The 144,179-nt window shown below is 47.5% G+C and overlaps 1 protein-coding gene across 3 annotated transcripts; it reads right to left on the reverse strand.

Annotated features, from left to right (window-relative positions):
* Positions 1-13,241: 13,241 nt before the first annotated feature.
* LOC139266004 (cysteinyl leukotriene receptor 1-like) lies at positions 13,242-54,860 on the reverse strand. 3 transcript variants are annotated; one of them, XR_011593670.1, is made up of 3 exons: positions 54,708-54,858; positions 42,407-42,578; positions 13,242-14,356 (listed from the first exon to the last, which is right to left on the reverse strand). XR_011593670.1 is itself a non-coding variant. In XM_070883731.1 (3 exons), the coding sequence occupies exon 3, from the start codon at positions 35,356-35,358 to the stop codon at positions 34,192-34,194; it is 1,167 nt and encodes a 388-aa protein (XP_070739832.1). In that variant the 5' UTR covers positions 42,407-42,578; positions 54,708-54,860; the 3' UTR covers positions 31,555-34,191. The 3 variants fall into 3 exon arrangements, 2 of the variants coding, with proteins under 2 accessions (XP_070739832.1, XP_070739831.1); XM_070883731.1 differs by lacking the exon at positions 13,242-14,356 and adding an exon at positions 31,555-35,358 and having other exon boundaries at positions 54,708-54,860; XM_070883730.1 differs by lacking the exon at positions 13,242-14,356 and adding an exon at positions 31,555-35,362 and having other exon boundaries at positions 54,708-54,857.
* Positions 54,861-144,179: the final 89,319 nt, after the last annotated feature.

Raw genomic sequence — 144,179 nt, forward strand, 5'->3', positions numbered from 1 at the left:
CCTCCCCTGTAAGTCCTTAGACATCCAGGGGGCTCTAGAATTGCTTTTACCACCCTTTTTCTTTAAGGGCACATGATTAGCCTGAGTCCTCCGGATATCCTCTTTGAATATCTCCCACTGTTCCGACACTGATTTATCTCCAAGTAGCTGCTTCCAGTCCACTGTGGCCAAATCACTCCTCAACTTAGCAAAGTTAGCTTTTCCCCAATTTGGGACTTTTATTCCTGGTCTATCCTTGTCCTTATCCACTGAATTGTGGTCACTGGCACCCAAATGCTCTCCCACTGATACCCCTTCCACCTGCCCAACTTCATTCCACAAAACAAAATCCAGAACTGCCCCCTCCCATGTTGGGTTAGGGTTAGGGTTAGGCTTGTTACATACTGACTAAAAAAAGTTGTCTTGAATGCATTTTAGGAATTCCGCACCTGCTACACCCTTCAAACTATATTTGTCCCAATCAATATTACGATAGTTGAAATCCCCTACTATTACTACCCTATGGTTTTTGGACTTCACAGAAATTTGCCGACATATTTGCTCTTCTATCTCCTTCCCACTGTTTGAGGGTCTATAATACATGCCCAGCAATGTGATCGCCCCTTTTTTATTTTCATTTCGACCCATATGGCCTCATTTGATGATTCATCTAACATATCATCCCTCCTCACCGCTGTAATAGTTTCTTTAATCAATACCGTGACCCCCCTCCCCCCCTTAGCCCTCTCTCTGTCCTATCTAAAAATCCTGTGACCAGGAATATTGAGCTGCCAAACCTGCCCCTCTTTCAGCCATGTCTCTGTAATGGCTATAATGTCACACTCCCAAGTGTCTACCTGTGCTCTCAGCTCATCCGCCTTATTCACTATACTCCTTGCATTGAAGTATATACCATTTCGCACAGGAAGACCTCCTTGATTGCTACTGTCTTACAGATTCACTTTCTACATTATTGCTTTCCAATTTCAGCTTTACTTCCTTCCCTATTGAATTTGTTCTCAGGTTCCCATCCCTCTGCCAAGCTAGTTTAAACTCTCCCCAACAGCACTAGCAAAGCTCCCCGCGAGGATGTTGGTCCCAGAGCTGTTGAGGTGCAACCTGTCCAGTTTTTGCAGATCCCATCTCCCCAGAAGTGGCCCCAATGCCCTCCCTCCTGCACCAACTCTCCAGCCACGCGTTCATCCTATTCTTGTACTCATTAGCACGTGGCACCGGTAGTAACCCGGAGATTACTACCTTTGCGGTCTACCCTTAAATTTGTCTCCTAGCTCCCTAAATTCTGCCTGTAGGACCTCATCCCTCTTTCTAGCCATGTCATTGGTCCTACTATGGACCACGACCTCTAGCTGTTCACCCTCTTCCCCCAGAATGCCCTGCGTCCGCTCTGTGACATCCTTGACCCTGGCACCAGGGAGGCACCATACCATCCTGAAGTCACATCTACGGCCGCAGAAACTCCTCTCGATTCCCCTAACTATTGAATCCCCTACCATGACAGCTCTTTTACTCTTTGTCCCTTCCCCCCTGTGCAGCTGAGCCACCCGTGGTACCTTGGACTTGGCTCTGGCTGCACTCCCCAGAGGTACCATCGCTCTCACCGGTGTTCAGAAGAGAATATTGGTTAGAAAGCAAGATGCACTCAGGGGGGACTCCTACATTATCTACTTAGTGTTCTTCCTCCATCTGGTGGTACCCACTGCCCTTTTGCCTGCACATTTTTAAGCTGCGGGGTGACCACCTCCTGAAATATGCTATCCACGTAGCTCTCAGCCTCGCGAATGCACCGTATTGACTCCAGCCGCCGCTCAAGCTCCGAAACGCGGCGCTCGAGTAGTTGAAGCTGGAGACACCTCCTGCACACATGGTTATCTCGGCTGCTCGAAGCGTCCAGCACTTCCCACAGGACTGAGCTGCCCTGCCATCCCTATAATTAGACTTACCTGTTATAAAGGAGAAAGAGAGATACTTATCAATCCGGCGGGGTTTATCCTCATGCTCCTTGCCGACCTCCGGGCCTCCCGCTCATCTGAAAACATGGAGTCAGTTTCCACATGTTTGGTGATGACACCCGGCTCTACCTCTCCACCACTTCTCTCAACCCCTGCATGGTATCGAAATTGTCAAATTGCTTGTCTGACATCCAACACTGGATGAGCAGAAATTTTCTCCAATTAAATATTGGACCATTATCTTTGGTCCCCGCCACAAACTGCGTTCCCTAACCACTGGCTCCATCCCTCTCCTTAGCATCATTCTGAGGGTAAACAAGACTGTTGACAACCAAGGTGTCATATTTCACCCTGAAATGAGTTTCCAGCCACACATCCGCGGCATAACTAAAACCATCTTTTTCCACCTCCGTAACATTGCCCGCCTCTGCCCCTGCCTCAGCTCTTCTGCTGCTGAAACCCTCATTCATGCCTTTGTTACCTCTAGACTGGACTACTCCAACTCACTCCTGGCTGGCCTCCCACATTCCACACTACGTAAATTTGAGGTCATCCAAAACTCGGCAGCCCGTGTCCTAACCCGCACCAAGTCCCGATCATCCATCACCCCTGTGTTTTCTGACCTACATTGGCTCCCGGTTAAACAATGCCTCGATTTCAAAATTCTCATCCTTGTTTAGAAATCACTCCATGGCCTCGTCCCTCCCTATCTCTGTAATCTTTTTCAGCCTCACAACCCCACAAGATGTCTGCGCTCCTCAAATTCTGCCCTCTTGAACATCCCTCATTATAACTGTTCAACCATCGGTGGCCATGCCTTCTGTTGCCTGGGCCCCAAAGCTCTGGAACTCCCTCCCTAAACCTCTCTGCCTCTCTTTCCTCCTTTAAGATGCTCCTTAAAACTTACCTCTTTAAACAAGCTTTTGGTCATCTGCCATAATTTCTTCTTTTGTGGCTCAGTGTCAAATTTATCTGTTTTGTCTGTAACCCTGTTGTGAAGCGCCTTGGGATGTTTTACTATGTTAAAGGCACTATATAAATAAAAGTTCTTATTATTGTTATGGGCGCAGCAGTCAGGGCAGTGGCAGCCAGCGAGGCAGAGACCCCGCTCGACAGTGACGATTTGTGAATGAGATGGAGATTTTCTGTGAGACCCCTGACCCTTGAGCCCACATGCCTTACAACATGTAGCTCCAAAATAACGATGCCCCTTCTTCTTGCCTCCTTCCCTCTCCCCAACTGCTACCTGTGATATATTCTTACTAACATCACTAACAAACACGCTCTGCAAAATGGCTTCAACTGTCATCATGTGACTTTTCCACATGACCCTTTTATTGTATGTAAATCAGTAGTTGCATTACGTTAGTTGTCCACAAGGTGGAGCAGTAGTCCACTAGGGGGAGCTATATTACGCGACCCACACTTCTGTTGCTTTGTGCTTACAGATGATGAGCCGCAGCCTGCCTGTCAGCCGTCGCCCTCACACAAAGGGGAAGATGAGTACGACGTGGAGACAAACGTGGCCACAGAGAGGGACCCATCCTCAGTGCCAGCGAGCGGAGAGACCAGCTCGTTGGAGGAGACCACGTTCCTGGGGGTTCCAGATCTGGACGCTCCTGGCACCAGTGGCCTTCAGCAACGCGCAGCACGAGGGGAAGCTCAGGGGCCAGCTCTCCGGAGGTTAAGTCAGCCCAGGTGTCCTGCTCAGAGACAGGCAGATGAGGACCTGGATTTGGAGGCTCTGTCCAGGATGTCCATGCAGATGCGCCATGAGATGATGGGTGCATTGGGGAGGGTGCCGCAGAGCGTGGATGCACTGGCGGAGGTTGCCTCAAGCCATGCCCAGACCTCTCAGCAGTCCACTGAGCCCATCCTTGTCCGGCTAAACCAGAAAGTGGGCTCAACGAGGGACAGTGGGTTCCCAGAGGTGATGGTGCATGCTGCGATTGATGTGGCAGCAGCCATAACATCACAGGCTGAAGTCACAAGGTCTTCGTGATGTCACGCAGTCTCTGGTTGCTGGCATGCACTTTCAGACTGCAGCGTTTCAAGCGCAGGCTGCGCTTATGCAGTGTCAGAGTGCTGCCATGCAAGCTGAACAGGGAACAAACAGTACCGTAGCAGGTCAGCTATCTGCGGGGGCCCAGATTGCTCCTGATGCCCTGGCTCTGCCCTGGAGGAGCGGCAGTGTGCCACTGGAAGGTACTGTCCATCCTTACAATGACAGCATTCTAGCTCCCGCCACTGCCAGTCTGCCTCTGCACCCGCCACGGCCTGCACCCGGCCATCCAACACTGCTGTCGCCCATCGTGAGGGGTGCAGTCACCAGTCGGGCCCTCCATGACCAGAGTTGGTCCAGGGCGTCATCATAGGCCGTCTGTCCTGTCTCCCTCAAACACAGATCAGCCCTCAAGCAGCCTTGCTGCAGGCACTGAGGCCACATTGAGGTGGAGCAGTAGGCGTGGGAGGGAGAGGGGAGGTGAGGCACAGGGGCAGGAAATGCCAGCGCAAGATGTACTGATGAAATGTGTCCCCATGGGGCCTTTGTACATAAGTTCTGGATAATAATGATGTTTTGTGGCCTTTGAAGGGACAGTAGCTCAATTTTTATGATTTGTGAGTGTGGGGTTTTTGGGGTTTGAGAGATGTTAATAAATAAAATGTTACTTGGACCGTCTCCTTCAGCCTCTGGTGTATGTCTGTGGACTTGTGACGGAGATGTGGCATTGTTGTGGCACAATGCGCGATCACTTCAAAAGTATTTCATTGGCTGTAAAGCGCTTTGGAACATCCAATAATCGTGACAGGCGATATATAAATGCAAGTCTGCCAAAAATCTACAGATTAAAATGTCTTTCATTCCAGTTCAAATATGGGACAGGCTGGAAGGTTTACAACATTTGATGCAATCTGCCGGTTTGACGTGCAAATACTGACCAAAGCTCATCAGATAATTGGTCACAAGATTGCTTTACCGGAGATGATTTATTGTTCAGGAAATTAACATGTAGTGTTTCCCCTTTTATTGAGCTACCACTCACTCGTGCTCAATTAGCTGGGTCCTACTGTTGCTGCTTCTCACAGCTCCCAATATTTTATTATAAAATGGCTTCACTGCGCATGTAAATAAATAAAATGCTACTTTGACCGTCTGCTTCAGCCTCTGGCGCATGACTGTGGACTTGTGATGGAGAGATGATGTGATCGTGGCACAATGCGCATTCATTATTAGCTGCATCCCTCAGCTCCCTCCATTTAAGCAAACCGATGCCTTATGAGCTGCTGCCGAATGATCCTGGTGCTGCCAGCATTGGCAGGCTGCCTCCTCCGTGGCTGCTGCTGGTCCTCGTCGTCTTGCTGATCATTCGAGGCATCTCCAGGCTCCTGTTCCTCTTCCTCCTCCCCCTCCTCCTCCTCCTCCTCCTGAGGTGGGTCTGCAATCCCCACTGGCAAGGCCTGGGCCCTCATGATGGCCAAGTTGTGCAGCATGCAGCACACCACAATGAATAGTGGGACCTGGTGAGGGGAGTATTGAAGGCTGCCTCCAGAGCAGGTGATAACTGAAGCAGTCGTGGCACAGTGCTTTCCCGCAGGGTAAAGGGATTATGTGCGCTTTCAGGATAGCGAGCATTGACTGCGAGGATGCACTGCGTGTGGTCGCACACCAGCTGTACATTTAGGGAGTGGTATCCCTTTCTGTTTCTGAAGACCTCTGCTTTCTGGAATGATGATCGCAAGGCCCTGTGCGTACAGTCAATTGCTCCTTGCACCCTCAGGAAGCCCACTATCCTGGAAAACCCACATGCGTGCTCATTCTGTTTCTACCTGGTCATTGGGAAGGTAATGAAGTCCATTCTGCATTTGTAGAGAGCCTGTGTGATGTCACAGATGGAACGATGTGCTGTGAATTGAGAGATGCTGCATATGTCCCCTGATGCAGCCTGGGAGGAGCCGGAGGCATAGAAGGTCAGCGCCACCATGACCTTCACTGCAACGGGCAGCGTAGTCCTGGTGCCGATGTGAGGCTGCAGGTCTGCATGCAGAAGATGGCATATCTCTGTAACTACCTCCTTTCGGAAGCGCAGCCTTCTGACACACTGATCTTCGGACAGGTCCAGGTATGAGCGTTGCCGCTCGTAAAGTCGTGGGGGGGTATGGCCTCCTGCCCTGACGTCTAGGGGCTCTCCTCCTTCGGCTGCTGACATGGCCAACAGCCCTTCTCTCTTGACACCGCCTACTAGAGCATGTAGAATGCAACCCTGGCAGCATAGTAATGCACCCAATAAAGTTTTCAGAAATACTTTTTTTCAAGCTGTACAGTTATGTCTATCTGCCGCGGCAATTCGGAGGCTCACGCATCGTGCTGTGTGTAAACGTTGCACTGACTGTGACCTCCGAGGCAAGCGCTTCCTCATCCCTTTAAGTAGTCGCCAGTTAACGACTGTGGAAGGCTGTACCGACTGTTTCTTGAGACGTGATTAGTGGCGGTCGCTCAATGAGGCGGCTGTACCTAATTTAGCGAGCGGGGTGTAAGCGTGGGTGTTGCACCAGGACTGATGTCAGGATCGGACTGATCGTCAGCAGACAGGCGCTAGCGTTTTGCACCGCCGGTAAACCTCAACTAAATTTCCCGGCGGGGCGCTACAAGCTGTGCGCCCGGTCGGTGAGCTATCACGCCCCTTCTGGCCACTAACTGAGATGCTAGACAAATGAATTTCCACATCATTGAATCACAGCATGATACAACACAGAGGGAGGGAGCCTGTGCCGGCTCTTTGGTAGAGTGATCCAATTAAAGCCACTCCCCTGCTCTTTCTCCATAGCCCTGTCATTTTTTTTTCCCTTCGAGTATTTATCCAATTCTCTTTTGAATATTACTGTTCAATCTGCTTCCACCAGCCTTTCAGGCAGCGCATTCCAGATCACAACAACTCGCTGCGTATAAATAGTTTCCTCGTGTCACCTCGGGCTCTTTTGCCAATCACCTTAAATCTGTGTCCTCTGGTTACCGACCCTCCTTACTTACTCTATCAAAACTGTCCATGATTTTGAACACCTCGATCAAATCTCCTCCCAACTTTCTCTGGTCCAAGGAGACAAACCCAACTTCTCTAGTAGTTAAACAGAAATAAACCCCAGTGTACAATAAAGACACTTCCATAAATCTGTGAATTAAAGTATCTTTACGGACAAGTAAATAGGACAATGGGCCCCCGATTTGAATTTGCCCTCCTCTGCCCTGCAGATACCGGGTAAAGGGGTGTTGTTACAATGAGGATAGCGTCTTACCCCCTCTGATCTCGCTGCCTTCCCGCCCTGTCCCGATGTTAACCTGCTCTTTTCAGCAAATGAGTGGGATACCCGCAGAAGGTCAGCATGGTCATGGAATCACACAGCACAGGAGGAGGCCATTCGGCCCATCTTTGGTAGAGCTGTCCAATTAGTGTCACTCCCTTGCCCTTTCCCCACAGCCCTGCAAACATTTTCGCCTTTCAACTATTTATCCAATTCTTCTGTAAATATTAGACATCAGGTCACAATTATGTCACTGGGACCCGATCTGCCATTTTAATTGGAGGCCTGAGCAGGGGAGCAGCAATAGGCCTCCCCCATCAGCCCAGACCAGCCAGGATGTGTACAGTGGGTCGGACGAGGTCCAGGCGGGTAAGTAGTTAAATTTAATTGCCTTGTGAAATGTATTTGTTCCATGGGTTCTTTGCTTAAGAATTCATAGCAACACATTGCTATTAAGAACCAGTTGTTTTATGAACAAAGGTTTAACAATCACACTACACGTTTAAGGTTCATCCACCAAGCTCACAACTACATACCTCATTGAGGATGACCGAGACCCAACTGACTGGGGTTTTATTGAGTCTTGTTAACATCATGTGACTGGTTAAGCCACTCACAATGCAACAGCTTTACAAACCTGTGAGCAGGGCCGGTGCAACCATTAGGCGAACTAGGCAGTCGCCTAGGGCACCAGAATTTGGGGGGGGCCTTCAAAAAATTGGCCGAGAAATCCCGGTCGGCTGCTTCCCGCAGGCGATCGAGTGAAAAAGTTAAAAAAGATGCGCACTTACCTGTTCCTGCTACGCCCACGAGGGATCCCGATCCCGAGGCCTCCACTGACTGCGCATCGCAGCATGTGCACATCAGGACGGCCGTAAGTTGGAGCTGCAGTCACATGGCTCTGGGCAGCCAATCCAGGTAAAGTATTTTCTCATTCATAATAATGGGAACTCTGTAAATTGGAGCTCCCATTATTATGATTGAGAACCCCCCCCCAAACACCCAAAACATTAATAAAAATATAGAAAAAATACACCACATATTTATCATTAATTTAAATTTAAGTTATTTATGTCTTATAAAAAACATATATATTTTTCAGATATTTTAAAAAGTTTTTTCAATTATGGTTTAAAATAAACTTACCGTAGTGAGGAGGGTTTTTAACAATAAAATGTGTTTTTAAAATTTTATTTTATGTTTTAAAACTCTTATGCCTGTAAAAGTAGACGACTCGCCTGCTTTTATCAGATGCAAGAGTTTTCAGGACATTTGCTGGGCAGTACATGGGTAAATCCCGCAATCTTGCCCGTGCAAATGCCCTTGCTCCCGAGATACGGAGGATCTGTCGAGCTCCAGCTCCAGCTTGGCAGATCGGAAAAGCCGTTTTTTAGCGCATTCACATTGTGCGTTGAAAACCGGCTTTTGCGATGCCTTCCCATGTCCGTACACACTCCGTACCGACCCGGGGAAGTCTGAATTTCCAGGCCCTTGAATTAAACGAATGTCTCCAAGGGACACGCTGGGAAATGGGTTTGAATCCAGCAGGAACTCTCCTAACTAGAGCCTTAATAATAAACCTGCCTTGAGTATTTTGTAACTAGGGCGCTATAGAAACATAGAAACATAGAAAATAGGTGCCGGAGTAGGCCATTTGGCCCTTCTAGCCTGCACCGCCATTCAATGAGTTCATGGCTGAACATGCAACTTCAGTACCCCATTCCTGCTTTCTCGCCATACCCCTTGATCCCCCTAGTAGTAAGGACTTCATCGAACTCCTTTTTGAATATATTTAGTGAATTGGCCTCAACAACTTTCTGTGGTAGAGAATTCCACAGGTTCACCACTCTCTGGGTGAAGAAGTTTCTCCTCATCTCGGTCCTAAATGGCTTACCCCTTATCCTTAGACTGTGACCCCTGGTTCTGGGCTTCCCCAACATTGGTAACATTCTTCCTGCATCTAACCTGTCTAAACCCATCAGAATTTTAAACGTTTCTATGAGGTCTCCTCTCATTCTTCTGAACTCCAGTGCATACAAGCCCAGTTGATCCAGTCTTTCTTGATAGGTCAGTCCCGCCGTCCCGGGAATCAGCCTGGTGAACCTTCGCTGCACTCCCTCAATAGCAAGAATGTCCTTCCTCAGGTTAGGAGACCAAAACTGTACACAATACTCCAGGTGTGGCCTCACCAAGGCCCTGTACAACTATAGCAACACCTCCCTGCCCCTGTACTCAAATCCCCTCGCTATGAAGGCCAACATGCCATTTGCTTTCTTAACCGCCTCTGTACCTGCATGCCAACCTTCAATGACTGATGTACCATGACACCCAGGTCTCGTTGCACCTCTCCTTTTCCTAATCTGTCACCATTCAGATAATAGCCAGTCTCTCTGTTTTTACCACAAAAGTGGATAACCTCACATTTATCCACATTATACTTCATCTGCCATGCATTTTCCCACTCACCTAACCTAACAAGTCACTCTGCAGCCTAATAGCATCCTCCTCGCAGCTCACACTGCCACCCAACTTAGTGTCTTCTGCAAATTTGGAGATACTACATTTAATCCCCTCGTCTAAATCATTAATGTACAGTGTAAACAGCTGGGGCCCCAGCACAGAACCTTGCGGTACCCCACTAGTCACTGCCTGCCATTCTGAAAAGTACCCAATTACTCCTACTCTTTGCTTCCTGTCTGCCAACCAGTTCTCAATCCATGTCAGCACACTACCCCCAATCCCATGTGCTTTAACTTTGCACATTAATCTCTTGTGTGGGACCTTGTCGAAAGCCTTCTGAAAGTCCAAATATACCACATCAACTGGTTCTCCCTTGTCCACTCTACTGGAAACATCCTCAAAAAATTCCAGAAGATTTGTCAAGCATGATTTCCCTTTCACAAATCCATGCTGACTTGGACCTATCATGTCACCTCTTTCCAAATGCGCTGCTATGACATCCTTAATAATTGATTCCATCATTTTACCCACTACCGATGTCAGGCTGACCGGTCTATAATTCCCTGTTTTCTCTCTCCCTCCTTTTTTAAAAAGTGGGGTTACATTGGCTACCCTCCACTCCATAGGAACTGATCCAGAGTCAATGGAATGTTGGAAAATGACTGTCAACGCATCCGCTATTTCCAAGGCCACCTCCTTAAGTACTCTGGGATGCAGTCCATCAGGCCCTGGGGATTTCTCGGCCTTCAATCCCATCAATTTCCCCAACACAATTTCCCCACTAATAAGGATTTCCCTCAGTTCCTCCTCCTTACTAGACCCTCTGACCCCTTTTATATTCGGAAGGTTGTTTGTGTCCTCCTTAGTGAATACCGAACCAAAGTACTTGTTCAATTGGTCTGCCATTTCTTTGTTCCCCGTTATGACTTCCAATGATTCTGACTGCAGGGGACCTACGTTTGTCTTTACTAACCTTTTTCTCTTTGCATATCTATAGAAACTTTTGCAATCCGTCTTAATGTTCCCTGCAAGCTTCTTCTCGTACTCCATTTTCCCTGCCCTAATCAAACCCTTTGTCCTCCTCTGCTGAGTTCTAAATTTCTCCCAGTCCCCGGGTTCGCTGCTATTTCTGGCCAATTTGTATGCCACTTCCTTGGCTTGAATACTATCCCTGATTTCCCTTGATAGCCATAGTTGAACCACCTTCCCTTTTTTATTTTTACGCCAGAAAGGAATGTAGAATTGTTGTAGTTCAACCATGCGGTAACATTTAGTGTTATATAGAACACTGAGATCCCGCAGAACTAAAAGGGAGTGGGTTGGAGGGCGGGGGAGGGGGTGGAAATAAAGGTCCCCAAGTGATATCGCCTTCTTTTTCCCTGGCTCGTTAATCTGACGCTGCCCTGGGCTGTTCTTTCATTTAAACACCTTGACATGTTTGAAGATCGGGGCAAAGTGGGAAGATTTGGAAAAAGAATGTAGCCAGGTGCTGCTGGTTGCTGAGCAGAGGGAGAGCATCAAAGTTAGCAGTGGGTTCCCAGCTTTCCTTTATATTTAATTTTCATTTGATTTTCTTCGCTTGTGGAGAGTTTTACTGTTCACACGGCGCACCATGTGAGCTGCCGAATTGTCTGTTTGCCCCACCCCCTCCCTGGTGTAGCCCCCCCTTCCTGGTGTAGCCCCCCCTCCTTGGTCTAGCCCCCCTCCCTGGTGTAGCCCCCTCCCTGGTGTAGCCCAGCCAACCTCCCAGAGATGGGGAGTGAAATGGTTGCGGTGAAACTGACAGTGGGAGGCAGCAGACACACTCCCGCCATCCCTTGCAGATCAGCGCAGCTCAGCTCAGATCAGATGAAACAACCTTCCAGCCCCACGCATTAAAATACAACAGTATTGTCTTCTGCAGAGTGAAACATATCTGGGTCATGATACATGAATGGTCACAGGATACTCGTCCATACAGATTGTGCTGTATATACAGGTTGAGCGTCCGAAATCCGGAGTTCCAAATGTCGGAGTTCCGGAATGTCCTGGAATCCGGACACCGTGCCGATCGGTGGCGGGGTCGTCTGGAAACCGGAACATGTTCCGAAATCCGGGACTCGCCCCGTTTCCGTGGCCCGACCTCGCCCCGGCTCGACCTCACTTCGGCCCTATCTCGCCCCACCCTCGGCGGCCAGGCAAAGACGTTCCAAAATCTGGAAATACCCAGAATCCGGAACGGCCTCAGCGCTGATTTTGGACGCTCTGGTGTATAGTACTACTGGTATATGGTACAATAGGTGTGAAGTTAACATACATAGATGTATACTTATAAAACTTATAATATTCAAAATGTATATTATATGTGCGCTGTAAGTATTATTGGACAATTGGAAATCCGGCCTCCCGGGTCGGTACGGAGTATGTACGGAGTGTGTACGGACCCGGGAAGGCATCACAAATGCTGGTATTCAACGCACAATGCGCATGCGCTGAAAACCAACTTTTCTGATCTGTCAAGCTGGAGCTGGAGCTCGACAGATCCTCCGTATCTTGGGAGCGAGGACATTTGCACGGGCAAGATTGCGGGATTTACCCATATCTTGCTCGTCAAATGTCCTGAAAACTCTTGGGCCTGATAAATGCAGGTGCGTAGCCTACTGTTACAGGCGTAAGTTTTAAAAAACGCATAAACATAATAAAACTAAATTTAAAAAACACTTTTATTGTTTAAAAACCCTCCCCACTACATTAAGTTTATTTTAAATAATAATTTAAAAAACTTTTTTAAAAATCGGGAAAATATATATTTTTTATAAAACATAACTAACTTTAATTTAAATTAGTCTTAAATATGTAATGTATTTTTTCTACTTTTTTTCGTGTTTTGGGTGTGTGGGGGCCGTTAATCATAATAATGGGAACTCCAACTTACGGAGTTCCCATTATTATGAATGAGAAAATACTATACCTTGATTGGCTGCCCAGAGCCATGTGACTCCAGCTCCAACTTACAGACATCCCGCCGTGCACGCGCTGCGACGCGCAGTCAGTGGAGGCCTCAGGACCAGGATCTCTCGCAGGCGCAGCAGGAATAGGTCGGTGCGCATCTTTTTTTAACTTTTTCAGTCGATCGCCCACGGGAAGCAACTGACCGGGATTTCTAGGCTTGGCAGGGCGCCAGGTGAACAGTTTGCCTCGGGCTCCAATTACCCTTGCCTGTGAACAAAGATCACCTCTCATTCTTCTGAATTGCAATGAGTAGAGGCCCAACCTCCTCAACCTTTCCTCATAAGTCAACCCCCTCATCTTCGGAATCAACCAAGTGAACCTTCTCTGAACAGCCTCCAATGTAAGTATATCCTTCATTAAATATGGAGACCAAAACTGTACGCAGTACCCCAGGTGTGGCCTTACCAATACTCCATACAGTTGTAGCAGGACTTCTCTGCTTTTATACTTTATCCTCTATAAGATTTCTAAATCTCTGGCATTGAATTAACAGCAAAAAACAATTCTTTTAAAACAATTTGGAATAGTTTATTAAACACCCACACATGCACATCCATCAGCAGTCATCAGCTATCCTATGGTTCTACTTAGCTGCAACAGCTACAACTTCCCTAAAGCACAAGCACATGGTGTTCGTCCTTGCTTCTGCTGTGGAGGGAGGTTCCTGCTTTTGTCGTGTGTTAAGGAGAAGAGAGAGCCAGCAATCTTTGCTTGGATTATTATACCCCTTATGGCCATTGTTTCTCAGAAAGCCTCAGGATTGGGTATTATTTCCAGGGCCATTTCTGATTGGCTTCTCCTTATACATGTGTCTGTCTGGAGGACCGGTACCATTCCTTGATTACGTTAATGGCTTTCCAATTAATATCTTTTCCAGTTTGGTGAGTTTCAAAGCCACGCTGACATGAACTTGGAGACGTCATCCATTTTGTTTCTTTCAACACTGCAGCCTTTCCATATAATCTACACTTTTAACATTTATATATATATTTATATATATGTTGCATCGCCAAGAGCATGCAAAAACTAAGCGCAGGCAGCGGAAAGAGCGTGTGGCAAACCAATCCCACACACCCTTTCCCTCAAAGACTATCTGTCTCACCTGTGACAGGGACTGTGGTTCTCATATTGGACTGTTCAGCCACCTAAGGACTCATTTTTAGAGTGGAAGCAAGTCTTCCTCGATTCCGAGGGACTGCCTTTGATGATGATATACAGAATCAATTTTATCATTACTAAACACTTTTATTCTTACAGATTCCCCACCTTGAGGGGGAAATATCCGTATTGACTCCACATATGGTTGATCTCCTTAGGGTTCACATATCATAAACATTGAGCGGGTTCTGATCGTTCTGCTGCTTATGTTTCTGTGAGATGGATGACCGCTGTACAATAGATTTCAAACTTAGAGAAAGAGAGAAAAAGTGGATGGCCTGTCGCACTTCCCACCTCGTAAGGTATATGCCATACATAGGGGATTTACTATAACATCTCCAGTGGAGACTCTCCCCTTCCCATATCTTTGGCGTGGCGTCGCTTCTCGAAGCACATTAATGATGTTCGTGAGTCGTGCTGCAGCTCCCGCTTCTCCATCTTCCCTTGGCTTTGGTCGTGGCCAGTGTCGTCCCAACAATTAAAAGGATACGTATCATTGTCTGTGGAAACAAGATCAGTGTAGTATTTACCCTTTGGCAGTTTTTAACTGATTAATGTGAAACCATTTCTTGTACTTAACATTCTTTTTCCCCGGTAACCGAATCAAATAAACCGCGTGGTTCAATCGGTCTATAATCGTATGCGGTCCCCATCACCTGGGCTCAAAGTCATGCTTCTTTTTCCCATAATTTGGAATCATTACTGAGGCTCCCACCTGATATTCAAAGGGACGTTCTTTCTTGTCAAAGTACCTTTTAATTTAGTCTTTTTGACTTCCCTAATTTGGTGGCTACAAATCGATTGATCTGATTGGTGCGATCTACCACTTGTTCCAAGCACTTGGAACTACATGATTTCAATGTCAGGGGACTCATCCCTGTTATTGTTAGCTGGTGTTCTCATGAGCCTCCCCGTCATGGCCTGATATGGGGAGACCCCTGTTGTTCAATGAGGTGTGGACCTCATTGCCATTAAGCACATTGGCAGCATGTTAGCCCATTGAGTGGGGTGGTCCATGCACAATTTTTTAACATTAACTTGAGGGTCCTGTTCCCCCTTTCGACCCCGCTGGATGACTCGGGGTGGTGAGCAATATATAATTTGTGTTTTATCTCCAACATTTCCTGCAGGTGGGTAAAATTTTGAGCGGTAAAGTGTGAACCTTGATCGCTGTCCACTTGTACTGGTACTCCCCACCTACAAAACACATGATTTAATAGTGTTTTGGCTGCTGTGATTGCGGTGTTGGGCAGGGGAATGCTTTGATCCATTTAGTGAATTGATCCACCACCACTAGGGCATGCTGAAAATTGCCTTACACCTGTGGTAGTGGCCCAATGAAGTCTATCTGGGGGTGAGTCCATGTCCCTTGAGTTGGGGGCGCGCTTTGAAGCAAGGCTCAGTTAGTGCATGCGGGAAGATTGTGTTGCAGGCACGGTAGGCATCGTGCCACATATTGCTTGATTGTTTCCCTCATGGAAGGCCACCAAACTGTGGATGCTACCTTGTAGAAGGTTACCAGGGCCGAATAGTGCCCTGCTGTGCGGTGGGAGTGAAAGAGGGAGAGCAGTTCCTGACCCATCTCTGGTTGAACACACACCACCGAGCAGGTGTTTGGCTTTCTTTTGAACATCAGCAACTGCTCATCTGAGTCAGGGGCAGTGGCTAGTATGGTATTGCGAGCCCAGGCTGTTGGTTGATGAAGGCTCTGCCTTCCTTGTGCCAGGCACTTACAACAGCATATGACCAGTATTGCTGCTGCAAGGATTTTAAGTCTAGGTCTCTGTTGGGAAGGCCTTGCTAACAGCACTGCAGGGCTCAACAACTATATCCTCTGTCTCCCCATTACTCGCTGCTCTGTTTGCTCTGGAATTTCCCTCACTATGTGAACCCCCTTTTGTATGGGCTGCTACCTTTCTTATGAAGCAGGGTTGGGATCGCTGTTTAAGGTATGACCAGAGCAGGCGTAACCAGGGCCCATGGACCAGGGCCTTACTGTCTATCATACAATAGTCATTTGTGTGGTATAGGGGTAAGGAGAGCATGGTGTTTATAGCATAGGCACTATCAGACCAAATATTCACGGGTCTATCTGAGGTTTCCTTCACAGCAGTTAGAAGTGTGGCAATTTCTGCATAATGTGAAGACTGTCGGTTGCATCTTCGCTGGATGGTTCTTTCTGACAATACCACAGCATACCCGGTGTGGGTGATCCCTCAATGTGATATGAGGAACCATCGATATAGACATCTGGGGCACCCTGTATGGGTTCTTTCTGCACAGGATGGGTCTCAAAGTTAATCAGGGATAACGGACAATAATGCGGGTCCCCCTCATAGATCAGAAATTGTGGCAGCAATGTGGTGGGTTTAGAAATGGTATCAATGTCTCTCTCCATAAATTCCAATGTCCATTTGCTGAGGCACTGCGAGGAAACAACGAATCTCCAGGTTTCATCAGTGGTTTCAGAGGTGTGTGTCTGCTGTGCAGGATTGTAGCCTGTAACCCAGTAAGAAAGGTAAAGTGATGTACCGCTCAAAAGACGGCTAGTAGGTGGCGCGTGCATGCGGTATATTTATTTTCTGCCCCTTGCAGGATTCGTGACGCATATGCAATGGGTTGTAGTCGATCAGCTCGCATTTGGCACAGAACTGCAGTGAGGCTTTGTTCTGTGGCCCCGACCCCCAAATGGAAGGGCTGCGTGGGATCAGGAGGGATCAGACATGCGGCCTGTATCACTGCAGTTTTTAATTTAGCCATGGACTGGGTGTGAGCATCAGTCCATGCCAGGTGTGTTTCATCACCCTGCAGTTTTATTAAAACATACAGGGGCTTTGCACACTCTGCAAAGCCTGGGATAAAGTTCCTTTGGTACCCCACCAGACCCAAGAATGATCGTAGGGCTGTTTTGGAAGTGGGTAATGGCAGTGGCTGTATTATCTCCACCTTGTGAGAGTCTGGGGTTGGTCCCTCCGGAGAAATGGACACTTCTGGAAAGGTGACCCGTTCTTTTACAGGGATTTACCTTAATTCCCGCCTGAGTCAACAAAGTCAAAAGTTTGTGCAAAAGGGACAGATGCTCCTCCATGCAGTCTGTTGCCAGCAGTAGGTCGTCTCCATACTGCAGCAAGCAGGTAGGGAGGGAAAAGTCTTTTAAAATTGCAGCCATTCTGTTGTGAAAAATCGTCTGGGCATTGTGTAATCCCTGAGGCAGGCATGTCCAGGTGAGCTCTGGTCCTCAAATGTGAATGTGAATTTGTATTGGTCTTGTACAGAGATACTCCAAAATTCATTGACAATGTCGAGGGCCGAGAAGTACTTGGAACCAGCAGGAATTTGAGATAATATGGTGGGAGCTTCTCTTGCTACTGGTGAGCAGGCTGATGTTACAGAATTTAACTTTCTGTAATCAATAGTCAGTCACCAGCTGCTATCAGATTTTTTAACCATCCATGTGGGTGAATTGGTCGTGAAAGTGCCTGTCCTAACAACACCCTGCTCAACGAGGGATTTTATGGTGTCTCAGATGGAAGGGTGACTCTCCCTTGGGATAGGGTACTGTTTAGTGAATGAGTGGGGGGAGGGGTCCCTCAATACATTCTTTGCCTACAATTTTTCCACAGTCATGCTTGCATATGCTGAACACCGCTAGGTGTTCCTGAATTAGTTTTGCCACAGCTTCATCTTCACTCCCCGGAGGGTCATACTCAGATGGCTTTTTAATAGCAAAAACCGAATGAGCATCTGAAATTTCTATCACTTTCGCATTATCTCTCAATCCCATCCAAACACAGTCCTGATTGTAATCCATTACTGCACCATACTGATCCAACACATCAGTCCCTACAATTCCCCTTTTGTCGGGGGTGGTCATCAGCATCGGTGCTGGGGCCTTACAGGTGAGGCCTGCCAACTGAAGTTCAGTGGCCTTCCCTGTATCTATGGTTGTATCACCTTTAAACTCTTTAAGGGTCATACAACCCTTGCCCGCCTTTGCATGGCATTCAGAATATGGGGTGTGGATGATGGTAACAGCTGAGCCAGTATCGATAAGCATAATCTGCTGCCGGCCCCATTTTGTGTCAACAAGGACTACTGGTCTCCCGCTATCATCACGTCGGAACCCCACCAATCTTTGGCGGCCGGACCCTGTCATACGGTAGACCCTTGAAGGGATCTCTCTAATGAGTGTGTATCGGCAATTGCATGCACCGTAAATGATTTTGCATCCCTCCCCATGGCAATTTGAGTTTGTATAAGGGTTATCAATTAGTTCAATCCTTCATAGAAACATAGAAAATAAGTGCAGGAGTAGGCCATTCGGCCCTTCGAGCATGCACCACCATTCAATAAGATCATGGCTGACCATTCCCTCAGTACCCCTTTCCTGCTTTCTCTCCATACCCCTTGATCCACTTAGCTGTAAAGGCCATTTCTAACTCCCTCTTGAATATAACTAATGAACTGGCATCAACAGCTCTCTGCGGCAGGGAATTCCACAGGTTAACAACTCTCTGAGTGAAGAAGTTTCTCCTCATCTCAGTCCCAAACGGCCTACCCCTTATCCTAAGACTGTGTCCCCTGGTTCTGGACTTCCCCAACATCGGGAACATTCTACCCGCATCTAACCTGTCCCGTCCCGTCAGAATCTTATATGTTTCGATGAGATCCCCTCTCAGCCTTCTAAACTCCAATGTACAAAGGCCCAGTTGATCCAGTCTCTCCTCATATGTCAGTCCAGCCATCCCAGGAATCAGGCTGCACTCCCTCAATAGCAAGAACATCCTTCCTCAGATTAGGAGACCAAAACTGAACACAATATTCCAGGTGAGGCCTCACCAAGGCCCTGTACAACTGCAGTAAGACCTCCCTGCTCCTATACTAAAATCCCCTAGCTTTGAAGGCCAACATACCATTTGTCTTCTTCACCACCTGCTGTACCTGTATGCCAACTTTCAATGACTGATGAACCATGACACCAGGTCTCATTGCACCTCCACTTTTCCTAATCTGCCGCCATTCAGATAACATTCTGTCTTTGCGTTTTTTACCCCCAATGTGGATAACCTCACATTTATCCACATTATACTGCATCTGCCATGCATTTGCCCACTCACCTAACCTGTCCAAGTCACCCTGCAGCCTCTTAGCGTCCCCCTCACAGTTCACATCGCCACCCTGCAAACTTGGAGATATTACACTCAATTCCTTCATCTAAATCATTGATGTATATTGTAAAGAGCTGGTGTCCCAGCACTGAGCCCTATGGCACCCCACTAGTCACTGCCTGCCATTCTGAAAAGGACCCGTTTATCCCGACTCTCTGCTTCCTGTCTGCCAACCAATTCTCTATCCATGTCAGTATATTACCTCCAATACTATTTGCTTTGATTTTGCACACCAATCTGTTGTGTGGGACCTTGTCAAAAGCCTTTTGAAAGTCCAAATACACCACATTCACTGGTTCTCCCTTCTCCACTCTACTAGTTACATCCTCAAAAAATTCCAGAAGATTTGTCAAGCATGATTTCCCTTTCATAAATCCATGCTGACTTAGATCGATCCTGTCACTGCTTTCTAAGTGCGCTGCTATTTCATCCTTAATAATTGATTCCAACATTTTCCCCACTACTGATGTCAGGCTAACCGGTCTACAATTACCTCCTTTCTCTTTCCCTCCCTTTTTAAAAAGTGGTGTTACATTAGCTACCCTCCAGTCCATAGGAACTGATCCAGAGTCGATAGACTGTTGGAAAATGACCACCAATGCATCCACTATTTCTAGGGCCACTTCCTTAAGTACTCTGGCATGCAGACTATCTGGCCCTGGGGATTTATCGGCCTTCAATCCCATCAATTTCCCTAACACAATTTCCCGCCTAATAAAGATATCCTCGGTCCACTAGTACTTCCCGAGGGTTAGTGTTGTCTTCCTTCGTGAAGACAGAACCAAAGTATTTGTTCAATTGGTCTGCCATTTCTTTGTTCCCCATTATAAGTTCACCTGAATCCAACTGCAAGGGACCTACGTTTGTCTTCACTAATCTTTTTCTCTTCATATATCTATAGAAGCCTTTACAGTCAGTTTTTATGTTTCCGGCAAGCTTCTTCTCGTACTCTATTTTCCCCCTCTTAATTAAACCCTTTGTCCTCCTCTGCTGAATTCTAAATTTCTCCCAGTCCTCAGGTTTTCTGCATTTTCTGTCCAATTTATATGCCTCTTCCTTGGATTTAACACTATCCTATATTTCCCTTGTTAGCCATGTTTGAGCCACCTTCCCCATTTTATTTTTACTCCAGTCAGGGATGTACTGCTGAAGTTCATCCATGTGATCTTTAAATGTTTGCCATTGCCTATCCACTGTCAACCCTTGAAGTATCATTTGCCAGTCTATTCTAGCCAATTCACGCCTCAACCCATCGAAGTTACCTTTCCTTAAGTTCAGGACCCTAGTTTCTGAATGAACTGTGTCACTCTCCATCTTAATAAAGAATTCTACCATATTATGGTCACTCTTCCCCAAGGGGCCTCGCACAACAAGATTGCTAATTAGTCCTTTCTCATTACACATCACCCAGTCTAGGATGGCCAGCTCCCTAGTTGGTTCCTCGACATATTGGTCTAGAAAAACCATCCTTAATACACTCCAGGAAATCCTCCTCCACCGCATTGCTACCAGTTTGGTTAGCCCAATCAATATGTAAATCAAAGTCACCCATGATAACTGCTGTACCTTTATGCATCCCTAATTTCTTGTTTGATGCTGTCCCCAACCTTACTACTAGTATTTGGTGATCTGTACACAACTCCCACTAGCATTTTCTGCCCTTTGGTATTCCGTAGCTCCACCCATACCGATTCCACATCATCCAAGCTAATGTCCTTCCTTACGATTGCATTAATTTCCTCTTTAACCAGCAATGCCATCCCGCCTCCTTTTCCTTTATGTCTATCCTTCCTAAATGTTGAATACCCCTGGATGTTGAGTTCCCAGCCTTGGTCACCCTGGAGCCATGTCATCATGATGCTAATTATATCATACCCGTTAACTGCTATCTGCGCAGTTAATTCATCTACCTTATTCCGAATACTCCTCGCATTGAGGCACAGAGCCTTCAGGCTTTCTAACACACTTTGCCCCTTTCGAATTTTGCTGTAATGTGACCCTTTTTGCTTTTTGCCTTAGGTTTCTCTGCTCTCCACTTTTACCATTCTTCTTTCTATCTTTTGCTTCTGCCCCCATTCTACTTCCCTCTGTCTCCCTGCATAGGTTCCCATCACCCTGCCATATTAGTTTAACTCCTCCCCAACAGCACTAGCAAACACTCCCCCTAGGACATTGGTTCCGGTCCTGCCCAGGTGCAGACTGTCTGGTTTGTACTGGTCCCACCTGGCCCAGAACCGGTTCCAATGACCCAGGAATTTGAATCCCTCCCTTCTGCACCACCCTCAAGCCACGTATTCATCTGAGCTATCGTGCGATTCCTACTCTGACTAGCACATGGCACTGGTAGCAATCCTGAGATTACTACTTTTGAGGTCCTACTTTTTAATTTAGCTCCTAGCTCCCTAAATTCGTGTTGTAGGACCTCATCCCATTTTTTACCTATATTGTTGGTACCTATATGCACCACGGCAATTGACTGTTCACCCTCCCTTTTCAGAATGTCCTGCACCTGCTCCAAGACATCCTTGATTCTTGCACCAGGGAGGCAACATACCATCCTGGAGTCTCGGTTGCGGCCGCAGAAACGCCTATCTATTCCCCTTACAATTGAATTCCCTATCACTATCGCTCTCCCACTCTTTTTCCTGCCCTCCTTTGCAGCAGACCCACCCACGGTGCCATGAACTTGGCTGCTGCTGCCCTCCCCTGATGAGTCATCCCCCCAATAGCACCCAAAACTGTGTATCTGTTTTGCAGGGGAATGACCGCAGGGGACCCCTGCACTACCTTCCTTGCACTGCTCTTCCTTTTGGTCACCCATTCCCTATCTGGCTGTGTACCCTTTACCTGCGGTAAGACCAACTCACTAAACGTGCTATTCACATCATTCTCAGCATCGTGGGTGCTCCAGAGTGAATCACCCTCAGCTCCAGTGCCACAATGCGGTCCGTCAGGAGCTGCAGGTGGATGCACTTCCCGCACACGTAATCGTCAGGGACACCGGAAGCGTCCCTGACTTCCCACATAGTACAGGAGGAGCATAACACGTGTCCGAGCTCTCCTGCCATGACTTAACCCCTTAGATAAACTTAATTTGGCAACAGCAATGCTAAAGGTTACTTACTGATAAAGAAAAGAAAAAGAAAAACTACTTACCAATCACCAGCCAATCACTTACCCCCTTGGCTGTGATGTCACGTTTCGATTTCTTTCCACTGCTTTTTTGCCTCCTTGCTGCAGCTGCACCAGCTGGCCTCTCCGATGACGCTTGAACTCCCGACGCTGCTACCCGACTGATGGGCCTCTTGTAGGCCTCCTTGCTTTCCCCGCTCCGCCTCTCCGACGATGCTCGAACTCCCGACGCTGCTCCCCATCCCAGAGGGCTTGGATTCATCCCTCGGGAGGTATCTATGCGTTGCATCATGGTCCTATGCCTGTCTGGGTCTGCTGCAGTCTTTTGCTAGGTGGTCTACCTACTTACAATTAAAGCACTGTTCCTTAAAGGGGTAACACCTAGATCCCTCCACCGCTAACACTGGTTTATTTGCGGTGGGTGGTGACTGCAGCTTTAACTCGTCTTTTATCACCTCCCAGGCTATTTGAGCAGGGAGGTCCCAACCTGCATGAGAAAACCAGCGGCAGGTTGGGGCCATAAAAGGAGCGGCATGGAGGCATGCCACTGCAAGGTACAGCGCGAGCTGGTGCAGGAGGGTGACGGCAGCGAAGAGTGACATCATCAAGGTCCAGGTCGGTGATTGGAGCGTGGGCAGATACAACAGGAGCGGCGAGAGACTGTAGAGGGATGTGATCGGGGCCCAGGGGGCGGGGGGGGGGGCATGAGTTCGGGGCTAGGGGCCCAGGGGCAGCACGGACCTTCCCACACTGCGATATGTGTGCGCACTAGGCCCGTGCAGTAGAGCTGGTCTCCAGTTGTCTCGGTTAACCCTTGCCACTGGACCAAGACCTAGCTCTGTTAAGCCTGTGTGGTGGCTGGTGTGCAACGGCCACCACACGTTAAAAAAATCCACGCCCAGGCATCTTCCACCATTCATGTATTTGGGTCCTTCATTGAAACACCTGTGAACTCATCATTTCTTGGTGGAAGCAAGTCATCCTCATTTCGAGGGACCGCCTATGATGATGATATGATCTATATCTATCCACTGATTGGTGGGCCCCATGGCTATGCCCAGGGTGGTTTTAACTAAAGGGTGGAGTTGGGTCAGGAACATTGATTTAAATTGTTCCTGATTCTTTCCTACTGTAGCATTTGTGGGTGCCTAGTTCTGGGCACATTGATAGATATCGTACAAGTGAGCACTGAAGGCTAGGGTTCTCTTCTGGGTGCTGCCTGGTCTGATTAAACAGAGCCACTAAGTTTAAGTTTTGGATCCCTAAATGGTTTAGGATCTCAGTCATGACTGCATTGGCTGCTGTGCCAGGCTGGAGGACTATGTCTGGCAGATTATCTTTTAGGGAAGTGCAACAGGCCAAGAGGAGGACTCGTGTTAAGTCTCTCTCTACTAACTCTGGGTTACTTCTCCTGAAATTTGCTCACCCCCCGTTAGCTCCCAGTGCATCGTCCTCATCATTAATGGACCCCAACTCGTGGCTAACTGCTGTGGTATCAGCACCAGATATGGGCCATGAGTCGGTATGGTTACTGGTGATGTGCATTGCGTCGTAAAGAAGTGGTTACTACTGCTACAGTTGGCCCTCGTGTCTCCAAGGTATCCCATCCTACACCACCCTTCTGGGGGTTATACTGACTGCCATCCTCTTCCCAATCTCTCTCCCCCTTGTCCCCACTCTATTGTCTCTGTTATGGTTCCCCATGTTACAGTGGATACCAGGGCTTGCTGCCCCCCTAACTTACTTTCTAGCCTTGCTATTTCTAATTGGCACTGGGAGTGGTCTGCCTCCCTATGTGGCTTCTTAATTACTTCCCTTAATGCTCCCCTAGCATGTTATACCTATTGCCGGAGTCCCAAGTTTTCCAATTTGAATTTTTTTTAATTCTAATTTGTTTTCATTCGCTTCAACGACGGCTGCTGTGGCATTTAAATTTGGAAAGCTTTGTTGCTCTAGCCCTTGTTCGGCCCCTCTTTCTAATTGCCTAATATTGTGGTTTAATCGATCAATTCTTGTCTCAAATGCAGTATTTCTCCCTCCTTTAACTGCCGAATACGTTGAAGGCTTTCTTCCTTTTGCTCTTTAATATTTTGAATCTCTTTTTCGTTTAGTCAAACCTCTTTTACTTGTGATTCTTTTAAATCTTGTATCTCTTTTGCCCTTTTGTCTTTTAAACTTTGTGTCTCTTTCCTTAAATGTTCATACTCTTTTGCCTCCTGCCCCATTAATTCCTCATCTCTCTGAGCGCAGTAATGTGCGCAGAATGCCAAGAGACCGATTACCCGTTTTGGCCTTAGCTCTCCTTGATTTTCTTTCTCCCAGATAAATGCCACGAGCTCCCCAAAGGACGCATGTTGGCCCTTACGGAAGTACAGTGCCTGTGCCTTTAACTCTTGTATGTCCTTTATAGATATCTTTTTGTATACTTTCTCTTCATAGAATGCCTGCATGTCTTTTGCTGGCTTTCTGTACATGACCAATTTCTTCATCTTTTGAATTTAACTACTGGTGAGTCCCCGCTTAAACAGTTCCAACTATCGAGTCAACTGCTCCTTAAGACGCAACTTCTCCCGATCCGTTTAAAAGTTTATAGTTTACATTTCGCAGTACAGTTTAGAATCGCAGCTCCCGAGATTTCCAATTGTTCAAAAGAATGATCAAAAGTTGTCTCGCAGATCCGGGACAAGCCCCCAATTTTGTAAGATTTCTAAATCTCTGGCATTAAATTGACAGCAAGACCAATTCTTTTAAAACAATTTGAATAGTTTATTAAACCCCCACACATGCACATCTATCAGCAGCCGTCAGCTATTCTATGGTTCTACTTAGTTACAACAGATACAATGATGTTACAATAATGATTTATAAAACAGTATACTTTACTTCCACCTGGCAAAGCACAAGCACATGGTGTTTGTCCTTGCTTCTGCTGTGGAGGGAGGTTCCTGCTTTTGCCATGTTCTAAGGAGAAGAGAGAGCCAGCAATCTTTGCTTGGATTATTATACCCCTTATGGCCATTGTTTCTCAGAAAGCCTCAGGGTTGGGTATTATTTCCAGGGCCGTTCCTGATTGGCTTCTCCTTATACATGTGTCTGTCTGGAGGGCCGGTGCCATTCCTTGATTAGGTTAATGGCTTTTCAATTAACATATTTTCTAGTTTGGTGAATTTCAAAGCCACGCTGACATGAACTTGGGGACATCATCTATTTTGTTTCTTTTAACACTGCAGCCTTTCCATATAATCTACACTTTTAACAGTTATATATATATATACAGAATCAATTTTATCATTACTAAACACTTTTATTCTTATACCTCCTTGCAATAAAGGCCAACATTCCATTCGCCTTCCTGATTACTTGCTGCACCTGCATACTAACGTTTTGTGTTTCATGCACAAGGAGACTCAAAAGAGTTTCATGCACAAGGACCCCCAGGTCCCTCTGTACTGCAGCACTTTGCAATTTTCCTCCATTTAAATTATAATTTGCTTTTCTATTTTTTCTGCCAAAGTGGATAACCTCACCTTTTCCCACATTATACTCCATCTGCCAAATTTTTCTCCTCTCACTTAGCCTGTCTATATCCCTTTACAGATTTTTTGTGTCCTCCTCACAATTTGCTTTCCCATCCATTTTTCTATCATCAGCAAACTTGGCTACATTATACTCGGTCCCTTCATCCAAGTCATTAATACAGACTGTAAATAGCTGAGGCCCCAGCACCGATCCCTGCGGCACCCCACCAGTTACTGTTTCGCAACCGGAAAATGACCCATTTATCTTGACTCTCTGTTTTCTGTTAGTTAGCCAATCCTCTATCCATGCTAATATATCACCCCCAACCCCGTGAACTTTTATCTTGTGCAGTAACCTTTTATCTGGCACCTTATCGAATGCTTTTTGGAAATCCAAATACACCACATCCACTGGTTCCCCTTATCCACCCTGCTCATTACATCCTCAAAAAACTGCAGCAAATTTGTCAAACATGATTTCCCTTTCATAAAACCATGCTGACTCTGCTTGATTGAATTATGCTTTTCCAAATGTCCTGCTACTGCTTCCTTAATAATGGACTCCAGCATTTTTGCAACGACCGATGTTAGGCTAACTGGTCTATAGGTTTCTGCTTTCTGTTTGCCTCCTTTTTTAAATAGGGGCTTTACATTTGCGGTTTTCCAATCTTCTGGGCCCTCCCCAGCATCCAGGGAATTTTGGTAGATAACAACCAATGCATCCGCTATCTCTGCAGCTACTTCTTTTAAGCCCCTAGGATTCAAGCCATCAGGTCCAGGGGACTTGTCCGCCTTTAGTCCCATTATTTTACCGAGTACTACTTCTTTAGTGATAGTGATTGTATTAAGTTCCTCCCTCCCTATAGCCCCTTGATTATCCACTGTTGGGATGTTTTTAGTGTATTCTGCGTTGAAGACCGATACAAAATATTTGTTCAACATCTCTGCCATTTCTCTGTTCCCCATTATTAATTCCCCAGTCTCATCCTCTAGGGGACCAACCTTTACTGTAACCACACTTTTCCTTTTTATGTACCTATAGAAACTCTTGCTGTCTGTTTTTATATTTCATACTAGTTTACATTCATAATCTACCTTCCCTCTATTATTTTTTTAGTCGTCTTTTGCTGGCTGTTAAAAGTTTCCCAAACCTCTGGCCTCTCACTGATCTTGGCCACATTGTATGCCCTTATTTCATTAGTTAGCCACGGCTGGTTATCCCTTCTTTTACAGTCTTTCCTTCTCATTGGGATATATATTTGTTGTGAGTTATAAAATATCTCCTTAAATGTCTGCTACTGTTCATCAATCGTCCCATACTTTAGTCTATTTTCCCAGTCCACTTTAGCCAACTATGCCTTCATACCTTTATGGTCTCCTTTATTTAACTTTCTCACCCTCCAACTGAATTTGAAATTCAATCATGTTATGGTCACTCATTCTTAGAGGATTAGGAGAATGTTTGTTAATCCTGTCTCATTATAAAGTACCAGATCTAAGATAGCCTGCTCCCTGGTTGGTTCCACAAGGTATTGTTCCAGGAAACTATCCTGGATACACTCTATGAACTGCATGCATTGACCCCATTATTGCCGGCCAGAATGGAGCTGATTGGGCAATTTCCCCATCAATCATGCCTGGAGACCTGGGCATCAGTGACTGGGATTGATTTTACATACATAGTGGAGGGACGAACGCCTCCGACCCGAAATAAATTTACGACAAAACTCAGTGGTCATGGCGACACCTTTGATTCCAGTTGGAGACCTTCGGTCGATACGCAGCGTACGGAGAGATAACTTCCCCATATGTACGGAAATGCTGGAGTCACATGGGCCTGGACCACCAATCACGATGCAGTAGTCTTATTGATAAAAATGGGATCTCCGTTTGTGCGAGCTCCCATTACTATCAATGAGAAAACCCCCTAAAACACTCAAACACAGCACAATAAATAAAAAACACCCCACATATTTAAAATGAAATCTAATTAAATGATTTAGAAAAAATATATATTTTTGGGAATTTTTTTTAATGTGTTTTAATGGGGTTAAAAATAAACTTACCTTAATGGACAGGGTTTTTTTAACATAAAAATGATTGATTAAAGTTAATTTTTATATGTTTTAAAACTCTTATGTTGGCAAAAGTAAGCTATGCGCCTGCTTTTGCCAAGTGTAAGAGTTTGAAGGACATTTGCTGGGCTTGAGTTGGGCAAATAGCCCAATCTCTCCCGCGCGAATGTCCTTCTCTTGGGGATAAAGAGGATCTGTTGAGAGAAATCCTGACAGATCGGAAAAGCCGGTTTTCGGCGCATGCGAATCGCACCCTGAAAACTGGCTTTTGCGAGGCCTTGCTGGGTCCATGCGAACTTCATACAGACTCAGCGTGGCTGGAATTTTCGGCCCAATATTACGTGACTATCCTGCACTCACTGCATTGTGCTGGGGAAAGCTTTTTGCTTTGATCAGAAGTTGTTGCAGTTTTGATCATGAGTTCACTTTGCTGCCGTTTGTCGAGCCTCTTATTAAATAGACTCTGTAGACTATGTGCTGTGCTGCGCTGTTTAAACAGACTCTGTTTTCTGAGCAAATAGACTTTGCTGTAATTAGACTGCTGAAAATTCCACCCTGCACAAAGAATTGGAACATGGGGTGGATTTTCCACACAGGGGTCGAATCTGCTCTGTGCATTATAGTTAACACATACACTAATTATCCATTATAAGGCAGAAGTTTGCCGTGTTGGCATTAAAGCATTAAAGCAATTTTGTTGATGTTTCTAAACTTACTGAAAAGAGCAAATGTTCCGAATGCAAGTGAACAGGCAGTTTTGCATTACTTTTGCACATCACAGCTCTAAGAATGCACTGTGATTAATCTGTACGTCCGTGCAGAATACTATCTGAATGGTGACAGATTAGGAAAAGGGGAGGTGCAACGAGACCTGGGTGTCATGGTACATCAGTCATTGAAAGTTGGCATGCAGGTACAGCAGGCGGTGAAGAAGGCAAATGGCATCTCAGCCTTCATAGCAAGAGGATTTGAGTACAGGAGCAGGGATGCCTTACTGCAGTTGTACAGGGCCTTGAATATTGTGTTCAGTTTTGGTCTCCTAATCTGAGGAAGGACATTCTTGTTATTGAGGGAGTGCAGTGAAGGTTCACCAGACTGATTCCCGGGATGGCAGGACTGACATATGAAAAAAGACTGGATCGACTACGCTTATATTCATTGGAATTTAGAAGAATGAGAGGGGATCACATCGAAACATATAAAATTCTTATGGGATTGGACAGGTTAGATGCAGGAAGAATGTTCCCAATGTTGGGGAAGTCCAGAACCAGGGGTCACAGTCTAAGGATAAGGGGTAAGCCATTTAGGACCGAGATGAGGAGAAACTTCTTCACTCAGAGAATTCTGAACCTGTGGAATTCTCTATCACAGAAAGTTGTTGAGGCCAGTTCATTAGATATATTCAACAGGGAGTTAGATGTGGCCCTTATGGCTAAAGGGATCAAGGGGTATGGGGTACCCCTTGAAAGCAGGAATGGGGTACTGAAGTTGCATGATCAGCCATGATCATATTGAATGGTGGTGCAGGCTTGAAGGGCCGAATGGCCTACTCCTGCAACTATTTTCTATGTTTCTATGTAAATGCACTAAAAGGGAGGAAAAAAATGACACTCATTTAATGCATAATCAAGAACAAGCTGCAAAGCTGAGATGGAGTGAATGGAATGCGAGGAGACCCGTATGGAGTATAAACACCAGCATAGACCAGTTGGGCTGAATGGAATGTTTGTGTGCTTTGTATTCTATGTATATAAATGAGCCAAAGGTGGGCAGCGGAACCGTAACAAGGACACCCTCAAAGGCCTCCCTGATAAAGTGCAACATCTCCACTGACACCTGGGAGTCCCTGGCCAAAGACTGCCCTAAGTGGAGAAAGTGCATCCGGGATGGCGTTGAGCACCTCGAGTCTCAACGCCGAGAGCATGCAGAAATCAAGTGCAGGCAGCGGAAAGAGTGTGCAGCAAACCTGTCCCACCCACCCCTTCCCTCAACGACTATCTGTCCCACCTGTGACAGAGTCTGTGGCTCTCATATTGGATTGTTCAGCCACCAAAGAACTCACTTCTGGAGTGGAAGCAAGTCTTCCTCGATTCCGAGGGACTGCCTATGATGATGATGTAAAAAGGGCCCAATCTGACCCTTTGTGCCCCTGCTCTCTGTAACTGCCTCAAACTATCCACCGCGCCATCTTCGTCCCATCCTTTGAGAAGCCTCCTAAAACTCTTACCCTTTAATCAGGCCTTTAGCGGTCCCTCATTCTTTCTAATTAGGCTCCCTTTCTCTCTTTGTTCACATGGTGTTTGTTATTAAGCTCAGCTATTGCAAATTAGGAAAAGAGTGCAGAGCAACAGAAAATGTGTGTGTATGGGGGGTGTGGGGAGGGGGCAGCCATGAAATTCGACTACAGCGGCTGCACAAAACAGACAATAGTAAATTGTCAGCCCGTTTCACATCCCTCCTGTGTGGCGCTACCATCTCAATCGAATTTCACTCTTGTGGTCTTTGTCCAGCAGCCATTTATGGTACCCAGCTTTCAAGCTGTCAATCAAACATTCACAGGCCAACAGAAAACAGTCACGGAGCTTCCAGTAATTAACGCTGGACATAGAGTTACACCATCTACACTATTTTTTTTTACTCCACTCTTCCAGTGCTGTGCTGTCTGTATGTGAGATATACGATGAGTAAGCAAGTATTTTCAATATGCTTGTAGCTGATATGAAGGCAGAATTCTCTCTATGTATTTATCAAGACTGAGCAGCAATTGAAACTATTGAAGAAATTATTGATAATTATATTACTGGTAAACATATAAGAAAGACTTAAATTTTTATTGCGCCTGTCACAACCTTGGGATATCCCAATGCGCTCTACAGCCAATGACGTACTTTTGACGTGTAGTCACTGTTGGAGTTTAGAAGAATGAGAGGTGATCTTATTGAAGCATTTATGTTTCTGAGGGGTTTGAAAGGGTAAATGCTGAGAGATTGTTTCCCCAGGCTGGAGCGTCTAGAGCTAAGGGACATAAACTCAAGATAAGGGGTCGGCCATTTAAGACTGAGATAAGGAAGAATTTCTTCATTCAGAAGGTTGTGAATCTTTGGAATTCTCCACCTCAAAGGGCTATGGAAGCTCAGTCGATGAGTATATTCAAGGCTGAGAATGATAGAATTTTGGGCACGAAGGGAATCAAGGCATATGAAAGGGCGGGAAAGTGCAGTTAAGGTAGAAGATCAGCCACTATCTTATTGGATGTCAGAGCAGACTTGAGGCACTTTAACCTATTCCTGCTCCTAATTCATATGTTCTTATGTAAATTAGGAAAATGCAGCAGGCAATTTGCGCACAGCAAGCTCTCACAAACAGCAATGTGATAATAGCCAGATAATCTGTTTTAGTGATGCTGGTTAAGGAATAAATATTGACCAAGATGGGGGAAGAACTTTCCTAATTTGAATTCTGGCATGGGATCTTTTACGTCCACCTGAGAGGGCAGACAGAGCCTTGGATTAACATCTCTTCCAAAAGACGGCACCTCTGACAGGGCAGCACTCCCTTAGTATTACACTGGAGTGTCGGCCGAGCTGATCTGCTCAAGTCTTTGGAGTGGGACAATGAACCCATGACCTTCTGATTTAGAGGTGAGAAATACTACCCGCTGAGCCATGGCTGATAAAGAAAGCCGAATACCTTAATAATGTACTATATGAATACAAGCTGTTGTTGTTATATAAAACACATGTATATAGGGAGTTATACAAGGGAGAAATAATTTTTGAAACGTGATAAAACAAACAAATAACACTTTTATGTTACAAGAACAATTTAATTAGAGAAAAGTGCAACAAGCTTTTTAAATTAACAAAATATTAAGATCACCGAGTAATGATCTGTGTCTCAATTATACAAAATAATACTATTTTTAATTATATTTGAAGCATTTCAGAAAAAAAGGTCCTGATAGGTCGTCAAACATCATTAATTGGTGCACATAGCTGCTTACAGGGGGGCTGGTTAATTCTGCTACAGACGGACATGCTTTCCTTTTGTTGGTTGTTAGATAGCCTGTGCTGGATAAGGTTTATCGGTGGCCTGGTCTCCTTTCACCCACCATGTAGTCTCTCCTCACTTATTGGTGCCTCGCATAATTTAGGCCACTCCCCAGCTTTCATTTGTGACCTGTTCACCACCCCCCCCCCCCCAATGAATGGAGATGACTTGTGGGAGGTAGCACTTCTTTTGCATAGCAATACATAGGGTTACATGGATATTACAGCCCAGAAACAGGCCATTATGCTCCACACGAACCTTTCCCACCCTATTTCGTCTAACCCTATCAGCATTACCTTCTTTTCCTTTCCCCCTTAAGCACTCAACTAGCTTCCTCTTCGTTTTTCTCTGATTAAGCTCTGTGGCGTGCCTTGGGAAGTCTTTCTACATTAAGGGCAAGTGTTTAATGATGCCTAGAGAGAACTTTGGAGCTGCAACTTAACAAGGAGTCAACAACTTCATGAGAGAAGGGAATGGAAGAAATTGGTTGAGTATTTTTGAGACAGTTATTAGTTCTAGTAAGTAGTATGGGGACCTCATAGTGCAGATTAGTTCAATGAATCTCACTGGGGCAACATTCAGTGTTGTAGACATTCTCACATCAAATTTAGCTTGGACCCCTTCCTTTCTCCCAACCTTTTTGGACTTGTTATAGTCCTTTGAGACCATAGGTGTTCTTCTCACACTCTTTCTCCTCATTTTGTTTTTAAGGTCCATTTTTCTTGAACAGCACAGTGGGTGCATGGCCTGCTAATCAACGAGCAGATGAAAAGCCAAGGTCGCTCCACCTCTTCCAGTTAAAGTCACATCAAGCCAGTAACACATTCCTTCATGGCAACACATTTCCTTATTTTGAACAAAGTCCAGTCAAAGCACAGCTGGCTCAAAGAGGAAGTATTGTCATGGCAACGGGTCTTCTGAAACAATTGATTTTTAAGCAGGAAGTGGTGCAATTATATGGCCAATGTCAGATTAATGTTGCATTGCTGCATTCTTTGGACATTATACACATTATTACTCAACTTTTGTTAAGTTCTTCAAGCCTGGTTGCTTCAGGCCACGAGCCTGCTCAGAGACTCCTTAGGGGCTAGTCTTAGCTCAGTGGTAGCACTCTCACCTCTGGTGTCAGACGGTTGTGGGTTCAGGGGAGAGCCTTGGCTGACTTTTCCCCCCGCTCTCTCGTCCAAGGTCTCTAAGGCCAACTGCTGTCCCCAGTGGCGATCAGCTGCATCACCATAGACTGAGGACTATACAAGACCTACTGGCCTTGTACAGCATATAACAAAAGCACAGAGTGAGTTTACCCAATGAAACCTCTGAAGAAGTTATTTAACAAGTCAATAACGTCTTTTTTAAATTTCATTCACAGGATGTGAGCTTCACTGGCATTTATTGCCCATCCCTAATTGCCCATGAGCCACCTTCTACAACTGAGTGGCTTGCTGGGCCATTTCAGAGGGCAGTTAAGAGTTAGCCATGTTGCTGTGGGTCTGGAGCCACATATAGACCAGACAAGGTAAGGACGGCAGGTTTCCATCCCTGAAGGACATGAGTGAACCAGATGGGTTTTCACCATTACTGATGCTAGCTTGGTTTTATTTAATTCCAGATTTACTTAATTAACTGAATTTAAATTCCCCAGCTGCCATAGTGGGATTTGGACTCATGTCTCATGGATTACTAGTCCAGAAACATAAGCACTATGCTACCGCACGTCCTATTATTTGAGCAAATATCTTTGGAGAGCTGAAATATGAGAACGTCCAGATAGGTGGGAGAAAATTAGGTGTGTGATTTTTTTTAAGATTTAAAAACCTTTCAATGTATCTATTTCAGGAGTTACCTTGTCCCATCATTTGAAAGTATGTGGCTGGATGAGCGACTGCAGGGAAATACATGAGAAAGGACAAGGATGGCAGTCCATCCACTTCCTCCTAACCCCCTACCCCCTCTCCTTTTCTTGACACCTCCGCTTGACTGCTCAGGCGAGATTGATCGCTTGACACGTGGGGAATTGTCACCATCGTGACACTCCGCTGTTTTCTGCTTAAAACACATTTTTAGAAAATCTTGCAAATATTCAGTGGATCAGGCAGCATCTGTGGAGAGAAGCAGAGTTAACGTTTCAGGTCGATGACCCTTTATCGGATCTCAGATTATTTCAGATTCCAGCATCCGCAGTATTTTGCTTTTGCTTTTGGAAAAGCTTTGTCAGTCAACCAACTGACTCACTTCCCTCGACGACTGTCTGTTCCACCTGTGACAGGGACTGTGGCTCTCGTATTGGACTGTTCAGCCACCTAAGGACTCATTCTAAGAGTGGAAGCAAGTCTTCCTCGATTCCGAAGGACTGCCTATGATGATGCTGACCGACAACAACGTTCTCTCTTAATCACTGTGGACTGCTTTGCTCAGCGTTAAACAGGTTTTCCGATTCGTCGGACTCACGATGTTCTTCCTTAGCTCCGCCATCGAGCAGAGTCTGGGATGTCCTTATTGTTGGGATGGAGGACATCTCCAGTTCCCTGCCCTGCTGGACAAATGCTATGCTGACGACGAGCTTGCTGCTGGACGAGCTATACATGGATTCAGCTTCTTTTTTCTTCAGCCATGTTTTCACAAATTTCCTAAAGCCTTGCCCCACGAAAATATAAAGCAAGGGGTCGAAGCAGCTGTTGGCGACAGCCAGGCACAATGTCGCCACGACGGACTTACGCAGGGTATTTTCCAGGTCGCAGTGTGTGAGGGGCTGCATCAGGAAATGCAAGTGCACTGTCCTTTGCACATGGTAGGGGAGGAAGCAGATCAGAAACACCCCCAAAACCAACACGGTAGTTGCCACATCTCTTTTGGCTCGCTTTGTCCCCCAACTGACTCCCATCAAACGCTTTATCAACAGAGAGTAGCAGATAAGAACAATTGCGAAAGGGATCAGGAACCCAATGGTGAGTGCAAAGTAGTTCATCCGTGCGATGCGACCCCAGGAATCTACGTTCATGGGCTCAAAGCACTTGATTTTGCCGTTGAAGGCCTGGGTTCCTGTTAAGAGGAAGGGGGCAGTGGACGAGCAGACAAATATCCAGACACTGACGCACGCTATTATGCACCGCCGGAAAGTGAACAACCTTTGGTGCCTCGCATGATGCGCCACTGACAAGTAGCGAGATATGCTCAAACAGGTGAGAAAGAAAATACTGCAGTACATGCTGACGTAGAAAATGTAGGTGGAGATCTTGCACAGAAAATCTCTGAAGGGCCAGTCGCCTTCCCTTCGGTAGTAGACAATCCGCAAGGGCAGGCTGAGGACAAAGAGGAGGTCAGCAATAGCCAGGTTCATTAGGTAGACGGTGCTGGCGTTCTTCCTCTTAGCAATACGATAGAACACAAAGAGAGCCAATAAGTTTGACACCAGGCCAACTACAAACACCAGGCTATATACACAGGAGTAGACCATGTACTTGTACTCGTCATTTGCTGTGCAGGGAGATGCATTTGTGGTGACCGTGTACAATGTCTTGATGATTGTAGAGTTCTCGTGAGGCATTGCGTTGGTCGGCATCTTCCTGTGAAAATAGCAATAGTTATTACAGCAGTCACCAATAGTATATGTGCTAGCCGCGGACCATTTCCCATACCACAGCAGCCTCTTATCAACAAGGGCAGACACTGACGTTGAGATTCAACACCGCCTCCAGTGCATCAGTGCAGCTTTCGGCCGCCTGAGGAAAAGAGTGTTTGAAGACCAGGCCCTCAAATCTGTCGCCAGGTTCATGGTCTACGGGGCTGTAGTAATACCACCCTCCTGAATGGCTCAGAGACATGGACCATGTACAGTAGACACCTTAAGTCGCTGGAGAAATACCACCAACGATGTCTCCGCAAGATCCTGCAAATCCCCTGGGAGGACAGATGCACCAATGTTAGCGTCCTCGACCAGGCCAACATCTCCAGCATTGAAATACTGACCACACTCAATCAACTCTGCTAGGCAGGCCACATTGTTCGCATGCCTGACATGAGACTCCGAAAGCAAGCGCTCTACTCGGAACTCCTTCATAGCAAACGAGCCAAAGGTGGGCAGAGGAAACATTTCAAGGACACCCTCAAAGCCTCCTTGATACAGTGCAACATCCCCACTGACACCTGGGAGTCCCTGGCCAAAGACCGCCCTAAGTGAAGGAAGTGCATCCGGGAGGACGCTGAGCACCTCGAGTCTCATCGCATAGAGCGTGCAGAAATCAAGCGTAGGCAGGGGAAAGAGTGTGCGACAAACCTGTCCCACCCACCCTTTCCCTCAACGACTGCCTGTCTCACCTGTGACAGGGACTGTGGTTCTCGTATTGGACTGTTCAGTCACCTAAGAACTCATTTTTAGAGTGCAAGCAAGTCTTCCTCGATTCCGAGGGTCTGCCTATGACTGATGATTACTGTTAGCCGTGGCTCAGTCTCAGAGTCAGAAGGTCATGGTTCAAGCCACAATCCAGAGACACCAGCACCTAATCTAGGCTGACGCTTCAGTGCAGTACTGCAGGACGGAGTGCTGCACTGTCGAAGGTGACTTCTTTCGGAGGGGACGTTAACCCGAGGCCCCGTCTGCTCTCAGGTGGACGTAAAAGGTTCTGTGGCATTATTTCGAAAAAGAGTTATCCCTGCTGTCCTGTCCAATATTTATCCCTCAATCAACATCACTAAAACAGATTATCTGGTCATTATCACAGTTGTTTGTGGGACCTTCCTGTATGAAAATTGGCTGCTGCATTTCCTACTTTATTACACTTCAAAGTACTTCATTGGCTGTAACGTGCTTTGGGATGTCCTGAATGAAGCTATCTAAATGAAATTATTACTTGCTTTTCTTTTTGATAAATGAGTTGTATAGGTGTATGAGGTTGTGTTTGGGGAAGTGAAGGTACGGGGAGGTGATTCAGAACAATCCATTGATTATTTGGCTGACCATATTAGAAGACAGTGTTTTTATAGTGTCTGCTCACATCTCTCAGACATATCAATGAATTACATTTATTTAAAGAAAGAAATTGCACACAAGGTGAGGAAGATTAATGCTGGGAATGGAATTCATCCTGTTTCAGACACCCAGCCTTGCAAGTGCGAGTTTGGAGGCAGGCCCGCTGTCAAAATGGCTGCGATTGACAGCAGGGCGGAAGCCCGCTCGAACCCGCTTCCTTGTGAATTTCCCAAGTGCCGGCTCTGCCTGCGGATTACAGACCCGGCACTAAGCGGTGTGTCAGGCAATTGAGATAGTTAAACTGCTTTTCGGCATTTTTCCAGGTCCTAACCATTTTACCAAGCTTTTTACGAGGTTCCTGTCCCTCGGGGATCATGTCAGGTAAGTGTGTCGGGTTCTCCGTGACTCTCTATTGCTTTGACTAGTTGACAGCTGCAGAAGTGGTATAAAAGCTGTTTCACAGCTGTCCAATTTTAGAAGCTGTAGCCTTTAGGATTTGAAATACGCTTTTCAGCTTTATGGAGATTTGAAGTGTTTGCAGTGAACTCTCTATCCAGTGTCACCTCCTTGGAGCAATCTATCTCACCAGTGACAGATCGCTTCTGCCATCTCAACTTCTGCTGCCATCTATTCCATTTCCTTGTAAAAATCTCACCTTGGTCCTCAGAATCTCACAACGGCCAGCCCCAACACCGTCACCAGGCACACCAGTAACACAAAGAACAACACCAACCTTCTCCGTAACCACCTGATGCTGCACAGGACCCAGGACATCAGCACCCGACCACATTGCTGCCCAGGACACCAGGGATGGCCTCACCATGGCCACATTTACTTCACTTGACGCTTTATACCCTGGCTGCCACATGATGCGCCAGGTTGGTACCACCCCACACTAGCGCCATAAAGCATCCCTACAATGCCCAAGCCATTCCTTTCACACTCATCACCATTGTAGGGGGTACCTTTATGTCTCACCATTCACTGCAACTCACTAAGCCACTTCCAAAGGTACCCACAAATCTGTCCAACAACGCAAAGTGTTGAAAATAAAGATTTCAATTTTGACACCACACCAACATAAACTATACATGAACATTGGCTAAAGGGCCCCAGTGCCTATCCTTGTGTGTTGTTAGTGGGTATGATTGGACGAGGATGAAGGTGAGTGTGAGGGGTGGCTGGTGAGGTGCAGATGTGAACATTTAGATAGAGACAGAGGGATGGATGGAGGTGCAAGGCAAGTTGGTGTGAGTAAGGATGTGCAGGAGTAGGGTAGGGAAGGCAGAGTGATGGGGATGTGATGAGTGACACAGCAGGATGAGGTTGGGTGTGGCTTTGCAGTAACGTTTCATGGTCCTTTCTGCGACATCCCTGCTTGTGCCCCCCTGTACAATGTGCTGTGTTGGTGTCCTGGGGAGGTCTCTTCCACCCATGGGAAGGGTAGAGAACCTATGCTGCTATGACTACCTCCATAAGCAGGGAGAGCCTAAATGCAGCCTGCACCCCTGTGCAGTGCTTGTCAGTGTTTGCAGCTCCTCAATGCTGCAGAACACTGAGAGCGCAACTGTCAAAATGTATATTCTAAAATTTTTTGAGGATGTAACTAGTAGAGTGGACAAGGGAGAACCAGTGGATGTGGTGTATTTGGACTTTCAAAAAGATTTTGACAAGGTCCCAAACAAGAGATTAGTGTGCAAAATTAAAGCACATGGTATTGGGGGTAATGTTTTGATGTGGATAGAGAACTGGTTGGCAGACAGGAAGCAAAGAGTAGAAATAAACGGGACCTTTTCAGAATGGCAGGCAGTGACTAATCGGGCACCGCAGGGCTCAGTGCTGGGACCCCAGCTATTTACAATATACATTAATGATTTAGATGAAGGAATTGAGTGTAATATCTTCAAGTTTGCAGATGACACTAAGCTGGGTGGCGGTGTGAGCTGTGAGGAGGATGCTTAAAGGCTGCAGGGTGACTTGGACAGGTTAGGTGAGTGGGCAAAATGCATGGCAGATGCAGTATAATGTGGATAACTGTGAGGTTATCCACTTTGGTGACAAAAACACTGAGGCTGAATATTATCTGAATGGTGACAGATTAGGAAAAGGAGAGGTGCAATGAGACCTGGGTGTCATGGTTCATCAGTCATTGAAAGTTGGCATGCAGGTACAGCAGGCGGTGAAGAAGGCAAATAGCATGTTGGCCTTCATAGCGAGAGGATTTGAATATAGGAGCAGGGAGGTCTTACTGCAGTTGTACAGGGCCTTGGTGAGGCCACACTTTGAATATTGTGTACAGTTTTGGTCTCCTAATCTGAGGAAGGATATTCTTGCTGTTGAGGAAGTGCAGCGAAGGTTACCAGACTGATTCCCGGGATGGCAGGACTGACATATGAAGAAAGACTGGATCGACGAGGCTTATATTCACTGGAATTTAGAAGAATGAGAGGGGATCTCATAGAAACATTTAAAATTCTGACGGGTTTAGACAGGTTAGATGCAGGAAGAATGTTCCCGATGTTGGGGAAGTCCAGAACCAGGGGTCACAGTCTAAGGATAAGGGGTAAGCCATTTAGGACCGAGATGAGGAGAAATTTCTTCACTCAGAGAGTTGTTAACCTGTGGAAATCTCTACCACAGAAAGTTGTTGAGGCCAGTTCATTAGATATATTCAAAAGAGAGTTAGATGTGGCCCTTATGGCTAAAGGGATCAAGGGGTATAGGGAGAAAGCAGGAATGGGGTACTGAAGTTGCACGATCAGCCATGATCATATTGAATGGTGGTGCAGGCTCGAAGGGCCAAATGGCCTACTCCTGCACCTATTTTCTATGTTTCTAGGTTTCTATGTCCCTTAAAGGCAACTGGCTGATGACACGTCATCAGATGACGTCATCAGACCCTCTTCCTTTTAATTGGCCGGAAACCTCACATGGCGGGTTTAACAAGCTCTATCAGGGGAAAGTCGTGGGGGAATCTGGCATGGAGCCAGGAGTGGGGTCGCCGTCCACCTCGGACATCGCCCGCCTCTCTCCCCCTCGATAGGAAACATCGAGCCCCCAGTATCAGCATCAAACACACCTGGGTCAAGTAAATCAAAACCAGATACAGCGTAAAGACCCTCGACTCTGTAGTAACAACGTGCTTTAGCCCTAACCCAAGAACACCCCAACCCCTCTCGCACACTGTGGCATTATACTCAAATTCTCTTGTAATAAAAGCCAACACACCAGTTGCTTTCCTAATTGCTTGCTGTACCTGCATGTTAACTTTCAGTGATTCATGTACAAGGACACCCAGGTCCCTCTGAACACCAACACTTCCCAATCTCTCACCATTTAAAATATACTCTGCTTCTCTATTTTACCTACCAAAGTGGGTAACTTCACATTTCTCCACATTATATTCCATTTGCCGTGTTAGTCTAATAGTAGTAGTGACTGACGCAATCAGCACGCAATCAGGTTCCCTCTGCTTGCTATCACTTTAATTCAAACTCTAATGTTAAATGGTGCCGGTGAGTTGAACACATCAATGTTTCCAGTAATTTCCTTCACTCCCTGGCAGAGCGAAGAGAAGTAGAGCAACGGCACTGTTAAACACGCTGCTGATTAGATTATAGTACCGACAGGGGAGAATCTAACAGAGAAAGGGGGAACCACAAATCACTTGCCCCAATTATCACTGTGATGTATTATCACATGGTTTGTCACATGGTTTGGTATGAGCATGCTCGGTTCGCTTCTGGCCTAATAAAGCAAGTACATGTACGAGCAACTCATGATGTCTCTATCCTACCCACATATGTTACATCTTGGCGACGAGGATGAGCTCCCAAAGCCATTTCTGGGGATCATGGAAGAACGCAGTGTTCAACCTTCGAGGGACGTTTAAGTTGAATTTGGGACACATAACCTGAATTTTTGCGGCGCTTTACCGTTAATGCTCACGCAGAATCGCCTGTGCCTCGCCTTCGCATCTATGTTTACACAGCAACAGCGGCGTTGATTCCCACATGTACACAGGTAGCTTACACTGTTTGACGGGATCGGGACAAACATTGTCGTCCCGACGGGATTCATCGGAAGGCTCGGCACATATGACGTGAACCATTCAGTTCTGACATTGAGCAGATGGTGATGTTTTTTCGGGCCAATTACAATCACCTTCCCCTTGGACTGTGCTGATACATTGCAAGCGATTCAGCATTCAAGGTGAGCATGGAAAGCCAGGATTTAATTAGATACATGGCCCTCAACAACCATCGGCAGTTATTGCAACTCAGATAACCAGTGCCGAGCGTGCTGCAGACTGCTTTACATCATGTGAGCCGCCCATCTCCAGATGCAAGTGGAAGCCATTTTGAAAATCATTCCACTGGGACGATTATTGAATGGGCAAAGAACACATGGAACAGACTGCCGGGGGCGGGGGGGAGAGGGTAACGGAAGGAAAAACAACCTTGTAATCCTTTAACATAGAAACATAGAAACATAGAAAATAGGTGCAGGAGTAGGCCATCTGGCCCTTCGAGCCTGCACCACCATTCAATAAGATCATGGCTGATCATTCCTTCAGTACCCCGTTCCTGCTTTCTCTCCATACTCCTTGATCTCTTTAGCCATAAGGGCCATATCTAACTCCCTCTTGAATATATCCAATTACCTGGCATCAACAACTCTCTGCGGTAGGGAATTCCACAGGTTAACAACTCTCTGAGTGAAGAAGTTTCTCCTCATCTCAGTCCTAAATGCCTTACCCCTTATCCTAAGATGATGTCCCCTGGTTCTGGACTTCCCCAACATCGGGAACATTCTTCTTGCATCTAACCTGTCCAGTCCCGTCAGAATTTTATATGTTTCTATGAGATCCCCTCTCATCCTTCTAAACTCCAGTGAATACAGGCCCAATCGATCCAGTCTCAACATAAGAACATAAGAACATAAGAATTCAGAACAGGAGTAGGCCATCTAGCCCCTCAAGCCTGCTCCGCCATTCAACAAGATCATGGCTGATCTGACCGTGGACTCAGCTCCACTTACCCGCCCGCTCCCCGTAACCCTTAATTCCCTTATTGGTTAAAAATCTATCTATCCGTGACTTGAATACATTCAATGAGCTAGCCTCAACTGCTTCCTTGGGCAGAGAATTCCACAGATTCACAACCCTCTGGGAGAAGAAATTCCTTCTCATCTCGGTTTTAAATTAGCTCCTCCGTATTTTGAGGCTGTGCCCCCTAGTTCTAGTCTCCCCTACCAGTGGAAACAACCTCTCTGCCTCTATCTTGTCTATCCCTTTCATTATTTTAAATGTTTCTTTAAGATCACCCCTCATCCTTCTGAACTCTCTCCTCATATGTCAGTCCTGCCATCCCAGGAATCAGTCTGGTGAACCTTCGCTGCACTCCCTCAATAACAAGAATGTCCTTCCTCAGATTAGGAGACCAAAACTAAGAATCGGCTAGGGGAGGGAAGGATGGAGGAAGAGGAGGGCTGCAGGATTTTTCTCCATGAGCAAGGAAGAGTCATATGGCCTTCCTCATCAATATTGGTCTTGTGATCTGAGAGTGCCGCTGAGGTATTTCATCTTCAGCCTCATATCTTGAATATCTTACTATCAATGACTTCAGTTGAAATCACCCACCTCGTAATTCTTAGGACTTCAGGTCCAGGTCACACTGATGTCCTCTGCTGTTCGGTGATGTTAACGTTTCTTCTGTTCGCTTTCAGCTCTCGGACGTGCTGGTCAACATGGATGGTCCCCTCGCGAGATGCTGACCAAGGAGCAGATTGTACTAAGTGAAGGATAGCGTTTGCTGGAAAAGAGGCAGCAGGAAATAATTTAGATATTTCAAATAAGATCATACCGCTGACTTCTGCTTCTCGGCTCCGTGGTTAGCAGGGGCACGTGTGGTGAAGGCCTAAAATGACATTCTATTACAATAACAGTGTGATGAAGTCATGGCTTAGTGGTAACAGTCTTGCCTCTGAGTCAGAAGGTTGTGGATTTAAGCCCCACTCAGGGACTTAAGCAGAAAATCTATGGCTGACACGCTAATGCAGTACCGAGGGAGTGCTGCACTGTCGGGCATGCTATGCTGCCTTTTGGACGAAATGTTAAACCGAGGAACCGCCTGCCCTCTTAGGTGGACATAAAAATTCCCATTGCACTATTTCAAAAAAAGAGCAGGGGAATTCTCACCAGTGTCCTGGCCAATATTTGGCCCCGATTTTCCACCTTCACGATTTTTGCCGCCACGTACGATAACGTATGTTTCCCCCCCCGCCGTTTGCGCTAAAAAACAACGGTACTTTCCACAAAGCAGACGTTATTTTTAGTGCCGCGCTCCCTGAAGACAATTTTGGAGGCGGAGCTTGTAGTGTGCGTTGAAAAATCACTGCACATGTGCTGGGAAAAAAACATCACATATATGTCAGAGAAAGGGAATCATGTTGCAAAAAAGCAGACATGAACAAAATAGAATAACTCCTTATGCCGCCTAACTTGATGCATCCTGCACAAGGTCAGGTTAGAGATTATGTTGAACGGTTCAGTAAACTATCAATTTCCCCCCACCGCCACTAATTCTAGCAGGAACAGCTTGATGTGGTGATGTGTTGATCACGTTTCATGGAAAAGTTTGAGAACATTAAATTGATCTACCCATTGTTTAACAAGCATATTAATGGCATCCAGCTTTGCTGTGGTGTGCAGAAAGTCATTTAAAGTTTAAAAAGCCCCTTTCATGAATGGAATCAATGGCAGGCTTTTGGGAGTGGTGGAGGCCGTCATATAAGAACTTTAATAAGGGCATTTAAAGATATAAAAGTTAATCTAGTGAATACATGTGTTATAAAATATGTAGTTAAAAAAAATAAGTTTAAATCTTGCAGAGACAAGTTTTTTTTAATTGTATGCCTCTTCAGCTGCTCTGCTGTTACAAGGGTCCAAGGATTGCATTTTCCTATCATCCATCCCCACCTCGCCCCGGATCAAGCTGCCATAAGTATTTCAATTAGCACAGCCCCAGAAAATGTAATGAAATCCGCAGCGGGGAGACCATTGGGCCTGGGATTGGCCGGGAGCAGGGGAGGCCATTCTTCCCGGGATTGGCCGGGAGCAAAGGAGGCCATTGGCCCTGGGATTGGTCGGGAGCGGGGGAGGCCATTGGGCCTGGGATTGGCCGGGAGCAGGGGAGGCCATTCTTCCCGGGATTGGCCGGGAGCGGGGGAGGCCATTGGGCCCAGGATTGACCAGGAACGGGGGAGGCCATTGGGCCCCGGATTGGTCGGGAGCGGAGGAAGCCATTGGGCCCGGGATTGGTTGGGAGCGGAGGAGGCCATTGTGCCCGGGATTAGTTGAGAGCGGGGGAGGCCATTGGGCCCGGGATTGGCCGGGAAAGGGTTAGGCCATTGGACCCGGGATTGGCCGGGAGTGAGGGAGCTCATTGGACCTGGGATTGGTCGGGAGCGGGGGAGGCCATTGGGCCCGGGATTAGCCGGGAGTGGGGGAGGTCATTGGACCCGGGATTGGCCGGGAGCGGGGGAGGCCATTGGGCCCGGGATTAGCCGGGAGCGGGGGAGGTCATTGGACCCGGGATTGGCTGGGAGTGGGGGAGGTCATTGGGCCTGGGATTGGCTGGGAGTGGGGGAGGCCATTGGGCCCGGGATTGGTTGGGAGTGGGACAGGCCATTGGGCCCGGGATTGGCTGGGAGCGGGGGAGGTCATTGGACCTGGGATTGGCTGGGAGTGGAGGAGGTCATTGGGCCTGGGATTGGCCGGGAGCGAGGGAGGCCATTGGGCCCGGGATTGGCTGGGAGTGGGGAAGGCCATTGGGCCCGGGATTGGCTGGGAGCGGGGGAGGCCTTGGGCCCGGGATTGGCTGGGAGCGGGGAAGGCCATTGGGCCCGGGATTGGTCGGGAGTGGGGGAGGTCATTGGGCCCGGCATTGGTCGGGAGTGGGGGAAGTCATTGGGCCCGGGATTGGCATGGAGTGGGGTGGGGGGAGGGAATTCGGCCTGGGATTTCAGCAGGCCAGCACCGATTTCCTTAACTTAAGGTAGGCTTTTTTACAACGGTACCTAAGGTCTCTCTGCACCGTTTTGAAAAATATCTTTGTTGGGGAAACTGGCATAAATGGCCAGAAATGGTGCGGAATCCCTGTTCAACGCGGACTAGCGCCAAAATAACTGGTGTCAAAAAATCTGGTGCTGACAGTCAATACTATGTGGAAAATTGCAAATTACCGATTACGGCAACAAAACAAATCGGCAGCCACCAAAAAAAGGGCACCCAATGACAGCGAAGATAGCCCCCAATTATCCCTCAACCAACATCACTACAAAATAACAGGTTATCTGGTCATAATCACATTGCTGTTTGTGGGACCTTGGTGTGCACAAATTGGCTGCTGTGTGCCTTACATTGCAACAGTGACAAATATTGGCCAAGACCTTGGGAGAAATCACTAGCTCTTTTTCAAAATAGTGCCATGGGATCTAGATTTTTGTGTTAATTTTTAAAAATTCATTCACAGGATGTGGGCATCACTGGCAAGGCCAGCATTTATACCCATCCCTAATTGCCCATGAGTAGGTGGTGGTGAGCTGCCTTCTTTGTAGCATTTTGGTACAACTGGGGACAGTTGAGAGTCAACCACATTGCTGTGGGGTTGGAGTGCACAACTAAGCCCAGCCCAGGTAAGGGCAGCAGATTAGCTCAGGCTTCTGGGTTATTAGTCCAGTGACTTAACCACTGTGCTAATGTTCCCTGAACTGGTGTTTGAACCCACAACTGTGCCTCAGATGCCAAATGCTATCAACTGTGACATGGCTGACACCTGATGAGCAATGAATCCAGTTTTGTGTAATTTCCTATACCATCATCAAATGCAGAACTCGTGGGTAAGGTCTGAAAGTCACTCCTTGTCCAAATGAAAAAAAAAGATTTTGCAATATTTTAAACAGGAAGGAATTCATTTTTACAAATTATTCCACCAGATCACTGAGTGAACTATCATTTGATTTATATTTTTAAGCAGAAATATTCTTCTGACATTGAGTCATGAAGAAAATGCTCCAATGTAGAGAGCAATGGGGTTGCGGTTATTCTGGACAGAGGCCCATTCACCATTCAGTGCAGTGGCTTGAAGTGTCAATGGACTGCACCAGACGGGTGTGACATGCGTTGATGTCTGTGACTCCCACACAACCGCAATGCCAACTTCCACTGCGTTGCTGTGGGGACCTGCTGAACGTTGGCCAAATGCTTCCTCATCGGAACGTCAGAAAGAGTGTCACCCCAGATTGTTCTCGGACAGAGTGCAAGCAATGGGTTCCTCGTTTAAATTGAGATCCGGTCGGCCAGTTCTGGTCGATGTTGACGGTCCCGTGGGCAAATTGAAGACAAGCAGGGAGTTTTTTTTTGGTACCTTGGCCAACATACCTTGAATCAAAACTACCAAAAGCTAATTAAATTATCATTCATCTCACTGGGCCATTAATAGAATCATAGAACCATGCAGCACAGAAGGAGACCATTCGGCCCATCGTGTCTGTGCCGGCCCTTTGAGAAAGCTACCAGTTTGTCCCACTGCCCTGCTCTTTCCCCATAGCCCTGTAAATGTTTCCTTTTCAAGTATATATACTGTTATATATGTTAACTGGGTTTTACTTGCCACCAGAGGGCGCGACTGTCGGAGTCCTAATGGTCACTGGCAGACACGTGCAAGCCGTGCATATAATGTTGGCAGCCATGTTGAATTATCACTTTGAGAATAAATACATTGGAGTAAGGTCATGCCTAAACTAGCTCACTGTACTTAGCCTCGTGGAGTTATTTGATACGTAACATATACAGTTCCCTTTTGAAAGTTACTACTGAATTTGCTTTCACCACCCTTTCAGGCAGCGCTTTCCAGATCATAACAACTCGCTGTGTAAAAAAAAATCTCCTCCTCCTGCTGGTTCCTCTGCTAATTATCATAAATTTGTGTCCTCTGGTTACTGACCCACTCACCAGAAGAAACAGTTTCTCTCTATTCCATCAAAACCCTTCATAATAGCAATTGTCGACATAAGAACAAGAACTTTATAAAAATCATCGGTTAGGCCTCAGCTGCAGTATTGTGGACAATTCTGGGCATCACACTTTAGAAAGAGAAAGAGCACCACATTTAAAAAGTACTTGGATGTGCACTTGAAGTGCCGTAAACTACAGGGCTACGGACCAAGAGCGGGAAAGTGAGATTAGGCCGGATAGCTATTTGTCGGCCGGCACGGACACGATGGGCCAAAATGGTCTCCTCCCGTGCTGTAAATTTCTATGATTCTATGCAGAGGAGGTTTACCAGGATGCTACCAGGGATGAGGGATTTCAGTTATGAGGAGAGGTTGGAAAGGTCAGTTCGGTTTTGGTGGAGTAAATAGAGAAAAACTATTCCCTCAGGCGCGTGGGTCAATAACCAGAGGCCACAGGTTCAAAATCATTGGCAAAAGATCTAGAGGGGAGATGGGGAGAAATGTTTTCACTCAGGGAGTTGTGGGGATCTGGAACGCTCGACCTGAAAAGGTGGTGGGAACTGATTCCATCAATAATGTTAATAGGGAGTTGGACAGGTGCTGGAGGGTGAGGAGCTTACAGGGTTACGGGCAAAAAGCGGGGATTTGGGACTATCAAAGAGCCGGCATCGGCACGATGGGCTGAATGGCCTCCTTCTGTGCTGTAAGTTTCTTTGATTCTGTGTGAAGGTGTTCAGACATTTCAATGTGGCGGCAATAATACAATATTTTAAATTCACTTAGTTATGCATGGTGTGTGGCTTGGGAGACAAATAATTTGGCGAAAAATAACCTTAAAAGAAAAAGGCCCCATTTTGTTCTGTCAACGTAGGAGCATGCGCCTATCTAACTGGTCCCAGTGCCTAGGAAATTTCATATCCCACATAGGTTGAGTAGGTTGGGCCTATACACATTGGAGTTCAGAAGAATGAGAGGTGACCTTATTGAGACATATAAGATAATGAGGGGGCTCGACAAGGTGGATGCAGAGTAGATATTTCCACTCATAGAGGAAACTAAAATTAGGGGACATAGTCCCAGAACAAGGGGCCGTCCATTTAAAACTGAGATGAGGAGGAATTTCTTCTCTCAGAGGGTTGTAAATCTGTGGAATTTGCTGCCTCAGAGAGCTGTGGAGGCTGGGTCATTGAATATATTTAAAGAGGAGATAGACAGATTTTTGAGCGATAAGGGAGTAAAGGGTTATGAGGAGCGGGCAGGGATGTGGAGCTGAGTCCATGATCAGATCAGCTGTGATATTATTGAATGGTGGAGCAGGCTCGAGAGGCCGAATGGCTTACTCCTGCTCCTATTTCTTATGTTCTTATGTTAAAATACATCTCATAACCCTCTATCAAATTTCACAGCAGGCACTTATTTGACTATCTCTCGAATTTGCCTCCACTATCTCCTTTCACACATTCACCACCCTATGCAGAATGTGGTGACCTCTTTTTAACCTCTCTGATGTTTATGTTTTCTACGCCCTTTACAATCTTTTCACGTTTTTTATAAGATCCTCCCCCGCCCCGCAAGGTCCCTTTTCTTCATTGTAAACACTCCCAGCTCCTACAGCCTCTCCACATAACTCAGGTACCTAGTTCCAGCTGCCAACTAACTGTTGCAATCTTGCTTTCACATAATGCGCTTTACAGCCAATTAAGCAGTTTTGAAGTACAGTCACTGTTGTAATGGGAGTTAGTGCACACAAAAGTCCCCCAAACAGCAATGTGATAATGGCCAGATCAATTTGTTTCTTTACTGATGTTGGTTGAGGGGTAAATATTGGCCAGGACTCCGGGGAGAACTCCACTGCTCTTCTTCTTAGTGCTGTGAGATCTTTTACGCCCCCCCTGAGAGGGCAGACGGTAGCCTCGGTTTAACATCTCCTCTGAAAGACAGCACCTCTGACAGTGCAGTGCCCCCTCAGCACCGCACTGGGAGTCTCAGCCTAGAGCTTGTGCTCAAGTCTCTGCAGTGGCACTTGAACCCATGACCTTCCGACTCAGAGGCTGTTCGAGGTGAAACACAACAAAATAGTTTTGACACGAACATTTAAAATGGTGTTGCTGATTGTCCAGTTGCCTGGTGAGAACCTGTGAAGTCAGTTAACAGAATAAGCTGCAATGACGTGATCGGTGTTTCAGTCGCCCATGTTGTCAACTTAATTTAAGACTTATTGTAGGAACTCCCATGTGGCCTGGAACTAAGCAAGGCAGACAAGTACGTTCCCAGATCTGCTCCCCAGATTGTGCCTGAGTTACCCAAACTCAGCTAAAAGCCCCACTCAGATAAGCCCCACTAGCTTCCCCTGGGCTAGGAAGGGGAGAGATCAGCTGGGGCACCCACTCGCTTCCCCTGGGCTAGAAACATAGAAACATAGAAAATAGGGGCAGGAGTAGGCCATTCGGCCCTTCGAGCCTGCACCACCATTCGATATGATCATAGTTGATCATGCAACTTCAGTGCCCCATTCCTGCTTTCTCTCCATACTCCTTGATCCCTTTAGCCGTAAGGGCTACATCTAACGCCCTTTTGAATATATCTAATGAACTGGCCTCAACAACTTTCTGTAGAAGAGAATTCCACAGGTTCACAACTCTCTGAGTGAATACGTTTCTCCTCATCTCGGTCCTAAATGGCTTACCCCTTATCCTTAGACTGTGATCCCTGGTTCTGGGCTTCCCCAACATCGGGAACATTCTTCCTACATCTAACCTGTCCAATCCCGTCAGAATTTTATGTTTCTATGAGATCCCCTCTCATTCTTCTAAATTTCTAGGAAGGGGAGAGATCAGCTGGGGTCCCACTTGCGATGAATATCCAAGTGCTCCTGCTACAAAGTGCACGTTTTTAAATGTCACTTGGTCAGAGTTGGCTTTTTGCGGTGATGCTTCCCTTTGTTGAATTGCCTGATGACATTCACTTTTTAGCTTCGCATGTGAAAAATGGTTAATGAATGCGGCATCTCAGCAAGAGTAGAACTGCCAGAAGAGGCCAGAAAATGAGAGGGTATTGGGGAGAGGGACAAAAAGGCAAAAATTGGTGCTAACAGATCGATCTACACTTTGTTGCCCCACGAGACCATATTTTTGCCGAGTATCTCTGAAGTTTCAGGAAGTCCAGGGCAACCTTCAAGTACTGCTGACTACATGATACTAGACACTAAGCGTTCTGCGTGCAAATCAGACAGCTCAGCTAAAAAGCAAAAACTCACATCACAAAGCATTGCGATGAAGTTTTCGGTATGGGCGTTCTTTTGCCAAGGGGATAACTCCCCTGCTCTTCTTTGCAATAGTGCTGTGGAATCTTTTATGACCACCTGAGAGCACAGACGGGGCCTCGGTTTAACATCTCATCTGAAAGACGGTACCTCCAACAGTGTAGCACTCCCTCAGTGCTGCATGGGATGGCCCAGCTAATAATTAGGCCTCAACCAACATCACGAAAACAAATTAGCAATGGATTGACACCACACATAATTAAGCCCTGATGTTGTGTCAGAGCACAGAAAAGCCAGGAAAATCTGAAGCCAATCATTTTCATGTGGTTGTGTGTGGGAGCTTGCTGTGTGCAAATTGGCTGCCATGTTTTTTTTTATTCATTGACAGGATGTGGACATCACTGGCAAGGCCAGCATTTATTGCCGATCCCTAATTGCCCTTTGAGTGACTTGCGAGGGCAGTTAAGAATCAACCACGTTGCTGTGGGTCTGGAGTCACATGTCAGCCAGACCACGCAGATATCCTTCCCTAAAGGGCCTGAGTGAACCAGATGGGTTTTACAACCATCTGGTAGTTACATGGTCACACTAGCTTTTTATTCTAGATTTATTTAACTGAATTTAAATTCTCTAGCCATGGTACGATTGGAACTCTTGTCTCTCAGATTATTGGTCCAGGCCCCTGGATTACTGGACCATTAACATTACCACTATGCTCCGGTTCCTATTAGAAACCTAGAACATAGAAAATAGGTGCAGGAGTAGGCCATTCGGTCCTTCGAGCCTGCACTACCATTCAATACGATCATGGCTGATCATGCAACTTCAGTACCCCTTTCCTGCTTTTTCTCCATACTCTTTGATCCCTTTAGCTGTAAAGGCCACATCTAACTCCCTTTTGAATATATCTAATGAACTGGCCTCAACAACTTTCTGTGGTAGAGAATTCCACAGGTTCACAAATCTCTGAGTGAAGAAATTTCTCCTTATCTCGGTCCTAAATGGCTTACCCCTTATCCTTAGACTGTGATCCCTGGTTCTGGACTTCCCCAACATCGGGAACATTCTTCCTGCATCTAACCTGTCCAATCCCGTCAGAATTTTATATGTTTCTATGAGATCCCCTCTCATTTTTCAAAATTCCAGTGAATATAAGCCTAGTCGATCCAGTCTTTCTTCATATGTCAGTCCTGCCATCCCGGGAATCAGTCTGGTGAACCTTCGCTGCACTCCCTCAATAACAAGAATGTCCTTCCTCAGATTAGGAGACCAAAACTGTACACAATATTCAAGGTCTGACCTCACCAAGGCCCTGTACAACTGCATTGCAACAGGGACTGCACTTCAAAAGTACTTCAATGACTGTAAAGTGCTTTAGGACCTCAGCTATTTACATTATACATTAATGGTTTAGATGAAGGAATTGAGTGTAATATCTCGAAGTTTGCAGATGACACTAAGCTGGGTGGCGGTGTGAGCTGCGAGACGGATGCTAAGAGGCTGCAGGTTGACTTGGACAGGTTAGGTGAGTGGGCACATGCATGGCAGATGCAGTATAATGTGGTTAAATGTGAGGTTATCCACTTTGGTGGCAAAAACACTGAGGCAGAATATTATCTGAATGGCGGCAGGTTAGGAAAAGGGGAGGTGTAATGGTACATCAGTCGTTGAAAGTTGGCATGCAGGTACAGCAGGCTGTGAAGAAGGCAAATGGCATGTTGGCCTTCATAGCTAGGGGATTTGAGTATTGGAGCAGGGAGGTCTTCCAGGGCCTTGGTGATGCCTCACCTGGAATACTGTGTTCAGTTTTGGTCTCCTAATCTGAGGAAGGACGTTCTTGCTATTGAGGGGATGCAACGAAGGTTCAAAAGACTGATTGAGATGGCAGGACTGACATATGAGGAGAGACTGGATTGACTGGGCCTGTATTCACTGGAGTTTAGAAGAATGAGAGGGGATCTCATATAAACATATAAAATTCTGACGGGACTGGACAGGTTGGATGCAGGAAGGATGTTCCCAGTGTTGGGGAAGTCCGGAACTGGGGGTCACAGTCTAAGGATGAGGGGTAAGCCATTTAGGACCGAGATGAGGAGAAACTTCTTCACTCAGAGAGTTGTTAACCTGTGGAATTCCCTAATGCAGAGAGTTGTTGATGCCAGTTCATTGGATATATTGAAGAGGGAGTTAGATATGGCCCTTACAGCTAAAGGGATCAAGGGGTATGGAGAGAAAGCAGGAAAGGGGTACTGAGGGAATGATCAGCCATGATCGTATTGAATGGTGGTGCAGGCTCGAACGGCCGAATGGCCTACTCCTGCACCTATTTTCTATGTTGCTATGTTTCTATGTTTCTATGTTTCTAGGACGTCCAAAGGTCGGGAAAGGCACGATATAATTGCAAGTCTTTCTCTTTGTCTATATTAAGTAGCCTCACATAATGGTGCAGCCAAGTGTGATGTTACCAATGGATTGACGCCACACATAATTAAGCCCTGTTCTCGTGTCAGAGCACAGGAAAATCAGGAGAATTTGAAGCCTGTCGCTAATCGATATATCTGAGTAGACGCTCCAACAATTCATATAGCGCCTCTGGCATGGGAAAATGTCCCAAGGCCCTTGCAACAATCCCGGTCGGTGCGGCTGATGCTAGCTGTACTCTTAAAGCATTCTTTACCAGGACCTCGAGATTGTGACACTCCCGACCTCACTCGGCCTTCGCTTGCTCCCGCAGTCAAAGGTCCCTCAGAGGCCAAAGTTGGCGTCATCTAACCGTGAACCGCACTTCGTCTTGGCTCGGATGGTTCAAATCAAGAAATTTGCAGACGATACAAAAATTGGTTGTGTGGTTGACAGTGGGGAGGAAAACTTTAGACTGAGGAAGATATCGATGAACTGGTCAGCAGGGTGTAAAAGTGGCAAATGGAATTCAATCTGGGAAAAGTGTGAGGTAATGCATTTAGGGAGGGACAACAAGGCAAGGGAATACACAATAAATGGGAGGATACTTAGAGGTGTGGAGGAACAGAGGGACCTTGGAGTGTATGTCCACAGATCCTTAAAGATAGCAGGACAGGTCGATAAGTTAGTTAAAAAGGCATATGGATGCTTTCTTTTATTAGGTGAGGCATAGAATACAAGAGCAGGGAGGTTATGCTAGGACTGTATACAACACTATTTAGGCCACAGCTGGAGTACTGCATGCAGTTCTGGTCAGCACATTACAGGAAGGATGTGATTGCACCAGAGAGGGTACAGAGGAGATTTACAAGGATGTTGCCAGGACAGAAAACTTTAGCTATGGAGAAAGATTGGATATAGTGGGGTTGTTTTCCTTGGAACAGAGGAAGCTGAGGGGAAATTTAATTGAGGTTTATAAAATTATGAGGGGCCTAGATAGAGTGGATAGGAAGGACCTATTTCTCTTAGCAGTGGGGTCAATAACCAGGGGGCATAGATTTAAAGTAGTTCATAGAAGAATTAGAGGGGAGATAAGGAAGAACACTGGTGGGGGTCTAGAATTCACTGCCTGAAAGGGTGGTAGAGGCAGAAACCCTCACCCCATTTAAAAGGTACTTGGATATGCACTTAAAGAGCTATAACCTACAGGGCTACGGAACTAGTGCTGGAAGGTGGGATTAGGCTGGATAGCTCTTTTTCGAGCACAGACACGATGGGCCGAATGGCGTCCTTTTGTGTCGTAGTTTTCGATGATCTGCTCTCCCTCCTACACACCAGCTCGTTTCACTGCAAGTTTTGGCCTGTTGTCCAGTTTTCCCAATGTAAAATGTTCGAAGTAATCTTCACAATGCAATCTAACAGCTGGGAGGGTTTGTGTTGGAGCTGTGTCGATATCGAGCCATTTGTATGGAACCCTTCGCTCTGCTTATTTACCGTAACAGATAGCCCGTTCAAAATAACTGGGTCACAGCAAGCTGACAATGACGCACCATGCAATGTGGGTTAAATCCTTTGTTGCTTAAATTGCAATTTCAACACAAATCTTACACTTTCTGGGAAGGACAGAATATGACAAACTACAGGCTCCCAGAACATTGAATGGTGAGGAACACTGAGGTTTGGAAACAAAGACGACTTCACCTGAGCTTCGACATGAGAAACTGTCTTCACTGGTTGGGGGGGGTCAGTTGCCAATGGACACAGATTTCAGACAGTTGGCAAAAGAACCAGAGGGGGTGAAGAGCAGAACTTGTTACGATCTGGAACGCGAAAGGGTGGCGGAAGCAGATTCAATAGAAACTTTCAAATGAGAATTCGATATCTGCTTGAAAGGGAAAAATTTGCTGGGCTTTGGGGAAAGAGCAGGAGAGGGGGACTAATTGGATGGCTGTTTCAAAAAGCCGGCACAGGAACGATGGGCCGAATGGCCTCCTTCTCTGGTGTAAGATTCAATCATTCTATGATCAGTGTTAGCCACCAGCGGCCAGCAATCAGTAAAACAAGTTAATCAACAATAAAATCAGAAAATGCTGAAAATACTCAGCGGGTCGGGCAGCATCTGTGGAAAGAGAAACAGAGTTAACGTTTCAGGTTGATGACCTTTCGTCAGAATAGATGGCAAAAGGTCACCGACCCAAGTTCAAATATGCGGCCTACTTAACGTTACGGTATATTCAACACAGTGCAAAAAGACAACACTCACATTTCAGATTGTCTCCAAGTGAACAGATATGTTGGGCAGCAGCTGACTGACGTCTGCCCTGCTCCACATCGATTACAGCTCCACTTCCACCTCAGAATGGTTTTGCACCACTATTTATCTGAGTAATAGCAGTGTCGTCATCAGTGCAGTCTCCACCCACACAGCATCAGCACACACACAGCAACAGTTCTTAAGGTACACCATATCAAGAGTACCATATGCTGCAGGGAGCTGAAGGAAAACTAGTGAATTGTGAAAAAACACGCACTTAACATTCACAGCTCAGTGCCGAAAGCACAGACTGATTCATGTCCAGTACTAGCCAGACAGGCGATTCTTTTTCTTTCAGAGTTAAAACACATCGCTGAGTTATTCCTTATTGGCAGTAGATATCACGCAGGCTTGACCTCAAACTCCACGCATCATGATTAAAAAAAGTCACTCCATTTTGAGTCAAATTTACCAGCAGCGAAAATAAAACTGAGGCAGGTTCCAGACAAATAAGACGGGCAGTAAACAAAATTTCACAAGGCCTGCTGAGGAACGATACTTGCAGCTTTTCTTTACACGTTCTTCTCAGTTCAGTTTCACTCTTTTTAGCCTAATAAGGAATGACAGCTGTCGACGAATCTTACGCTGTTCTGTTCGCAGTTCAAGTTCTGCTTTTTAATTTCTCTGTGGCTTTTTCTTCATTTTTTAAACCTAGGCCTTGGATTGGTGGTGTGGGGGGAGAATCAGATTTATGTGTTAGTTGTGGCTACACTGGGAAGCAACCTTGCCTCTGATTCACTAGTTTGTGGGTTCAAGTCCCGCTCCATGAGACTGGAGCACAAAGTCCTGGCTGACATCCCAATGCTATACTGAGGGCACACAGTACTGAGGCAGTGCTTGACAACCCCAATGCAAAAAGAAAGAAAGACTTGCATTCATATAGCGCCTTTCACGACCACCGGACGTCTCAAAATGCTTTACAGCCAATGAAGTACTTTTGGAGTGCAGTCGCTGTTGTTATGTGGGAAATGTGACAGCCAACTTGTGCACAGCAAGCTCCCACAAAAAGCAATGTGATAATGACCAGTTAATCTATGTTTTTTTTGTTAGGTTGATTGAGGGATGAATATTGGCTAGGACACCGGGGATAACTCTCCTGCTCTTCTTCGAAATAGTGCCATGGGATCTTTTACGTACACTGGAGAGAGCAGGCATGGCCTGGGTTTAACATCTCATCTGAAAGACGGCACCTCCGACAGTGCAGCGCTCCCTCAGCAGTGCACTGAAGTGTCGGCCTAGATTTTTTTTTGCTCAAAGTCCCTGAAGTGGGACTTGAACTCACAACCTTCTGACTCAGAGGCGAGAGTGCTACCCACTGACACACCTCTGACACAATGCAGTGTTGAGGGAGTGCAGCATTGTCGGAGGTGCCGTCTTTCAGATGAGGCGTTGAACTGCAAGGAGATGTCTGGATGTAAAAGATCCCATAGCACTAATGTTCCTTTAAGCTATGCAGTGCTCTGGAACCCCCATGCAGATGGCTCACTGGCTTTTAAATGGGGAAACCAACGCATGCGCAGTATTTTGAACGGGCCGCGCTTCCCCGTAATGCACCCCAAAATAAAATTAAAGAAACTTAAGGCCACCGGACGTCCCAAAGTGCTTTACAGCCAATTAAGTACTTTTTGAAGTGTTGTCACTGTTGCAACATAGGAAGCATTGCGTGTTACCATTTCGAAGAAGAGCAGGGGAGTTCCCCCTGCTGCCCCCTCCAGGGAGCTAACCCTCAAACAACATCACTAAAAAGTAGGTTACCTGGTCATTATCACATTGCTCTTTGTGGGAGCTCGCTGTGGACAAATTGGCTGCTCTGTTTCTTACATTGCAACAGTGACCTGTAGGTAAAAAGGAACGTGCCTTTACCCTACGTTAACAGTGTTCGTGACTCCGGGAATGATAGACACATACACACAATGTCGGATTAACCATGGAGACCTTTATTTGTGTAACTAAAGTTAAATCCTACACCGAGGCAATGATTAAACTTAGTTAAATACAATTCAGCGCAACACATGCAGAGTCATCACCATCATAGGTGGTCCCTCGTTTCGAGGATGACTTGCTTCCACGCCAAAAAGGGATGAGTTCACAGTTGTTTCAATGAAGGATCCTGAACTACATCCTGAAGAGTGGAAGATGCCTGTGCGTGGATTTTTTTAACGTGTGATGGCCGTTGCACACCAGCCACCACATGGGCTTGACAGAGCTAGGTCTTGGTCCAGTGGAAAGTTTCCCTTCACTTCGCTTGAAAGGAGCAGTGTGGAGCCCGACCTGGCATTCTGCGCGGCCACCCTGACCTGCAAGGACCATCAGCAGGTCGGGGCCTTCAAAGGATCAGCATGGAGCGTACCACTTCAAGGTGCAGCGGGAGCCTGTTCAGGAGGGCGACGGCTGTGAAAAGGGCGACAGCATTGGACGTCACCAAGGTCCAGGTCGCTGGTTGGAGCGTGGGCAGGTACATACAGAGTAAATACCTCAGGGCTCCCTTTTCATGCAACCCAGACCCAAGTGCTGGTCGGACTTACCTTGTCCTGAGTGCCTCATCTCGGTGACACAACCAAGGGCTCGCTCTTGACTGCAAAAACGTATATCTCACGACTCTCATATTTATGTCCTGAATTACCAGATGGTCAATTGCGTGCTAATCTCGCTTGATCAGTGGCCCATCAGCCGAAGACTCCTTGTTTGTATTACGGGACTTTCAAGGTGTTTTATATGTAAACCTGTAAATACATTGTTTAACCACCAGAGGGTTCATCCCCTGCAGTCCCAAGGGATCCCACAATCCCTTGGGAGCATGTATACATAAGTAGGCCTCACAGGCTGGAGGGGCACTCTGGAGACCTGAATAAAGGACTACGGTCACTCGTTGCTTTGAGCTCACAGTATCTGGTCAGATTCTTTATGCAAGATATAACAACTGGCAACAAGATACAGATAATGAACCCCACTGCAACAATGCAGAGACCATGGGCATCCTGGAGGAATTTTCGGAGGGAGATGATTGGGAAACCTTCCTGGAGCGACTCGACCAATACTTCGTGGCCAATGAGCTGGAAGGAGAAGCAAACACTGCTAAATGAAGGGCGATCCTCATCACCATTTGCGGGGCACCAACGTATGGCCTCATGAAAAATCTGCTTGCTCCAGCGAAACGCACGGAGAAATCATATGATGGTTTGTGCGCACTGGCCTGGGAGCATCTTAGCCCAAAGGAAAGCATTCTGATGGCGAGGCACCGGTTCTACACGTACAAGAGGTCTGAAGGCCGGGAAGTGGCGAGCTACGTCGCCGAGCTAAGACGCCTTGCAGGACATTGCAAATTTGAAGGACACTTGGAGCACATGCTCAGGGACTTCTTTGTACTTGGCATTGGCCATGAAGTAATACTTAGCAAACTTTGGCGGTAGAGACCCCAACCTTGAGTAAAGCCATAGCGATAGCCCAGGAGTTCATCGCCACTAGTGACAATACTAAAACAAATCTCTCAGCAAATGAGTGCTGTTGCAATTACTGTGAACAAAATAACGCTGTTTTTGAATCGTAATGTACAGGGCAGGACTCACATGCCTGCAGCTGCACGTCTGCAGATGTCTCAGAGTCCACCATCAAAGGTGGTGAATGCAAGGCCATTAACATCTTGCTGGCGCTGTTGAGGTGATCATTGCTTCCTTTCATACCGCTTCAAAGGATACGTTTGCAAGGGCTGTGGAACAATGAGACACCTCCAATGTATATGCAAGCGAGCTGCAGAACCTGCTAATCCTGCAAATCACCATGTTGCAGAGGAGGACAGATCTGCAGCGGATCACGACGAACCTGAGCCTCAGACTGAGGAGGCAGAGGTATATGGGGTGCACACATTTACCACAAAGTATCCTCCGATAATGCTGAAGGTTGAATTAAATGGACTCCCAGTGTCAATGGAGCTAGACACGGGTGCGAGTCAGTCCATAATGAGCAAAAAGACTTTCGATAAATTGTGGTGCAGCAAGGCCTCAAGGTCAGTCCTGACTCCCATTCTGCGATCAGTTCCTATGGACTGGAGAATAGCTAATGTAACACCACTTTTTTAAAAAAGGAGGAAGAGAGAAAACGTAATTATAGATCAGTTAGCGGAAAATGTTGGAATCAATTATTAAAGATGAAATAGCAGTGCATTTGGAAAGCAGTGACAGGATCGGTCTAAGTCAGCATGGATTTATGAAAGGGAAATCATGCTTGACAAATCTTCTAGAATTTTTTGAGGATGTAACTAGTAGAGTGGACAAGGGAGAAGCAGTGGATGTGGTGTATTTGGACTTTCAAAAGGCTTTTGACAACGTCCCAAACAAGAGATTGTGTGCAAAATTAAAGCACATGGTATTGGGGGTAATGTACGGAAGTGGATAGAGAACTGGTTGGCAGACAGGAAGCAGAGAGTCAGGATAAATGAGTTCTTTTCAGAATGGCAGGCAGTGACAAATGGGATGCCTCAGGGCTCAGTGTTGGGACCCCAGCTATTTACAATATACATCAATGATTTAGATGAAGGAATTGAGTGTAATATCTCCGAGTTTGCAGATGACACTAAACTGGGTGGCAGTGTGAGCTGTGAGGAGGATGCTAAGAGGCTGCAGGGTGACTTGGACAGGTTAGGTGAGTGGGCAAATGCATGGCGATGCAGTATAATGTGGATAAATGTGAGGTTATCCACTTTGGGGGCAAAAACTCAAAGGCAGAATATTATCTGAATAGCGGCAGATTAGGAAAAGGGGAGGTGCAATGAGATCTGGGTGTCATGGTACATCAGTCATTGAAAGTTGGTATGCAGGTAGAGCAGGTGGTGAAGAAGGCAAATGGTATGTTGGCCTTCATAGCTAGGGGATTTGAGTATAGGAGCAGGGAGGTCTTACTGCAGTTGTACAGTGCCTTGGTGAGGCCTCGCCTGAAATATTGTGTTCAGTTTGGTCTCCTAATCTGTGGAAGGACGATCTTGCTATTGAAGGTAATATGTCCTTACTATAGAGTATAAATGCACATGAGGCCCATACTTGAGAGAAGGTCACTCTGTGACCAGTTACCTTTATTACCAAGACCTCAAGAGGCAAACGGTGGGTGGAGCTTCCCCTTTTATACCGGAAAGTCCAGGTTAGGAGTGTCTCCCACAAGTTCGCCCCCTGTGGTCAATGTTCTCAAAGTGTACAACTTAGGTCAGCTTATACATGGGTTACAATGACAGTTGAATACATAATAGAGGGAGTGCAGCGAAGGTTCACCAGACTGATTCCCGGGATGGCAGGACTGACATATGAGGAGAGACTGGATCGACTGGGCCTGTATTCACTGGAGTTTAGAAGGATGAGAGGGGATCTCATAGAAACGTATAAAATTCTGACGGGACTGGACAGGTTAAACGCAGGAAGAATGTTCCCGATGTTGGGGAAGTCCACAACCAGGGGACACAGTCTAAGGATAAGGGGTAAGCCATTTAGGACTGAGATAAGGAGAAACTTCTTCACTCAGAGAGTTGTTAACCTCTGGAATTCTCTACCACAGAGAGTTGTTGATGCCAGTTCGTTGGATGTATTCAAGAGGGAGTTAGATATGGCCCTTACGGCTAAAGGGATCAAGGGGTGGAGAGAAAGCAGGAAAGGAGTAGTGAGGTGAATGATCAGTCATGATCTTATTGCATGGTGGTGCAGGCTCGAAGGACCGAATGGCCTACTCCTGCATCTATTTTCTATGTTTCTATGTTTCTAAACTGAGATTGTACACAAAGGAACTGATTCCTGTAATCGGCAGTGCTACCGTAATGGTCTCCTATGATGGAGCGGTGCACAAATTACCACTCTAGGTGGTACTAGCGATGGCCACATGCTGCTCGGCAGGAGCTGGCTGGGAAAGACTGGGACAAAGTCCGAGCACTCTTGTCCGTCAACAACACTTCATGTGCCCACGTCTTAAACAAATTCCCCTCACTGTTCGAACCGGGTATCGGGAAGTTCCAAGGAGCAAAAGTGCAGAACCATTTGATTCCGGGGCATGACCCATCCATCACAGGATGAGAGCGGTACCTTACATGATGAGAGGGTGGAGATCGAGCTGGACCGGCTGCACCTAGAGGACATCATTTCGCCGATCGAATTCAATGAGTGGGCCAGTCCGATTGTTCCAGTCCTCAAGGAAGACGGCACCATCAGAATCTGTGATGATTACAAATTAACTATCAATCTTTTCTCCCTGCAGGATCAATACCTGCTACCAAAGGCAGATGACCTATTTGCGACGCTGGCGGGAGGAAAAACGTTCACGATGCTGGACTTGACCTCGGCCGAAATGACACAGGAGCTGGAGGAATCATCGAAGGGCTTCACCTGCATCAACATGCACAAAGGTCTCTTCATTTACTACAGATGCCTGTTTGGGATTCGTTCAGCCGCGGCGATATTCCAGAGGACCATGGAAAGCTTGCTGACGTCAGTCCCGTGCACCGTGGTCTTCCAGGACGACATCTTGGTTACAGGTCGGGACACCGTCGAGCACCTGCAGAACCTGGAGGAGGTTCTTAGTCAACTTAATCATGGGGCTCAGGTTAAAATGCTCGAAATGCATTTTCCTGGTGCCTGAAGTGGAGTTTCTGGCGAGAAGAATGGCGGCGTATGGCATCAGGCCCACCGATTCGAAGACAGAGGCAATCAAGAATGCACCGAGACTACAGAACATGATGGACTCCTGAACTACTTTGGTAACTTCTTACTGGGTCTTAGCACACTGTTAGAACAACTACACTCTTCGCTGCATAAAGGAGATGAATGGGTATGGCGTAAAAGCCAAGAAAATGCCTTTGAGAAAGCTAGAAAACTGTTATGCTCAAACAAATTGCTTGTGTTGTATGATCCATGTAAGCGTTTGGTGCTACCATGTGATACATCGTCATACGGTGTCGGGTGTGTATTGCAACAAGCTAATGAATCTGGGAAGTTGCAACCAGTTGCTTATGCATCCAGAAGTCTGTCTAAGGCTGAGAGGGCCTACAGCATGATCGAAAAAGAAGCGTTAGCGTGTGTTTATGGGGTAAAGAAAATGCATCAGTATCTGTTTGGGCTCAAATTTGAATTGGAAACCGACCATAAGCCACTTATATCCCTGTTTTCTGAAGTAAGGGGATAAACATGAATGCATCGGCCCGCATCCAGAGATGGGCGCTCACATTGTCCGCATTTAACTGCGCCATCCGCCACAGGCCAGGCACAGAAAACTGTGCCGATGCTCTCAGTAGGCTGCCATTGCCCACCACAGGGGTGGAGATGGCACAGCTCGTTGATTTAGTTATGGTAATGGAAGCATTCAAGAGTGAGCAATCACCTGTTACAGCCCGACAGATTAGAACCTGGACGAGCCAGGACCCCTTACTGCCCTTAGTGAAAAACTGTGTGATCCACGGGAGTTGGTCTAGTGTCCCATAAGAGATGCAGGAAGAAATAAAGCCGTACCAGCGGCGCAGAGATGAAATGTCCATACAGGCAGAATGCCTTCTGTGGGGTAATCGGGTAGTGATGCCAAAAGAGGGCAGGGACACTTTCATTAGTGATCTCCACAGTACCCAACCAGGCATTGTAATGATGAAAGCGTTAGCCAGATCCGACGTGTGGTGGCCCTGTATCGATGCGGCCTTAGAGTCCTGCGTGCACACATGTAACACATGTTCACAGTTAAGCAATGCACCCAGGGAGGCGCCACTAAGTTTATGGTCTTGGCCCTCCAAACCGTGGTCCAGCGTTCATGTCGACCAAGCAGGCCCATTCTTGGGAAAAATGTTCCTTGAGGTTGTAGATGTGTACTCCAAATGGATTGAATGTGAGATAATGTCGGCAAGCATGTCCGCTGCCACCATTGAAAGCTTGCGGGCCATGTTTTCCACGCATGGCCTGCTCAATGTCTTTGTGAGTGACAATGGGCCGTGTTTCACCTTTGCCGAGTTCAAAGAGTTCATGACCCGCAATGGGATCAAACATGTCACTTCTGCCCTGTTCAAACCAACATCCAATGGTCAGGCAGAGCGAGCAGTGCAAACAATCAAGCAGAGCTTGAAGAGGGTAACTGAAGGCTCACTGCAGCCTCGCCTATCCTGAGTCCTGCTTTATTCCCGCACAAGACCCCACTCGCTCACTGGGGCTCCCCCCCACTGAACTGCTCATGAAAAGGGCATTTAAGACAAGGCTCTCGTTAGTCCACCCTGACCTACACGAACAGGTAGAGAGCAAGCGGATTCAACAGAATACTTATCATGATCGAGCAAATGTGTCACGCAAAATCAAGATTAATGACCCTGCATTTGTGTTAAACTATGGACAAGGTCCCAAGTGGCTTCCCGATACTGTTGTGGCCAAAGAGGGGAGTAGGGTGTTTCAGGTCAAACTTTCAAATGGACTTACCTGCAGGAAACACTTGGACCAAACCAAACTCAGATTCACGGACTATCCAGAACAACCCACAATAAACTCTACCTTTGTCGACCCTCCAACACACACACAAGTGGTAACCGACCCAGCGGTTGACCACGAAGCAGAACCCATCACCTGCAACAGCCCAGCAGGACTCACCACATCCAGCAGCCCGGCAAGGCCAGCTGCGCAGCAGCTCAGCGAGGGCCCAACAAACGACTCACCAAAACCAGTATTTGCACCGAGATGATCAACCAGGGAAGGGAAGGCCCCAGATCGACTCACATTGTAAATAGTTACTTTATTGACTTGGGGTGACGGGAGTGTTGTTATATATGTAAACCCCGGTAAAGACTTTGTTTAACCACCAGAGGGCTCATCCTTTGGAGTCCCAAGGGATCCCGCAATCCCTTGGGAGCACCTGTACATAAGGAGACCTCACAGGCTGGAGAGGCACTCTGGAGACCTGTAATAAAGGTCTACAGTCACACATTACTTTGAGCTTACAGTACCTGGTCAGATTCTTTATTCAAGACGTAACACATACCACTTCAAGGTACAGCGCTAACCGGTTCAGGAGGGCGACGGCTGTGACAAGGCCGACTGGATTGGACGTCACCAAGGTCCAGGTCACTGATTGGAGCGTGGGCAGGTACATACAGAGTAAATATCTCAGGGCTCCCTTTTTATGCAACCCAGACCCAAGTGCTGGTCGGGCTTACCTTGTCCTGAGTGCCTCATCTCAGTGACAAATCCAAGGGCTCGCTCTTGACTGCAAAAACGCATCTCTCCCTACCTTCATATTTATATCCTGAATTACCAGATGGTCAATTGTGTGCTAATCTCGCTTGATCAGTGGCCCCTCAGCTGAAGACTCCTTGTTTGTGTTACGGGACTTTCATTGCCTTCCCCCACAGCAGTTTTCAGGGGTGTTGTGGTCTTGCATTATATCCTTTAGGTTTTATGATCTTGTTTTGCAAGTTTCTTATCTTTTGCTTTTCTGAGCACTTTTTGTCAGGCTTAGCTCATCTTATATATCCCAAATTACAGCAGCCATCTTACATTTTCACAATTTAATCATTTCAGCAGCCACCTTAAAGACTCCATTTCGAAAAGTGCTTTGTTGGCTGTAAGGTGCTTTGGGACATCCTGAGGTCATGAAAGGCACTGTATAAATGCAAGTTTTTATTTAAATGCAGTTGTATGTAACTCCTCTCACCACTATGGTGTTAACCCATTTATTTTGAACAACTTATCCGCTCTGCACGAATAGAGGTGAGAGGACTTTCAGATAAAAATGTGCATTAATACCCCTTGGTATAACTTTGAGGTTTGCACTTCTTTGTCTAATTAAGATCCCACAAATTGGAAATGCTCGTTTTTTTCTGATATACAGAACAAGAAGCCATGGGTTCAGGGTTGAAAAGGGTGAGGTTTGGGACAGATGTTGGGGAATACTCCTTTACACAGAGAGGGTAATCAACATCTGGGACAGGATGCCAGGAAAGGGTGGTGGAGGCTGGTATACCGGGCACTGTTACCATCCAGCTAAGATACTACAATGAGACAGCAAGGGACGGGTACTTTGGAAGGTTGAGATTAAATGCGCCCAATACGCCTCCTTGATGGGAATCAATCTCGGCAACTTTGCGAATGCGAAATTATTAACCGTTCTGTTAGCCCAATTCAATTAAATCCACGTGAGACCTGGTGGGACTTTTGCCCTCTCAGGTGATCGTAAAGATCCCATCGCACTATTTTGAATAAGAGCAAGGGGGTTCTCCCCAGTGTCCTGCCCAATATTTATCTCTTAAGCAAGACCGTAAAAAAAAACATGATCTGGTCATTTATCTCACTGCTGCTTGTGGGGGCTTGCTGTGCAGAAATTGGCTGGCGCGTTTCCTACATTACAGCAGTGACTACACTCCAAAAGGACTTTATTGGCTATAAAGTGCTTTGGGATGTCCTGAGGTTGTGAAAGGTACCATATAAATGCAAGTTCTTTCACTCTTCTGTCTTTTATTTCTATTGCTTGGTTATAGGCAGTACTGTGCCTGATACATCGCTATTGATAAAATCCAGTAAACCTCTGTTGAAAGCCGAACAGTTTTTTGTATTTCATTTGCTTTCTTCACAGATTATGTACGTCAGCTATTTGGCATGTACCACTGCGATCTCACACACCACTTCCTGAAGATGAAATTTACAAAGTTACAATCAACTGGCTGTAATACATTTCTGAGCAATGAAACTGTTTCAAAATATTTGATTGCTGCAATAGTTATTCTGCTGAGGAGCAGGAAGTTACGAAACCACTAAATATGCTTCAACACCCTCATAAATACATCACTGTGACGTCAAGTATTCAAACAATGCAGAGCAATTATTGCACTGTGACCGATCTGACTTGATTTCCTTTTCCCAATTAGTGTTTGGCCCCCTCCCATACTTTGTACTCTCTTCTCCTACCGAGGTGACGGCTTGCAATGCTGATGTAATGGGCTAAACATCACAAGACCATGTTGTCAAAAGAAAAGACATGAAGGTTTAAAAAGGAGCGCTTTCCCTTTCCAGTTCGTATTCGAGCGATGCGACAATATTTTCACAGCTCTTGAGTTGCTGGGCAGTTTGCTAGGACAATTATAGCCGTGTCTCCAGGAAAATTCGGGCATACCAAAAAACATTTCAATGAATGAGGGAAGTCAGGCACCCTTGGAGAATGGGACGGGCAAAAGGCTGAACAACGGAACTGTGGCTCAGTGGTAGCACTATCGCCTCTGCGTCAGAAGTTCAAGGGTTCAAGGTGGTTCAAGTCTCCCTCCAGAGATTTCAAAGCATAATCTGTGCTGGCACTCCCAGTGCAGTGCTGAGGAAGTCTGCACTGTCGGAGGTGATAAACTGAGGCCCGTCTGCTCTCTGAGGTGGATGTAAAAGATCCCATGGAACTATTTTAAAGAAGAGCAGGGGAGATATCCCCGGTGTGCTGATCAATATTTATCCCTAAACCAACATCATTAAAAAACGATTATCTGGTTGTTTATCTTAATGTTGTTCGTGAGAAGTACCACCAACGATGTCTCCGCAAGATCCTTCAAATCCCCTGGGAGGACAGACGCACCAATGGCTGTCCTCCCAGGCCAACATCCCCAGTATTGTGTCCCTAACACAGATGAGGCTGCACACAGGGAGGTTAAAGTAACAGTGACCTCAGTCTTTATTAAGACACTCCAGAGTGAGGAACAGGCCTTAGGGGCCGGCTTATATACAGTGCTGGATCCCTTGGGACTTCAGGGGATGAGCTCCCTGGTGGCGGAACATGGGAGTGCATGCTTTACAGATACACAACATCACTCCCCCCGCAAAGTCAAAGTGAAAACTATTTACTTTCTTTCCCTGGTGGACCACCTCGGTACAAATGTCTGTTCTGGTGTGTTGGCTGTGCCCTCGCTGGGCTGACCTGTTGTTGGCCCTGCAGGGCTGCGAGGTGAGCCTAGCCTTGCTGGGCTGTTGGGCATGATGGGTTCGATTTCCTGGTCCGGCGTGGTGTCTTTGATCATTTGGGTGTGTGTTGTGGGCTCAAAAAAGGTGGTTTCTGCTGTGGGTTGTTCAGGGCAGTCTGTGAACTGCAGCCTCATTTGGTCCAGGTGCTTTCTGCAAAATTTGTCCATTGTCTAGTTTGACTACAAATACCCTGTTCCCTTCTTTAGCTATCACCGTGCCTGCGATCCACTAGGGACCATATCCATAGTTTAGCACATACACAGGGTCATTCAGATCAATTTCCCGTGGCACAGTGGCTCAACCATCGTTTACATTTTGTTGCTGCCGCCTGCTCTCTATCTGATCATGCAGGTGGGGGTAAACCAGCGAGAGTCTGGTTTTAAGTGTCCTTTTCATGAGTTGCACAACCGGGGGCACCCCGTGAGCGAGTGGGGTCTTGTGCGGTAGCTGAGCAGTACTCGGGACAGGCGGGTTTGGAGTGAGCCTTCTGTGACTCGTTTGAGGCTCTGTTTGATTGTTTGTACTGACCGCAATGTCTGCCCATTGGAGGCTGGTTTAAACGGGGCCGAGGTGACATATTTGATCCCATTGCGGGTCATGAATTCTTTAAATTCAGCACTGTGAAACATGGCCCATTGTCACTGACCAGTATGTCAGGCAGGCCGTGGGTGGCAAACATGGCCCTCAGGCTTTCAATGGTGGCAGTGACGGTGCCTCCCGACATTATTTCACATTCAATCCATTTTGAAAAAGCATCCACCACCACCAGGAACATTTTACCGAGAAACGGGCCCACATAGTCGACATGGATCCTCGACCATGGTCTGGAGGGCCAGGACCACAAACTTAGTGGTGCCTCTCTGGTTGCGTTGCTCAACTGAGCACACATGCTGCATTGCCGTACACAGGACTCTAAGTCAGAGTCGATACCGGGCCACCACACATGGGAACTGGCTATCGCTTTCATCGTTACTATACCCGGGTGTGTGCTGTGGAGATCCGAGATGAACGTCTCCCTGCCCTTTTTTGGTAGCACTACACGGTTACCCCACAACAGGCAGTCTGCCTGAATGGATCGCTCGTCGTTTCGCTGCTGGAAAGGCTTGATTGGCTCTTGCATTTCAACGGGGATGCTGACCCAGCTCCCATGCAGTACACAGTTTTTTTACGAGGGACAGCAGAGAATCTTGGCTGGTCCAAGTTCTAATCTGGCGGGCCGTGACAGGTGATTTATCATTTTCAAACGCTTCCATGACCATCAACAAGTCTGCAGGCTGCGCCACCATCAACAAGTTTGCAGGCTGCGCCATTTCCACCCCCGTGGTGGGCAATGGTAGCCGACTGAGAGCTTCTGCACAGTTCTCGGTGCCTGGCCTGTGGCGGATGGTAGAGTTATATGCTGATAGCGCGAGTGCCCACCTTTGTATGCGGACTGAGGCATTAGTATTTATCCTCTTGTTTTTAGCGAACAGGGATGTGAGGGGCTTGTGATCGGTTTCCAGCTCAAATTTGAGGCCAAACAGGTATTGATACATTTTCTTTACCCCGAACACACACGCTAATGCCTCTTCCTCAATCATGCTGTCGGCCCTCTTGGCCTTAGACAAGTTCCTGGAAGCAAAGGCGACAGGTTGCAACTTCCCCACAATGTTAGCTTGTTGTAATACACACCCGACTCCGTACGACGACGCGTCACATGCTAGCACAAGTCTTTTACACGGGTTATACAATACAAGTGGCTTGTTGGAGCATAAAATGTTTCTGGCTTTCTCAAAAGCAATTACTTGTTTTTTTTCCCCATACCCAGTTCTCACCTTTGCGCAATAACACATGTAGGGGCTCTAAAAAGGTGCTTAACCCCGGTAGGAAGTTACCAAAATAGTTGGGGAGTCCCAGGAACGATCGCAGCTCCATGACGTTCTGTGGCCTGGGCGCGTTCCTGATAGCCTCTGTCTTGGCGTCTGTGGGCTGAATGCCGTCCGCCGCGATCTTTCTCCCCAAAAACTCCACTTCTGTTGCCATGAAGACGCATTTCGAGATCTTCAGCCGCAGCCCTACACGATCCAGTTGCTGGAGGACCTCCTCCAAGTTTTGTAGGTGCTCGGCGGTGTCCCGACCCGTGACCAATATGTCATCCTGAAAGACCACGTGTGTGGTACCGACTTGAGTAGGCTCTCCATGCTCCTCTGGAAGATCGCTGCAGCCGACCGAATGCCAAACGGGCATATGTTGTAGATGAACTGTCCCTTGTCCGTGTTGATGCAGGTGAGGCCCTTCGAAGACTCCTCCAGCTCCTGCGTCATGTAGGCCGAAGTCAGGTCAAGCTTGGTGAACATCTTACCTCCTGCCAGCGTCGCAAATAGGTAGTCTGCCTTAGGTAGCGGGTATTGGTCCTGTCGCGAGAAACGATTAATAGTTACTTTATAATCGTCGCAAATCCTGACTGTGCCATCACTTTTGAGTACTGGAACAATTGGGCTGGCCCACTCGCTGAATTCCACTGGGGAGATGATGCCCTCGCATTGCAGCCTGTCCAGCTCGATTTCCACTCTCTCCCGCATCATGTGAGGTACTGCTCGCGCCTTGTGGTGAATGGGTCGTGCCTCTGGAACTAAGTGGATCCGCACCTTCGCCCTGGAAATGTTTACAATGCCTGGTTCAAAAAGGGAAGGAAATTTGTTAAGAACCTGGGCACATGAGGCCTCATCGACATGTGATAACGCTCGGATGTCATACCAGTTCCAGCGGATTTTGCCCAGCCAGCTTCTTCCAAGCATTGTGGGGCCATCGCCCGGGACAATCCATAGTGGCAGTTCGCGCACCATGCCCTCGTAGGTGACCTTGACCATGGCGCTGCCCAGGTCAGTGATAAACTCTTTGGTGTACGTTCTCAGTTTCGTGTGGATGGGGCTCAGGGCTGGTCTGAATGCCTTGTTGCACCACAGTCTCTCAAACATCTTTTTACTCATGATAGACTGGCTCGTGCCAGTGTCCAGTTCCATGGCTACGGGTAAGCCTTTTAATTTTACGTTTAGCATTATAGGTGGATATTTCGTCGAAAATGTGTGTACCCCGTGTATTTCAGCATCTGTCTCCTCTCTCTGAGGCTCGAAATTGCTTTGATCCACCATGGACCAATCTTCGTCTGCCACGTGGTGGTTAGCAGGTTTTGCAGAGCTTGCAGCTCATTTGCAAGCTCGTTGGAGATGCTCCATTATTCCACAGCTCTTGCAAACATACCCTTTGAAGCAGCATGAATAGGCTGAAATGAAGCCTCCACAATGCCAACAGGATGTGAATTGCCTTGCATTCATCCTTTGTTGCGGACTCTGAGTCATCTGGGTCACCTGAGGCCTGCTGGCAGATGCAGACTCGTGGTTTCTGCCCTGTACATTTCTGCTCGCAAACACAGTTGCAGTTAATTTATGAACATTGCTAGCACTTATGTGATGAGAGATTTGTTTGGTGTTATCACTGGTGGACATAAATGCCTGTGCTATCGCAATGGCCTTACTGAGGGTCAGTGTCTCTACAGTCAAAAATTTTCGTAGGATGGTCTCATGGCCAATACCCAGTTCAAAAAAAAGTCTCTGAGCATTTGCTCCAGGTAGCCATCAAACTCACATTATCCTGCAAGTCACCTTAACTTGGCGACATAGCTCGCCACTTCCTGACCTTCAGATTTCTGGCACGTGTAGAACCGATGCCTCGCCATCAGCACGTTCTCCCTTGGGTTGAGATGCTCCAGAACCAGTGTACACAGCTCCTCATACGACTTATCTATGGGTTTCACTGGAGCCAGAAGATTCTTCATGAGGCTGTCGGTCGGTGCCCCGCAGACTGTGAGGAGGACCGCTCTCCTTTTTGCAGCGCTTCCTTCTCCGTCCAGCTCGTTGGCTACAAAGTACTGGTCTAGCCGTTCGACATGGGCTTCCCAGTCCTCACCCTCCGAGAACTTCTCCAAGATGCCCACAGTTTGCTGCATCTTTGCATTGGATTCGTATTCTCATCACCAGTTATTGTGTTCCTAACACAGATGAGGCTGCACACAGGGAGGTTAAAGTAACAGTGACCTCAGTCTTTAATAAGACACTCCAGAGTGAGGAACAGGCCTTAGGGGCTGGCTAATATACTGTGCTCCCAAGGAATGCTGGGATCCCTTGGGACTTCAGGTGATGAGTTCCCTGGTGGCAGAACATGGGAGTGCATGCTTTACAGATACACATCTCCCAGCATCGAAGCACTGACCACACTCGACCAGCTCCGCTGGGCGGGCCACATTGTCCGCATGCCTGACACATGACTCCCAAAGCAAGCACTCTACTCAGAACCCCTTCACAGCAAGCGAGCCCCAGGTGGGCAGAGGAAACGTTAAAGGACACCCTCAAAGCCTCCTTGATAAAATGCAACATCGCCACTGACACCTGGGAATCCCTGGCCAAAGATTGCCCTAAGTGGAGGAAGAGCATCCGGGAGGGCACTGAGTACCTCGAGTCTCGTCGCCGAGAGCATGTAGAAACCAAGCACAGGCAGCGGAAAGAGCGTGTGGCCAACCTGTCCCACACACCCTTTCCTTCAACGACAGTCTGTCCCACCTGTAACAGAGACTGTAATTCCTGTATTGGACTGTTTGGTCACCTAAGAACTCACTTTTATAGTGGAAGCAAGTTTTCCTCGATTCTGAGGGACTGCCTATGATGATGATGATGATGATGATAGTGGGATCTTGCTGTGTGCAAATTGGCTGCCGTATTCCCCACATTACAAAAGTGACTACATTTCATAAGTACTTCATTGGCTGTAAAGTGATTTGGAATATCCTGAGGTGGTTAAAAGTGCTATGTAATGCAAATCTTTTTTTTAATCTGGAAGGACCTGCCAGTGGCTATTGATTGACGGGCCTACTTATTGATTGGCGGGCCTACCACATCGGGCTGATTTTCCAGTAGGCATGGCCCTGGAGCTTTGCTTTTCCTCCTTGGCGACTGCATCGGGAAATGAGGATCACAATACGCGTCATTTGACTGGACAGAAAAATCATGGGGAACGTGCCTGTGATTTCTCAATACATAGTCCCAGCTGGTGAGGCTCCAAACCAAGGTGGCCCACAAAGACAGAAATCTTGGGCTCCCGTCCTCCCGCCAGATTTGGAAATGTATAAAAGGGGATGTGAAGACCTATGGTGAGAGATTTATTTCCAAACTGTTCTGGAGGTCATGCCGCACTCCAAAGAAAACCTTCATTTTTGACACTGGACTAGAAGTTGCGATTTGCGCCCTATTGATGTCCCCCATAGGCGCTAATGGGGCTATAAAAAGGACCAATTTCTCCCTATTAATCTATAAAAATTCTGGGGATGTGGGCATTGCTGGCAAGGCCGGCATTTATTGCCCATCCCTAGATACCCTTGAGAAGATGGTGGTGAGCCTCCTGCTTGAACTGCTGCAGTCCGTGTGGTGAAGGTCCTCCCACAGTACCGTTAGGGAGGGAGTTCCAGGATTTTGACCCAGCGACGATGAAGGAATGGGCGATATATTTCCAAGTCGTGATGACGTGTGATTTGGAGGGGAACATGGAGGTGAATGATGCTCCCATGCACCTGCTGCCCTTGTCATCCGAGGTTAATTATAAATGATAATTATGTAAATTTTTTCCCGCATTTTGGAGGGCAAGCTGCGCTGAGCTGTCACCTCCCAACTCTGCAGCAACTTCAACAAGATAATCGGCATTAATATGTAGATTAACGACAGATCTTCTGCCACTTAAATTACACTGGAGTCTCTGCCACCTACCGGAGTGGAGAAGACCACCCAGTGGATTATAGAAAATGACGGACAATAAAAATTCCTCACTGCATTCCCTTCCGTTGTTTGTATGTTCAGCTGTCATGGTAGGGTTGCCAACTGTGATTGGACATGGTCCTGGAGGTTTCGTCACATGACCTCCTGACTCAAAATGCCCTGCTCCCATGCTCCCGCCATTGGTCGCCCAACACGCCCATCCACACGGCGCCTCGCCCTCCCACGGCCAATTGGAAAGCAAAAAGACTCTTAATTATCTGATTTGTTGATTCTTGGCTGTCTCTCTGTTCCCCATCGCCAATATTTTTCGAACGAAGAAAGAAAAATCTTTGAAGAAAATAAAAACACAATTAAAAAAAAATAATTCCCCCAAAGTTTTTTCTCCCGGATGTTGCTCGCAGCAAAAGATTGATCTTTAATTCCTGGGGACGCCAAAACAATCCTGGAAGGTTGGCAATGCCTATATCACTGGGACATAGTTCAAAATCTTCTACTCCATTTGGGGCTGTGGTTTGTGGACTTCCCCCCCACAGGAACATTGAGGGGGAAATCCATCAGTACAAAAGCAAAATACTGCGGATGCTGGAATCCGAAATAAAAACAGAAAATGCTGCAAATCTCAGTGGGTCGGGCAGCATCTGTGGAGAGAGAAACAAAGTTAACGTTTCGGGTCAACGACCCTTCATCAGAATTGCCGAATGTTCGAAAAGAACAGATTCTTAAGCAGCACTGAAAGGGGGAGGGGAGGTAGGAACAAAAGGGAAGGTCTGTGATAGGGTGGAAGGCAAGAGAAATTAGAGAGACAAAAGGGATGATGGTCCGAATTGAAATGGTAATGGCCGGAGTTTGAAGAAGGTTAGTCTAGATAGGATGTGAATGGCGATATAATGACCAGCTGCCATTGGAGACAAAGAGAAAAAAAACATAAGCTCGAGGGTAGGGGGGGAAGGGAGCCAAAGATGGGCAGAGGTTATTTTTATGTTCAGAATAAATCCACAGGACTATATCGCAAGCTCAAACTGTTGTGACCTTCATCTCTTTATTCAGACTCCAGAGTGAGGAAGAAGCATGGTGAATCACCTTTTAAACCTGCTTGTCCCAGGGTGCACAGGTGACCCTTAGGTCTCCCACAGGTGTGCCCCCTAGTGGCAAGTCTTACATTTTGCTAAGGTTTGCATACATACATAACATCACTCCCCCTCAAAGTCTTATGTGCAAGTTAGTTGTAAGTTGAAGTGATCTGGCGACCCGTGTCCCCAGGTCGATCGCCTGGGTTGATGTCCTGACATGGTGGGTTCATCCTCGTGCTCGATGGCGAGATTGGTCGTGTTTGTAGGTCACTAGGGGCCAGGTCCTTTCACGGTGGATCCTGGTTATCTGTGGTTCACAGTTTATTCCAGTGAAAAAGAAGGGCGGTAAGAGAAGGGATATATTCCAGTGAAAAAGAAGGGCGGTAAGAGAGGGGATAACCAGCCGTGGATAACCAAGGAAATAAAGGAGAGTATCAAATTAAAAACCAATGCGTATAAGGTGGCCAAGATTAGTGGGAAACTAGAAGATTGGGAGAATTTTAATCGACAGCAAAGAATGACTAAGAAAGCAATAAAGAAAGGAAAGATAGATTACGAAAGTAAACTTGCGCAAAACATAAAAACAGATAGTAAAAGCTTTTACCGATATATAAAACGGAAAAGAGTGACTAAAGTAAATGTTGGTCCCTTAGAAGATGAGAAGGGGGATTTAATAATAGGAAATGTGGAAATGGCTGAGACCTTAAATAATTATTTTGCTTCGGTCTTCACAGTGGAAGACACAAAAACCATGCCAAAAATTGCTGGTCACGGGAATGTGGGAAGGGAGGACCTTGAGACAATCACTATCACTAGGGAGGTAGTGCTGGACAGGCTAATGGGACTGAAGGTAGACAAGTCCCCTGGTCCTGATGAAATGCATCCCAGGGTATTAAAAGAGATGGCGGAAGTTATAGCAGATGCATTCGTTATAATCTACCAAAATTCTCTGGACTCTGGGGAGGTACCAGCAGATTGGAAAGCAGCTAATGTAATGCCTCTGTTTAAAAAAGGGGGCAGACAAAAGGCAGGTAACTATAGGCCGGTTAGTTTAACATCTGCAGTGGGGAAAATGCTTGAAACTATCATTAAGGAAGAAATAGCGGGACATCTAGATAGGAATAGTGCAATCAAGCAGACGCAACATGGATTCATGAAGGGAAATCATGTTTAACTAATTTACTGGAATTCTTTGAGGATATAACAAGCATGGTGGATAGAGGTGTACCGATGGATGTGGTGTATTTAGATTTCCAAAAGGCATTCGATAAGGTTACAAAAGGTTACTGCAGAAGATAAAGGTACGCAGAGTCAGAGGAAATGTATTAGCATGGATCGAGAATTGGCTGGCTAACAGAAAGCAGAGAGTCGGGATAAATGGGTCCTTTTTGGGTTGGAAATCGGTGGTTAGTGGTGTGCCACAGGGATCGGTGCTGGGACCACAACTGTTTACAATATACATAGATGACCTGGAAGAGGGGACAGAGTGTATTGTAACAAAATTTGCAGATGACACAAAGATTAGTGGGAAAGCGGGTTGTGTAGCGTACACAGAGAGGCTGCAAAGAGATTTAGATAGGTTAAGCGAATGGGATAAGGTTTGGCAGATGGAATACAATGTCGGAAAGTGTGAGGTCATCCACCTTGGAAAAAAAAAACAGTAAAAGGGAATATTATTTGAATGGGGAGAAATTACAACATGCTGTGGTGCAGAGGGACCTGGGGGTCCTTGTGCATGAATCCCAAAAAGTTAGTTTGCAGGTGCAGCAGGTAATCAGGAAGGCGAATGGAATGTTGGCCTTCATTGCGAGAGGGATGGAGTACAAAAGCAGGGAGGTCCTGCTGCAACTGTATAGGGTATTGGTGAGGCCACACCTGGAGTACTGTGTGCAGTTTTGGTCACCTGACTTAAGGAAGGATATACTAGCTTTGGAGGGGGTACAGAGACAATTCACTCGGCTGATTCCGGAGATGAGGGGGTTTACCTTATGATGATAGATTGAGTAGACTGGGTCTTTACTCATTGGAGTTCAGAAGGATGAAGGGTGATCTTAAAGAAACATTTAAAATAATGAAAGGGATAGACAAGATAGAGGCAGAGAGGTTGTTTCCACTGGTCGGGGAGACTAGAACTAGGGGGCACAGCCTCAAAATACAGGGGAGCCAATTTAAAACCGAGTTGAGAAGGAATTTCTTCTCCCAGATGGTTGTGAATCTGTGGAATTCTCTGCCCAAGGAAGCAGTTGAGGCTAGCTCATTGAATGTATTCAAGTCACAGATAGATAGATTTTTAACCAATAATTGAATTAAGGGTTATGGGGAATGGGCGGGTAAGTGGAGCTGAGTCCACGGCCAGATCAGCCATGATCTTGTTGAATGGCGGAGCAGGCTCGAGGGGCTAGATGGCCTACTCCTGTTCCTAATTCTTATGTTCTTATCTTCTTATGTTTGGTCTTGTCCAAATGCTTTACTCGTTAGCCCAGCACATGGTTTCACAATCAACGCTCTGTTTTCATCACATGCGCTCCATTCCCCACCTTGGCTAATGCAGTGCTTGCGGCCCAACTGGGGCCCTGAACATGGTCTACATCACTTATTTTAATGTCACGTGGAGGTGCCGTGCAATTCTCTGCTGATGGCATATGGAAGGCTTGATTCTGAGTGATTCTGCCTGGTGACTGTGTAGTACCCGGGATAACAGGGTCTGTAAGGAGTCTACCATGACACTCTTGGTGCTAGGTTTAGTGACTTGGGTTGCCTGCTCCAGGCTATTGTCGCTGACCCTGAGGTCTGGCAAGGTCAGGATGGCCGCAATGGCCTTGAGACTTTTGGTAGTGGTGGGAGGCCTAGTGGTCCCCGTGGACCCTGGGCCGTAGTATGGGGACTCCAGCCCACCGACTGTCTATAGCCACCCTGCCTTTGCAATGTTGGGATGGGTCTATCATCTCTGCGACGGATGGGTTGCCACATCCCGTCTAGCAGTTCGCCTTTGGCAGGTGTTAACTTGGGATCCTGGCTGGTCCAGGTCCTAAGCTGGTGGATCGTTACGGTTGACCACTCGCTTTCTAGCACTTCCACGACCGCGAGTGGGTCTTCAGGTTGCGCCATTTCCACCCTGGTGGTGGGCAATGGTAGCCAACTGAGGGCATTAGCGACATTCTCAGTGCCTAGCCCCCGTGGCGGATCATGCTGCAGTGCACAGACAGTGTTAGGCCTTCTCGAAACAACTCATCAATAATGGTGCCTCTGCTCTCCCAAACTTGTGGGATGGGCAGCTTGTCTGACTCGAGTACATTTTGGGACACTCTTTGGTACGTCTCTGTAAGAGAAATTTGGCATTAGGGGTACCAGCGGGACAAGGGTTAAAGTGCTGGTTCCTGCACCAATCCATAAGGAGGTAAAAGGCCTCTCTTCGGCCTTGTACCAAGGCTCCAGAAGTTAGCAATTCAATAATATTCCGACAGGATACGATGTGAGAACCTAAACAGACATTGATAAGACCTTGCGAAGAGGCTCGAGGCGGACTCACGGGTACCAAGGAGAATCAACAAATTCTGACCTAATGAAGTCATTCTAGTCTCGGCCTAAAGTGGTCACGAGGGTCTTGGCCTGTCAATCCAAAGTGGCACTAATAAGGTAGTCCAATTAGAGAAGTAGCACTGATAAGGCAGTCCAATTAGATCTAGGGAGGTCTTACCAGGGAACGGAGGGGTTTTTGAAATGTATAAAAGTTGCATGATTGTGCTGTTCGGGGAGCATCTCCACTCATAGGCGGCTGTGATAAGAGGTGTTCCCGGACGTTCGTAATAAAAGATCGTTAAACCTTGCCATCCGTCTCTGCCTGCTATCTCCGGGGGCTGTTACGCGGGTTGGGGCGAGCGTTGACTCTCTATATCAGGGGACCCGCTCGTGGGAGGAGAAGCCTTTCCATTTTCCCTTACATTGGTGCTGCGAGCAGGGTACGGACTTCCTGAACGGAACAATGACCCAGCTGTTGGGGTGAGTATGTTTTAATTTACCACCTTCAAGTTAGAGCTGTGGCATTGTAAACCGCAAGGGAAGGACATCTGTACAAAGAACCATTTGTAGCAGCTCCAGGAGGGATGGAGACGGAGGACAGGGACGATCTAGGGGTAGAAGCGGGTCAAAAGGTGCATCCTAAAATGCGCGCGTGGAGGTAGCACGGCAGTGCGAGGGTACGACGCAAGGGAAGAGATAGAGGAAGGTCTATTGACCTGAAGCGGTACGAGTGCACGGTGCAGGGACGAGACATATTGACCCAAAGCGTGGCAGTATGAGTGTACGGCGCCAAGGGAAGACATATAGATATAAATAACGTCCTGCATACCTAACACGAATGAAAGGAAGTGCTCAAGATAGCCCCGAAGAAGATGGGTAACACGGCTATTAAAAAGGCGAATAAAACCAATTGTAACTTGCGTAACTACGTAATGCCATAAAAAAGCTGATAGTGATTATCTTTAGTGACATATGGATCCAAAAATAGAGCCGGCCAAACAATTAATAGGCTTTGTTGAATGAAGAGAGACTTTTGTGAATGTCTGTCATTGAGTGAGAGTCTTGTGTGATTTTTTGACTGTGGAATGAATTTTTCATGTTTCTGAAAACCTGTTTGGAAAAATAGTGCAGCTCCACCCACTTTTCCAAACAGAGTGAAAGTTTTTTTTAACCCTTTGTAGTGTTGTCCTGTATGTGGGAAGTTTTAAGACATTTTAAGTTGGAAACGCAGGTGTGGATTTATTTGGATGATAAGTTACGGAGCAAGGAAATGCACAAAGGATAGGTTTGTTGAGCAAAAGATAAAGAAATACATGGTCCCGGTGGTTAAAAAAAAAGGCCTGTGAGGATCTCTCGCGGCTGCGGGCTGGGGAAGTACGCTCCCATTTTCCTTTGTGTAAAACCTTGACGCAAAAGCTTCTAGCTCAGTAAAAAAAAGAGTTTGAAATAAAGATTGAAATGACAAAATTTGAATTGGGATTTTGAGATATTAAGAGAAGGCACAGCAAAATACTGAGATGGATTCAAACTAAAAAAAAATATTAAATTAAATCTGATCTCTTTAAAAAAAAAGAGAAATAAAACTAAAAGGTTTGGAAACAATCTAGAAATACCTTCACAGATCAGGTCAAACTTCTGGGCGAGTGGTGAGCTATCTGTGAAGGTGTAAAAGGGACTTTTGAAAAATGTTAAAACAGCAAGCTTTAGCAGTTTAGAAAAAAACATTGTAACGACCTTGAAACTAGAACATTTTGAGATAACGAAAAGCAGCACTCAAAGCCTACGTGCTAGACTCCGTTCTAGTTATGGAGAAAAGAAAAAGATAAAGACGCCACTTTGAAAGTAAACAAATTGAACGAATTTGAAAGAAAAAGTGTCTTTGATTGTCTGATGATTTTAAATTAACAAATTTACAGAGTCACGAGCCCTCTGTGTAAAATACAAAACCTAATTTGAAGAAAGGTGATCCGAAAATAAAGACGTAATGCACTAATTAGGTGCTGGAAAAAAAAAGGGTGTTTGCGATGGAAAAAGACATAACTTATTAAATACTAGTTGATAGTGGCTGTGAAAAAGATATTGATTTAATTGAAAAAAAAAGAATTTGAAGAGGTAAAAGACACTCTCCATTGATAATGATTTTAAATTATGAGAAAGTTTCACTGCAGTTTGAAAGATTTCCAAAATGGACGTTGTTTATCAAGAAAAGTCCCGAACAGTCTAAACAAGCAGGAGGGTTTTGAAAATAACGAGGAGAAAAGATCTAAGCTATGCGAACTCAGCACAGAAAGAAAAAACTGGGAATTAGAGAATCTTACTGAATTTTTAAATTCTTATAGAAAATGGAACTGGCACGGATGTTTAGATTTTGTGCTGAGAGAGAAATAAAACATAAGATTTGCCCAGTGAACGGGACCGTAAAATAAAACGAAATGTTGGAATGTATCCAGCATGTGTGAAAATTGGATTTCATTAAACAAAATAGCTATTAAAAATGTGTGGTCTGGTTTTAAATCAATTAAAAAAAAATCTTTGGCAAGTACTTGAATTAGAAGTTAAGAAAAAATTGGAGTTTAATCTAAAATGCCGTCTTTCCTGATGAGAAGACTTTTATTATGATGGCTTTACTAATGATTTCTGCTGTTTTAACGGATTCCTAATTTCTAAGCAAGTTTTGAAGGCACAAAGACTTAAAAAATAATTTTTCGGATGATTACGTGAAGTCACGTAATGACATCAGGCTTTCTTACAAACCTGTAAAGGAGTTAATCCTTTCCATTGACAGCTGTTTTATACTGGACATTATTAATTTGGATTTCTCAATAGAATAAAAAAGACTCACCTGACAGATAGAGGAAATGGTGGGATAGTCAGAATAAAAATAAAAACAGAACTAGCCTATGTAATAATACTCGCCTGATACAAATAAAAGAAAGATACTCAAACAAAACAAATTCAAGAGTTAAAAGCTAAGATAAATAAGCTGGAAGAGATTTTTTTTTAAATGGGACCAGACGGATAGTGCAGTGCGCAGCCATAGCACCATCACCTATGGCAATAGAGCCAATGTACCCCACGGTGGGTAAGTGTAGTCCACAAACCCAACCTAACCTTACCTCCGATTTCACAGAGTGACCGCAACATGCATGGATAAAAGATGAGTAGACCAGAACCTAACACCTGGTGACGACCAGGCTATCTGTTTAAAATTTGCAGATAAAACACTCACCGAGATGGGACCACAGCGGCTACTTCGACTCTGGAGACTCAGGATACTGGGGACCTTGAGGCCCACGCAGGCACTGGATAATACAAATGGATTACAAGAGATATAGCACACGCAGGAAAGACACAACTACATGAACTAGCTTTGTTTAATTTAACTGCCAAAATATGCACCCCAGCAGCCAAGGACTGGAGCAAGGACAGAACTTATTTTAACGCATGGCTATGTATAGTGTATTAAGTAAGGTTGTAATGCAGCAGGCTGCCGATGCCATGGGCGGTAGTAGATTCCGAGGACAGGAGCAAGTTCATAGGACCAAAAGTGGAAGGGCGCAGAAATCCAACTAGATGGAATTTCAGTTCTAGAAGCTCATGCCTGGGCGGACAAAGCTGCAAAACAAGCAGCCAAATCCACCCCGCAAGAGAAACAGAAGGGTGGGAACAGAACGGAGCAAAAAGTGGGGTGGGACCCCAGGATGTTCAGGAAAACTGGCCAATGGGATAAAATGAAAACCAAGGGAGGTCTCGGGAATATAAGGTGTATGTCCCGAAGCGTGACACGGTAACAACACGGAGAAGCCGGTATTGATCATGCGCAGCGCAAACAAGAAGGAATACAACCTAAAAAGGGGGGCAGATGGAATGTGGAGGAAAGATGACAATAAAGGTCCGGCTGGGACACCAAACACACCCAAAGGGACCCTGGGAAGCCCTAGCACTGCCCCAACAACTATCCTGGGGACAACAACTCTTCCCAGCACAACCATGCAAGTCCCCCCATAAGCCCGTCCATAAAGACTGGAGTCAAAGGGGGGCTAGTAATAAAAGAATCTAAAGAAAGGATATAATTGGGGTGCGTCAGCGACTACTTAACCTAAATCTAATGGATATCATTCTTCCTAGCTTCTGTGGGAATGAAACTATAAGTCTATACCAGAACCTGGCACAACGGATCCTCGAAGGCCCAGAATCCACGACCCTGAGATTTAATGTCAGAAATGGAACAGGACAAGGTCGAACAAAAAGGGGAATGATGGAAACACTAGGCACGGGTTATGCGGCAGGGGTTATGACGATGAATTCCATAGACCTGTAGGCAATATATGACCGGGTTAACAACTTAACGTAAATCTTAAGTGGTTTAGTGGGGAGGGACTTGGATAACCAAGCCCTACAAGCGCGGTTGGGAGATGGTGCAGAAGGGGAAGTGTTACAAGTGGCCCATACATTACAGAAGCATGCCAAGGCAATAAATTTGATCCACGCAATGGGGAACGACATAAGTAAACGATTACAAGCTGAGATAGTTTGCTCCGAGTATGGGGCCTGGATTAAGTGAAGTACAACTTGGAGCAACTCCAGAATGGGGACATACCAGATTGGATCCTGAACAGCATACTTAACAATTGGACACTAGATAAAAAAATGAATGACAAATGCGAAGTACGAAGGAATAGTCACGCATGGGTGCCAAATTTCAGATGTATTACTGGGCAGGTGAATATGTTCGGATTTATGTTGTCCACACCGCAGTATGATGTAACAAAGGGAGACCCCTTATACCAGATCGATAATATCAATGAAGTAAGAAACCAAACTCGGTTACGTTACCATCAGCCTGCCAGACAGGTGATTAAAATTAAATTAGTACGAAAGGCGTTGACATAACTGATTGCTATAAAATTAACCAAGTGGTTTTATGTCGAGGTACGCCACGAATGACGAATGATGATTGCAGATTCCACCAAACAAACGGATGCATGCTGAGTATCACTCCTCTCGAACACGATTCCGAAACAATCGCTGCTCCACAAGGGAATGGAGCACAGGAGCAGCCAACCCGCCGATTAAAACCAGGGGAGGAGTCACCCCGTGTGTCATCACCAACCCTAACTTCTGTTTCAGGCCCATGGGAAAAATAGACATGAATGGATACCACATACATCCCAAAACAACGGAAATCATCCACGGAACGGTCACGGATACCCTCCGAGAGGGGTACAAGGAGGCGGTATGGGAACTGCAAGGCACCGGAATTAAATGAGGAACAATTACGTTTCGGGCAAGGAATCCAGAATCAAAGACGACAGTATATCCAGCTGATGGAAGAAGTAGACAACCTACAGAGAGACACTAACGCGATGCTGGCTGATCAGCTCTGGTACTCAAAGCTGTGGAACATTGGACTTAATATCCAGATCCACCCATGGATAAGAATTATATCACATGTACTTGTAGCAATACAGGGCCTGGTTCTGATGATCATGATGGGATTAACATGTGCATGAATTAAACAGGCCAAACGATACGTCAGGGCACGCACTAAGATTAAAGCCATAAGGGATGAAAATGTAAGCAGTCCTACAGGAAGGACTTACCTTTTTTAACTCTGCAGGAAAGGTCTCAGTAGGTCATGAAGCTTGGGAGATGGCCACCCAGGTGAACGGACCTATCTGGAACTTGCCTACAGGGAGATAGTTATCGGGAAATATGGCCAACTTGGCGTATAGCCAAGAGCCAAAAGGGGGGAATTGTAAGAGAAATTTGGCATTAGGGGTACCAGCGGGACAAGGGTTAAAGTGCTGGTTCCTGCACCGACCCATAAGGAGGTAAAAGGCCTCTCTTCGGCCTTGTACCAAGGCTCCAGAAGTTATCAATTCAATAATATTCCGACAGGATACGATGTGAGAACCTAAACAGACATTGATAAGACCTTGCGAAGAGGCTCGAGGCGGACTCACGGGCACCAAGGAGAATCAACAAATTCTGACCTAATGAAGTCATTCTAGTCACGGCCTAAGGTGGTCACGAGGGTCTTGGCCTGTCAATCCAAAGTAGCACTAATAAGGTAGACCAATTAGAGATCTAGGAAGGTCTTACCAGGGAATGGAGGGGTTTTTGAAATGTATAAAAGTTGTATGATTGTGCTGTTCGGGGAGCATCTCCACTCATAGGCGGCTGTGATAAGAGGTGTTCCCGGACGTTTGTAATAAAAGATTGTTATACCTTGCCATCCGTCTCTGCCTGCTAACTCCGGGGGCTGTTACGCAGGTTGGGGCGAGCGTCGACCCTCGATATCAGGGGGCCCGCTCGTGGGAGGAGAAGCCTTCCCTTTTTCCCTTACAGTCTCTATAGTTCCGTGAATACAGGCTGCTGCTTTGTTTAACTTATTGGATACTTGTTCAATCGTTTGGGGCTCGCCCGCTGCTTTTGCTTGCTGCACAACACTCCCGACCCCGTGCGGTAACATCTCACTTGCTACGAATGCTTTGTTAGAGATACATATACAGCTGGTTGGGATTCGCCCGCTACTCTGGCTTGCTGTACAACACACCCGACCCTGTATGATAACACATCATTTGCTACAAGTACGTTGTCAGATACATATACAACCAGTTGGTGTTCGCCCGCTACTTTGGCTTGTTGTAAGGTACCCCCAACCCTATATAATGGTACATCATTGGCCACGCAGAACTGCTCACAAGGGTTATTGGAGCATAGTGGGTTCCTGGCCTTCTCTGCGGCCGCCCCTTTACCTTTGCCCCAAACCCAGTCACCTTCCTTGCTGGGCGACGCATTCCTCCGTTCCGTTGCGGCGATCTCCATGGTCTGGACGCTCACTCGTCCCATGGTCTGGACGCCTTCTTGTCCCGTGGTCTGGATGCCTTCTCGTCCTATGGTCTGGATGCCTTCTCGTCCCATGGTCTGGACGCCTTCTCTTCCCGTGGTCTGGACGCTCTCTCGTCCCGTGGTCTGGACGCTCTCTCGTCCCGTGGTCTGGACACTCTCTTGTCCCTTGGTCTGGATGCTCTCTCGTCCCGTGGTCTGGACACTCTCTCGTCCCATGGTCTGGACGCTCTTTCGTCCCATGGTCTGGACGCTCTCTTGTCCCGTGGTCTGGAGGCCTTCTCGTCCCGTGGTCTGGACGCCTTCTCTTCCCGTGGTCTGGACGCTCTCCCCTCCCGTGGTCTGGATGCTCGCTCGTCCCGAGGTCTGGATGCTCGCTTGTCATGTGGTCTGGACGCCTTCTCTTCCGGTGGTCTGGACGCTCTCTCGTCCCGTGGTCTGGATACTCTCTCGTCCCGTGGTCTGGATACTCTCTCGTCCCGTGGTCTGGACGCCTTCTCTTCCCTTGGTCTGGATGCTCTCTCGTCCCGTGGTCTGGACACTCTCTTGTCCCGTGGTCTGGATGCTCTCTCGTCCCGTGGTCTGGACATTCTCTCGTCCCATGGTCTGGACGCTCTCTCGTCCCATGGTCTGGACGCTCTCTTGTCCCGTGGTCTGGATGCTCTCTCGTCCTGTGGTCTGGACGCTCTCTCGTCCCGTGGTCTGGACGCTCTCTCGTCCCGTGGTCTGGACGCTCTCTCGTCCTATGGTCTGGATACTCTCTCGTCCCGTGGTCTGGATACTCTCTCGTCCCATGGTCTGGACGCCTTCTCTTCCCTTGGTCTGGACGCTCTCTCGTCCCGTGGTCTGGACACTCTCTTGTCCCTTGGTCTGGACGCTCTCTCGTCCCGTGGTCTGGACACTCTCTTGTCCCGTGGTGTGGATGCTCTCTCGTCCTGTGGTCTGGACACTCTCTTGTCCCATGGTCTGGACGCTCTCTCGTCCCATGGTCTGGACGCTCTCTTGTCCCATGGTCTGGATGCCTTCTCGTCCCATGGTCTGGACGCTCTCTCGTCCCGTGGTCTGGACGCCTTCTCTTCCCGTGGTCTGGACGCTCTCTCGTCCCATGGTCTGGATGCTCGCTCGTCCCGAGGTCTGGATGCTCGCTCGTCACGTGGTCTGGACACCTTCTCTTCCCGTGATCTGGACGCTCTCTCATCCCGTGGTCTGGACGCTCTCTCGTCCCGTGGTCTGGACGCTCTCTCGTCCTGTGGTCTGGATGCTCGCTCGTCCCGTGGTCTGGATGCTCGCTCGTCACGTGGTCTGGACGCCTTCTCTTCCCATGGTCTGGACGCTCTCTTGTCCCGTGGTCTGGACGCCCTCTCGTCCCGTGGTCTGGACGCTCTCTCGTCCTGTGGTCTGGATGCTCGCTCGTCCCATGGTCTGGATGCTCGCTCGTCACGTGGTCTGGATACTCTCTCGTCCCGTGGTCTGGACGCTCTCTCGTCCCGTGGTCTGGACGCCTTCTCTTCCTGTGGTCTGGGTGCCCTCTTGTCCGTGTCCATGATGCCGACTACCGTGATCTTCCTCCCCAGGTATTTTGCCTTTGACGTCGAGAAGACGCATTCGGATTGTTTCGGCCGGAGTCCCACTCCGCATGGTCGACCTGGAGCCTCTTCCATCATCGCGAAGAGGTCATCGGCCTCGAGTGGTGGGTACTGCACCTGTACTGCTGCTCGGTTGATCTTTACCTCATCGTGGTTGTGATGAGCGGCCTGTGCCCCGGGGATCTGCAAATGGATCTGCACTTCGATGCCTGGTTCAGCTGAAGGTGGGGATTTGCTCAGCCTTTGAGCAAGGGAGACGTCGTTCGCCGGAGACGGTACGCAGAGGTCTTCCCTGTTCCATCAAATCATCCCCATCCACCTCCTGCCAAGCAGCGTTGGCCCATCACCTGAAACAATCGACAGTGGTAAATCGTGCACTGCTCCCTCATGGAATACACTTATGTCCGCACTACCAATAACTAGTATCTGTTCCTTGGTGTAGGTGCGCAGCTTTGCCTGAATCGGGATCACCTTGGGTCGCTGTGCTTCGTCACTCCACAGCCTCTCGAATGCCTTCTGGCTCATAACTGATTGACTCGCCCCTCTGTCTAGTTCCATGGAGACTGGAGTGCCGTTAAGTTCAACTTTTAACATTATCGGAGAGCTTTTGGTGGTGAAGGTGTGTACCCATATACTTGCTTTTCATCCTCAGGTTCAGTTGCCTCTCCTGCTCGTTCATCGTGATCCTCACTGGATCTGTCGTCCTCTCCTGACTCTGCCACGTGGTGAGTCAGAGATCATTTGCACATTCGCTGGAGGTGCCCCATTGTTCCACAGCCCTTGCACACATAGGGCTTGAATCGACATTGATGAACTCTATGGCTGCCGCCGCAGAGCCAACATGATGCTAATGGATACGCATTCACACCCCATGGCGGACTGAGTCACTCTCGGCCTGGGTCTGGCCTCTGCAATTGTGTGGGCCCTGCCCTGTGCCGTTCTGCCTGCTGAAAACATTATTTTGTGCATGGTGCTCGCCTGTGTGCTTCGATTCTGTGAAGATATCTATTTCGTGTTATCGCTCGTGGATATGAAGACTTGGGCTATCATGGTGGCCTTGCTCAGATCGAGGGATTCGGCAGACAGCAGTTTGTGAAGGATGACCTCGTGGCCAATTCCAAGAACGAAAAAGTCCCGCAACATTTCCCCCAAGGATCCTGCCAAGTCGCACTGCCCCGCAAGATGTTTTAGGTCGGTGACAAAACTTGCCACGCTCTAGCCCTCGGAGCGACGGAGCATGTAAAAGCTGTACCTGGCCATCAGGATGCTCTCCTTTGGCTTGAGGTGTTCCCTAGCCAGCATACACAGCTCTGCGTAAGATTTGTCCGTTAGTTTGACCGGTGCCAGCAAAACTTTAAGGAGGCAATATACCGATGACCCACATACGGTAAGGAGAATCGCCCTGCGCTTGATCTCTGTTTCAGCCATGTCCAATTTGTTGGCCACAAAGTACTGGTTGAGGCGCTCAACAAAGGCTTCCCAATCTTCACCCTCAACAAATCTCTCAAGAATACCAACGGCAGCCATTACCGCGTGGAAGTTCATCGCCAATTTGTTATGTTCAGAATAAATCCACAGGACTATATCGCAAGCTCAAACTGTTGTGACCTTGGTCTCTTTATTCAGACTCCAGAGTGGGGAAGCAGCATGGTGAATCATCTTTTATACTTGCTTGCCCCAGGTTCACAGGTGACCCTTAGGTCTCCCACAGGTGTCCCCCCTAGTGGCAAGTCTTACATTTTGGTAAGGTTTACATGCATACATAACAGTTATGGTCTGAAATTGTTGAACTCGATGTTGAGTCCAGAAGACTGTAAAGTTCCTAAATGAAAGATGAGGTGCTGTTCCTTGAGCTTGCGTTGAGCTTCAGTGGAACAGTGTAGGAGGCCGAGGACGGAGATGTGAGAGTGGGAGTGGAGTGGAGAATTCGTGGGAAATCCGTCAGTTCCTCTGCTGGCGCAAAGCTCCGCGGTGAGTCTACCTGCCTCTCCGCTGACGCGAACCAACTCCCAGCTCCCAGCTGCAGGGGCGAGGGCCAAAGGCAGTGTGTGTTCACCTCTGCTCCTCCTGTCAGCAGGCTCTGCTGAGATCAGCTCTGCGGCGCTGCCAACAGAAATGTCACCGACAGACAGCCTCCTTTAAACATAGGCCTGTGCCAGAGGAGTGATTCCCAGACCCTGCGTTCCCTGGGGATTTGAGCTCTGGACCTCAGGAAAGATATATTGGTCCTGGAGTGGGTACAGCACAGATTCACCAGATGGAAGAAGGCGTGCTGAGGGGGGGAAAAAAAAATCGGATATAATGTTGAAGAGAAAGAGGTGAATAAGAACATAAGAAATAGGAGCAGGAGTAGGCCATTTTGCCCTTCGAACCTGCTCCGCCATTTAATAAAATCATGGCTGATCTGATCATGGACTCAGCTCCTCTTCCCTATCCGCTACCCATACCCATTTACTCCCTGATCGCTCAAAAATCTGTCTATCTCCATCTTAAGTATATTGAATGACCCAGCCTCCACAGCTCTCTGGAAAAGAGAATTTCACAGATTTACGACCCTCTGAGAGAAGAAATTCCTCCTCATCTCAGTTCAGAATTGATTAAAAGTTTTCATCTGCCCCTTAAACTATTGTGAATTCTGCATCTGATGTCTTCCAGCGCTGTCTGCAAAGTTGTATCTTACGTTGAATGTCAGTTATGCCAAGTACTCACGTATCTTCCAGCTCAGGGTTACAGCACATTCTCCTCAAAAGCCTTATGGAAATCTCTAAGAACTGGGATTCTTCCCACTCAACTCCCGATAACCTTGCAAGCCGAAGTCCAATGAGCAGGATGGTCCTGGCCACACAAGCAGAGAAGGTGCTCTGTACTGATAAGCTGTGTGGGTCTTCGTTGTAGCTCTGTAGACACTTGAGGTGTCCCAAACCTTGGCTCTTGCCTGAGACATCTGGACTTAGGCGATTGAGCTGTGACTAGCGAGAGAGAGGGAAGAAGAGAGAGGGAGGGAGGGACAGAGAGAGACAGAGAGAGGGAGAGAGAGAGGGAGAGAGAGAGGGTGAGAGCGATGGAGGAACAGAGAGAGACAGAGAGGGAGAGAAAGAGACAGAGAGGGAGAGAAAGAAAGAAAGAAAGAAAGACTTTTATTTATATAGAGCCTTTCACGACTACCGGACATCTCAAAATGCTTTATAGCCAATGAAATACTTTTGGAGTGTAGTCACTGTTGTAATGTGGGAAGGAGAAAGAAACAGAGAGTGAGAGGGAGAGAGAGAGAGAGAGAGACAGAGAATCAGAGAGAGAGAGAAAGTGAGAGTGAGAGGGTGCAGAGAAAGAGAGAGAGACAGAGAGACAGAGAGTAAGACGGAGAGAAAAGAGAGCGTGAAGGGTGAGACAGAGAAAGAGAGAGAGAAAATGAGAGAGTGTAACAGAGAAAGACAGCGAGACAGAGAGAATGAGAAAGAAAGACAGAGAGAGGGAGAGACAGAGAAAGAAACATAGGAAGAAGCAGAGAGGTAAAGAGAGAGGGAGCGAGAAAGAGAGAGAGGGGGAGATAGTGCACTGCATATTGGGTAAGCTTCACTTTACATGTACTTTGAAGACTGCAACATGGGACAAGGGTTTCTGCGAGACGGCTGACTGACCAAATCAAAATTTAATTTTGCTAACTGTTAGATCTACTTTTTATATAGCAAACAACCCTCAGTATAAATACACTTCATAAAAGCAAGCGCTCTGCTGACGCCCACGGGACAGCTTTTTGCACAGCGTTTCCCTTCAGCTGCTTTGCCAGCTGGCTTCTTATCTGTTAGTACGTGAATGGTGGCAGATTGAGGTGCGATAAAACCGTTATGAGTAATAAATATCAATGCTTTTCATGCAACACTAATTATGGTGCAAGCTGGCCATTATAGCAGAAACCACTGCGCAAAGGCTTAAAATAACTCTCCACTGAAGAACACCCAATGTAATCTGAATGCAGATCTGAAGCTGCTTAAAACACAGGGGCCTAGAAATTTGCTGATTATTGGGCCTCAGGCCTCATTACAGTAGCGTCCCAGCAGCCCTCGAGTAAGTGGATCCAGAATCGGGTTGGACCTATCATCGGGAGAGAGGAAGCCGGGTTGGATGTTAGGGGAGGGGGGAAGGGCCTAGGGCAAACTAATCTTGGAGAGGGGATCGCAAACAGTACCCTCACCTATATATCGTCAGCCATGGCTCAGTGATTAACACCCCAGCTCTGCGTCAGAAGGTTGTGAGTTCGAGTCTTACTCCAGAGACGTGAGCACAAAATCCAGGCTGAGACTCCAGCACAGTGCTGAGGGAGCGCTGCACTGTCGGAGGTGCCGTCTTCTGGGCGAGAAGTTAAACCAAGGCCCCGTCTGCCCTGTCAGGTGGATGTAAAAGATCCCATGGCACTGTTACGAAGAAGAGCAGGGGAGTTATCCCTGATGTCTTGGCCAATATTGGCGAGTGGTCAAGGTCAGTGAATGAATCTTCGAATGCCATATCCCATCATCTGCATCACTAGCCTCACACACTGCTCAATGTACCATACCCCCACCACTGACCTTCCAACAATCTCCAGCAATCACAACTCAAACCTCATATCCATAGCTTAACCTCACCCCAATACACTCACCACTGCTGCAATGCTCACACCTTTGTCGCACAGCTTGCCCACACGGCCAGCTATTCAACCATGACAGGGACATCACCCAAACACATTGCACCACACTCACTGACCCACTTCTGTCTCTCTTCAGGGCAAGTTGGCTGATAACTGCAGGCAGCAGCAGCTAAGCGGTGGGGACAGGCAAGCCTGTATGTCCTTAACCAGCTGGAGGAGATGGTGCTCGACATTACTGGAGGCGCCATCACGGAGGATTTGGCCAGCGGCAGGCCGAAACTATTGAAGTGTTGTGTGCAGTAGGAAAAACATAAGGACAAAGTATTATTTAAATGGTGATGGCTTGGGAAGTGTCGATGTACAGAACGACCTGGGTGTCCGTGTATACCAGTCATTGAACATGCAGGTGAAGCAAACAGTTAGGAAGGCAAATAGAATGTTGGCCTTCATTGCAAGAGGATTTGAATACAGGAGCAAGGATGTCCTACTACAGTTATACAGAGCCCTTATGAGACTGCACCGAGAGTATTGTGTGCAGTTTTGGTCTCCTTACCTCAGAAAGGATATACTTGCCACAGAGGGACTGCAGCGAAGGTTCACCAGGCCAATTCCTGGGAAGGCAGGACTGTCGTATGAGGAGAGATTGGGTCGACAAGGCTGTATTCACTAGAGTTTAGAAGAATGAGAGGGGATCTCATTGAAACGTATAAAATTCTGACTGGGTTGGATAGACTTGATGCGGGGAGGATGTTTTCCCCTGGCTGGGAAGTCTAGAACAAGGGGTCACAGTCTCAGGATATGGGTTCAGAAATTTAGGACTGAGATGAGGGGAAATGTTTTCACTCAGAGGGTGGTGAACCTGTGGAATTCTCTATCACAGAAGGCTGTGCAGGGCAAGTCACTGAATATATTTAAGAGGGAGATAGCTAGTGTTGTGTAACTGTAAAGCATGCACTCCCATGTTCCGCCACCAGGGAGCGCATCCCCTGAAGTCCCAAGGGATCCCAGCCCTAAGGTCTGTTCCTCACTCTGGAGTGTCTCAATAAAGACTGAGGTCACTGTTACTTTAACCTCCCTGTGTGCAGTCTCATCTGTGTTAGGAACACAATAGATAGATTTCTAGAAACAAAAGGCATCAAGGGGTATGGGGGTAAAGCAGGAATATGGTGTTGAGATAGAGGATCAGCCATGATCATATTGAATGGCGGTGCAGACTCGAAGGGCCAAATGGGATACTACTGCTTCGATTCTCTATGTTTTTATGTTTCTATGATGGTATGCTCATACCTTCTCCTCTGTCTCACATCCCACTTTCCCTTCATGCCACAAAATCTTCACACTTACAAGCTGCTGATGATGTAAGCATGCACATCGTGCTTCCCCCCCTTCCCCCACGACCACAACCCTATCCTTGTGCCTTTCTCCTTTCCGATACCCAGAGGTCGACGTGAACGGATGCCTACGTGAACGGCTGCGAAATGAGGGAGGTGTGGTGGCCTAACCGGCAGGCATTTGTACTGCCTGGAAAAGCTGTTGGTACATCGGGGATCCCCCAGAGGTATTGTCCAGAGATTAAGGAAGTTGATAACTTAAATTTTTTTCAGCATTTATGTATTAATGGGAAGTGTGGGTGTGGTTGAGGGAAGTTTTCTGAAACTTTTTTTTTCCTTTTTTACAACTCGCCTGAAATTCGGTCGGTCTCCCGAGATACTGCTCCATTGGCGACCGAGGCTGTGTGCAATGCCACCTTTAGCGCTGCTCTCTCAACTTTGGGTGGCAAAACTGGTTTGAGGCACTGATTACCATCTGGCAGTAAAATCACTGTTCAGGCGGTGTTATCACCTCCAAAACGGCGGTAGAAAATTTCATAGAAACATAGATAGAAACAGAAACATAGAAAATAGGTGCAGGAGTAAACCATTCAGCCCTTCGAGCCTGCACCACCATTCAATAAGATCATGGCTGATCATTCACCTCAGTACCACTTTCCTGATTTCTCTCCATACCCCTTGATCCCTTTAGCTGTAAGGGCCATATCTAACACCCTCTTGAATATATCTAACGAACTGGCATCGACAACTCTCTGCGGAAGACAATTCCACAGGTTAACAACTCTCTGAGTGAAGAAGTTTCTCCTCATCTCAGTCCTAAATGGCTTACCCCTTATCCTTTAACTGTGACCTCTGGTTCTGGACTTCCCCAACATCGGGAACATTCTTCCTGCATCTAACCTGTCCAGTCCTGTCAGAATTTTATATGTTTCTATGAGATCCCCTCTCATTCTTCTAAACTCCAGTGAATACAGGCCCAGTCTATCCAGTCTCTCCTCATATGTCAGTCCTGCCATCCCGGGAATCAGTCTGGTGAACCTTCGCTGCACTCCCTCAATAGCAAGAACGTCCTTCCTCAGATTAGGAGACCAAAACTGAACACAATATTCCAGGTGAGGCCTCACCAAGGCCCTGTACAACTGCAGTAAGACCTCCCTGCTCCTATACTCAAATCCTCAAGCTATGAAGGCCAACATGCCATTTGCCTTCTTCACCGCCTGCTGTACCTGCGTGTCAACTTTCAATGACTGATGTACCATGACACCCAGGTCTTGTTGCACTTCCCCTTTTCCTAATCTGCCGCCATTCAGATAATATTCTGCCTTCATGTTTTTGCCACCAAAGTGGATAACCTCACCTTTATCCACGTTATACTGCATCTGCCATGCATTTGCCCACTCACCTAATTTGTCCAAGTCACCCTGCAGCCTCTTAGCATCCTCCTCACAGTTCACACCGTCATCCAGCTTAGTGTCATCTGCAAACTTGGAGATATTACACTCAATTCCTTCATCTAAATCATTGATGTATATTGTAAATAGCTGGGGTCCCAGCACTGAGCCCTGCGGCACCCCACTAGTCACTGCCTGCCATTCTGAAAAGGACCTATTTATCCCGACTCTCTGCTTCCTGTCTGCAACCAGTTTTCTATACACGTCAATACATTACCCCCAATACCATGTGCTTTAATTTTGCACACCAATCTCTTGTGTGGGACCTTGTCAAAAGCCTTTTGAAAGTCCAAATACACCACATCCACTGGTTCTCCCTTGTCCACTCTACTAGTTATATCCTCAAAAACTTCTAGAAGATTTGTCAAGCATGATTTCCCTTTCATAAATCCATGCTGAATTGGACCGGTCCTGTCACTGCTTTCCAAATGCGCTGCTATTTCATTTTTAATAATTGATTACAACATTTTCTCCACTACTGATGTCAGGCTAACTGGTCTATAATTCCCCATTTTCTCTCTCCCTCCTTTTTTAAAAAGTGGTGTTACATTAGCTACCTTCCAGTCCATAGGAACTGATCCAGTGTCGATAGACTGTTGGAAAATGATCACCAATGCATCCACTATTTCAGGGCCTCTTCCTTAAGTACTCTGGGATGCAGACTATCAGGCCCCGGGGATTTATCGCCCTTCAATCCCATCAATTTCCCTAACACAATTTCCTGACTAATAAGGATTTCCTTCCGTTCCTCCTTCTCGCTAGACCCTCGGTCCCCTTATATTTCCGAAAGGTTATTTGTGTTTTCCTTTGTGAAGACAGAACCAAAGTATTTGTTCAATTGGTCTGCAATTTCTTTGTTCCCCATTATAAATTCACCTGTTTCTGACTGCAAGGGACCTACGTTTGTTTTCATTAATCTTTTTTGCTTCACATACCTATAGAAGCTTTTGCAGTCAGTTTTATGTTCCCAGCAAGCTTCCTCTCATACTCTATTTTACCCCTCCTCATTAAACCATTTGTCCTCCTCTGCTCAATTCTAAATTTCTCCCAGTCCTCAGGTTTGCTGCTTTTTCTGGCCAATTTATATGCCTCTTCCTTGGATTTAACACTATCCCCAATTTCCACGGTTGAGCCACCTTCCCTGTTTTATTTTTACTCCAGACAGGGATGTACAATTGTTGAAGTTCATCCATGTGATATTTTAATGTTTGCCATTGCCGAGCCACCGTCAACCCTCTAAGTATAATTCGCCAGTCTATTCTAGCCAATTCACATCTCATACCATCGAAGTTATCTTTCCTTAAGTTCAGGACCCTAGTCTCTGAATTAACTGTGTCACTCTCCATCTTAATGAAGAATTCTACCATATTATGGTCACTCTTCCCCAACGGACCTCTCACAACAAGATTGCTAATTAGTCCTTTCTCATTACACATCACCCAGTCTAGGATGGCCATTCAAAATCGAATGGCCGCCGTTTTGGGCTCAATCGGTCACCCCGACATAGATTGGGCCTGGGAGGTCTTGCGGTGGTGTGGGCCACCGCCGACTCTCGTGGCAGTGCGGGGCTTGCGGCAGTAGTGGCACGCTAAAAGTGCGCACCGCTCCCACTCCGCTCCCGGACCTATTTTCAGCGTGAAGAAACCGGCCCTTCAGTGGACGGTGACCCCACCAGCTTTTAGGGCCGGTGCAGAGTGGCAGAGATCTCGGAGCCATGGGAGCGGAGAGAGACAAGAAGGTAAGATCTAAACCTGAGGATGTTCACACAGAATCCGCACTCACGGGAAGAGAGGGAGAGGGAATGAGAAAGAGAGAGAGTGTAGAGAGAGAGAGGGAGGGAGGGAGGGAGGGAGGGAGAGAGAGAGAGGGGGTGGGGAGAGAGGGAGAGGGAAAGCGAAAGAGAGAGGGTGTAGAGAGAGAGAGATGGTGGGAGAGAGATTGTCATGTGTCTCACATTACTGTATATAACTGTATCTTACCATGTTATACATGACTGTAACTGGATATGACCTGTAACAATAAGCAGACCTTACCACCAGTGGTGCACTTGCAGGAGACACTCCATACCTGTCCCACTGAGGTATATAAAGAGAGGTCTCAGGCAAGTGCGGCACTGGAGAGCTGGAATTAAAGGTGCAGGTCCTGAGTGACCTTGGCTTTAGCATGTGTCTCGTGTAAGTCAGTACATTAGAGTCAGGACTTAACAGTGGCGACGAGTTACGGGATCACAGAATCCACAGAATGGCTACCAACAGCTCAGATGAGAAATACAATGATGGAGACAATTGGGATGACTTTATAGAAAGGTTCCAGCAAAGCTTTGTGACCAAAGACTGGCTGGGCGACGATAAGGCAGACAAGAGAAGAGCCCATCTCTTGACCAGCTGTGGCTTGAAAACATACGCTTTAATAAAAGACCTGCTGGCACCCGAGAAACCAGCAAGCAAGTCGTTTGAGGAGTTGAGCACACTGGTGAGAGACCACCTGAAGCCAGCGAGCAGCCTCCACATGGCCAGACACAGGTTCTACAACTACAGATGCTGTGTGGGCCAAAGCATACCCGACTTCGTGGCGGAACTTCGGAGGCTGGCTAGTTCATGTGAGTTCCCCGATGAACTAAGGAGAGAAGTACTGAGAGACTTTTTTATTGAAGGAATAGGCCAAGCAGGCATATTCCGAAAGCTTATAGAGACTAAGAACTTGACTCTAGAGGCAGCAGCATTGGTCGGACAGAGTTTCTTGGCAGGCGAAGAAGAAACAAGGCTGATCTATACTTCGGCTATGGCAACTAACGAGGCATCGGAACAAGGGGTTCACATTGTGAAACAAACCACTATGCCCACACATAGACAAAGGCAGGAGAGCAGGCCTTCAACAGCAGACAGTCGCGCTAGAAGCCATCAAAATCAAGGGCCACATGAACGGCCGATCACACCTCATCAACCCACAATGCGAGCAATCAACAACAGATTGAGAGAAGCTCAAGGGAGATCAGCCAGATGCAGCTCATCCTTCAGAAACAATGGAAACGGTCTGTGCTGGAGATGTGGGGGAAGGCACTCAACCAGGGTGTGTCGATTTCAGCATGCCGTTTGCAGAAACTGCAACTACACAGGGCATCTGGCTCACACATGCAGAAAAACAGCAGCTCGGCTGGTATATGAATCGGAAGGGTCGGAAAGCGGACCAGAAGACGGTTGGAACAGTGCACAGGACGCCGAGGTACAGTGGGTTAACATGATCAATGTCCACTGTTCTCACACCAAGATGCCTCCAATTATGATGAGGGTTCTACTCAATGGGATACACGTCAACATGGAACTGGACACAGGGGCCAGTCAATCCCTCATGAGCGTTCAACAATTTGAACAGCTGTGACCGCACAAAAGCAACAGACCAAAACTCACAAAGATCGACACAAAACGAAGGACATATACTAAAGAAATCATCCCAGTCCTTGGCAGCGCCATGCTCTCAGTCACACACAAAGGGACGGTGCACCGACTTTCCCTGTGGATTGTCCCCGGGGATCTCCCAGCCCTGATGGGGAGAAGCTGGCTAGCAGAACTTAATTGGAAATGGGATGATGTTCACGCCATGTTGTCAGAGGAACGGACCTCCTGCTCAATAGTTCTAAACCGTTTTGAATATCTCTTTCAGCCAGGTGTGGGCACCTTCAAAGGGGCTAAAGTTAGAATCTACATCACACAGAATGCCAGACCGGTCCATCACAAGGCTAGAGCTGTGCCTTATGTGATGAGGGAAAAGATTGAAAACGAACTGGACCGGCTTCTGCGGGAAGGCATAATTTCTCCCGTGGAATTCAGCGACTGGGCAAGCCCCATCATCCCCGTCATGAAGCCTGATGGATCCGTGCGAATCTGTGGGGATTACAAGTCTATCATAAACAGAGTCTCCCTACAGGACCAATACCAGCTGCCGAGAGCGGAGGTCTTATTTGCCATGTTGGCTGGAGGAAATCTTTTCTCGAAAGTTGATCTCACATCTGCGTATATGACGCAAGAACTGACCGAAGAGTCTAAGCTACTCACCACCATCAACACACATCGAGGCCTTTTTGTGTACAATCGATGCCCATTCGGCATCAGGTCGGCAGCTGCTATATTCCAGCGCAACATGGAAAGTCTGCTCAAGTCCATCCCGGGGACGGTTGTGTTTCAAGATGACATACTCATCACTGGCAGAGACACCGACTCTCATCTCCGCAATCTTGAGGAAGTACTAAATCGATTGGATCGGGTAGGCCTAAGAGTTAAGAAATCCAAGTGTCTGTTTCTCGCGCCTGAGGTTGAAATTTTGGGCAGAAGAACTGCCCCTGATGGAATCCGCCCAACCGAATCCAAAATCGAAGTGATTCGCCTCGCACCCAGGCCCCGGAATGTCTCGGAACTGCGCGCCTTTCTCGGGCTACTCAATTACTTTGGGAACTTTATGCAGAACTTGCTGGAGCCTCTCCATGTGCTACTCAGAAAGGGGTGCGATTGGTTTTGGGGGGACGCCCAAGAACGCGCCTTCAATAAGGCACGCAACCTTCTATGTTCCAAGAGTGTTTTAGCCTTTTTTGACCCAAGTAAAAAGTTAGTCCTTATGTGTGATGTGTCAGCATATGGGGTCGGGTGCATTTTACAGCACGTCAATGATGCGGGTAAATTGCAGCCCGTTGCTTATGCATCCAGGTCACTTTCGCGGGTGGAGCACGGGTATGGTATGGTTGAGAAGAGGTGCTTGCGTGCGGGTACGGTGTCAAAAAGATGCACCAATACCTTTTCGGGGCCAAGTTAGCGTCAGAAACCTACCACAAACTCCTCATATCCCTACTATCCGAGTGCAAGGCAATCAACGCCAACGCCTCGGCGCGCATTCAGCAGTGGGCACTCATGCTGGCGGCTTACGACTACACAATAAGGCACAGACCAGGCACAGACAACTGTGCCGACACGCTTAGCAGGCTACCCCTGGCGACCACAGAAAGGTCCGACGAACAGGACTGTAAGATGGTCATGGCAATCAATGCCTTTGAATCCACAGGTTCGCCGATGACGGCTCGCCAAATCAGAGACTGGACGACCAGCGACCCCACGTTATCTCTAGTTAAAAGATGCATTTTAACCGGTGACTGGGCAGAGGCTCACGATGCCTGCCCCGAGGAGGTCAAACCCTTCCATCGGCACATGCACGAACTCTCACTACAGGCAGACTGCCTGATGTGGGGCAGTCGAGTAGTTATGCCCTTACGAGGCAGGGAGGCGTTTGTCCGGGAGCTCCATTGCGAGCACCCAGGGATCGTCCTTATGAAGGCCATAGCCAGATCTCATGTCTGGTGGCCTGGCATTGACGCGGACTTGGAGCTCTGCGTCCGTCGGTGCACCATTTGTGCCCAACTCAGTAATGCCCCCAGGGAGGCCCCCCTAAGCTCCTGGCCCTGGCCCATCAAACCGTGGTCACGGGTGCATGTAGACTATGCGGGCCCATTCATGGGAAAAATGTTCCTCGTAGTCGTTGATGCATTTTCAAAATGGATCGAGTGCACCATTTTAAACTCGAGCACCACCTCCACCACTGTGGAAAGCCTTCGAACCATGTTTGCAACGCACGGCATTCCTAACATATTGGTCAGTAATAATGGTCCATGCTTCACCAGCGCAGAATTTCACGATTTTATAGTTGACCACGGTATAAATCACGTTAAGACGGCACCTTTCAAGCCGGCCTCCAATGGCCAGGCGGAGCGAGCAGTGCAGATCATTAAACAAGGCATGCTCAGAATCCAAGGTCCCACGCTGCAAAGCCGCCTGTCACTACTGCTGCTGGCATACAGATCTCATCTGCATTTGTTGACTGGGGTTCCCCCCGCGCAACTATTGATGAAACGAATCTTAAAGACCAGGCTCTCGTTAATCCTCCCAGACATGCATGAAATTGTTGAGGCTAAGCGTCAAAAGTTAACTGAGTACCATGACCGAAATTCGAGGGGGAGGTGGAATGAGATAGGGGACAAAGTATTTGTGCTAAACTATGGTCGGGGTCCCAAATGGCTTGCAGGGACAGTAACAGACAAAGAGGGAAACAGACTACTGGTTGTACAAATGGACAATGGCCAAACCTGCCGGAGGCATGTAGACCAAGTAAAAAGTAGATTCACTGATAACACTGAAGAACCAGAGGCAGACTACAATGTGGAACTCACACCACACCTGGTGGACAGACAGGTGGAACAACCTGAGGAAAGGGCAGTCTCAACAGACAGCCCAGGCGAGATACCAGCAATCACACTGAACGAAACAGACAGCCCAGGCGAGATACCAGCAATCACACCGAACGAAAAACAGGCACCAAGGCAAACAACTGAACCACAACTAAGACGCTCCACGCAAGAGCGCCGACCACCTGAGAGACTGAATCTATAAAGGCAATAAGACCTTGGGGGAGGGTGATGTCATGTATCTCACATTACTGTATATAACTGTATCTTACCATGCTATACATGACTGTAACTGGATATGACCTGTAACAATAAGCATACCTTACCTACAGGGGTGCACTTGCAGGACACACTCCATACCTGTTCCACTGAGGTATATAAAGGGAGGTCTCAGGCAAGTGCATGACTGGAGAGCTGTGAATTAAAGGTGCAGGTCCTGAGTGACCTTGACTTCAGCATGTGTCTCGTGTAAGTCAGTACATTAGAGAGAGGGTGGGAGAGAGAGAGGGAGAGAGAGAGATAGAGGGAGAGAGAGGGAGGGAGAGAAACGGGAGAGAGAGAGAGGGAGAGAGGGAAAGGGAAAGAGAGAGGGTGTACAGAGAGTGATAGAGAGGGAGACGGTGGGAGAGAGAGGGTGGAAGGGAGAGAGGGGAAGAGAGGGAGAGGGAAAGAGGAGAAAGGGTGAGAGGGAGAGGGAAAGAGAAAGGGTGAGAGAGGGAGAGGGAAAGAGAAAGGGTGAAAGAGAGAGAGGGAGGGAGAGGAAGCGGGAGAGGGAAAGAGAAAGAGAGAGGGAGAGAGAGGGAAGGGAGCAAAAGAGTAAAGAGAAAGGGATAGAAGTGAATAATGGGATTGGCGGCGCTAATCAGGGAGAAAAGGCCTTAACACCACCAGCTTTCTGGCTGCACTGAATTTCAACTCCACCGTCACCCAATCTCACACTCTCAGGCACCAGCTCATGTACTGGGACTGCGCCTGCTTTAGACGGTAGTGCAGAGGTGAGATTTGCACATGGTGAGTCACGGGCTCGAGTGCCCTACAGCCGGGGCAGGGGGAAAGGTGCCAGCTCCGTGGAGGGTGAGGTCGAACACGCGTTCTGCTACAGCGGACTGCGATGGGGACTTTGATGGGGCGGCCTGCAGGAGAAGGGCGATGGGCACGCAGAGAGAAATGCTTGGTGCATTGGCGGGCCTGTCAGGGAGCGTGTCATCTCTCTCAAGGAGCACGGAGCAGCCTGGCACCAACTTGGCACAGGGCTTTGTGCAAGGCTTGGAGACCATGTTTTCCAGGACAGAAGTGATGGGAAACTCCATTTGGGCATTTGTGAACCCAACCATGATGCAGGGGCTCAAGGCCGAAGACTCAGCTTCCATCGCAGCACCAGCCAAAGCGACCCAACGCCTGAGTGCGGCAGTGGAATCTCAGAGTTCTTCCATGCAAGCTCAGACTGCTGCCATCGTGGCTGGGTTTATCAGTGCTGTGGATGGATGGTGAACTGCGATATGTTAGCTATGATGTCTGCTCCAGCCTGGGAGGATCCGCTGGTAAAAGAATTCAGGGCCACAGTCAACTTGAGGGCCACTGGCAGAGCCGTGCTCTGAGGTGGCAGGTCTGGTTGCAAGAGGCGGACGAGCTCTGTGACTACCTCCTTGGTGAAGCGGACCCGCCGAACACACTGTTGCTGGCTTAAGTGCAGGTAGGAGAAGTGCTCCCTGGCAACCATAGGTGGGTAAGGCCTTCTGCTGAGAACCCTCTTTCTCCTCACTCTGCGAACAGCTTGTCTTTGCTGCCTCTGCTCCATCTCCCTGTCGTGCTGCAGCGCGAGGGGGACTGCAACTGGACCCCCCCATGACTGGGAGCAAGTGGTGCAGTCAGAGGCCTTCGAGTGGCAGCCAACACCGTCTCAATGTCCAGCAGCATTCCCTGCACACTTTACCAACTTATTAAAGCTCTTCCAGCAATCCAGTACTCTGTAAGAGCCAGTGCATAGCTATAAGCAAGTAACCTGCAAGTTGGATGTATCCCTTTAAGTAGTGCGGTAGGGTGGGGGGGGTCCATCGTGCAGCTGAACACACGTTCAGCTGTGCGTGTTTGGGAGAGGGCATAAATGGAGCGTTGAATGAGATTGAAAATGGCAGGTGGTATGTCAAAACCACGTTACATGCTGACAAGTCACGATCCGACGACTCTGCATATTGCTGGCACTTGTCCGTCTCGCCCGCACTATCGCCCTTTACAAGATGGCGTTCAGCGCGGGCCGCACTGGAAGTGGGCGGCATTTTTCCTTCCAAACCAGCCCAAACTACCGGAGCTCGGGAGCCGATTTCCCGGCCAGTGTCATTAAGCAGCAAATCGCTGTTGGTGCGTTTGAATTGAACTTGCTGCAAAATTATGTAAGTTATGATGTGAAAAACACTGCTGTTATCCAGCACTCAGTAAAAACCGACTTTAAGTTCACAACCATGGCACAGTAATTTATTTCTGTGCTGATGTGGGCTGAGTTAGCAAGTGAGTCATTCGTTTTCGGATACGTTCTACAACCACTTCCTGCCTTTTTCATCACACTTACAAATTCTGGCCATTTTCATTTTCAACAAACCAGTTTCGCGAGTGTCATATCTTAGTCTGCAGCAACTGATCCAAACATCCCCGGGCTATGAATCAAGATCAGCGAGGAGGCCCATGTGCAGCAATGCTTGCTCGAGCATGGAAACACACACAGACGATGGACAGAGAAAAGCCAGCTAGCCAATACAGACTGATCCATTCGGGCACGTTGCAACCCATGCTCGGGTAGATACTGAAAAATGATTTCCTCTGCTGTGGGGAGTCCAGAACAAGGGGTTGCCCATTTAAGACAGAAATGAGGAGGAATTTATTCCCCAAAGGGTTGTGAATTCTGTGGAATTCTCTACCCCAGAGAGCTGTGGAGGTTGGGTCATTGAAGGTGGAGATAGACAGATTTTTAAACGATAAGGGAATCAAGGGTTATGGGGAACGGGCAGGGAAGGGGAGTTGAGGCCAGGGTCAGATCAGCTATGATCTTATTGAATGGCGGAGCAGGCTTGAGTAGCCGAATGGCTGACTCCTGCTCCTATTTCTTATGTTATGTTCTGAAAATTAGAGCTGGGTCATTCAGGGGATGATGTCAGGGAGCACTCCTTCACACAAAGGGTAGTGGAATTCTGGAACTTGTAAGGGGTGGTTTTCAGGGGGTCAGTTTTCCCTTCTGACCTTATATGAGCAGTTCCGAATCGCTCCCACACCCTTGGTTCCAGACACTGGAATTATGAAGGGACTGTGACAGACTTGGACAGACAATTGGTTTCAAGGTAGGAAGCAGGTATGGCTTTATTGTGTTTAAAAAGAAGTAAAAGGGCACACCTTTAATAACACATGCAGAATAGTAATACCAATGCACCCTGCAGGGTACAACACATTGAATAAAGTGTCAAATTACAGCCTGTGGGGAAAAGAATACAGCTTAAACTCTAAATGGGGTAAAAAGGAAAATGCAGATACATTTACACAAGTTATCTCAGCCTCCCCCCTCCCAATTCCCCTAACGAACTAAGTTATAGCTCTGGGAGTTCAGGGGCTATGCTCACCAATCCCTTTTGACAGTTGCCGGTGAATCGCTGTTTCGGGGTTCGCTGCACTTGGCCTTCTAGGCGAGCCGTACCTCGGATGGTGGAGAGGACTTTGAACTGCGTATCTTCAGTTGGGGTGCATCCGTTGTTGTGGTAAGTTGCGTTTTGGATGTATGGGATAAGTACCCACTTTCTTTGGTTAGGAATAGTTTTAGTTAGTCCTTTTTGGTAATTTCTCACCCATTGGGTCGTTCAGAAGTAGATTGTAGAGTGGTTGTCAATTTGGTTGCTGACAACCTTTCATTTCGTGGGCCTCGTGCTCGGTCAGTTCTTGATGAGTTCTAGTCGTTTCCTTCACTACTCCATTTCTTCACTTCCCAGCTCCGGCTGCTTGTGTCTATCTGTGTTCGAGACTGTGTCTTTTCGAGCCTGTGTTCTGTAAGTTTCTCCTTGTAAAACTGGGGGATAGATATACCCCAAAAAGGCTTTCTTATCTCCCCGTCGATTCTTGCCCAGCTCTTTGTTTCGATTGTGCAGCCCAGTCAACTGAAACTTGATTAAGTGGTTTTAATCTGGCGTTAATAGGCTTTTCGAAGATGACGAGCTCTCGTCCATTGTGCTCGTCTGGCCTGAGCCAGATATTTCTATGCCTGTTGAAAAGGTGTTGGAATATGTATGTGACATTTGGATCCTCTGGGTGGGGTGATACTGTTTGTTCCATGTTCGATTGTTTAAATGCTAATGTTTTCTCGGGGCAAGTTTCGAGGGTGAACAGTTCCCAGACAATTTGATTAGCCCCAATGTCCAAACTGAGTGAAGTCCCATCCCCCTGTTCTGGCAGTCTGTTCCAAAATGCTCCTTTAGAGATCTTAAACTTGTAAAGCTCTTAGGTATCTTCCTCAGAGTTTTTCCTAGGATACCAAAATGTTCATCGAGTTCCAAATTAAATTCCCTTTCCTATGAGTCCAAACATTGGAGGGGGGGGGGGCGGTCTCCATGAATGCATCCCCTTTTATCCCCTGCAGGCGTCTGCCCCCTTAAACTCATTTTAAAACTCCAGAAAGGGATTCTTCTCCTCTGCAGGGGAAAGGTACCAGGAATCTTTGCAAAATTCTACACTCCCCCCTGTGATATCATACGACTTATGGTATCATCTGACAGGTGAGCAAAGTTCCTGACTCCTAAAAGATAACCTTCCCCGTAAATTAATTAAACTAATACCCAAAATATGTATTACACTTATGCAGCATCACCATAGATACACACTTTTCCCTTTACAGGTACAAACTTTTTACATTTATACCCTCCCAGCTTGGAGCGGGTTCCATCACTACAATTGCATTTCAGCACAGTTACATTTCATTTCAATTACATTATATTCACCAGCATGTAGGCAACGTCCAACCACATTACAGAAGGCAAAACATTGATTAAAATTAAACAACATCAATTGGTCTCCTGAGGTTTGTCCATCACCCGATAATGTCTGGATCCTGCCTTGAGAACTGCTCTCAGGCTGGCTGACATACAAGACAAACTCAAAACAATCATCTAAACATTACTGCAATATTAACCTTAATTCTAAACTAAACTTAAAATGTAAAACGGTGCAGTCAGCTGTCTTAAACTAAAAATTAGAGCTATGTACAATCGCCACCCGTCTCCGGGTGGCCTGATTAATCTCTGTCAGGCCCATGTCTTGTGCGGCCTGATAGCTGCCTGGATGCTTAGGTTTCCCCGCAGCCGGTGAGCTGGAGACCCTTGTCTCTGGGACAGCTCGTTGCTACTGCTCCTGTGAGACCCTCACTGCTGGAGGCAGCTAGCTGGGGATCTCTACTCTGAGCGGCCTCTGTACTTCTGGACTTTGGCCTTCCCTGTCGGGCTGCCCTTCTCCAAGGGTAGAGTCGCTGAGGCTCAGATGCCATTGACCATGGTATCTTTGGCCATGGTGTACGGAGGGTCTTCTCAGGGCTTCGGTTACTGGGGGTGCATCCGAATCCCAAACGATGGGTGGGATAGCCCCTCCAGTAGTGCGATTCACCGTCCCTATAGGCACGGTTTCTGAGCCTGTCACATTCCCTGTGGGCCCTCCACCGTCGGGGGTGACCAATGGAGGGTCCCCATCCTGAGGACGGTTCACCCCTCCCGGCTGCCCTCTGTGCTTGGCTGACCCTGGGTTGTACAGCTTGCACTGGTTGATGTGGAACCACTTAGTACGGCGGGGCAGCTTTATGGCATAGACCATCGGGCTTTCCTTGTCGACAATGCTGTATGGTTCCATATATAATGCTTCAAAAACCCCTACCCGAGCATAGTTCCTCATCATGACCTGGTCCCCTATCTCCCATTCGTGGTGTTTGCTGGGTTCTAGCAGCAATCAGTCACTCTGATGCTGTCTGCCCATGTTACTAGCAGCCTGCCAGTGAATCTGTTTGAGGTGTTTTAACAGGTTCCTGACAAACCGGTCCTGGTTCACCTCTCTGAGCTGATCTTCTGTGAGCACCGGGGCTAGGACGTGGGTGTAGGTCTGCATGATTCGGCCAGTCATAAGCTTGTATGGGGAATACCCTGTGCTCTTTGACTGGCTGGCTCGGATCCCCATTAGGACCAACGGTAAGACCTCCACCCACTTTTGGGGTGAGTCTCCCGTTTCCTTCCGCAGCCTTTCTTTAATGGTGCGGTTTAAATGCTCCACAATACCCGATGACTGTGGATTGTGGGCAACGTGCCATTTCCCCTCAATGCCGAGCACTTTAAAGGTTGCCTGCATTACCTGCCCGGTGAAATGGCTCCCCTGGTCCGACTCAACATACTGTGGGAGTCCCCACCGGGAGAACACTTCCCTCACTAGAATCTTAGCTGTCCCTAGTGCGGTGGCTGTTCGGCAGGGGAAGGCTTCAACCCATTTTGAGAACACGTCCACCAGGACAAGGCAGTATTTGTAGCCTCCCTGGGGGGTGGGTAGGGGCCCGATGTAGTCAATTAGTCAATTTGGATTGACTGCCATGGTCCCTCTACCCTCCTGACATGTCCTCGGGACATCTTCCTTTTCTGGGGGTCAGGGTTGTTCGCAGCACACACCAGGCAGTTCGCACAGAACTCGCGGACGTCCTCCCTGAGTCCCGGCCACCATCCTGCCTGTTCCACCCGTTGCCAGGTGGTCTCAGGCCCTGGGTCAGTTTTAGGAATTCCCTCTGGTGCTGTTGCGGCACTACCCATTGTCCCTCTTTAAACAGCATGCCTTCCTTAACGGTAATGGCTGCTGTGCCGTATGGACCTTCTACTTTCTCTCCTCTAGCTAGCGTGTTCAGGACAGCTTTCAGGACCGGGTCCTGTACCTGAACTGTTTTTAAGTCCGGGGCCAAAGCTATCCCGGTACTCTCTGCTGCCCTGTTCTTATTCTTGACCGCTGCTATGCGGCCGGTGTCATAGGGGTCCCAGAACTTTTCCGTGCGGGCACCTTCTTTGGCCAATTTGTCAGCCTGGGGTTTCCCTCTGCACGGGGTTCGGTTTTTGAATGGGCCTTCACCTTATGTATGTAGACCTTTCCCTCTTCCCCCACCGCTGTCATGATTTTCTCCAGCAGGGGCTTGATTGCCAGGGGTCTCCCGTCAGCGGATGTGTATCCGCGATGGGACCAGATAGCCAGGTATTCCATACATGAATTGCAGGTGAACATACTGTCCGAGCAATTCGTGTACGGGGTAGGGAATTCCTCGGGGTGGGTCACCACGTACATTACAGCGGACAGTTCAGCATGCTGGGCGCTCATGGTGCTGGGGAGCTTGATTGCCAGGGCAATACCTGCCCTTGGGTCGTAGACTCCGCACCCGTGAGTCGCTCGCCAGCAGATATCGTGCTGGACCCGTCCACATGGATGTCCCAGCCTGTAGGGTGTATCTCCACCCGAAGGCCAATGTTCACCTCCCATACCCCTTCTATGGAGCACCTATAGGCTTTCCCCTTGGTAGATTAGGTTGGCTGCGAGCCTTGGCTCGCGGGGGCCTTCTACTCTGAGGTCCATCTGGGAGAGGAGCAGGTTCCAGCGAACCATGCGGGCACTGCTCACCGTCCCGTCTTTAATCCTCCCATCTAGGAGCATCTGAGTAGGTGTGTAGTGGGTTAGGAGTGTTAGAGGAGACCCTCCCGTGAAGATCAAGGATCTTTTCACTGCCCAATGTGTGGCTAGGAGGTGTTTCTCACAGTTGGAGTACCCTTTCTCCACATCTGTGAGGATCCTGGAGGAGTAAACCACCGGCCTCAGCTGGCCGTGCTGCTCTTGAAGCAGCACTGAGCTCAAACTGTCACCGCTGGCTGCCACCTCCAGGAAAAACTCCTTTCCTACATCTATCGCACCTGGCGCAGTCTGCAAATCCTTCTTGAGCTGATTAAATGCTGCCTTGCAACCGTCATCCCAGTCGCTTTCTACACCCTTGTGTTGGAACCTGAGCAGAGGGGCTGCGGTGGCTGCATAATCCTCAATAAAATCTCTGCAGTACCCGGTGAGTCCTAGAAAGGATCTTACTCCTGTCACTGTGTTTGGGGCTGGTAACTCCTGTACTGCCTCACTTCTAGCCTTGTCAATGGCCTTTTCCCCAGCGTGCACAGTCAGCCCCAAGAATCTGACTTCCTTCTGGACGATCTGTGCCTTCTTGGGGTCTACTTTAAACCCTTCTTCTTTTAGCAGCTCCAGCAGCTTGGCCAGCAGTGGGCCATGTTCCTCCCCCTGATCGGTTAACAGGAGCAGGTCATCCACATACTGCACCAACTGCTGGGATCTGCTGAAGCCCTTTAAACAGTTCGCCATTCATTGGTGAAAAATGCTGGGGCTGTTGTGGAAGCCCTGGGGAAGACAGTTCCACGTGTATTGTTGGCCCTTGAAGGTAAAGGCGAACTTGTACTTGTCCTCCCATTTTAAAAAAATGGACCAGAACCCATTTGAAATATCCAGCGCCGTGAAAGTGGTCGCGGATGCTGGAATACTCCCTATGAGGTCCGCTACGGCTGCTATTGTGGGTGCACAGGTAGGGATATTCTTATTTAGTACTCGATAGTCCACGGTGGCCTTCCATGAGTTGTCCGGTTTGTTAACCAGCCACAGTGTAGAGTTCACATGGGTAGCTATCGGTCTTAACATCCCTTGCTCTACCAGTGATCCCAGCGCCGTTGTCAGGTCTGCCTCTGCCTCCCTGGGGAAGTTATATTGCTTTTGTGGTCGGGTCATGAGGTCAGCTTTTATACTAACTTCCACCCCCGTTACCCTACCACAGTCATGTTTGTGGGTGGCGAATTCTGCAAGGTGTGCCCGTATATATGCCTGGTACTCTACTGGGATGTTACTGACCAGTAATTCCAAGTCGTAACCCTCCTTTGGCTTCACGGTACACAACGTTCCCTTGGCCCCTTTTTCTGGGATCACCGCCACCTCACCTTCCCTGTCAGTCCCTATGGCTCCCCATAGAGAATGGTTCCTGAGATCCACTAGGATCTGGTGGCTAATGATAAAATCAGCTCCCAGGATCCCTTTTCCCTTCTGCTCCCATTTCATCAGGACACACTTCCATTTGGTTTTGAGTGTCCCTAACTGAATGGTGAGCGGGATGGAAAACGAACCAGTTTGCTCATTGCCTGTGAACCCCACTAGACTGTACGGGACCCCGTTCGATAGAGGTGAGGCAGCTGGGTTATCTGCATATAAAAGGGTGCTGGAAGCACCAATATCTAGCAGGTAGGTCCATTTCACTTTCTCCACCTCCATCGTAACGCACGGTCTCTTCCAGGCATCGTACTCTAGGGAACACAGGTACACAGGCTGCGCTGGCTCTGGGTGGGTTGGAGCAGAGGGTTTTACCGTACCGGCTACTGTACCAGTTGCAGTAGCTACTGCTCCCTGTCCATTTATGAGTGTCTGTAGGGCGGCTACGAGTGTCTCATATGTGTCGGGTGTTCCTGCCCCGGCCTTATAGGCTGGGGCTGGAGTGGCCTTTCCCTTAGTCTCTTTCCAGGGATTCCTAAAATCCTTCCTCCAGTGCCCACTTTTCCCACACCCAAAACACTCGCCCCCTTTGTGGGGAGGGTTCCCACCTTCCTGATGCCACTCTCTCTTGCCTTGGCTGGGTTTAATCTCATGGGCCCTCCCTTTAGAGGAGGGCTCCTCTGTCCCTCTACCGTTCTGGTAAGCCAGGGTCAACTGTCTGACGACTGTCTCCTCGGTGGTTCTGGGATCTCTTGGATCAAGCCAGACCTCGGCTTTTGCCTTCACTCCAGGTAAGCTGTTTGCCATCAGGCTGCGGAGCCAAAGAGCCAGCTCGTTAGGGTTCCGGTGGGCCCGGTCAAGAACCCCACTGCGGGCCCTTTCGTAGACCGGCCACAACCTGTCGGCGAAAGCCTGTGGAGTCTCCCCATAGAGCTGCACTGTTTTCACCACTCGGGAGAAAGGACTCCCGTCGTTCATACCCATGACCTCTAGAACTTCCTCCTTAACCATAGCGTAGTGTTTCGCCCCTTTCTGCTGTCTGCAGAGAGGGAATGGCACAGCTTGGTGTCTAGCGAGAAGAGCAACAGCTTAGCCTGCTCTGAATCATCGCACCCGTTAATATCCCCTGTGTGTTCCACTTCCAGGAAGTGTACCGAGGGATCCCCCTGTTGGGTGAGCTTACTTAGGTGGCCTATCATAGCCCTCAGTTTTCATAGCCCCCGCGGGGGACTACAAAGTTGCTTTCTAGGGGTCCTGCTGTCCCATTGGCATCAGGCGGGCCAAACTTCTGCTGCCGGACCGGGTGCATTGGCCCTGGTTCCGGCCCTCCTTGTATTGGCTCGCCCGCTTCCCCCTGCTGCCAAGCCGAGTTAAAACTCGGGGCTGCCGGTGTTGGTAGTTCGCAATCCTTGCCTGCCCCGCACTCTGGCTGACACCCCTGCTGCCCCGGGCCGTTCCTGGGAGCTGCAGGCGGTGACAGAGGGGTTTCTTCTTGCTTTACCAGGTGTTCCTGGGCTAAACCCAGGTATATCAGGCACATCATGACTTTAGCCCAGGATAGAGCAAGGTCCAAGCTTTGGATCTGCTGCTGGCAGGGGCCGTGGTCTCCTGCCTCAAATTCCCTGGTACTGACTACCTTATAGGCTATCTGAATGTCTCTCACCCTCTCCCCGTACTCTTTAACTTGCTTGGCGAGGCGGGAATTCTCTTCCCGCAATGCCAGTTCGCTATTCTTGGCTTCAATAATCTGACACTGTAAAAGGTCCAGTTGGGTTTTGTGCCTTTCTTTAGCAAGCTCTCTACTTTCCTTTAACTGTCCCACCTCTGTCCACAGCCTTTGCCCGACTGTGGCCTTTGCGCTGGACCTCTCTTCTGCCTGCCTCAATATTTCCTTTAATTTCTCATTCTCCTCATCTCGAAGTCGGATCTGTCGCTGAAGGCAAATTAGCCAAATGGCGTTCTCTATCGACTTTTTATGGTCCTTGGTCTCGGTCCATTGAGCTGCAGCATCTTCTGGACGCTCAGCATACAATAGATCGAGTACCCACTCCTTAGCCACATTTACCCTCTTAAACATATACGAGGAAATCCCCTCTTCCATTTTGCTTCTTTTCCTGAAAGCAGTCTCTCTCTTATTACGTCCCTTGTACCAGTGTCCCATCTGGGTGGCCATTATGTAAGGGGTGGTTTTCAGGGGGTCAACTTTCCCTTCTGACCTTATATGAGCGGTTCCGAATCGCTCCCACACCCTTGGTTCTCGACACTGGAATTATGAAGGGACTGTGACAGACTTGGACAGACAATCGGTTTCAAGGTAGGAAGCAGGTATGGCTTTATTGTGTTTAGAAAGAAGTAAAAAGGCACACCTTTAATAACACACGCAGAATAGTAATACCAATATACCCTGAGGGGTACAACACATTGCCTGTGGGGAAAAGAATACAGCTTAAACTCTAAATGGGGTAAAAAGGAGAATGCAGATACATTTACACAAGTTATCCCAGCCTCCCCCCTCCCAATTCCCCTAATTAATTAAGTTATAGCTCTGGGAGTTCAGGGGCTATGCTCACCAATCCCTTTTGACAGTTGCCGGTGAATCGCGGTTTTGGGGTTCGCTGCACTTGGCCTTCTAGGCGAGCCGTACCCCGGATGGAGGAGAGGACGTCGGACTGCGCATTCTTCAGTTGGGGTGCGTTCGTTGATGAAGTAAGTTGCGTTTTGGATGTATGGGGTAAGTACCCACTTTCTTTGGTTAGGAATAGTTTTAGTTAGTCCTTTTTGGTAATTTCTCACCCATTGGGTCGTTCAGAAGTAGTTTGCAGAGTGGTTGTCAATTTGGTTGCTGACAATCTTCTGTTTCATGGGCTTGTGCTCGGTCAGTTCTTGATGAGTTCTAGTCGTTTCCTTCACTACTCCATGTCTTCACTTCCCAGCTCCGGCTGCTTGTGTCTGTCTGTGTTCGAGTCTGTGTCTTTTCGAGTCTGTGTTCTGTAAGTTTCTCTTTGTAAAACTTGGGGATAGATATACCCCAAAAAGGCTTTCTTATCTCCCTGCCGAATCTTGCCCAGCTCTTTGTTTCGATTGTGCAGCCCAGCTAACTGAAACTTGATTAAGTGGTTTTAATCTGGCGTTGATAGGCTTTTCGAAGTTGATGAGCTCTCGTCCATTGTGCTCGTCTGGCCTGAGCCAGATATTTCTATGCCTGTTGAAAAGGTGTTGGAATATGTATGTGACATTTGGATCCTCTGGGTGGGGTGATACTGTTTCTTCCATGGTCGATTGTTTAAATGCTAATGTTTTCTCAGGGCAAGTTTTGAGGCTGAACAGTTCCCAGACAATTTGATTAGCTCCAATGTCCAAACTGAGTGATGTCCCACCCCCTTGTTCTGGCAGTCTGATCCAAAATGCTCCTTTCGAAATCTTAAACTTGTAAAGCTCTTAGGTGTCTTCCTCAGAGTTTTTCTGAGGATACCAAAATGTTCATCTTGTTCCAAATTAAGTTCCCTTTCCTATGAGTTCAAACACTGGCGGGGGGGGGGGGGGCGGTCTGCATGAATGCATCCCCTTTTTTCCCCTGCAGGCGTCGTCTGCCCCTTTAAACTCATTTGTGCCCCGAAATTTATCCGTCCATTTTAAAAGTCCAGAAAAGGATTCTTCTCCTCTGCAGGGGAAAGGTACCAGGAACCTTTGCAAAATATTGGTAAATTCTACAAACTGTCTTCCCCAAAAAGCTGTTGCGGCTAGTGGGGGCCGGGGGGAGGGGGAGGGGGGGCGGGGAAGGCGGGGGGGCTGGGAGGCAGGTGAAAGAGGTCAGGGTGAGGTCAATTGAAAATTTCAAAACTGAGATTGATAGATTTTTGCTTGGTAAAGGTATTAAAGGTTATGGAACCAAGGCGGGTAGATTGACTTAGGATACAGATCATCCATGATCCAATTGAATGATGGAACAGGCTTGAGGGGCTGAATGGCCTACACCTGTTCCTATGTTCCTAACTAGAGTCACATGGCCCTCCCTCCCCACCCCCCCACCCTCATACACACTATTCAATCAGCAGCCCTGTGATCTCCTAGGAGAGGCAAACAAACTCTTCGGCCAATTCAGGGAGAAAATAACTCGGTGAAATTCCTCTCTGAAGACAGTCAAAGACAAGTTCCAGGAGGTAACAGTGATCATGAGGTTCATATATCCAACATCTCACCTACCTTCTGTGTGCAGTGATATCAGCTCACTGTTCCGCAACCTTGTCCAGCTCCCTTTTGAGTGTTTGCAGCGAATCCAGCCCAAACAATTAATCTTTTGAAAACGCAGGTGAAATATGCCTGCACTCTCAGAAGATGCACAGAAAAAGGTGCTGCTTTCAGTTATAAAATGCTTGTGAGATCCTGGAGAGCCCCCACCACCCCACCTCCCTCAGAACCTTGGAAACCCAGCCTGACCGCACTGATGTTCCAACTCAGGTAGAGCGAACTGAATCAGCAGTCCGCACCCCAGGGTTGGAGTGGGACCTGACTCCGGAGTTATACTGCCAGTTCTGTGTCACTGCAAAGAGGGAACTGCCTTGGATTGACAGTGAGCGACAGTATGACTTCACTCTTAAACGGCAACCATGGCCTCATGTGGGCCAACATTAATCCCCTCCCCCCAACGGTGCCTAATCTTCTTCATAATCCATCAAACTGCTTGTTGTGATCAGAAAAATGGAAATATTATACCGTGGGCTTAAACCATTCTAGATGGCTGCTCCACTCGAGAGAGAGGAAAGCAGCTACAGTGACTATAAATTGTACTTACCAAAGATCGTGGACAGATGCAAGATCTTCTAGATTAGGTAACTATCGCTACACTTCATAACGACTGCTTCATGAATCAATTCCCGCTCAACACTGATGGTTCAGTGCAAAGATATACATCTCCTAAAATGCAGTTGCGACAGGTCTTTCTTTGAGCAGAAAAACAAGTTCAGTTTATCGGCGAAATGTAATTTCAGTCCTCCTCAAACTTTCCAAAGGAAATCAGCTCCCCTCCTTCTGGGAGATCATCCAGCACAAAAGAACCAAATGGAATTTTGGTTTGAAGAAATAGTTCTTGTGACCCAGTTCAATCAACAGTGATAAACAATTCCATATAATGACTCCCACCCCCCGCCACCCCCCCACCAGACACTCAATTATTCACCTCTGTTATAAAATAGCTGAGACAAGTGCTGGCTGCTGTGATGTCTAAAGCTTGTAGTTATAATGTTACTTTCCTGATTCTTTCTGTTATGTCTTTAGATGCTCTGACAATGACTCCACGAGGCAAAGTATTTGCTTGAACTGTACTGACCTTAGTCCATTTAATATAACTCCAGAGTGAGGATACCATCTGGTGGATTCCCTTTTATACCTGTGTACCTGTGGTGTACAGGTGACCCCTGGGCCTCCACCAGTTGCACCCTCTGGTGGTGCCAGCATAGTGTATACAGTGTGAACCTTGTTGCTGGTACCGTTGGTAAACAAGTCTCCATCTTATGCAACTATATGACTACACAGAGAGTATATCTATAGTATACATATATAATACTTTCTGCTCTTTTTGTATAATTCATTCATGGGATGTGAATGCCCATCCCGAATTGCCCTTGAGAAGATGGTGGTGAGCCGCCTTCTTGAACCACTGCAGATCGTGTGGTGGACATGGTCTCACAGCGCTGCTAGGGAGGGAGTTCCAGGATTTTGACTCAGCCACCATGAAGGAACGGCGATAGATTTCCAAGTCAGGATGGTGTGTGACTCGGAGGGGAATGTGGAGGTGGTGGTGTTCCCTTGCACCTGCTGCCCTTGTCCTTCGAGATGATAGAGATCACGGCCTCTCAGTAACACAACAGCGACGGCATAACCACACAATCAGGTCCCAATCTGATCTCTGGAAAATCGAAGAGAAAAACAAGCAACATCCCTTTAAGACAAAAAGATAAAATAAAACAAATAAATCTGACTGCATTAAACAATCAATTTGCTGCCTATCTCACCACCCAGTCTACCAAAAGTCCAAAATAAGGGCCTAAACAACATTTATTTAAATCACAAAGTTACATATTTTTACAATTATACGATTGCATTTATCTGTTGAATTTTTAAAAATTTGCTTCATGTTAATATCTTCTTTAAAGGTTTTCCTTGAAGGCCTCACCCTTTCCACAATCACTGGCATTGGACTGGATTTTTGCTCCGGAGCTGTGATTATGTGAGCTGAATTGAGATCGTGCAGTCTGAGCACATGTAGCGCAACTCGTTTCCCGGGATACCTCAGTACCCTTCAGTCAGTGGTAGAGATGTATTTTTTTTAACAGCTTACATTGGATATATGGCACAGAAAAAGGCCGTTCAGCCCAACCAGTCCATGCTGGAGTTAATGCACCACTCGAGCCTCCTCCCGTCTTTCCTCTTCAAACTCTATCAGCATAATCCTCGATTCCCTTCTCCCTCATGCCTAGGCCCCACTTGAATGCATCTACGCTATTTGCCTCAGCTAGTCCCCATGTTAACGAGTTCAACATTCTCACCACCCTCTGGGCAAAGATGTTTCTTCTGAATTCCCTATTTGAATTGTTGATGACTATCTTATATTGATGATATAGAAACATAGAAAAAAGGTGCAGGAGTAGGCCATTCGGCCCTTTGAGCCTGCACCACCATTCAATATGAACATGGCGGATCATGCAACTTCAGTACCCCATTCCTGCTTTCTCTCCATACCCTCTGATCCCTTTAGCCATAAGGGCCACATCTAACTCCCTTTGAATATATCAAACGAACTGGCCTCAACAACTTTCTGTGGTTGAGAATTCCACAGGTTCACAATTCTCTGAGTGAAGAAGTTTCTCCTCATCTCGATCCTAAATGGCTTACCTCTTATCCTTAGACTGTGACTCCTGGTTCTGGACTTCCCACATTCTTCCTGCATCTAACCTTTCCCGTCCCATCAGAATTTTATATGTTTCTATGAGATCCCCTCTCATCCTTCTAAACTCCAGTGAATACAGGCTCAGTCGATCCAGTCTCTCCTCATATGTCAGTCCTGCCATCCCTGGGAATCAGTCTGGTGAACCTTCGCTGCACTCCCTCAATAGCAAGAATGTCCTTCCTCAGATTTGGAGACCAAAACTGCACACAATACTCAAGGTGTGGTGTCACCAAGGCCCTGTACAGCTGCAGTAAGACCTCCCTGCTCCAATTTTCCAATCCTCTCGCTATGAAGGCCAACATGCCATTTGCTTTCTTTACTGCCTGCTGTACCTGCATGCCTACCTTCAATGACTGATGTACCATGACACCCAGGTCTCTTTGCACCTCCCCCATTTAATAATCTGTCACCATTCAGATAATTATCTGCCTTCCTGTTTTTGCCATCAAAGTGGATAAGCTCACATTTATCCACATTATACTACATCTGCCATGCATTTGCCCAGTCACCTAACCTGTCCAAGTCCCCCTGCAGCCTCCAAGCATCCTCCTCGCAGCTCGCACTGCACCCAGCTTAGTGTCATCTGCAAATTGGAGATATTACATTAAATTCCTTCATCTAAATCATTAATATATATTGTAAATAGCTGGGGTCCCAGCACTGAACCCTGCGGCACCCCACTAATCACTGCCTGCCATTCTGAAAAGGACCCGTTTATTCCCACTCTTTGCTTCCTGTCTGCCAACCAGTTCTCTATCCACGTCAATACATTACCCCCAATACCATGTGCCTTAATTTTGCACACTAATCTCCTGTGTGGGACCATATCAAAAGCCTTTTGAAACTCCAAATACACCACATCCACTGGTTCTCCCTTATCCACTCTACTAGTTACATCCTCAAAAAATTCTAGAAGATTTGTCAAGCATGATTTCCCTTTCATAAATCCATGCTAACTTGGACCGATCCAGTCACTGCTTTCCAAATGCGCTGCTATTACATCTTTAATAATTGATTCCAGCATTTTTCCCACCACTGATGTCAGGCTAACCGGTCTATAATTCCATGTTTTCTCACTCCCTCCTTTTTTAAAAAGTGGGGTTACATTAGCTACCCTCCAATCCATAGGAACTGATCCAGAATCTATGGAATATTGGAAAATGGCCACCAATGCATCCACTATTTCTAGGGCCACTTCCTTATGTACTCTGAGATGCAGACTATTAGACGCTGGGGATTTATTGGCCTTCAGTCCTTTCAGTTTCTCTAACACCATTTCCTGACTAATAAGGATTTCCCTGAGTTCTCCCTGCTCGCTAGACCGTCGGTCCCCTAATCATTTCGGGAGGTTATTCGTGTCTTCCTTAGTGAAGACAAAACCATAGTATTTGTTCAATTGGTCTGCCATTTCCTTGTTCCCCATTATAAATTCACCTGATTCTGACTGCAAGGGACCTACATTAGTCTTCACTAATCATTTTTTCTTCACATATCTATAGAAGCTTTTGCAGTCAGTTTTTATGCTCCTGCAAACTTACTCTCATACTCTATTTTCCCCCTCCCAATTAAACCTTTAGTCCTCCTCTGATGAATTCTAAATTTCTCCCAGTCCTCATGTTTGCTGCTTTTTCTGGCCAATTTATATGCCTCTTCCTTGAACTTAACACTTTCCTTAATTTCCCTTGTTAGCCACGGTTGAGCCACCTTCCCATTTTTATTCTTATGCCACACAGGGATGTACAATTGTTGTAGTTCATCCATGTGATATTTAAATGTCTGCCATTGCCTAACCACCGTCAACCCTTTAAGTATCATTCGCCAGTCTATCCTAGCCAATTCACATCTCATACCATCGAAGTTTCCTTTCTTTATGTTCAGGGCCCTAGTCTCTGAATTAACTGTGTCACTCTCCATCTTAATGAAGAATTCATTATGGTCACTGCTCCCCAAAGGGCTCTGCACGACCAGATTGCTAATTAATCCTCTCTCGTTACATAAGACCCAGTCTAGATGGCCTGCTCTTTAGTTGGTTCCTCGACATATTCGTCTAGAAAACTCCAGGAAATCCTCCTCCACAGTATTGCTACCAGTTTGGTTAGCCCAATTAATATGTAGATTAAAGTCACCCATGATAACTGCTGTACCCTTATTGCATACGTCCCTAATTTCCTGTTTAATTTCATCCCCAACCTCCCTACTATTGTTTGGTGGTCTTTACACAACTCTCAATGACGTTTTCTGCTCTTTGGTGTTTCGCAGCACTACCCATATAGATTCCACATCATCCACGCTAATGTCCTTCCTTCCTATTGTGTTAATCTCCTCTTTAACTAGTAACGCTACCCCACCTCCTTTTCCTTCCTGTCTATCCTTCCTGAATATTGAATATCCCTGGCTGTTGAGTTCCCAGCCTTGGTCACCTTGGAGTCATGTCTCCGTAATCGCAATGACATCATATCCGTTAACAGCTATCTGCACAGTTAATTCATCCACCTTATTATGAATGCTCCTTGCATTGAGACTCAGAGCCTTCAGGCTTGTTTTCTTAACACTCTTTGTCCTTTTAGAATTATGTTGTAATGTGGTCCTTTTTGATTTTTGCCCTTGATTTCTCTGCCCTCCACTCTTGCTTTTCTCCTTCCTACCTTTTGCTTCTGCCGCATTTTACTTCCCTCTGCCTCCCTGCATAGATTCCTATCACCCTGCCATTCTAGATTAAACCCTCCCCAACAGCACTAGCGAACATTCTGCCTAGGACATCGGTTCCGGTCCTGCCCAGGTGCAGACCGTCTGGTTTGTACTGGTCCCACCTCCCCCAGAACCGGTTCCAATGTCCGAGGAATTTGAATCCCTTCCCCTTGCAACATTCTTCAAGCCACGTAATTATTTGAGCTATCCTGCAATTCCTACTCTGACTAGCACATTTCACGGGTAGCAATGCTGAGATTACTACCTTTGAGGTCCTACTTTTTAATTCAACTTCTAGCTCCCTAAATTCAGCTTGTAGGACCTCATCCTGTTTTTTACCTATATCGTTGGTACCTATGTGTACCACGACAGCTGTCTGTTCTCCCTCCCCCTCCAGAATGCGCTCCGAGACATCCTTGACCCTTGCACCAGAGAGGCAACATACCATCAACATACCGGTTCTGCCCTGGTGCCATGGACTAGCCTGCTGCTGCCTTCCCGTGTTGAGTCATCTCCCCCAACAATTCCCAAAATGGTGTATCTGTTTTGGAGGGAGATGACTGCTGGGGACCCCTGCACTACCTTTCTTCCACTGCTGTGCCTGATAGTCACCCATTCCCTATCTGACTTTTTAACCTTTACCTGCAGTATGACCAACTCACTAAACGTGCTATCCACGGCATCCTCAGCATTGTGGATGCTCCAGAGTGAATCCATGCACTGCTTTAGTGTCGCAATGCGGTCTGTCAGGAGTTGCAGCTGGATACACTTCGTGCACATGTAGTTGTCAGGGACACCGGAAGCGTCCTAACTTCCCACATAGCACAGGAGGAGCATGACATGGGTCTGGGCTCTCCTGCCATGACTTAACTCTTAAATTAACTTAATTTGGCAACAATGCCAAGGGTTTCCTACTGATCAGAAAAGAAAAAGAAAAAGATAAAATACCCTTCAATCCACCAGAAAATCATTTACCCGCTTGGCTGTGACGTCGCACTTCGATTTCTTTTTATTTCTTTGTTTTACCTTCGGCCTCGATTTCCCAGCCTCGACTTCTAGTTCTGCTCTTCAACTTTCTGCTGAATAACTTGTCTTCAAATCATATGGAGAAAAAAAACAGGACAAATTTTAAAAGCTAAATTGAGGTAATAATTTATATCGAGTATTTCTAAAGAGGCTGTGTCAAAATGTGTATGAGAATAAATGAGAGCATATTAATTACATACACATTGTAGCTTTTGTTTTAATGTTCTGTAAATTTAAGAAATTGTATTAAGCTGATAGAGAGAGAAATAGAGAGTGAGTGGAAAAGGGAAATTGGGGTGAGAGAGGAGTGAGTGAGAGGTGGTGAGGGAGAGAGAGGAGGATGAGAGAGAGAGAGAGAGAGAGAGAGAGAGAGAGTTCTTGTTCATGCTAGTGTTCAATTTAAAGAAAAAAATGAACTTTGAAGCCATCTCATTATCTCCATCAGCTTTTGTTGACAGTTAGGCAGGGCAATGCTAATGGCTTACATTTGTGATACAGAGGCGGGGGGGAGGGGAAATTCAGTTGGTTATAGTCTTCCGTTAGCGCCTGCAGAGGGTGGTAATGTGGCGCTGCTGATGCAGTGCCACACGGCAAATCCAGCCCCCACCCTTGCGCCACAGGTACGAGGTACTGCCAAGGACTTCAACGCTAGGCAGATCGTGACATCAGTGAGTGTGCAGCGCTCACTGGGTGCCTGATCTGTAAAATTGATTTTCGCCACCTACCTTATCGCCTCGACCAGACGGCGACAGGGAGAGGAGGCGTGAAACAATCGGTAGCTGGCTCCAGGAGTGTTATTTAAAGGGATCATGAATAATGAGTCGCAGCTGTCAGGTTAGTGCAGTTTCATCATCATTGGCAGCCCCTCGGAATCAAGGAAGACTTGCTTCCACTCTTAAAATGAGTCCATAGGTGGCTGAACAGTCCAATACGGAATTATAGTCCCTGTCACAGATGGGGCAGACAGTCGTTGAGGGTAAGGGAGGGTGGGACAGGTTTGCCGCATGCCCTTTCCGCTGCCTGCGCTTAATTTCTGCATGCTCTCAGCGACGAGACTCGAAGTGCTCAGCGACCTCTCGGATACACTTCCTCCACTTAGGGCGGTCTTTGGGCAGGGACTCCCAGGTGTCAGTGGGGATGTTGCACTTTGTCAGAGAGGCCTTTGAGGGTGTCCTTGTAATGTTTCCTCTGCCCACCTTTGGCTCGTTTGCCGTGAAGGAGTTCCGAGTAGAGCGCTTGCTTTGGGAGTCTCGTGTCTGGCATGCGAACAATGTGGCCTGTCTAGCGGAGCTGATCGAATGTGGTCAGTGCTTCAATGCTGGGGATGTTGGCCTGGTCGAGAACGCTAACGTTGGTGCATCTGTCCTCCCAGGGGATTTTGTGGAGACATCGTTGGTGGTATTTCTCCGCCAAGCAATTTCGGTGTTTTCTTATCAGTTTGGCATTGTGCAACAATTTAATTTGGTAATTTACAGGTTAATTTGTATCAGGGGTGTTGTGGTAACTGAAGAGTAGTTACATTTATTCTTAAAAAATGTCAGAGTGCTACACTTGACTTTGATTAATGGGAGCTGTACTGACAGTCGACCTGGCCCTCCAGAGGGAGCGGAGACAGCGAGAAAGACTGAAATATGTGGCCAGAGGGAGGAGGAGGGCCATTAGGGGTCTCAACAGGAGGCTTCACCCTCCGAGGGTATTCCGACAGCACCTCTCCTACCTTCAATTAAGCGAGGAGCAGTGCATTAGGATGTCTCCACATCACCAATGTGGTGGTCACAGAACTCTGCCCCCTCCTCTAAACAGACCTTCTGCCTCACACCAGGATTACTTAAACTCCAGATCCCTTTTGCTCACCACATCCCCATCATACCATCCCTGTGTCACGCCATATCGTAGCATCCTCCTGGTGCAGAGAGACAACAAAATGTTGCAAACTCCATGAATAAACTTGTGCATAAACATATCACACATATCGCATTCATTCTAATAACTAATGACCGTTGTGCCTGTTGTAGTTGAATAGCTGCCATTGGGTTCAAGGTGTGAGATGTGGCTGTGAGTGTAGGTAGATAGAAATTGTTGGTGGATGAGCGCTAGCGTCTGGTGCTTTGGATAATGTGTGAAGCTTGTGGTATGCAGCATTTGTTGAAGCATTCAATCACCCTGACCTCCCGGCTGAGGTGAATCTGCCAGGAGCACACCTGTTTCAGTCCTCCGACTCCTTCTCCTCATTGTGCTTCTCCTCGCTGAGGCAGCTGCACAGCCAGCAATGTTGAGAATGAGGTGTTGCAGGAGCAATGAACCTCCCCTTTAAGTACTGGTAAAAGCCTGTGGTAATGATGAGTTGAGATTAGACTGCACCCGATATTGGTCCACCCTTTGAGTGTAACGCCACTGAGCTAGGCCTTTACGACTTGATTTAGTGCCCCAATCATTTCTTTGAGCAGTGAGAATGAATTTTGAGTGCAATATAAAGCATTGGCACCTGACGCTGATACTCAAACTTTTGAAAAGATACCACCCATTCCTGGGCTAGAATGGATTTCTAGCCCATTCTGACATCTAGGAGATTGAAGTTGGCCCTTTTTATAGCTCCTTTGGCACCTCCGAGGGGCGCTAATGGGGCGCAATGGCATTTTCGCCTGGGGGAGGAGGTTATTGTGTTCCTAACACAGATGAGGCTGCACACAGGGAGGTTAAAGTAACAGTGACCTCAGTCTTTATTAAGACACTCCAGAGTGAGGAACAGGCCTTAGGGGGCCGGCTTATATACAGTGCTCCCAAGGGATGCAGGGATCCCTTGGGACTTCAGGGAATGCGCTCCCTGATGGCGGAACATGGGAATGCATGCTTTACAGATACACAACATCACTCCCCCCGCAAAGTCAAAGTGAAAAATATTTACAAGGTGAGGCGGTCGGGAGCCTTTCTTTCCCTGGGGGACCGCCTCGGTACAAATGTCTGTCCTGGTGCATTGGCAGTGCCCTCGCTGGGCTGGCGTGTTGTTAGCCCTGCAGGGCAGCTGGATGAGCCTGGCCTTGCTGGGCTGTTGGGCTTGATGGGTTCAATTTCCTGGACAGGGGTGTTGTCGTTGATCCTTTGGTTGTGTGTTGTGGGCTCGAAAAAGGTGGTGTCTGCTGTGGCTTGTTCAGGGCAGTCTGTGAACCGCAGCCTCGTTTGGCCCAGGTTCTTTCTGCATATTTGTCCATTGTCCAGTTTGACCACAAACACCCTACTCCCTTTTTTAGCTATCACCGTGCCCGCGACCCACTTGCGACCATGTCCATAGTTTAGCCCATACACAGGGTCATTCAGATCAATTTCCCGTGACACAGTGGTGCGACCATCGTTTACATTTTGTTGCTACCGCCTGCTCTCTACCTGATCATGCAGGTTGAGGTGAACCAGCGAGAGTCTGGTTTTAAGTGTCCTTTTCATGAGTAGCTCAGCCGGAGGAACCCCTGTGAACGAGTGGGGTCTCGTGCGGTAGCTGAGCAATACTCGAGGCAGGCGGGTTTGGAGTGAGCCTGCTGTGACTCGTTTAAGGCTCTGTTTGATGGTTTGTAATGCCCGCGCTGCCTGCCCATTGGAGGCTGGTTTAAACGGTGACATGTTTGATCCCATTGCAGGTCATGAATTCTTTAAATTCGGCACTGGTGAAACATGGCCCGCTGTCACTGACCAGTATGTCCGGCAGGCAGTGGGTGGCAAACATGGCCCTCAGGCTTTCAATGGTGACGGTGGTCGTGCTTCCCGACATTATTTCACATTCAATCCATTTTGAAAAAGCATCCACCACCACCAGGAACATTTTACTGAGAAACGGGCCCGCATAGTCGACATGGATCCTCGGCCATGGTCTGCAGGGCCAGGACCACAAACTTAGTGGTGCCTCTCTGGGCGCGTTGCTCAACTGAGAGCACACGCTGCATTGCCGTACACAGGACTCTAAGTCAGAGTCGATACAGGGCCACCACACATGGGATCTGGCTATCGCTTTCATCATTACTATACCCGGGTGTATGCTGTGGAGATCCAAGATGAACGTTGCCCTGCCCTTTTTGGGTAGCACTACGCGGTTACCCCACAGCAGGCAGTTTGCCTGAATGGACAGCTCGTCCTTACGCCGCTTGATTAGCTCTTGCATTTCAACGGGGATGCTGGCCCAGCTCCCATGCAGTACACAGTTTTTCACGAGGGACAGCAGAGGATCTTGGCTAACCTGGTGGGCCGTGACAGGTGATTTATCATTTTCAAATGCTTCCATGACCATCAACGAGTCTGCGGGCTGTGCCACCATCAACAAGTTTGCGGGCTGCGCCATTTCCACCCCCGTGGTGGGCAATGGTAGCCGACCACGTGGATGGCAATCCGTACAGACCAGAGCACCTGTACAGTTCTAGATGCGTGGCCTTTAGCAGATGGTATAGTTATACGCTGATAGCGCGAGTGCCAACTTTTATATGCGGGCTGAGGCATTTGTATTTATCCCCTTGTTTTCAGAGAACAGGGACATGAGGGGCTTGTGATCGGTTTCCAGCTCAAGTTTGAGGCCAAACAGGTACTGATGCATTTTCTTTACCCTGAACACACACGGTAATGCCTCTTTCTCAATTATGCTGTAGGCCCTCTCATACTTAGACAAGCTCCTGTAGGCATAGGCGACAGGTTGCAACTTCCCCACAACGTTACCTTGTTGTAATACACACCCGACTCCGTACGACGATGCATCACATGCGAGCACAAGTCTTTTACACGGGTTATACAATACAAGCAGCTTGTTGAAGCATAAAATGTTTCTGGCTTTCTCAAAAGCAATTACTTGGTTTTTTCCCCATACCCAGTTCTCATCTTTACGCAATAACACATGTAGGGGTTCTAAGAGGGTGCTTAGCCCCAGTAGGAAGTTACCAAAATAGTTGAGGAGTTCCAGGAATGACCGCAGCTCCGTGACGTTCTATGGCCTGGGCGCGTTCCTGATAGCCTCTGTTTTGGCGTCTGTGGGCCGAATGCCGTCCGCCGCGATCTTTCTCCCCAAAAACTCCACTTCTGTTGTCATGAAGACACATTTCGACCACTTCAGCCGCAGCCATACACGACCCAGTCGCTGGAGGACCTCCTCCAGGTTTTGTAGGTGCTCGATGGTGTCCTGACCCGTGACCAATATGTCGTCCTGAAAAACCACCGTGCGTGGTACCGACTTGAGTCGGCTCTCCATGTTTCTCTGGAAGATCGCTGCAGCCGACCGAATTCCAAACGGGCATCTGTTGTAGATGAACAGTCCTTGTGCGTGTCGAAGACTCCTCCAGCTCCTGCGTCATGTAGGCCGAAGTCAGGTCGAGCTTGGTGAATGTCTTGCCTCCTGCCAGAGTCGCAAATAGGTCGTCTGCTTTAGGTAGCGGGTATTGGTCCTGTAGCGAGAAACGATTAATAGTTACTTTATAATCGCTGCAAATCCTGACCGTGCCATCACTTTTCAGTACTGGAACAATCGGGCTGACCCACTCACTGAATTCCACTGGGGAGATGATGCCCTCACGTTGCAGCCTGTCCAGCTCGATTTCCACTCTCTCCCTCATCATGTGACGTACCGCTCGCGCCTTGTGGTGAATGGGTCGTGACTCTGGGGCCAAGTGGGTCCGCACCTTTGCCCCGAAAAAGTTTCCAATGTCTGGCTCAAAAAGGGAAGGAAATTTGTTAAGAACTGGGTACATGAGGCCTCATCGACATGTGATAGCACTCGGATGTCATCCCAGTTCCAGCGGATTTTGCCCAGCCAGCTCCTTCCAAGCAGTGTGGGGCCATCGCCCGGGACAATCCATAGTGGCAGTTCATGCACCGTGCCCTCGTAGGTGACCTTGGCCATGGCGCTGCCCAGGACAGTGATGAGCTCTTTGGTGTACATTCTCAGTTTCGTGTGGATGGGGCTCAGGGCTGGTCTGAGTGCCTTGTTGCACCACAGTCTCTCAAACATCTTTTTACTCATTTTGGATTGGCTAGCGCCAGTGTCCAGTTCCATGGCTGCGGGTAAGCCATTCAATTTTACATTTAGCATTATTGGTGGACATTTCGTCGAAAATGTGTGCACCCCATGTACTTCAACATCTGCCTCCTCTCTCTGAGGCTCGAAATTGCTTTGATCCACTATGGACCGATCTTCCTCTGCCATGTGGTGGTTAGCAGGTTTTGCAGAGCTTGTAGCTTGTCTACAAGCTCGTTGGAGGTGCCCCATTGTTCCATAGCTCTTGCAAACATACCCTTTGAAGCGGCATGAATAGGCTGAATGGAAGCATCCACAACACCAACAAGGTGTGAATTGCCTTGCATTTATCCTTTGTTGCGAATTCTGAGTCATCTGGGTCACCTGAGGCCTGCTGGCAGTTGCAGACTCGTGGGTTCTGCTCTGTACATTTCTGCTCGCAAATACAGTTCCAGTTAATTTATGAACATTGCTAGCACTTGTGTGCTGAGAGATTTGTTTGGTGTTCTCACTGGTGGACATAAACGCCAGTGCTATCGCAGTGGCCTTACTGAGGGTTAGTGTCTCTACAGTCAAAAGTTTTTGTAGGATGGTCTCGTGGCCAATGCCCAGTACAAAAAAGTCTCTGAGCACCTGCTCCAGGTAGCCATCAAACTCACATTGTCCTGCAAGTTGCCGAAGCTCGACGACGTATCTCGCCACTTCCTGACCTTCAGATCGCTGGCACGTGTAGTACAGATACCTCGCCATCAGCATGCTCTCTCTCGGGTTAAGATGCTCCCGAACCAGTGTACACAGCTCCTCATACGACTTATCTGTGGGTTTCACCAGAGCCAGAAGATTCTTCAAGAGGCTGTAGGTCGGTGCCCCGCAGACGGTGAGGAGGACCGCTCTCCTTTTTGTAGCGCTTCCTTCTCCGTCCAGCTCGTTGGCTACAAAGTACTGGTCTAGCCGTTTGAAATAGACTTCCTGGGATTTCAGGGGATGCGCTCCCTGGTGGCAGAACATGGGAGTAGAAACTTAGAAACATAGAAAATAGGTGCAGGAGTAGGCCATTCGGCCCTTTGATCCTGCACCGCCATTCAATGAGTTCATGGCTGAACATGCAACTTCAGTACCCCTTTCTGAGTCAAACACCATGCTGACTTGGAGATAGATCACTGATCCTTCACCATCGCTGGGTCATCATTCTGAAATTCCCCACCTAATTCCATCACGGCAACACCATCGCCATGAAGACTGCAGCAGTTCATGGGAAGCTGCATGCTTTATAGATACGCAACAGAGGTTACGAGTGCCTCCGGGGAAATTGTCACAGGAGTTTGGGGAGCCTCTATCCCGGTAGCACCACGCCCCGCGATTAGCAGCCAAGCCGGGACGCAACCCGCGATGACGTCGTTGCCTTGCATGCCAACTCCTCACTGCCCCGTGCCGACCCCTTTGTGTCCCGCGGGGCAAATTGCCCTGCTCGCCACGAGGCCAGTGCAGGCCGATGTCAACGCCAGCTTCATGGGTGGCGAAGCAGTCGGATATCCGCTGCCGGGGCGCCCCTTAAAGGTGAAGCCTTTTGCGCCCTGGTCTGCCATTTTTATTTGTCAGTAGACTCTTGTGTCGTCCTAACAATAGCACCCCTCGCATGGACCAGGACACCACCCTGCGGCCCGGCACTTTGTTTTGAGTGCCGTGCCGCTGGCCCGGTCAATCGCATCCCTGGTGGCCCAGTGGTAGCCACCAAAGAGCCTGCAGAGTGCGCAGTGGCCCTCCTCTTTAACTGGTCATAGCGCTCCACTTCCTTTGAGGGGCGCACGGCCCAATTCCATGCCGGGCACGGGTCTTCCGGGCCGGGAGCAGGAAGTCCCGATCCCGGAAGATTATCCTCCCCCAATCGGGGCGAGGGGCAATTTCTAGCCCTGAGAGTGTGAGTGAAAGCGAGAGAGAGAGAGAGAGACAGACACAGAAAAACATAAAAGCAGATAGAAAAGCCCCAGATCACAACCGACAGGATGAACTGCAGCAAAACGTCAAGATTACTTCGATAGCCAACTTCCTCCGCTGCGACCTGCAACACTGAGAAAGATAAGAGCAAAATGTGAGAACATTATGATCTCCAAGTTCCTTTCTGAGTCAAACACCATGCTGACTTGGGTATAGATCACCGATCCTTCACCATCGCTGGGTCATCATTCTGAAATTCCCCACCTAATACCATCACGGCAACACCATCGCCATGAAGACTGCAGCAGTTCATGGGAAGCTGCAACACCATCAATATCTCAGGGCGACTAGAGATGGGCAATACACACGGCATTGCCAGTGTTGCAAACATCCTGAGAATAACTTGATTCAAATGAACAAGAGGTCATGCCACTCCAACCACCACAAAGATGTCGTCCTGTATGTTTATGACTGTTATCCAGTGAACACCCACAATGGTTTCATTCTTTAAGGCCATATACCAAACACTCTTCTCTTCTGAGGCAGTCCACCGGAGTCGAAGAAGACTTGCTTCCACACTAATATGAGTTTTCAGGTGACTGATGAGACCAATGTGGGACCGACAATCTCTGTCACAGGTGGGGCAGATGATGGTTGAAGAGACGGATGGATGGGGTGCTTGGGTTGTCGTGCGCTCCTTCCGCTGTTTGTAGTTGGCTTCCGCGTGCTCCTGGCGAAGAGACTCGAGGTGTTCGGTGCCTTCCTGGATACTTCTCTTCCACTTTGAGCGGTTTTGGGTCAGTGATTCCCAGGTGTCAGTGGGGATGTTGCACTTTTTCAAGGAGGGGCTTTGAGGGTGTCCTTGAAGCGTTTCCTTTGCCCACCTAGGACTCGCTTGCTATGTCGGAGCTCTGAGTAAAGCGCTTGTTTTGAGAGTCTAGTATCGGGCACGCGGACGATGTGGCCCATCCATCGGAGCTGATCGAGCGTGGTCAGTGCTTCGATGCTGGGGATGTTGGCCTAAGTTGGCCAAGTTTGCAGATGACACTAAGCTGGGGTGCCGCAGGGCTCAGTGCTGGGACACCAGCCATTTACAATATACATCAATGATTTAAATGAAGGAATTGAGTGCAATATCTCCAAGTTTGCAGATGACACTAAGCTGGGTGGTGATGTGACCTGTGAGGAGGATATTAAGAGGCTGCAGGGTGACTTGGACAGGTTAGGTGAGTGTATGGCAGTTGCAGTATAATGTAGATAAATTGTGAGGTTTCCACTTTGGTGTCAAAAACAGGAAAGCAGATTATTTTCTGAATGGTGGCAGATTAGTAAAAGGGGAGGTGCAATGAGACCTGGGTAGGCATGCAGATACAGCAGGCGGTGAAGAAAGCAAATGGCATGTTGGCCTTCATTGCGAGAGGATTTGAGTACAGGGGCAGGGAGGTGTTGCTACAGTTGTACAGGGTCTTGGTGAGACCACACCTGGAGTATTGAGTATTTGGTCTCCTAATCTGAGGAAGGACATTCTTGCTATTAAGGGAGTGCAGCGAAGGTTCACCAGACTGATTTCCGGGATGGCAGGACTGACATATGAAGAAAGACTGGATCGACTAGGCTTATATTCACTGGAATTTAGAAAAATGAGAGGAGATCTCATAGAAACATATAAAATTCTGACGGGATTGGACAGGTTAGATACAGGAAGAATGTTCCCGATGTTGGGGAAGTCCAGAACCAGGGGTCACAGTCTAAGGATAAGGGGTAAGCCATCTAGGACCGAGATGAGGAGAAACTTTTTCATCCAGAATTGTGAACCTGTGGAATTTTCTACCACAGTAAGTTGTTGAGTCCAGTTCATTAGATATATTCAAAAGGGAGTTAGATGTGGCCCTTATGGCTAAAGAAATCGATAGGTATGAGAGAAGGTAGGAGTGGGGTACTGAAGTTGCATGATCAGCCATGATCATATTGAATGGTGGTGCAGGCTCGAAGGGCTGAATGGCCTACTCCTGCAGCTATTGTCTATGTTTCTATGGGGCCAGGTTTCGGCCTGAGTTGCTCCTGTTTTTTTGGAGCAACTGGTTTAGAATGGAGTATATTAGAAATTGCAATTCTCGGCATTTAGTTTGCTCCAGTTCTCGTCAGTTAGAACAGTTTCAGTTTGGAACAGATTTTTTTTTAAAGGGGGCGTGTCCGGCCACTTACGCCCATTTTGAAAGTTTAGGCAGTGAAAACTTACTCCAAACTAACTTCGAATGGAGTAAGTGTAGATTTTTGTACGCTTAGAAAAACCTTGCCGACACTTAGAAAATCAGGGATAGGTTACAAATCAGGCCCTCCAACAGCGTACCTCTCAGTATGTCTATGTCAGTGTCTCTATCTCTCTGTCTGTCTGTGTGTGTCTCTCTCACTCTCTGTCAGTGTCTGTGTTTCTGACAGCGAGGGGAGGAGGAGGAGGGGGTGGAGTGGGGGGGGGTGGGGGAGGAGGAGGGAGAGGGAGAGAGGGGGAGGGGAGGGGGAGAGGGAGGACGAGGAGAAGGGTGCGAGGGAGGAAGGGGAGAAGGGGGGGGTGGGAGGGAGGGAGGAAAGAGGGAGGGAGGGAGGGGGAGAAGGGGGGGAGGGAGGGAAGGAGGAAAGAGGGAGGGAGGGGGAGAAGGGAGTGAGGGAGGGAGGGGGAGAAGGGAGGGAGGGAGAAGGGAGGGAGGGAGGGTCAGGGGAGCGGAGAGAGGAGAGGAGAGGGAGGATAAACGGGCCCGGCCCGGCGGGGCCCAAGACTTTGGGCGGGGCCCGCCCCCAGCACCGGAGTTAAAGGTAGGTGGCCAGGGGTTGGATCGGGTCGGGTCCTGGGGGGCGGGAGGCGGAGGGGGGGGGTGGGTGGGTCAGGTCCTGCTGGGTCCGGGGGCGGGGGGGAGCGGGAGTCGCGTCGGGTCTGGGAGCGGAGTGGGAGTCGGGTCGTGTCCGGGGCAGGGGAGCGGGAGTCGAGCCGGGTCGGGTCGGGGGGGGGAGCAGGGGTCGGGTCCGGGGGTTGGGGAGCAGGGGTCGGGTCCGGGGGGGGAGCGGGCGTCGGGTCTGGGGAGGGAGCGTGAGTTGGGTCGGGAGGGGAGTCATGTCGGGTCCGGTGGGGTGAGTCGAGTCGGGTCCTGGGCAGGGAGTCGGGTCTGGGGGGGAGTCGAGTTGGGTCCGGGGGGCGGGGGGGGTGGGGGGGAGTCGAGTCAGGTCCGGGGGGGGGTGTAGCCGGGTCGGGTCGGGGGGAAGTCGGAGCGGGAGCTGGGGGCGGCGAGTGGGAGGTTTGAGAGAGCCAGCTGGAGGGAGGAAGCAGGAGCTGGACAAGAGAGGTGCAGCCTGATCCACACAGCCCCAGTGAGCCCATTTGGCCAGGGCTAGGGGCGGCATGCTCGGGCCCCTCCCACACAGTTTTGGGTGGCTGCAGCTACTGCACATGTGCGCCCACTGTAGCGCGCCTGTGCAGAGGTCCCGGCACTGTTTTCAGCGCAGGGACCTGGCTCCGCCCCCCACAGCTCGTGCTGCGCCGCGCCCAGCTCCAGAAGACCTGCAGGGAGCCGGAGAATCTGTAAATATTTTTTAGGCGCACTTTCGGGCGCGAAAAACACTGATGTTGGTACACCTATCCTGCCAATGGATTTGCAGGATCTTGCGCAGTCAGTGTTGGTGGTACTTCTCCAATGCTTTGAGGTGCCTGCTGTATATAGTCCAAACACTACACTTGTGAACACAACACCTCCCTGCCATTGATACTACCTTGTAACAGGGTTGACCTGCTGGTAGTGGTGAATTGGTGAAAAGTGTGCCAGTACTAAGTGAGAGGTATTGTGGTACCTCACTGCTAATGATCCCTGTGCCTTGTGTTACATGCAAGAATATTGTGGAAAGGAAATCAAGAAATAAGACAGAACTTGAATTTATATAGCGCCTTTTAATGACCTCAGGAAGCCCCAAAGCACTTTACAGCCAATGAAGTACTGTTTGAAATATAAACTGAAAAGGCTGGAAATTCTCAGTAGAGTGAGAAATAGAGTTCGAACTGCCGAGTTTCGGATGTGATGTTAAACCAAGACCCAGTCTGCTCTCCCAAGTGGATGTAAAAGATCTCATGGCACTATTTTGAAGAAGAGCAGAGGAGTTCTCCCCAGTGTCCCTCAACCAACATCACTGGAAAATAAAGATTATCTGGTCATTATCATATAGTTGTTTGTGGGAGCTTGCTGTACGTAAATTGGCTGCCGCGTTTCTCACATTACAACAGTGACTGCATTTCAAAAAGTATTTAATTGACTGTAAAGCACTTGGAGACATCCAGTGGTCGTGAAAGGTGCTATATAAATGCAAGTCTTTCTTTATTGGCTGTGAAGCACTTTGGGACGTCTTGAGCTTGTGAAATGCACATGATTTATTTCTGTTTTTTTATATAAGGGAAAACTTCCTCCATTTAAATGTTGCTGGCTGACCAGATGTTTGCAGCTGACTTGTAGCCAGTTTGAAGACATGAGTCCCTGCACACGTTTTCCATGAGCAGGGAGGCAAGGCAACTGTGAGGCTTCTGCCTTAGAGAATTTAGAAAGATAGAAACATAGAAAATAGGTGCAGGAGTAGGCCATTCGGCCCTTTGAGCCTCACCGCCATTCAATGAGTTCATGGCTGAACATGCAACTTCAGTACCCCATTCCTGCTTTCTCGCCATACCTCTTGATCCCCTGAGTAGTAAGGACTACATCTAACTCCTTTTTGAATATATTTAGTGAATTGGCCTCAACAACTTTCTGTGGTAGAGAATTCCACAGGTTCACCACTCTCTGGGTGAAGAAGTTTCTCCTCATCCCGGTCCTAAATGGCTTACCCCTTATCCTTAGACTGTGACCCCTGGTTCTGGACTTCCCCAACATTAATAAGAACATTTGAACATAAGAACATAAGAATTAGGAACAGGAGTAGGCCATCTAGCCCCTCGAACCTGTTCCGCCACCCAAAAAGATCATGGCTGATCTGGCCGTGGACTCAGCTCCACTTACCCGCCCGCTCCCCATAACCCTTAATTCCCTTATTGGTTAAAAATCTATCTATCTGTGACTTGAATACATTCAATGAGCTAGCCTCAACTGCTTCCTTGGGCAGAGAATTCCACAGATTCACAACCCTCTGGGAGAAGAAATTCCTTCTCAACTCGGTTTTAAATTGGCTCCCCCGTATTTTGAGGCTGTGCCCCCTAGTTCTAGTCTCCCCGACCAGTGGAAACAACCTCTCTTCCTCTATCCTGTCTATCCCCTTCATTATTTTAAATGTTTCTATAAGTTCACCCCTCATCCTTCTGAACTCCAACGAGTAAATACCCAGTCTACTCAATCTATCATCATAAGGTAACCCCCTCATCTCCGGAATTAACCTAGTGAATCGTCTCTGTACCCCTTCCAAAGCTAGTATATCTTTTCTTAAGTAAGGTGACCAAAACTGCACGCAGTACTCCAGGTGCGGCCTCACCAATACCCTGTACAGTTGCAGCAGGACCTCCCTACTTTTGTACTCCATCCCTCTCGCAATGAAGGCCAACATTCCATTCGCCTTTCTGATTACCTGCTGCACCTGCAAACTAACTTTTTGGGATTCATGCACAAGGACCCCCAGGTACCTCTGCACTGCAGCATGTTGTAATTTCTCCCCATTCAAACAATAGTCCCTTTTACTGTTTTTTTTCCCAAGGTGGATGATCTCACACTTTCTGACATTGTATTCCATCTGCCAAACCTTCGCCCATTCGCTTAACCTATCTAAATCTCTTTGCAGCCTCTCTGTGTCCTCCATACAACCCGCTTTCCCACTAATCTTTGTGTCATCTGCAAATTTTGTGACACTACACTCTGTCCCCTCTTCCAGGTCATCTATGTATATTGTAAACAGTTGTGGTCCTAGCACCGATCCCTGTGGCACACCACTAACCACCGATTTCCAACCCAAAAAGGACCCATTTATCCCGACTCTCTGCTTTCTGTTAGCCAGCCAATTCTCGATCCATGCTAAGACATTTCCTCTGACTCCGCGTACCTTTATCTTCTGCAGTAACATTTTATGTGGCACCTTATCGAATGCCTTTTGGAAATCTAAATACACCACATCCATCGGTACACCTCTATCCACCATGCTCGTTATATCCTCAAAGAATTCCAGTAAATTAGTTAAACATGATTTCCCCTTCATGAATCCATGTTGCGTCTGCTTGATTGCACTATTCCTATCTAGATGTCCCACTATTTCTTCCTTAATGATAGCTTCAAGCATTTTCCCCACTGCAGATGTTAAACTAACCGGCCGAGAGTTACCTGCCTTTTGTCTGCCCCCTTTTTTAAACAGAGGCATTACATTCGCTGCTTTCCAATCCGACGGCACCTCCCCAGAGTCCAGAGAATTTTGGTAGATTATAACGAATGCATCTGCTATAACTTCCGCCATCTCTTTTAATACCCTGGGATGCATTTCATCAGGACCAGGGGACTTGTCTACCTTGAGTCCCATTAGCCTGTCCAGCACTACTCCCCTAGTGATAGTGATTGTCACAAGGTCCTCCCTTCCCACATTCCTGTGACCAGCAATTTTTGGCATGGTTTTTGTGTCTTCCACTGTGAAGACCGAAGCAAAATAATTGTTTAAGGTCTCAGCCATTTCCACATTTCCCATTATTAAATCCCCTTTCTCATCTTCTAAGGGACCAACATTTACTTTAGTCACTCTTTTCCATTTTATATATTGGTAAAAGCTTTTACTATCTGTTTTTATGTTTTGCGCAAGTTTACATTCATAATCTATCTTCCCTTTCTTTATTGCTTTCTTAGTCATTCTTTGCTGTCGTTTAAAATTTTCCCACTCTTCTATTTTCCCACTAACCTTGGCCACCTTATACGCATTGGTTTTTAATTTGATACTCTCCTTTATTTCCTTGTTTATCCACGGCTGGTTATCTTTTCTCTTACCGCCCTTCTTTTTCACTGGAATATATTTTTGTTGAGCACTATGAAAGAGCTCCTTAAAAGTCCTCCACTGTTCCTCAATTGTGCCACCATTTAGTCTGTGATCCCAGTCTACTTTAGCCAACTCTGCCCTCATCCCACTGTAGCCCCCTTTGTTTAAGCATAGTACGCTCGTTTGAGACACTACTTCCTCACCCTCAATCTGTATTACAAATTCAACCATACTGTGATCACTCATTCCGAGAGGATCTTTTAATCGGAGATCGTTTATTATTCCTGTCTCATTACACAGGACCAGATCTAAGATAGCTTGCTCCCTTGTAGGTTCTGTAACATACTGTTCTGAGAAACAATCCCGTATGCATTCTATGAATTCCTCCTCCAGGCTACCCCGTGCGATTTGATTTGACCAATCGATATGTAGGTTAAAATCCCCATGATTACTGCTGTTCCTTTTTCACATGCCTCCATTGTTCCCTTGATTATTGTCTGCCCCACCATGAAGTTATTATTTGGGGGCCTATAATCTACGCCCACCAGTGACTTTTTCCCCTTACTATCTCTAATCTCCACCCACAATGATTCAACATTTTGTTCATTGGAGCCAAAATCGTCTCTCACAACTGCCCTGATATCATCCTTTATTAACAGAGCTACCCCACCTCCTTTCCCTTCTTGTCTATCTTTCCGAATTGTCAGATACCCCTGTATGTTTAATTCCCAGTCTTGGCCACCCTGCAACCATGTTTCTGTATTGGCCACCAAATCATACCCATTTGTAATGAGTTGTGCCGTCAACTCATTTACTTTATTTTGAATGCTGCGTGCGTTTAGGTAGAGTGATTTAATACTAGTTTTTAAACCATGATTTTTAGTTTTGACCCCTCCTGCAGCACCTTTATATTCATACATATTGTCCCTTCCTATCACCTTGTGGTTTACACTTACCCCAGTGCTACTCTGCTCTGTTGCCTCCTGCCTTTTGCATTCTTTCTTGGGGTTCTGTTCATCTGTGCTCTCACCCACACTAACTAGCTCAGAGCCCTCTCCTGGTTTCCCATCCCCCTGCCAAGCCAGTTTAAAGCCCTCCCAACCGCACTATCAAAACCACCCGCGAGAACATTGGTCCCACCTCTGTTGAGTTGTAACCTGTCTGACTTGTACAGGTCCCACCTACCCCAGAAGCGGTCCCAATTGTTCAGGAAATTAAAGCCCTCCCTCCTACACCAACAGGAGAATGGAGAGCACCAGTTCCAACTGTCACAGGACAGGAGAGTGGAGAGTACCAGTTCAAACTGTCACAGACGGGAGAGTGGAGAGCACCAGTTCAAACTGTCACAGACGGGAGAGTGGAGAGCACCAGTTCAAACTGTCACAGACGGGAGAGTGGAGAGCACCAGTTCCAACTGTCACAGGACGGGAGAGTGGAGAGCACCAGTTCCAACTGTCACAGGACGGGAGAGTGGAGAGCACCAGTTCTCACTGTCACAGGAGAGAGAGTGGAGAGCACCAGTTCCAACTGTCACAGGAGAGAGAGTGGAGAGTACCAGTTCCAACTGTCACAGGACGGGAGAGTGGAGAGCACCATTTCAAACTGTCACAGGACAGAGAGTGGAGAGCACCATTTCAAACTGTCACAGGACAGAGAGTGGAGAGCACCAGTTCAAACTGTCACAGGACAGAGAGTGGAGAGCACCAGTTCCAACTGTCACAGGACGGGAGAATGGAGAGCACCAGTTCCAACTGTTGCAGGAGAGAGAGTGGAGAGCACCAATTCCAACTGTCGCAGGACGGGAGAGTGGAGAGCACCAGTTCCAACTGTCACAGGACGGGAGAGTGGAGAGCACCAGTTCCAACTGTCACAGGACGGGAGAATGGAGAGCACCAGTTCCAACTGTTGCAGGAGAGAGAGTGGAGAGCACCAACTCCAACTGTCGCAGGAGAGAGAGTGGAGAGCACCAGTTCCCACTGTCACAGGAGAGAGAGTGGAGAGCACCAGTTCCCTCTGTCACAGGAGAGCGAGTGGAGAGCACCAGTTCCCACTGTCACAGGACAGAGAGTGGAGAGCACCAGTTCAAACTGTCACAGGACGGGAGAGTGGAGAGCACTAGTTCCAACTGGCACAGAATTTGGTACAGCTTGCCCAGTGCTACAGGCCCTCTGGGCCAGACAGCTGCAAACATCTGGCCAGCCAGCAACCCAATGCCTCCACACCTCGGACACGCACAGCCCCGAGATTTCACAGGATTGCAAAATCGTCCGATATCGTTCAGCGTTTATTCACCTTGCTGACTGCTGTTCTGAGGCGATTGCTTTTTAGAGATCTTTAAAATTGTGAAAGAGTAGACACAGATACTTTTGTTCCCATTGTGGGCAAGATCAAATCTACAGGCCATCAATAAAAGATAGTCATCAAGGGGAATTCAGAAAGAGCCACTTTATCCGGAGAGTGGTGAGAATGTGGAACTCACTACCGCAGGGAGTGGTTGAAGCGAATAGTGTCAATGGATTTACGGGGAGGTTAGGTAAGCACATGAGGGAGAAGGGAATCGAGGGTTACGCTGATAGAGTGAGATGAGGAAGGATGGGAGGAGGCTCGAGTGGAGCATACACGCCGGCATGGACTGGTTGGGCCAAATGACCTGTTTCTGTGCCGTATATCCCATGTAATTCTGAGTAATTCTGTGTTGCGTACCGAGTCCATTCCTACCCCAAGATCTCTTTCAACATCGCCCTTGATGTCAACATCAACATTGTTCATGCAATACTTTTACGATGCCCATTCTTTCTCCATCTGTGTGACACATTATTACAGTGGGAAATGCCAAATTCCAAGTTGCTAACTTTTCCAATTGGCCAGACCAGTAAAGTTATGTTGTTCTTCCTGTTGAATGATGCCAAGGGAGTTTTTCATAGGAAGATGTGAATATACTCAGGCCGTACAATCAGCATTCAATGAGCAGGTCAGTGCACTTGAGCTGCAAGCTAAATGGGGGCCATTTTGACTTTGGGGACAGTGTAAAATGGGTGGTATCGATTCAGCACCCGTCATACACCTCTCTCGGATTTCATTTCCATCCACGAAAATCGGGAGAGCTGTATAACAGGCGACTGATCACCTGCTTTACATGATCAAAATGACCCCCAATGGAACAACGGAAGCTAAAAGCACAGAAGGAGGACCATCAGCCCTTGGTACCTGTGCTAGATCATTGTCTGTGCCATACAACACGAATCCCACCTGCTGGCATTCTTCTCATGGCCTTGCACTGTCCTCCATTCAAATGCTTATCTACTCTTCCCTTGAAAGACAAGGGGTGGAAATTAGCTTGGCGGTTTTTTGAGGCGCTAATACCGGGCGGGGGATAAATTTGGCGCCGAGAAATGGTTTGTGTCGCCAGGCAAAACATTCAGCGGCTGCTCCCTTACAGGGCAGTGGGGCGCTCAGGGAGGCGTTGCATATTTCTCTTAGGGCACTAGGCCGGGCGCTACATGTCCCCAGAAAACAAATTTAAGAACGTGTCACGACCAGGGGTGTTGCACACCGGCTCACCTCTCCCGGGCGGTACTTCTCCCTGCCCCCGCAAAACCCACACCGAATGTCCCGGCGGGGCACTGGAAGCTAGCCGCCCGCCCGGAAATAACTTCAGCCGCCATTACTGCCCCTCCGCGGCACGAACAGAGGTGGCAGCAGACTGAATTTTCACCCCATAGTATTTTACAGACACAAGGTGGCCAATAGGTCCTTTACACCAGTGCCAATTCTCTAAAGCTTCGATTTTAACAACTCCCTGACCACTCCTCCCCCACTCATGGCCGATGAGTATGTGGCGTGCGAGGCATTAAAATGTCATAAGAACATAAGAGTTTGGAACAGGAGTGGGCCATGTGAACCATTTAATAAACCAAGGCTGAACTTTGACCTCAAATCCATTTTCCTGCCCTATCTCCATATCCCTTGATTCCCCTAGAGTTCAAAAATCTATCTATCCCAGCCTTGAATATACTCAATGACTCAACATCTTCTGCCCTTGGGGGAGAGACCGTTCACCTGCTGCATGTGTGGGAAGAGATTTACTCACTCATCCAACCTGCTGACACACCAGCGACTTCACACTGGGGAGAGACTGTTCCCCTGCTCTGTGTGGGAAGGGAGTCACTCGGTCATCCACACTTCAAAAACACCAGCGAGTTCACACTGGAGAGAGACTGTTCACCTGTTCAGTGTGTGGGAAGCGATTCACTCAGTCACCCAACCTGCTGAGACACCAGCGAGTTCACAAGTGATTGCAGGGTTTGGATTCTGCTGTTATTGCTGCTGTTATTCACATCCTACTGAATCATGTTCATTCTGTTAGTTGGTGTTTATTTCTGCTGAGGTTAATAACCTTTCAACTAGGCTGGAGTTTAATATTTTGATATCTCAATTAATAGTGGGTCGATATTTGATGTCTCCAAGATAAGAGGAGACTACTGATGTCCTGTTTCTGACTGCTCCATTTTTGATCAGGGCAGAGGAGCAGTAAGAGATCGGGACCCAGGAGAGACGAGGGTTCAGGGCTCAGAGAGGCGAGGGCCCAGGGCCAGCATGGGCCAGCCCACACTGCGATTTATGGATAATAGGAGCATGTGTGAGCACTAGATCCGTGCAGCAGAACGCGGTCTCCAGTCGTCTTGGTTAACCTTTGCCACCTGATCAAGTCCTAGCTCTGTCAAGCCCGTGTGGTGGCTGGTGTGTGTTAAAAGAATCCATGCACAGGCATCTTCCACCCTTCAATATGTAGTTCAGGACTTAGAATGTCAGGTCCATCATTGAAACACCTGTGAACTCACCCCTTTTTGGTGTGGAAGTGGGTCATCCTCGATACGAGGGACAGCCTAATACCATACCCTCTGAGTGAAGAAATTCCTCCTCATCTCAGTCCTAACTGGCTGACCCCTTATCCTGAGACTGTGACCCCTAGTTCTCGACTCTCTAACCAAGGGAAACAACCTCTGTTTCTGTTTTTCTATTCTTCCAATCAAAGTGAATAACCTACCTTTTCCCCACATTATACTCCATCTGCCACCTTATTGGCCACTTACTTTACCTGTCTATACCCCTTGGCAGGCTCTTTGGGCTCAAATTTCCTCTATTTTTGGCGCCCAGGAGGATTAACAGCTGATTTTTTTTGTGCCCAATTGCGCCGATAAAAAAAGTTGGAACTTTCGCCAAAGTAAAATTTCATTCTGGCACTGCGGTACCCGAAGTTAAAGCTGGGGGAGGTGCTTCAAGCCTGGCGGGACCGGGAGCAGGCGGTGGGGGGGTATTCGGCCTGGAATTGCAGAGGGACCAGGAGCAGGGGGGTGGGTGGGGACGGGAGGGGTGCTATTCGGACCAGGCCTTCGCTTTTGTCTTTCCTCGTCCCTATTCTTCGGGTGCTGAGCGGCCCCCCCTGGCCTGCGAGCAGCATCGGAGCAGGCCGGGGAGTGGAAGGAGCAGCGTGGTGGCGTACCACTCCAGGGAGCAGCACGTGCTGGAGCAGGAGAGCAACGGCAGTGAAAAGGGACGTCACCAAGGTCCAGGTCGGTGATTGGAGCGTGGGCCGGTCCAGCAGGAGCGGCGAGGTCGGGGCGAAGGAACGGCGAGAGTTTGCAGAGGGATGTGATCGGGGCCCAGAAGAGGCGAGGGCCCAGGGGCAGCACGGGCCAGCCCACACTGTGCGATATGTGTGCGCTCTAGGCCCGTGCAGCAGAGCTGGTCTCTAGTCGTCTTGGGTAATTCTTGCTACTGGATCAAGACCTAGCTCTGTCAAGCCCGTGTGGTGGCTGGTGTGCAAAAGAATCCACGCACAGGCATCTTCCGCCCTTCAGGATTTAGTTCGGGACCTGGAAATTTAGGTGCTTCAATTAAACACCTGTGAACTTTTTGTCGTGGAATCAAGTCATCCTCGATTCGAGGGACACCTATGATGATGATGATGATGATTCGGCCCAGGATTGCAGCGGGACCAGGGGGTCAAATACCAGAACAAGTAAGTAATCTTTAATGTAAAGAGATGCAAGGAACGGACTAAACATGATCATTATAAACCAGCTTTATGAACAAGTCTAAACTGCAAAGAAACAGCTCTGATACAGACCTGAGCGGCGATTGCCTTAACTTAACGTTGGGTTTTTCTGATCGGTACTTAAGGCCCCGCTGCACCATCCTTAAAAAATTTGGCGTTGGAGAAAATGGCTTAAATGGCCAAAAACGACCAAAAGCGGTGCAGAAATCAGTTTTCACCCAGACCTGCGCCAAAAAATCTGGCGTACAAAAAATCCAGCGCTGACAGTTGCCACCCGCATACAAACTTTGAGGAAAGTTGCAAAATCAAGATTGCTCAAAAAAGAAATCAGCGGACGCCAAGAAAACGGCGGCCATTGGTGGCGAAAATTGAGCCCTTTGTATCCTCCTCATAGCTTACTGTCCCACGTAGCTTTGTATCATCAGCTAACTTGGATACATTGCACTCGGCCCCTTCATCTAAGTCATTGATATAGATTGTAAATAGCTGAGGCCCAAGCACTGATCCTTGCGACACCCCACTAGTTACAGGCTGCCAACCCGAAAATGACCCGTTTATCCCTATTCTCTGTTTTCTGTCCATTAACGAATCCTCTATCCATGCTAATATATTACCCCAACCCCATGAGCTCTTATCTTGTGCAGCAACCTTTTATGTGGTACCTTGTTGAATGCCTTTTGAAAGTACATCCTCTGGTTCCCCTTTATCTACCCTGCTAGTTATATCCTCAAAAATCTCTAATAAATTTGTTAAACACGATTCTCTTTCATAAAACCCTGTTGACTCTGCCTACTCATATTATGATTTCCTAAATGTCATGTTACCACTTCCTTAATAATGGGTTCCAGCATTTTCCCAACAACTGATGTCAGGCTAACTGGCCTGTAGTTCCTTATTTTCTCTCTTCCCTCCTTTCTTGAATATGGGGTTACATTTGCTACCTTCCAATCTGCTGGGACTGTTCTAGAATCTTGGGAATTTGGAAGATCACAACCAATGCAGCCACTATCTCTGTGGCCACCTTTTTTAGAACCCTAGGATGTAAGCCATTGGTTCCATGGGATTTGTCAGCTTTTAGTCGCATTAGTTTCTCAAGTACTTTTTCTCTACTGATATTAATTATTTTAAGTTCCTCGCTCTTGTTAGCACCTTAGTTCCCCACTATTTTTAGTATGCTTTTTCTGTCTTCTACTGTGAAGACAGATACAAAATACTTGTTTAAAGTTTCTGTCATATCCTTATTCCCCAATATAATTTCACCTGTCTCAGCCTCTAAGGGACCAACGCTTACTTTTGCTACTCTCTTCCTTTTTACATACTTGCAGAAACTCTTATAATCTGTTTTTATATTTCTTGATAATTCACTCTCATATTCTATTTTCTACATTTTTATCAATTTTTGGTCATCCTTTTGCTGTTTTCTAAAACTCTTCCAGTCTTTAGGCTTACTACTATCCTTTGCAACATTACAAGCCTCTTCTTTTAATCTAATATTATCCTTAACTTCTTTAGTTAGCCACGGAGGGATCACTTTTACTGTGGAGTTTTCATTTCTTAATGGAATGTATATTCGTTGAGAATTTTGTAATATTTCTTTAAATGTTTCCCACTGCTTTTCTACTGTGATATATTTTCATCTAATTTCCCAATCAACCTTACCTAACCCACCCCTCAAACCTGAGTAATTGGCTTTATTTAAATTTAAGACTCTTGTTTCCGATTGAAATATTTCACTTATTCTTCCCCAGAGGATCCTTTACTATGAGATTGCTAATTAACCCTGTCTCATTACACAATACAATCTCTAAAATAGCCTCTTGGTTCCTGACATGTTGTTCCAGGAAACTGTCTTGAATGCATTCCATGAACTCGTCCTCCAGACTACCTTTGCCAATTTGATTTGCCCAGTCTATATGAAGATTAAAGTCCCCCATGATTATTGTATTACCTTTGTTACATTCTCCTATTATTTGTTGATTAATACTCTGTCCAGCAGTCTAGCTGCTCTTTGGGGACCTGTAAACTAATCCCACCAGTGTTTTCTGCCCCTTGTTATTTCTTAGCTCCACCCATACTGGTTCTACATCCTGATCCTCCGAGCTAAGATCCTTTCTCACTACTGTCCATATGTCATCCTTTATTATCAAGGCTGCCCCCTCTCCTTTTCCATTCTGCCTGTCTTTTTGCAAAGCTGCACTCTTGTCCGACGCCATTTTAACAGGCACGATTTGGGCAGCGTGCAACGCCCTTGCCCCAGGCAAACGAGGGCCTTATTGAAAGGCAAATTTAACCACTACAGCACCGTACCCTTTTGAGAAGCATGACGGAGCCTGTTGTCCTCAACCTTTCATGCACGCCCTCCGAAGCCGGTCTACCGATATAGACAAGAGTTGCGTCCCCTCTTTAACAGAAATTCTCGATGGCAAACGCTTTAAGACTGGTCCTGCAGCACTTCGAAGGAATGCACTTCAGTTTTTTATGGAGTACACTGAAAATGAAACCCACATGGCCTCCAGCATTTGCAAGTTGCTGTCTTCGCTGGACGTCTGGATCAAGAACACCAAAGCCTGAGGCAAGCCAGGGACGGAAGCAGTGGAGGTCATTGGGGATTTATTCAAAAAGTGGAATAGACCATGGTGCCCGAATTGTCTGAATTCATCTTTTCATGGCCTTTGTCAGCCTTGAATATAAAGTAAGGCATTAACTGATACAATTTTAAAGGGGGTGCAGGAACAAAGTGACCTGGGAGTGTACGTACACAAATCGTTGAAGGTGACAGCACAATTCGAGAGTGGTGTTAAAAAAGCTGTATAAATAGAGGCATATACAAAAGCAACAAAGTTATGCTAAACCTTTAGAACATACTGGTTCGGGCCCAGCTGGAGTATTGTGTTCAATTCTGGGCCCCACATTTCAGGAAGGATGTGAAAGTTGTGGTGAGGGGGCAGAGGAGGTTTACGAGAATGCTCCAGGGATGAGGGACTTCAGTTACGTGGAGGGACTGGAGAAGCTGGGATTGTTCTCCTTAGAGCAGAGAAGGTTAAGGGGAGATTTACATAGAAACACAGAAAATAGGTGCAGGAGTAGGCCATTCTGCCCTTCGAGCCTGCACCACCATTCAATAAGATCATGGCTGATCATTCACCTCAGTACCCCTTTCCTGCTTTCTCTCCATACCCCTTGATCCCTTTAGCCGTAAGAGCCATATCTAACTCCCTCTTGAATATATCCAATGAACTGGCATCAACAACTCTGTGCAGTAGGGAATTCCACAGGTTAACAACTCTCTAAGTGAAGAAGTTTCTCCTCATTTCGGTCCTAAATGGCCTACCCCTTATCCTAAGACTGTGTCCCCTGGTTCTGGACTTCCCCAATATCGGGAACATTCTTCCCGCATCTAACCTGCCCAGTCCTGTCAGAATCTTGTAAGTTTCTATAAGATCCCCTCTCATCCTTCTAAACTCCAGTGTATAAAGGCCCAGTTGATCCAGTCTCTCCTCATTTGATAGAGGCATTCCAAATCATGGAGGATTTTGATATAGTAGATAAGGAGAAACTGTTCCCAGTGGCAGAAGGGCCCATAACCAGAGGACACAGACTGAAGATAATTGGAAAATGAGGAGAATTTTTTTACACAGCGATCTCAAATGCGTTGCCTGAAAGGGTGACAGAAGCAGATACAACAGTAACTTTCAAAAGGGAATTGGATAAATTCTTGAAGGAGAAAACTGTGCAGTGCTATGGGGAAAAGGTGGGCGGGTGAGACTAATCAGATAGCCGTGTCAAAGAGACGACACAATAAATGTTGGCAGGCTATTCAGCCACCAGAGCCATCGCATCCAATCCTCATCCTGTCCTCACCCAAAGTCTACAGACGCACGTTTCAACATGTGTCAGAACGGGGGTCTTTGGCCCACATCCCACTCCCCATTGAATACTATGGCCACTGTCTCCTTTTATTGTCCCACGGGTGACACCTGTCGCAGTCCAGCCAGTTTGCATTGCACCCTTGAACCCAGCAGGTGAATGAAGGATTGTTTTCCAGGGCCAATGGCCACTCCATGTGCCCAAAGGAAAAGGCTTTAACAGAGGCACAGGAATGGCATGGGAGAGTACCTGTTTGAGAAGCACACCCTGGGGGAGAGTGACTAAACTGACTGATGGGATCAAGCTTATTGTGTTTAGTAATCGTATTTATATCATTGAGACCCCTGTCTTGAGACAATGATGGCTTGTGACTTTGTACAAAGAGCTGTGAGAGCTGGGCTCTTGAAGTGAAATATAAATAAACTCTTCAATATTGGGAAAAAAAACAGAGGCACAGGATTCCTGGTTCAATATCTCATCAATGACGCCCATGTGGCAGCATGGTAAT

Source organism: Pristiophorus japonicus, chromosome 6, assembly GCF_044704955.1.
Source record: "Pristiophorus japonicus isolate sPriJap1 chromosome 6, sPriJap1.hap1, whole genome shotgun sequence".
Lineage (NCBI taxonomy): Eukaryota > Metazoa > Chordata > Chondrichthyes > Pristiophoridae > Pristiophorus > Pristiophorus japonicus.

What these genes read in the sequence shown, in the direction of transcription:
- LOC139266004 (XM_070883731.1), bottom strand. Translation starts at nt 35,358, where the DNA reads ATGCCGACCAACGCAATGCCTCACGAGAACTCTACAATCATCAAGACA.